The following is a 127,984-nucleotide window of genomic DNA, read 5'->3' as shown; positions in this document are numbered from 1 at the left end:
AAGCTGTAAATAATATTAAAGCAATGCTGTCCTCTCCCTCCTACATATACAACTGAAGAACTTTATACTCAGAATTACATTGGATATGGATGACCACTTGCCTGCTGCTTTGGGGGTGTAGAAGAAGACAACGCAGAGAGACACAACAGGGCAGATTTCTTTTAGGCACCTAATAGCTAAAGAATAGCGTTGTGCCCCAAATAAGAAGCAGAGCAGCCGCTGCACTACGAGCTGGCATTTCTGAGTCAGAGGTGCCCAGACCGAACTTGTAGGGGTTCACACGCAGCTGCCCCGCACTCGAGGAGCTGAGAGTGGCCCCAAGACCTGTCACCAGCCTTCACGTGCCCACCCTGCCTTCTGCCTCCTGTCCTGCACCCTGGGGAGGCAGTGGGCAGAGGCTGCTGTAAACCACAGCCCCATCTCACCAACACTTTACAGCAATTTCATGTGAATTTATTAGACAATGCTAATGTGTGAATGTGTGCTTAAGCACTGGAGACATCCTCAGCCTCTTCTAGTGAGGGGGATGATTTATGTCGTGTTCCCATAGGTTGCATAAGGTCCTTTCATGTTGTTCCCCGCTTGTCTGCCCCGTAAACAATTAGATTGTGTCAAATAATATAAGAAATGACGGAGGACTGGAAGAGGTTCAGTGCAGCTGAGCATCAACAGTGTGGATTTGGGGAAAAAAAAAACCCTGGGCAAAGATCTCTGCCTGCAAATCTTTTGCAGACAGATTTTATTACCCCTCTTTCTAAGCCAGACTGAAATGACGATGCAGCTTATTTAGTGCTTCTGAGGGGAATCCCTGAGCAGGCTGCTGTCACTGAGTTAATTTCTCCCCGAGGAGCACTCGGTGACCTCTCTGAGTTTTATGAAGCACAAAACTAAACAATGAACTTCAGAGGAAAACAGAGGTGATAAGTAACATGATCTTGTAAAGAGCTATTAATAACAAGCCCTGTTGAGTTACAATGACTGGCGTACCTAGGAACCGTTGTGAATTGCAAATATAACTGCTACTTTGCAATAAACATCTTTCACAGCTAAGAAAAGCCCAGACATTTGACCATTTACAGCTAAAGTGTTTACCTATCTCTGTTCAGGTCTGTTTTACATCAGAAGGATGGAATGGGCTATTCTCCTCGTTAATGCTCTAGGACCTCACTGCACTAGCAACTTTTAAACCTTGCACCCACCCTACTTAATTTTTACCACCCTCACTGGTACTGTTTTGACCGATTCCCATTAGCACAGTCCTCACAACGCCCAGGGGTGTTTGGGGTGGTGATGCTGGACAGGCTGTTTCTGGTAGGCAGAAGGGAAAAGATCACTCTGACTGGGGATGGTGTATACAGATGTAAGCCATGCCATGACCCAGGCCTCCAGGAATAAAAAATGGGCCTGCCCACTTTATTTATTAGCACAGATACAGCACGGTATCAATCAGCCAGAGGAGCAAAGTAAACAAAGCCAGAGCTCCTCTGTTAACAGGGGGCACCTGTGCCTCTGACAGAAGACCCATATTGCCCTGCAGTGGCAAATTTGTGAAACAGTGTCAGCTGTGACAGGTTTACTGCATATAATCAGTAATCCCTTCAGTTTACAGTAGTAAAGCATTACCATGCCTGCTTTAAAACACGTCAGCCTTCCAAAAAGCTGGGGTAAGCATTCCTGTACTCTGACCTTCTTGAGCTTTAGGTGTATGTTCACAGGGTTGGGTGAAATGTGAACAAAGCGAAGCCTAAAACAGTGCTGAAAAAAAATCACAGATACAAGACAGGTCTAATCCATCCATAAAAGCCATGCATCCTGATAATGATAGTATACATAACTCTTTGCTGTCAAACAATAGCCCTGATTCAAACATCTGAAAGCATCTTCTAATGAAATCACTCCTGAAGACCAAGAAACTGAGGCAGAGAGATCTAACAGGCTAGATCTTCAGAGATACTGCTTTTCAGGTCTTGGAGAGTTTAGGCTAAAATGATTTACTAGAGATGCCTCAGACAGACATTTCCATTCAGATGCCTCCTGAGATGTTCTCCTACAAGCCTTCCTGCATGAGTAGATTTCTGCATTGAATTCCTTCTCGTGAGTCATCCACAATGTTTAGTAATGATTTTGGCTAGCTGCTTACCCACGCGTATGGACCTTATTACAGCTCTGTTTCCTGTGAGTATAACAAGAGGACAGATGTTTAACAGGAAGCTTTGGGCACGATGCTGTCTGCCATAATCATGTGCTACCATGGTCCTGAGCAGATACTACGTTCAGAGGAATGCAGTGGAGAATCACTCGAAACATCCAAAGAAACAGTGAGTTGTGTTCCCACTGGGGTTCACTGCCTGTGCATTAGGGTGCAGGTGCATGAGACAGGGTGAGCCAGTCCAGTTTCTTGGTGTGAAGGTCCCACTCCCCATCCCCTTTCCTATGGCTCATTCTGGCACTTGGTCCTATACTCCATGAATTAAATCAGCTCGCTAAGTAGGCAGGGGCTGATCCTAGCAAATATCTGGGTAGAGTTATCCTGCAGTAGTCAGTTGTAGGGGTTCATTGAAGGAACAAGGAAGAATCAGCACAAGGGAAAGGACAGGACTGCATGGCTGGGAGCCACTGGGAGAGGGAAGCTGGAAAGGAGAGGGAAGAAGCAGGATGCCCTCCTTGTAGTGACAGGAAGACCAGCTGTCTTGTAGCTTTTGGTAGGGCTTCACCTGAGCTTGTGTCAGCCATGTAAAAGCTGAGCATCTAGACTGAGCTAGTTGTCCATGCCTGTTGTCCAGGCCTGTCCAGTCAACAGAGAAGGACAGGTATCTCCAGATATATATCCAGATGTATAGCAGGAGCCTACAGCGGTGGTTAATAGCAGATCTGTGCACCCAGAGCTGTTAATAGCAGTGGGAGCACCACGCAATACACAGCTAATCTGGATGTGATGTTGACACATGGGGACATTTCTGCAAATTAACCAGGGCATAAAGTACTGAGCACACGATGGGGTTGACTGCAGGTAGCCAGACAACACCCGATCTCACATGAATCCTGCTGGGAGAAAGGTGCCCATCAAAAAATGTTAAAGTAAATTTGGACTGCCAAAGAGTCTATAATTTACCAGTGCTTTGCATCATGGGATCTCAGCTCTTCAGATCAGCACTGAGGGCTAGATATCTAAGAGCTGACTACAGAGGGAGCCTACACACCTTGTTTTTAGGCTGCTCAAGTTATTTCAAACAACATATGTTTGCACTTGATATTTATTTGCACCATGAGAACGTATTTTATAACTGAGAGAAACAAAGTGTACTTTATGGCTGGCTTACGTACTACTAACACATTTTTCTTAGATGATAATCGCACTATATTTGGCAAAACCCTCTAGTTTTTGATTATTTGTGACTAGATCCAAAAGTCAAAGCTTGACCTCATTTCCTCATTGAACACTAATTACCACTTAGTATTGTGCAACCCAGGAGTATCTCCCTCGATGACAAAGACAGCTCAGTGCACAGTCCTCACTCCTTGGCTGTGACAGGTTTACTGCATATAATCAGTAATCCCTTCAGTTTACAGTAGTGAAGCATTACCATGCCTGCTTTAAAACACGTCAGCCTTCCAAAAAGCTGGGGTAAGCATTCCTGTACTCTGACCTTCTTGAGCTTTAGATGTATGTTCACAGGGTTGGGTGAAATGTGAACAAAGCGAAGCCTAAAACAGTGCTGAAAAAAAAATCACAGATACAAGACAGGTCTAATCCATCCATAAAACCAACGCATACTGATAACGAGCAGTGGCATAGAACATGACGTGTTGCTGGGGTTTGTTCTCTGAATGTTTCATTTCTGCAGCCATGAGGTGGCATGGCTTTTGCCGCAGGTGGGAGTGCTGCTGAGCGGCTGTGACACTAGTATTTGGGTCCATGAGCTGCCTGAGTGCTGTGTGAGGAGCTGCTTAGGCCAGGGCGAGGGATGCTCGAGCTGCCTGGGGAAAGGGAATTGGCCCTGGGGCAGCTTGGCTTGTTGTGAACCTGTGCCACGGTCCCCAGGGTCGTGCTGCTTTGCTCTGACTTCCCAAGGAGATGGCAAGGTCACCCCACAATGCACCTGGGATTTGCATAGCCACTTTTATCAAAAGGGGCAGTGATAACAGGTTACCAAGGGGAGTAAAGGAGTCCAGGCAGCCTTGTAACTACCGGCACAGAACCTGGAGGGTGTGCTAGGCACTTCAGGAAAAACACACAGGTTTTGTTAAATGCTAATCAGAGCTTTTTCCAGAGCCCACCCACCCATCCAGTTTACAAAACTCCTCCCAGAGCTGCCTGGAAGGGGTGACTACATCCATCAGCAGAGCTGAGGCTCGACCTGGCCAGACCAGCCTTCCCAGCTCTGCAGCAGTGCAGCACAGGTGCAGCACAGGCTGTCCACAGTTATCCTGGTGTCTCAACCCAGCCTGCCATCACTGCCACCAATGTGACTGGGAAGCACATGGGTCCCAGGACTTCAGCTTCCTGGTGAGCAGCCATGTATGGCTGGAAACAACAAACCCCATCCCCAATGCTTGCAGTCAAAGTCCTAGGTTTGTTATTTCTATTGCGTAGGTGAACTGATGATGCCCGCTCTAGGGGTAGCAGGACTTGACATGAGACAAGCAGTGCAAACAGTACAGGTATTACAAGACTAGATCCTACACAAGGAACTTGATAAACAAGTGAAGATGGAGTCAACCTGGGGATTGAGGCTGCAGCATGACATATGTTTCTGCTGGTGGTGAAGATAGGTTTTGCTGTCAGAGACAATGTACTGGGTAACTGCACCCATAGTTTCCTGGCCAGGGCTGAGGCGGTATCTATTTCACCATTCTCAGCTTGAGCATAGTCACTTCTGGGGTGGTTTAAACACATTGACTCCTCCTCTCTCACGTATAGATGCTCCTTTTGAACTGGTAGCCCTGCAGGAGTGGGACCTGCTCCGTGTTTTGAATAAGAGGGAAGAGGTGAGTTAAGTAGGCTTCAGGTGAAGCACAGCTTAAAGGAAGCCTGTGATTTTGAAAGGGAAGAAGAAAAAACATAGGAAAAAACAAACTGGTAAGTAGCAAGCAGGTTTGCTGTCAGGACAGCCAAAAGACACTGAAGTTTCTACAAAGGCTGAGAACTGGCCCTGTTCAGTAAGACTTTAATACACAGTTAATTGCAAGCATTTAATTTTGCAGTAAGGTCTTGGGGGTGTGATTGCTTAATTAATTCCTAGATTGCATATATTAACCAGGTACTTACTGCTGTGCTGAGACAGGGTTTCACAGCTGCACAGCATGATATGAGTCATGGAGCCACCCTGGGCACCTCACCCCAGCTGAGAGCAGGGGCAAAAGTGGTGGCAGGGGGTGAGGCTGCACTGCCTGCAGGGATCAGAGCAGCGGATGCCCCCTTCCCACCTCTGCGGGGCTCTGCTCCCAGCACTGCTGCCCTGGGCAGCCTGGGAGGAGAGCAAAGGTGACAAGGGAGCAGTACATCCCACCACTATCGTCAGCATCAGGGGGCCCTGTTCTTTCTGGAGCTCTGTCCTGGCCCGTGCCTTTCTCCGCTTCTCAACAGTGGGGACAACACCTGCCCAGCGGGGTCCCACTGGGAGGGAGAGAAAAGGGTGCTTCTCCGAGGGATGGGTGGCTGTGTGGAGGAGAGAGTGACCTTCTGTCTCATCAGACAAGACTACACTGGGGCGAAGTGTCCTGACAATGGGAAGATGGAGAGCAACAGGAGGGTATGGGGAGAGAGTGCTCTTGTCCTTCAGGACCAACTGGTCCCCTTCAAAGACCCCAAACTCACCTTTCTGCCCTGCCTCAACCTGAAGCAGACCCCCCTGACTCCTCCTGCAGCCCCTGTCCTCGGCCTGACCCCTGCTGAAATCCCATTCAATCCTTGAGGCAGCAAAATACCATTACTGGGAGCGCTGGGTTGTGTCAAGCCAGCCCTAATAGAATTAAAAGTGGTATAACATTATGAGACCTGATTTTCTAAATTTCTGACAGCCCTACTCCTTGTGTATCACTATGCACCTGTGTCATGGTTTAACCCCAGCTGGCAACTAAGCACCACACAGCCACATGCTCGCTTCCCCCCGGTGGGATGGAGGAGAGAATCAGAAGAGTATAAGTGAGAAAACTCATGGGTTGAGATAAAGACGGTTTCATAGGAAAAGCAAAAGCTGCACACGCAAGCAAAGCCGAACAAGGGATTTATTCCCGACTTCCCATTGGCAGGCAGGCGTTCAGCCATCTCCAGGAAAGCAGGGCTTCATCATGCCTAACGGTGACTTGGGAAGACAAAACGCCATCACTCCGAACTCTTCCTTCTTCTTCCCCCAGCTTTATATGCTGAGCATGGTATGCCCATCATATGGTATGGAATAGCCCTTTGGTCAGTCTGGGCCAGCTGTCCCAGCTGTGTCCCCTCCCAACTTCTTGTGCACCCCCAGCCTCCTCGCTGGTGGGGTGGGGTGAGAAGCAGAAAAGGCCTTGACTCTGTGTCAGCACTGCTCAGCAGTAATGAAAACATCCCTGTATTATGCACACTATTTCCAGCACAAATCCAAAACATAGCCCCATACTAGCTACTATAAAGAAAATTAACTCTACCCCAGTGAAAACCAGCACATTCTCCACCCCTTGTTCTGTACCATTTATGTCATGCTCAGGTCTCACACTATCCAATACATCCTCATTAGCCATCACCCCCCTTCCCATCCTTTGATATAATACACAGATAGCATCCCCTTAGTCCACCCCTGTGAAATGCCTGTAAAATGTCCATTGAGTTCATTTAGTCCATGACTTTGGGCTTCGTCTGTTATGGTGGTCACTCAGGACAGGAGAGGTGGTTTGTTGCATGGGCACCAAAGGCAGCTGAGGTCGGGTCACTGCTGCACTTGCACTGCTTCTTGTAAGGCTTCTCCTCCATTGGTTCAGGTGGGTCCTGCTATACTAATTTCCATAACATGTAATTCAAATCATGGGTTATAACAATTTAAAGGCATTTCCATTACAATCTCTACCTCTGGGCCCTTTGGACCAGACCATAGGGTTTAACATTGCAATGAAGTCCTCCCCTTGCCCCTGCTCTGGCTTGGACTTCTCCACAGACTGCAGTCCCTTAGGGGAGTACCTTCTCCAAGTGGAGCCTTACCTATGAGCCACAGTCTCTCCAGGGGTATAGCTGCTGTGGCATAGACTTATCCACAGCCACAGTCACTTTGAAGTGCACCTGCTCCAGCTTACCCATGGCTGCAGTCCCTCCAGGGGCGTACCTGCTCTGTTGTGGGTTTATCCCTGGCCACACGCTTTGAGGTGCTCCAGCATGACCTCATGCACAGCCACTGATTCTTCAAGATGTACCTGCTGCAGCATGGACTTATCCACAGCCACAGGCGCTTTGACGTGTACCTTCTCCAGCGTGGACTTACCCTTGGGCCACAATCCCTTCAGAGGTCTACCTGCTGCGGCACAAACATAGCCAAGGCCACAGACTCTTTGAGATGCACCTGCTCTGGCACAGGTTTATCCATGGCCACAGACACTTCGGAGTGTCCTGCTCCTGCGTGAACTCATCCACAGGTCACAGTCCCTTTGACTCGAGTTCACACTGGAGCTCCGGCCTGTGCAGTACAGCAGCACAGAAACAGCAGCGATGCCCTGACCATCTGCCAGCCCAGGCGCATCGCCACTGCTGTTATCAAAATGTTCCCAGGCACAGCGGAGTAAAATGATAAGCAGTACAGCAAGCATCAAAAGCAAAGAGCAGCCAGTAACGAGCGCTAGGCTGTAATATACAGTAAGGCAAGCAAGCCCCATGGCAAGAACAGAAGCCTGCCGATGAATAGCTCAACAGCAATAACAGCTATAAATTCAATCTAGCACATTCCAGTCAAAGCTGTCATTATTTTGAACCCTTTGAGTCCTATGTTGGGCGCCAAAAAGGCCTGTTGTGGTTTAACCCCAGCCAGCGACTAAGCACCACCCAGCTGCTCACTCCCTCCCCCTGCCCCTGGTGGGCTGGAGGAGAGAATCAGAAGGGTAAAAGTGAGGAAACTCGTGGGTTGAGATAAAGACAATTTAATAGGTAAAGCAAAAGCTGCACACGCAAGCAAAGCCAAACAAGGAATTCATTCCTTGCTTCCCATCAGCAGGCAGGTGTGCAGCCATCTCCAGGAAAGCAGGGCTCCATTGCGCGTAACGGTTACTTGGGAAGACAAAACACCATCACTGCAAATGTCCCCCCCTTCCTTCTTCTTCCTGCAGCTTTATATGCTGAGCATGACATCATACGGTATGGGATAGTCCTTTGGTCAGTCTGGGCCAGCTGTCCCAGCTGTGTCCCCTCCCAACTTCTTGTGCACCCCCAGCCTCCTCGCTGGTGGGGTGGGGTGAGAGGCAGAGAAGGCCTTGACTCTGTGTCAGCACTGCTCAGCAATAACAAAAACATCCTTATGTTATCATCACTGTTTTCAGCACAAATTCAAAACATAGTCCCATACTATGAAGAAAATTAACTATTTCTGACTATGAAGAAAATTAACTTTATCCCAGCCAAAACCAGTACATTCTGTTGGGATTGCTAGTGTGAATGCAGTCTAACGAGAGACAGGCAATTACAGAATCCTCCACCTACACCATGCCAGTAGACTTCAGCTTCAGTGTCATTATGCAGATAATTCTTGGATTTTTTTGTACAGTCCTCAGTTAAAGTACCATTCTAGCACTTCTGTGAAATGAGTAAACATACCCATCTCTTCTGGCATGGTTATAAATTGCTTTTCACATGTCAGAAGTCCTGGAGTCAGATACACAGCACTTATTAATAAGAGCAGTAACGCAGTTAAAACTGACCTAGAAAAATGGTAATTGGTAATGGTAATGGTACTGGTAACGGTAATCAGTCAGTGAAGCCTCTAAGTCAAATAAAGATAAAAACAAGGACAAAGTGCAGGAAGCATTCACAGAAGGAGCCACAAATTCAAGTGCGGGAACAGCAGGGTGTTCGCTGTGTGTGTGTATGTGGGGGTGGTGTGTGTGCAGGGAGGGTCTTGTGTTACTCAGCAGGTGATGGACAGCCGCCCCGCAACTTGCGTGGCCAGCTTTGCAGACAGCACTGGTCCCCTCTGGTTTCCAGAGACTGAGGCGGCAGAGCTGGCAGCACGGGCAGTTTTACAGTGCACAGGCTGTTCTCCAGGGAGGTATTTTGGACTGAATGACCTTGTAAAATGTATGTCCTGACTCTCTTATGGAGCAATCTGTCCATTCGGTACAAGAGGTTTTCAATAACTTCTGAATTATTGGGGTGCTCCTGTAAATACATGAGTAGGTGAACTATGAGTGTACCAGGAAATTGTGAGCCTAAATCATCATTAAATATATCTCTATGAGTCCCTAGTAGTGGTAGTGGGTGGGCAGGGTGGTTAGTCATACCTGTGGGGAGTATACAGGTGAGTGAATATTCTTAGTCATATGTGTGATAAAGTATGTGCTATTACATATGTTTTTGGGCCAGGCCATAGCTACATCACAGCAATGTTAATATTTAACTGCATCTGCCCCTCGGTTACAGCAGAAGATGTGGAGACCTCAGCTTTTCTACCTGATTTCAGGGTATGTCTCCGCTGTGACCTGCAGCAGAATTGTCCCACACCAGTAACACCAGTGCTGGTTCCCAGGTCACACAGCACACAAAGCTGACCTGAATCGCCTGCAGGCAAACACATGTTTCTGTTGAATTAGTGCACATGACATAGGGTCTATGCCAACTTTATACTTTTACACTGGTTTCAAGGCCAGCATCAGGATGACAGGTGATACTCAAGCAAGCAGACAGTGAGGGACCTCCGCCAGCACAGATACTGCCTGAAGGTCTCTTCAATACTTTCGGGACAAACCATAATCAGCTGAGCAAGTTTATGCCAGCTCAGTGTTTTGCATCATTTTTAACCCAGCAGCAGGAGCCTTACAGCCATACTGACCAGAGCCTCTGTGCCTGCCATTGCTCCTGGTAGTGCATGGACACCCCTGTGCTTCAGGCACATCTGGTGTCTGGGATATGTGTGGCTTCACTTCTTGAGAAACACTGTTTTCTTCAACTCCACAGGCACAAGGGGGATAGCAGGTAGAGCTACAGTTACTGAGGACCATACCAAGCAGGAGAGAGCATCTGCTTCTATGAGTTTGGGCAGGATAGGTCCAGCTGGGTACGTAGACCTCAGCAGAGACTCCTCTCCGGGCTGGTCCTGGAGCAGTTGTACTCCGCGGTGGTTCACATACATACTGCTCTGCTGGGCTGATCTGCGCTGCCAACAGACTGCAAAGCCATGCCCAATGCAAAACAAATCTGACAGTTAACAAGCAGGGAAAAAATACACTGCACACTCCCAAACTCTGATCTTATCAAGAACATCCTGTAACACTTGTGTGTGCTCTTAGATAATTACAGGTGGCAATTGTTAAGAGAAAAGCTTTTAAGTAAGTAAGTCAGATGATAGCAGGCAAAAACTTTGTTTAAACTTCTGTCTGCGTTGTGGTTATCTTGGGGCTTCCAGGCACAGTGAACTCTATGAAAAAATAATCTTGAAAAAATAGCCTCTAGATCTGCTAAATAAAACTGCTGCATAGCAAGTGAGAAGCTGAAAAAGTCCGAAAAATTTCAGAAGCTCCAAAGAAATGAGCTGAGGTTTTCTAAGCAGGTGCCAGGAGTGATCGGTGACGCAGGCTGAGTACGAGGGTGTGGGAAGGCCACGTCCCCACGAACGCCCTATGGAGGTGGTGGCAGTATTATTTCTGTATTAACAGTCAACAATGCTGATTTTTCAGCATTGCTAATTTGTACCTGAGAGTGAAAACCACTAGACGAGCAGTTGTGCTTCCCCTCACTCCTGTGACGGCTTTTGGTCTCCTTCTGGGGACAAGACCTCCCTGCTCCCACAGCATGGCAGCCGGCAGGAGCCTGCGCCCAGGCGGTATCCACAGCACCGCAGTAACACCCGGTGATGCAAACCCCTGCTCTCGCCCTCGCAGCTCTCTGTGAGTTCGGAGTGTGATGTGGTGAAGGTTTTGCTGTTAGAAAGATGCGACTTGGTGCTAGCTGGGCTGACGCCTGTGTGCGCAGGACCACCCACAGGGCCTTCGGGCCATCCTCATGATCCAGGGGTCACACTGCCTATGTGTCATGTCCCCATTCAAGCTCAGTGCCTTGCATTCCTGCTGCTTCTGCTAACATTCTCATGATCGAGTTTTTCTAGCCAGGGACCTTTGCCTCAGGCCTCGTCTTGCATCAGGTGTCTGTGCACAAGCCGTCACCTCGGCTGCCCCTCGGAAGCAGCCTGCACCACCTGGCCACAACCCGGCCTGGCCACTGCCTGCTGCCACTGCCAGCCAATGGTGTGGCACCACTGAACCTCACCCAGCCTTGGCCAAAGGCGCATGTGCACACACACACGTATACACATACACACAGAATGTTAGTTTATTCCTCTGAGAAAACTGAGTGGTAAAGGGAAACTCACTTCCACCAGGAGAGCATCAGCTGCATGCCTGACCTCAGCCACTGTGTCATGGACACTGCAGCAGCAGACAGCTGGGTGTTATCTGGGATAGCAGCTTCCCTGCAATGTCTCTGAAGTCATTTTTCCCTGCATGGGAGGCCAGCATCTTCTGAAATATTGCCTGCAGTGACAGCGCTGGAAGGACCCCGTGGACACTCATGGCTTTGGTGAAGACAGACTTTTGCTGCCCTGGGGTCATGGCTCGGCACCACAACGCTGACAGTCAGAGCTGCCTGCTGAGCTGTCCCCAGGGAAGACTGAGGGGCAAGGACGTCTCCTGCCTCCTTTGCCAACCAGGAAGACTTCTCCTCTCCAGCCCTTTGGTGAGGACCTAACCCAGGCCCTTCTCCTGATGGGAGCCTTCAGAGGTGTCTCCAAACCTCACTTAGCTGCTCTATGGCTTCTCTACATCTGCAAAGCATGGGAGGAGTTCAAGGCTGCAGCAGCAGGGAAAAGGACCTCCAGATGCCAACATGAGCTGTGTTGGTGAGGATGGAGCCTTCTGTGGCTCTGGAGTGGGTGGCACAGTGGTGCCTCTGCCCTTGTGTGGACTCACAGCAGGAGGTGGAAGCGATGCCAAACACAGAACGAGGCACGGCCAGTTGTCCACAGTGGTGACCGCTTTCTTCCCTGCCCCTGCCCCCTGGCTGGTCCCCCTGACTGGTCCCAGCTCTTCCATGTCTCCTCAGGGCCAGCAGAGCAGTGAGGCCACCAGAGGAGCTCAGCAGCTCTCCCATGGGGACGTGGCCCTGCATGGTCATTGCACCAGCTAACCTGCTCCCTCCCGTTTCCCTCTGTGCCTGCTTTGCACACATTTCCATTTGCCCAGCTCACGTGGGTTAATGGTGTTTTAAACAGATCTTTGCTTCACAAGCTGCTCTTTGCTCTCAGCAAACCCACCTGCGGGAAGGGAGAGAGGCAGAGGCAGCAGCAAATACCAGCCTGAGACAAGAAGAAACGGAGGAGACCTGGTGAGGGTGAGCGGGGCCAGCCAGCCACCCCGCACCAGAGCAAACCAGCAGCAGACAATGCCGTTCTCCTCCCAAGCTCTTTCCCATTACTGTCCTCATCCCCTCCCAAACAGACTGCCCCATTTGCTCTTAACCCCCTGCCCCCAGTTTTGCTGGTTTTACAGCGGTATCTGGTATCTGTGGTATGATAGCCTCCGTATTTTCTACCTGGGTCAGCAATTCCTTTAAGCTACTGCTTTCCTTTCATCGTATACTTAATGCTTCTCTTTTCTGCCATTTCTCATGTTGTTACCTTATAATTTCTCATGCAGTTATTTTGTTTGTGTACGTACAGGCCAGGGTTGGCCTTTTGCCTGCATGCCTCAACAGAGCAAGCTAGCTGTGACAGCCTGGAGGTGAGCACAGGTTAGTCTAGCTCAGGTATTGTTAGCGTAACCATCGCTACGGGCAGTGTGGGGGTTAGACCCAAGGCCTGGTCAACAAACTTGGCTTGGTACCACCGCAGCATGCAATGGAATAATTTTGTTATTTGGCACTAGTAGCTTTTTGCACACACACACACACACACACAGTATTTTCTGATACAGGCATAAGAAAGCAGAGCTGAAGTTACACAAATTCAGCTTGACTTTGGTTCCCAGCAGCAGGGAGGAGAATGGTTTAGCACAGGTAAGGTAGGCTGCCGTTGCTTGGAACTTTGAAGGGAAAAGGAAACACAGGATCATCACAGACTAGTTGAGGTTGGAAGGGACCTCTGGAGGCCATCTAGTCCAAACGCTCTGCTCAAGCAGGGACACCTAGAGCTGGTTGCCCAGGACCATGCCCAGATAGATAGCTTTTGAATATCTCCAAGGATGGAGACTCCACAACCTCTCTGGGCAGCCTGTGCCAAAGCTCCGTCACCCTCACAGTAAAAAAGTGTTTCCTGATGTTCAGAGGGAACCTCCTGTGCTTCAGTTTATGCCCATTGCCTCTTAAAACGTGCTTCTTAAGAACGTGCTTTAATCCCTTCCTGGCAAAAATCTACAGCCTCTATACACAGAAGGCTGGACAGGGCCTGAGTCAATGAATCTCTAAAAAAATCTTGGCACGGTATGAACTAACAGGGATCACAGCTGGGACTGTGGTTGCAGTGTTCTAGGCCTTGTAGGTTCATAGGTCACAAGGCCAATGTTTCCCCCTGTACTGATGGCTTTATGGAACAGGAGAGTAATGGGAGGAGGGATTTCTCATATTGTACACAGTGTTTTTCAAGTTTATTGATTTTTCCAGGAGAAGACTGGAATTGCCTGAAGGTTCATCCCCAGAGGAGGGAAAATTGAGGTGAGGCAGAATAAAACGAGAATAAAACATAATGTAATGGGAAAACCAAGGGAGAAACTTCCCTGAATACAGAAAAATCAGCGAAGGATTAGCTGGGAAGACCATGGACTTCCAGAAGATAAACAAGAGGCTTCCTTGCTGAAAGCTGACATATTGCTTAGCTAATGCCACCTCTCTGGGCAAAAGCTGTTACCAGTAAAAATGTGAATGAGGTGTTCCTGGTACTTTAGAATATATTACCATTTTAATCATATTGCTGAAAGAAAGGACGAGAGAGAGAGAGAGTTTTTCCCATATTAGTTGTGCCAAGTTGTACCTTATCTGGTACAAAATTGTCAGCCATCCCTTTGAAAAATGATTGTGAAGAGGGCGGAGGTTGGTGAAGATGCCTTTAAGTCCCTACCAAGCTGGGATGAGGGCTGGGAGGGTGAAAGCCAGGACCTGCAAAACATGAGGTGTGTGACAGACAGCCTTCCTTGGGTGCACAAACTGCTCTGATGTGTGCATCACATTGCACCCCTGCTATGCCAGCCTGTGATGGATGGGCAGTGGGGCTGGGATGGGCTCTGCTCCCCCTCACCCCTGTGGGAAGGTGATGAGGCCCACAGCCCTGCAGAAGATGAGAAGATGAGGTCCATGCTCGTGCTTTCTCACAGTGCAGGAGCATAAATGCCTCCTTGGCTCTGTTGGCCCAGGCGCAGTTTGTTGTTGTAGACCGTGCTGGAGGGGGGTAGATGTTTGAGGGGTCAGGATGGCGCCAGCAGCTGTGCTGATGCATATATGGAAATAATATGGTAACGTTGCTGGTTTCATTTATTAAACAACCCCGAAGTAAATCCCTTTTGCTTTTCTTCAGCTATCATTTTGCTAAAAATACCGTATGAACTAATCCTCTAAATAACCTTTTCATAAAGATAGTCTTTGGATTAGTCTCCCAAATCTAAGTTTCAAGGAGCTGGCAGTTAGTCCAGTAACTGTTTGTTCACTGAAACTGGTCCATTCCCTGTCTCCTCATCTCAGTGTGGAGGAGCAGATAGGTGGGACTGGAAGGACTGACTGACCTGGAGGACTGATGGTGGGCCTGCCCTTAGGGAAGGCCACCCACCACGGCAGTGGATGGTACTGCCCCAGACTTTATAAGACCTCCCCAGTTCCCTATTCCACTGCAGCTGGCCAGCGTGGAGCTGGGGGAGGAGCTGTGGTCCCATCCCTTGTCTGTGGTTGATGATGTCCCTTCATCATTCGGTAGCCCCCAGCTCTTAGCTACTGCACAGCTACAAGGGCTGAGTCAAGGGTTTCACGCCTTCTGCTGAGACCTACTACCAAGGGGAGCAACCTCACGGTAGGAAGAATAGTCTTTTGCAGATGATGCCTTCCGGTTCCTCGTGCCCAAGGCTTTCCACCTGCTACCATACTTTACATCATGGTGACACCGCCAGGGTCCACCTGTCCGAGTTTCCTGATCACTGCACTCCCCTTACATAGAGTCCTCTGTTAAGGTATGGGTTTGATCTGTAGACCCTGACAACTGAAAGCTCAGCCTAGAAATACAGCAACCATATCAGGGACTCCCTCTGCCATCTGCATTATTTTGTCTGGTCCAGCTTCCCAAGATGCAGGTGTTAGACTTTCCATCCAGTCACTGCAGGACTGTTTCATGGGAAAACAGATGATACAAATACCGTAACCTTTTCAGAAACACTCAGCTTGAATTGGCCTTTGTTTCAGCCCATCTGGTTGCTCAGGATTTCAGGATCTCAGACCAATGTAAACAATTCCTTGATTTTTGAAAGTTTGTTGAATCATTCTTGCTTTGCATCTCCACATCAGATATTTACATCTTTGTATTTTTTTCTTAAATACACTCAGGAACATTTACTAGGGAAAGGTAAATAAATCCTGTGTAATAAATATACTGACATTTAAAAGCAAACAAGCGTTAAAACAACTGAAAGTACTGAGCAATTGAAGTACCCTGTGGTAGGTCCACATATCCAAAAATGCCCATTTTAAGTAGTGTGGTAGGTGCTGGATAGTGAACAGCGAGTGTGTACAGCCAGCTGAGTGGCCTGATGAAAGTGGCCTGGTCCCTCTTCCTATTAATAAAGCATGCTAATCAAGCAAGAGGTGAGAACCCAGCTGTAGAGAATTCCTTTGGGTTGGTATTGTGCAGTTAGGACAAAGGACACAATGTTATAGCAGAGATAGATAAACTACAAAAACAGTCTCAACTATAAATAGATTGTTACCATTCAGGGCTTCCAAAAACATCCACAGGGAGATTAGAGAAAGGCACCGAGGAATTACTAGTTCCCATCCATCCTTTCAGGATGACTCAAACTTTTGCTGGTGCATTTGGAGTGTGCTGGGTCTCTGCTGCTGCTCTGAATTTACCCTGCTCCCACAGTCTTTTTTGTTTTCTGCAGAGCTGTATCTCGGTTCTTTTCCAGTGGCGGTAAAAAAAAAAAAAAATTGTTATTATCTTGGGAAGCCAGAAACAGGAATTTGTTGAAACTAAATATTTTTTCACATAAATATAAGACGTATATTAATTCTCCCATGTGGAGTTTGATCAGCTAGCTATTCAGGCTCATGAAGTATTTTGAACCTGAATTGTCTTCTATACTGAGTCATGCTGCTTCTACCCAAGGCTGTCGATAAGATGGACAGTGGTGATCTAAGAGACTTGCTCTATTACCTTCTTCTTATATGTATGAATGCTAGCATTTCTGTTACACTGACCAGCTTAGTGGTCTTCAAAGATTCTAAGAGTTCTCAGAAATAGAAACCATGCAATAGGCCACAAAAAAGGCTTGTCGGGAGTATTTGATACAACAGCAAACTGAGAAATGGTATGAAAGTAGATAAAAAAGACTAATGTCAGAAACTCTGCAAGGGTTTTTGTGTTTTGTTTTGGTTTTTTTTTTAATGTAAGTCCTACTTCAGAAACAGCTAGGGAAGCAGGCAGCTAGTGAGTGTCACCCCCAGAAGTCTTCACTGCACTGATACCATCTGTGATATGGTTTAAATGTTTCACCTTTATTCTCACAAAATGGGGCTGGAAACTTTCACACAAAGCCCTTTTCTTAGAAATGTTTGCTTCCAAACTTGATGGAAACCGAGTCACAGGAAAGGGATGTGCAACCATGAGAAATCACAAAAAACTCCGATGTGATTTCCCCCGTCTTCCCAGGCAGGACTTGAGACAGGTGTGGCCGAGAGAGAAAGCAAGCTTGTGATTCACAGCTGTCTGATAACACGGGGGGATGTTTTCATTTTATCAGGCCTTTACACCCAACTCTGAAAATATCCCTTGTTCGTTTCATTGTGTAAAATAGCCTTTGGTGAACTCAGCTTGTCTTATCTCATGGCCGAAATGCTCGGTTATTTGAAGTCATTAGCAAGGGTCCTGACTAATGTGCTGTGGGATTATGGCATGTTTATCTGAACAGGAAAGCAGAGCCCAGTGCAGCTTCTCCGCTGGCCTCCAGAGTGACCGGGTGAAGAGGAAAAGGATGAGGGAAGCCACATATGGACTACAGAAATGTGTGTGTAGGAACTGCTTTTCTTCTGGCTGCCCTTCCTTCAGCTGGCCTTGGAGAAGCTGATGAGCCTTTTCGGTTCCTCCATCTGCCTCACACTGTGCTGAAATCCTGATGAGGAGGTGTTCCCAGACATGCTTGGAGAGCCACAGGTTTCTGCTGCTCTCCCTAAGTAGGAATAAAGTCAGTGGGGAACAGACACTGGCTATCTATGGGCACCCAAATGTGTGGCACCTCATCTGCTCCAAGAGGCAAAGAGGAACAGTGTGCAAGTGCCATGGTGGCGAAACAGCACTGGGTTTGGGTAAGAAAACATAGTCCCAACAGGATCCCATTTGCCTTGCGGCAGAGGATGCTTCGACCCCAAAAAGAACACGTGCTAGGAGAAGTGTGGAGCAAGAGGGCAGTGGGAGGGAGCTCTTGATGCTGGCTGTGGTGGGGATGAGCCTGCAGGAGCCCCAGGGGCTGCGAGCACCTAAACCCCATGTGCCTCCCACCCTCTGCACCGGGGCAGCAGGAGGAAAAGCTAAGGGTGTAAGAATGAGCACTGGCTGCGGGTGGAGGATGGCTTCCACCCCTACTGTAAGTTTTTTACCTGTATGTGCTCAAATTGACAAAGATATGGGCTGTCTCAGGTGTGGTCACTACTGGTCTGGTTTGGTTTTTTTTTTTCTCTCCTGTGAGGAGAGAAACCGGAGCCTCTTTGATCCTGTTTTGCTTTTCCTTTCACTCTCTGCTTTTTTATTTCCTTATTTGGATTTTCCGTTCTCTCACCATGTCCCCATTTTCCTCTGCTGTTTCAGCTGCTGTCCTAGTGATGAGTACAGATCCCCCTGGTTGTTGTACTCTACAGTTCCTAGAACTACGTTTATTTATATTTGTTCTTGGAACCAAGATGGTAAAAATAGCCTAAAGGCCATGGAAATAGTGAGGGAGGGGAGTATAATGCATTGTGCATTACTTTCATGGATTGCCAAAAGGTGGAAACCCTGTTGATTAGAATTGACTTTTCCCATGTCTCAAAGTTAGCCTGCAGCTCACCAGAGGCTCATCTGGAGGCCTGGGAAAGGACATACTCCATTGAGTAGAGTTGCCACCTTTTGGAAAGAAAAAGGAAATCTGGAAGAAAAAGAAGAGGGAGATAAAAGAAGATGAAAGTGGGTGGTGGGAGGGAGAAGAAAGATTAATAAAGTGAAGAGAAAAAAACAACGACAGCAACAAAAACCAAAGCACAAGAACTGTCAGAGAAAAAGCTACAAGTAATTTTGTATCCTGCCTTGGAATGTGACTGTACTATGTGTGGAAGAGGGGACTGTAAACATCTCTAATTGCCCCACGAAAGGTCTTGCTCTAATCTCAAACAATCCACTATTTATTTAATCTCCAAAACTGAGCTCCTGTATCCTTTCCAGCCTGGTTTCCTAATGAGATATGTTGTAACAACGTGAGCTCTATGAACAGATGGTGTTTCTGGAGCTGGTGTCAGGCTTCTGCACTGCAGCGTGGAAGAGCAATGATTTTTGCACGGGAGAGCCAAACCCGCAGGATGCAGCTGGAAGGTGCATGAAAGGTGAAGTGAGTGGTGAAGAATGACCAAGGGCTCTGCCATCTTCTGCTGTGAACCAGGCTTTGCCATTAAGATCTGCGCAACATGCTTTGAGCTACTACTGCCAGGTTCCTTGCGGCAATCTCTGCTGTGGGGTCACCAGTTAGCAGAGGTACAGATAATCCCCAAATGCAGGGCTGTGGAGATCCCTGCCCCTTCTCCTGGCATGGAGAATTGAAGAAAAGACTGGTGTAGGCAGTCTCCTGGCCCTAGGATGGTATGATGCTGACAGGTTTGCACTCCTGCTGCTTAGGGCCATCTAATCTATAGCAGATTTGTCTGGGGGGTGAATATTTGGTGCAATATGAAGTAGCACCAAACAGTGAGATAACAGGCAGGGTGGATGATAGCTGCCCAAGCTTGTTCACAGGCCCTCTTTTATTTAGCAAGAGGCATGTATCTGTAGGAGATCATAAACCTAGGCCATGCTTTTCTGCATAACTTTATCATGGAAATGGTGCTGTTATGTAGGATGGTGCCCTCAGGTGTCTGCAGACTGGCTGATGTCACTGCCCCACTGCTTAGAGTGTCCCAAAGAAGGACTTTGAGGTTTTTAAGTGTTTCTCTGAAGCACTGGCAAAGGTTATCCAGGGTGTTAACAGTAAAGTTGCAACTTTCCAGGATTCAGTCAGAGTAGCTGTTGATCCAAATGTCTCATGCTGTCACCCAGACACGTATAAACGGTAGTCTAATGTCATGAGTGTACATGGAGTGTATGTGCTTTCCCCTCTAGGCTACATAGTTTTCGTTCTGCTTCTGAAATAGGTGTGACATTTGGGCTTCTAAACAGAGCTCCAACCGAAGATGCTCATGATTGTGATTTAGTTGTACTTCTATATCTCTTTCTCCTCTGCTCCTCTTTCATCACCACTTCTGCCTCTGCCCTTTCCCTGGCTTGCTGCCTTCCCGCTCTTCCCCCTCCCTCTTTCTGTTCTCTTCTCTGCATCTATTTTTACTGCTTCTGTCTTCTTCATCAGTTAACATCTTTCCTGTCTCCTTCTTCCCTTGCTTCTTTCCCAGTATCAAAGAGCATAATTTTTTACTGTATGTATACTATAAAATGTTTAAAATGCTGGTTTGACCCTGAGATCTGTCCTCAAAGATTTAAAGGCATTCTTTCAAGAGGTTACAGTAACAGGCTTTGTATACAAACTCATCATCTTCCCGTCCTTAGATGTGTTCAGCTCTTGAAGCATGCAGAGCTGAAGTTCCAAGAAAACCTCAGGGAAGCTGAGAATTGCTTGCTGTGGAATAAATGCACTAATGCACACTCTCATGCATCTGTCATTGGGATATTTTAGATTTCTTTGACAAACTGGAGTCTTGCAGCACACCGATATGGTGGCAAATATTGATAAGCCATTTCTGGACAGAGAAATGAAAACATGGGTGAACGCTGAGGAACCAAGGTCACTTTGATGTCATCTATGCCAGACAGTTGAACTGATTTTACTGAATGGATCTTTGTGTGTATGACCGGCAGTGTAACTGCTGGGAATGTTAGGAAGACTCCCAGATGTCCACTGCCGTGGCATCAGCACTGGTCTCTCTCAGGTGCTGGGTTTTCTGGCTGTGGCTCTGGCAGAGTGTGATGCACATGCTGTGCATGGCAAGAGCATAATGGATGAGATGTGTGAAATTTTGACAACCAGCTACTAGACCATGCTTTCTTTTGGGAAAGAAAGTAGCTTCAGAAGCAATGTTGCAATAGTGGACTGAATGCTCACTCAACTGAATCTGGTCTAGCTCCACTGACTAGCTAAGAGGTGGCAGTGCTAGTTGCACCAATGGGTTTCTGAAACAGGTAAAATGCTGAGCACAGCTACATTGGTACAGGGCTTACAGGGGACTAACCCTTATGATTCAGAATTGAGCTAATACCCAACAGGGATAAAAGCAACATTTTTTTATTGGGGTAAGGCTTGATGAGCAGTGGAGGTTTAATACACCCTTGAGCAGAGCTGTGAGAGCAATGTAGAGGCTCAGTATCAGGCTTTGTCCCCATTTGTTTGTCTTTGTGGTGGTCCCTAACAGAGACAATCTTCTCCCCAGTCACTGAAAGCTGTCAGGATAAACCATCTCACCTTTGACATCTCAGCATGATTGACCCCCCCAATTATGCTTGTTGGGATAAAAGGGCCTCTCTTGTTTGAAACCAGCCATCAGACAGTGCCCCATCTCCTCAGACACAAACCTGGACCCAAAGGTGTTGTGTTCATGGCCGCTAAGCTTGATTACTGCAAAACAGCATAACCAGGAGTCAAACAAAATTCCCTCAAAAGCATCTTCTGATGCAAGCACAGCAGCGCATCTACCTAGCAACAAGCATCTTTGCTGCGCTCACACCACAGCACCGGTCTTCATGTCTGTTACAAAGTCCATGTCAGATAGTCTGTATAGTAATCAAAGCCTTTCTTTGGCTTTGGTCTGGATCTAACTGTTTTAGAAATTGTACTTCGCTTCAAAACCATAGACAACCATGGTGAAAGCTGTAGGTAACCAGAGACAAGGGATTGCAGGAGACATCTTTGATAGGTGCTGTCCCTGTGCTCCTTCTCACAAGAGAAGAGAGTAGCCATGGACCTCATGATCCTGAACAAAGTGCAAAACACCTGCCGTTGCATGTCTGATTTGATTCAGGGAGTTCTGCACAAGATGGGCTTATGTGCACACAAAATGCACCCCAGTCCTGGCTCCCCCTTCCCTTCTCCCCCCACTCAAACAAACAGCTGAACATTAAAGTGAAGTAACTTGTTTTCCATTCATTTTTGAGGAAGAAAATCTGGTCATTTCTCTTTTAAATATTTGGAAGGCTTTGTGACATTAACATTAACAAGGTCATATAAAAGCTTTCTTGAACAGGTAGATCCAACTTCAAAAAAAAATCCTGGATTTTGGACTGGCGCAGTTTGTGAGCCTCGTTTTATTTACATACAGAAGGGAAAGACTCTCGCAAATTATATCAGTACAGAGGGTGAAGCAGCGCTTTGGAGAAGTAGTTAAACTTTGCCGCGGTATTCATTTCTGTCTGCTGAAGGAAAGACTTTGTAGCTCTCTTTGAACCAGCTTTCTTCCCGCCCCTGCTATCCCACAGAGAGGCTGCATCACTCACTGCTGCTTTTTACAACAGCTTCTGCACTCTTTCCCATTTAACTCTCTGCTTTATCCTTGCACCTATTAATTTACCATGGCCGGGGTGGGAGCTGGCATTTGCAGCTCGCCCACCCTGAAGGAGTTAACTGGGTTTATTACATAATCTGTTTAACATTTGGGATGAATAGGAAATGCACGCCCCTCCTCTCCTACAATATGTTTGTGTGCTTTAAATCGCACTCCTCCCCGGCTGTGTGTAAGCCCCACGCCACTTGACATGCCCTGAGTCTCCGCGTGTGTACTTGGGCGTGCGCTTGGATGCCTGCCTGCCTGTGGCTTTGCCCCATTCCGGCTCCGCTCGCGCTACCGGCGTTGCACACCCGCGTGTCTGTGTGTGTGCGTGTGTGTGCGCATGTAAGCACGAGAAGAGAGAAGCGAGGGGAGGAGAGACGGTCACATTTATAGGAAGCGCCAGCAGTCGTTGCGAAGTGTGAAAGCAAACTCTGCCATCTCTTGAACTGCTCCAAGTGGACAGACCGCCACACATAATGCCATCTTTCGATGAGGTTTTGAAGGAAGCTGGGGAATTTGGAAGATTTCAGAAGAGGGTCTTTTTCCTCCTTTGCCAGACGGGCATAATTTTTTCTTTCCTGTTTGCCAGCGTGGTTTTCCTTGGGCAGGCACCACAGAACTACTGGTGCAGGATCCCTGGGGCAGTTGAATTAAGTGAACGATGTGGCTGGACGCTGGAAGAGGAACGAAACTTCACAGTACTGCCCCTGCACCTGGGGAACGGGTCCTCCAGCGGAGAGTGCGAGAGGCTGGACGTCGTGTGGGATGCCTCCATCAGCTGCGCCAGCCCACTCGCTCGCTATGGCAATCACAGCACAGGCAACTTGCCGCTTGCTGCATGCCACGATAACTGGGTGTATAAACAGCCCCACTCATCCATCGTCAGCGAGGTAAGGAAAATCCCTGTCCTCTAATCAGCATCTTCCATCCCGGTGCAGGATTAAGGCAGAAAAATGGGATTGCTACTGCAAGGGTCATTGCTTTGGTGGCTGGTTTTCCTTTCTGGATTTGTTTTGTTCCTAGTCATAAGCAAATCAAGACAATAAGTATGATCAAGCGTCAGCATCAAACTTTTAGGGAAAGGTGAGCTGATCTGAAGGGCGGGTCACCAAAGCCAAGCACCCCATGCAAAGCCAAACACCCCACACAAAGTTTGCTCTGTCGCTAGAGGAATGTCAGATTAAACCAGAGAGTTAAGTCCTTGCAGCTGAGGCTTCTGGTGCTCAATTTTGGACCAGCAACTTCGGTGATGTAAACCCCAAGTGTAGCTGACTGCTACCACTTGCTGATCTGGACTACTGTATGTTAACCGTTCTCTGTATTTCCAGTACTGAACACTTAACGTCTGCAGGTAATAAAAAAAAACTAGTGGCAGACTGCCCTTCTGAGATCTAACAAGAGTCAGCAGAAATGATTATGCTTACTAAAGAAAAAAAAACCACACACACATTTTTGCCCAAAGCTATCATTCACCTTTTCCTGAAATGTCAGAAACCACGGACTGTTACCGCTAGTGGTGAGCGCTGGCAAATGTAGTAGCTTTTAATGAGGCTGCGAAAGGCCATTTAAGATGCTTTCCTAGGAGATCCGCTGTGTAATATGTAATCATGCCATGGATGTGCTGTGGTCTGGCTCCAGCGCACAGGCTGCACACTAGGAGTGTGTATTTTAAGGTCATCCTGACAGTAACTGTCACCAATGCAGTGATGAAAAACACGAAGTGTGCTTAAAGGGGTCGGCTAGGAAATCATCAAGGTGCACTGCAAAATGTGTCAACACAGCTGTGGGCTCTGGCTCCTGCCTGTCTCATGAGGCTTCCGCTGGGTTTTTTAACTGGGTGCTTGCACTGGAGCTGTGCCCTCTGAAACACAGGGCAAGGCGTAGCAGGCGAAGCCCTGAGTAAACATGGAACTGAAAAGCAGTGCCTTTCCCAACTTTTCAATTCCCCATCCTTCCCCCATCCAGCTAGGACCGCTGGATCTGCTTGCACGCTTCAGGTTCTTCAGAGCAGGAGCTTTGTGCTCTGAGCTCCACATCTGACATGAGCAGCTTTAGCCAGGATCTATGCTCAGGAGAAGATTAATCAGAGCACCTGCCTGGCCCTAAAGCAAAGCTTCAGAACTGGCTTTTGTGTGCGATCGCCAAAATCAAGGCTGCTTGGAGGGCTGCAAGTGACACATAGGGAGCTGGTGTCAAACTTTGGTCCCTGGGAATGACGTATCTCTGCCCATGCTGGCAGTGGCAGGCAGGGCGAGGACGAATGCTGCCCGGGAGCCACAGCCTGGCTCCGGAGCGAAGTGCGGGAGGCGGCTGTGGTGGGAAGGTTATGCTGCTGCCTCCGAGGTACCTCTGCTGGGGGACTGCGAGGGGTTAGGTCATGGTGTCTTTTACCTGGGCAGTCTGCACTAGTCATTCCCCTTAGAACTTAAAAATAGAAACATAGAGAACCCTTTTCTTTTGCTGATCCTTTTTTTTTTATCCCTTCAGCCTTGCTGTAGGTGAAAGCATGTAAGTTGTGTCCATAAGATTGTGCTCAGAGTCCGTTTATGGCAGCAGTTTGTGTATCTAGCAATGCCACTGTGATTTTCCAGCAGCGCTGAGCCACTGGGTACAGATAAGAGAAAATGAAACCAGTGTTTGTGTTGCAGCAATAAATGGGAGTGAAAGGTTCAATGTTCTCTGGCAAACACCTTGTCCATCTGCACCTTCTTCCCCCCTTCTCCTGCGGAGACCCTCCAGGGCCAGGGGAGGGAGGAGGGGTAAAACGATGCTTGTGGAAACGCTCCCCACCTGTGCTCCCAAAGGCACACATTGGGAAAGCCAGGGAGTAACAGTCTGCAAGTAGCAACAGGCTGGGACTGCCTGTCCCCTGTGCTGGGGCAGCAGGTCCCATCATCAGTGTCACTGCTGCTCCTAGAGGGAGTTTTGCTGGCCAGGGGCACCTCGGCTGGGCTGTGACGTGTGGCACTTGTGTCCTGTTCCCAGTTTTGCAATGTTTGCTGGATAAATCACATCCCATGAGGCTCAGTTTCTTCATCTGAAAAGGAAGCTTGTGGCACGTCCTGGCTCAATTGCTTTGAGATCAACTATTAAAAAATGCTTGATATCTATTAATGTGTTACACATCCAGCAAAGACAATTTAAATCCCAGACTTAATTTAGTCTCCTTTCACTCAGCCGAGGCTTGAACAAATCATGACTCAATTTAAGCAGATCTGCACTCTGTTTAATCAGATCACCAAACATGTCTTTTCTCACATGTCTATTTGTAAATACTTCATTTTGTCCACGTCTGCAGAAATGTTTCTGTTTCTTTCAACTATCTTAAGATTTCTGGCACTTCATGTCTGGCTGAATCAAGAGTGGAAGTGACCAGGTAGGCAAAGTTAAAAGGATGAGTTCCATGACAATCTGAAGGACATACGTTCAGGGAGAGGGGGGGGGGGGGGGGAAAGTCAGGATACTGAAGGAGTTCTTCCAGGCTTACGGCAAGCGCAGACCTGGTGTGGATTTGCAGCATGGCAGTGGAGGCAGAGGGCAAATAATGACATGCAAACCTTTGTTGGGAAAAGCTGTCATCACAGAGCAGGTCTGGCAGCCAAACCACAGGCTATTGCAATCAGTTCTGAGCACCCCAAAGAAGCTAAATCATATGGCTGGAGGGACTGATTTATGAGGAGTTGTGAAACGAATGGTATTGCCATACCTGACTTCATTGCTCTGATTTGTACATGACTGGATCATGCTGCTTGCTGGCTGCTCTCTCATCTTGGATAGCTGTCTTCTGCAAAGGTGTTCACAGTAGCATCAGCAGAAGGAAGCAGAGGAAAAAAGGGGGAATGTGGCCTGATAAAAAGCACCCACTGCTTTGTAAGCAGTACCTGAGGTGCCTGCTGCATCACCTGCTGCTGTGGGACTCCTGAGTCTCAGTGCTGGGGTACAGCGGGGTGCTGGGAGAACGTAGCAGGGCTTTCCTCCTTCGGGATTTGAGGAGAAGAGCAAAATCTATTAAGAAATCATCACAGGAGCAACACATGGCAAAGCTAGTTAGCTTGATCTAGTGACAGAGCACTGCTAAAGGTTCCCTTTAAAAATCTTCTTTTGATGTCTAATGGGCTCTGAGAGGAGGTCCCTACTTCCACAGTGACATGCCTAAGGATCTCTGTGCTCCATTGCTTTAGGTCAGGCTTTTCCGTGAAGGCAATCCAGATCAGAGGAGGAGTTGTCCACTGGTGCTGCACACACAGCCCAGCACTGTGGTGCCTGAATTAGAGTCGAGAAAACCAGAGCTGGCATGATGTAAAGGTTTCAAGACATCAGCAAAGTCCTCCGCTATGTGTAAAACTTGGCAGCAATCCCTCCGACGCAATGGTGTCACAGGTGGCGGATCTGCTCAGAGGACCTTGGCCTGGTGCAGTCTGCTCCCGTTGTGCAGCTCCCTGTGAAACTGGAAGACGCGGCTGTGTGCGTCAGCGGCAGAACAGGAACCCAGTGGCTGCTCAGATTTTGCTTGAAGAGGGAGGCTGAGGGGGTAATTATCTAGATAGATAAATTCATGCCTGGCTCATGCCAGCTGATGTCATCTGAAATAATGCTGGCCGTAGCAGGTGGCTGGTGCTGCTCGGGAGGGAAAGCTGGTGACAGCAGCACCTCTCACAGGGGGAGGAGGGCAGGAAAGGACGTCCTTTCTGCACAGTGGATGGAGCAAGCAGAAGAGCAGGGCTGCTGGGGGGCTGCGGTGGACCAGGGGGTCTGGAAGGCAGCCCAGATCACCCCCTGCACTCTGTAACACTTGAAGTAGGAAGTGTGTTGCCTGCCATCTCCTGCCGGGTGAGCCTTGTGAGGGACACACGTACCCAGGACATACAGAAGTCAAGAAACCTAATTTCCCCAGGAAACTGTGCTGAAGACTGAGTTGCTGACCTTTAATACTGCTGGGCTTTGGCACTATGTACTTTCGTCCTAGTGGAGAAAGTCTAGCACTCTGCGAAAGGGCAGCTGGTGGTAGTTTGCAAAGCGATAGCCTTTTTATTCAGACATTTTTGGCGGTGATGACTCCTACAGGTATGTGCGTGAATTACAGTTGTGTCTGCAGGTTGAATGGCCTGGGGTGGTGGATGAAAGGAAGAGGGAAGTCTACATGGTCATCAGCAGCTACAGCACAGCTGGCATATTTTAGGCTTATTAGCAGCCTTTGTTGGCAGGAGTTCAGCAGAAGGGACCGATTCCAATATGCCCTGTCTGCAGCCAGTCTTCACGCCATAGATGATGTCATTGCGAGACCTGGCAACAATTTGTTGCCAAAGTGTGAGGTCTGAGGTGGACAAATGATCATCTGAACATATTCTATTGCACCTGCTGGGAATAAATCTTACTCCTCTGCTTGCCAGCTGTCTCAGAAAATAAAAGTCAGTCAGCATTTGCAGAGAATCCTGTAAGCAAAGCAATAATGTTTGTCTCACAGTTTTTACAGTCTCTCTGAGCAGGAGATTACATAGCAGTCAAGCTCAGGGTGGAGAAAGCACAGCTAGTCCTTTTGCTGTCCTCCTCCAAGGCAATAAACAATGCAATTCACCCTCAAAGCGTTGATCTAGCGTGATTATTGTCATTGGCACGGCAGTACCCTGTCTTATTTCCACTGTCATGGTGGGATTAATATTAAGCAGTGGAGGGAGAGGGAAAAAGGGAAGACAGAGGAGCAGAGGGAGCAGCAATTGCTGAATTTCTTATGAAGCTCTAACTAAGCTTTGAGAGGTGCTGGAGCAGTTCCTTGCACAGGTTACACCAGTGGGGCTACGTTTCTGTCACTGCCATTGAGCCAGCTGGTACTGGCTGAGGGTTTGGGCCTTGGTTTTTCTTATTGTTTTTAGGACATCTGTTGTTTTTCTCCCTTTAGGAAATGGTAAGTTTCTCCGCCTCCCGCTTGCCTTGGCCATGGGTAGACATAAGAAAAAAGAAGGACAGAACAGGTCTTCTGTCCTAGGAGGCTCAATGAGTCCAGGTGATCTGAGTGGCAGGGATGCAAAGGTACGAGCTGGGCCTTGGGCCACGCACAGAAGAGAAACCTCCAAAGCTTTCAAAGCTAAGCTGTTCCTCAGGCCTCGAGCCACAGTGCCCTGGGAGCAGGGTAAAGGCTGACTCCATTTGTCCTGTTAAGTGCTCAGCTTGAAACAAGAAATGGAGAAGGACAATGTCCTTGCTTAGTCCCTTAGCACTCTGACAGAAGCTTTGACAGAAAGATTAAAAAAAGGTAATTTCTCCCTTTCCACTGCATGCACTTGCAGGGTGTTTTGTTGCAGTAAGGATGTGTGAAAGATGATAGCAGTTTGACAGCCCAGAGGACAAGAGAGATGGAGAAGAGCTGCCCAGGAACAAATAAGGAATGTGCAGCAACAGTTTGCATCTCCCCAGGTTTCCTTAAACGATGAATATTGCCCTAAACCGTTTGTCACTGGGAGTGGAAGGGTAAATCAGCCTCTGTTTGGCCACTTGTATGAATGCCACTTAAAATATGTGTGCTGGCTCTCAATATGCTGTTGTAATTGGGCTGAGAAATCACTGTTGATCTCCTTATTGACCAAAAATTTTCATCCATCATTTGGAAATTTAATTGTCACAGGCAGAAAAGTGCTTCCAAACTCCCACTCAAAGTTGCTACATTTTGAGGAACTTTTAATGGCATGTTGTCATTTAAAGCAATGTATTTCTACAGGGATAAGTGGGACTTGCTTGGTGCATAAAGGCCTCTCTAGTACCAGGAATTACAAGTCTGAGGTTAGTCTGCATGTCAAACTAAAATGGAAAATATTTGCCTTCTGCCAAAGCTATGAAGAAATGAGAAGTTTCCACAGCCCCCATGTTTCCCAGTCATTACTCCTGTACGAGCATTTCTTCTGTTCCCATCTCAGCCAGTTCCCACTCCTTTCTATAAAGATTATTCCACTAATGAACTACAGGGGCCCAGTGCAAATCCTCTTCCTTCTCCCGAGGAGATCTCGCTCAGATGGTTTGCTGCTGCTTTAGAGATCAGCAAAGTGCACCAGCGTAGTTCCTTCCCGCCACACCATTGTTACTGTAAATCCACGCTGGGATTTCATGTTGATGTTCAAACCTTTAGCAGGTGGGAAAACATTCATCACAGGGATGTATTTCCAAGCAGGAGTGTATGGCTGCCTGTATTGCAAGGCCATTGGGGTGGAGCGGACTGATTTTCCCCACTCTGTTAAAAGGACGCTATAGAAGGGGATGTCCTGAAGGATCTGGTTCCTGCTGCCTGTCTCTGTTGGCAGCACCTCACTTCTGCTCAGGATGGCAGCTCATTGCCAAGGCTAAGAGGAAAGGAGTGCAGATGTGGATTGTTTATCAGTTTGGGCAGCACAACCTTTTTTAGTCAACTCCCTAAATGGAAGGAGACTGTGTTCAGGCACACAATGCTTTTTGTCATACAGCGGATAGACATCGTGCAGGCGAATGCGGCACTGAATGCAGAGACAAGTTGCAGGGTTGTGCTGGGTGCACGCGTTTGTGCAGTGAGGGGCTTAGCAAGGAACATGGCAATGCTGAGGAAGAGAATGTGCCCTTAGCTGGAGCTGGCCAGCTGAGCTAGTTCACCCACTTGATGATGGCAATGAGGAGCTGGCTAGCTAGGTTTTAACAGGGACTAGGTGTAGCCAGCTCTATATAGGTCAACAAATAGGCTTAAAATGAGGGGCAAAAAGACCTGAGGCTTTCCTTTCCTTTTCCATGTTCTTCCCCACACACCGCAGTAAATGTTTTAGCAATTAAATTTCAAGTCTATGGAGGACAGGGGACAGAACACAGGACATGGTGACATTCCCTTGCTGCTGTATTGTCCTGGGTGAGCTTATTCAAGTGAAAGAAGAAATGTTTACTTCATGGCATAGACATGCACTATGAGGACACTGTTTGTGGGCAGAGACACCTACAAATGAACAGACAGGACAGTACAGTAAGCTCTCCTCACTCCAGTGTCTCCCAAATGTTTCTCCAGAGTATCATAGAATCGTAGAATCATAGAACCCTTTCTATGAAGAAGTTTTTCCTAATGTTTAACCTAAACCTCCCCTGGCGCAGCTTGAGGCCGTTTCCTCTTGTCCTATCGCTTGTTACTAGGGAGAAGAGACTGACCCCCACCTCGCTACAACCTCCTTTCAGGTAGTTGTAGAGAGCAATAAGGTCTCCCCTCAGCCTCCTCTTCTCCAGGCTAAACAACCCCAGCTCCCTCAGCCGCTCCTCACAAGACTTGTGCTCTAGACCCTTCACCAACTTCGTTGCCCTCCTCTGGACACGCTCCAGCACCTCAGTGTCCTTCTTGTAGTGAGGGGCCCAAAACTGAACACAGTACTCGAGGTGCGGCCTCAGCAGTGCCGAGTACAGGGGCACTATCACCTCCCTGGTCCTGCTGGCCACACTATTCCTGATACAAGCCAGGATGCCATTGGCCCTCTTGGCCACCTGGGCACACTGCTGGCTCATGTTCAGATGGCTGTCAACCAACACCCTCAGGTCCTTTTCTGCCAGGCAGCTCTCCAGCCACTCCTCCCCCAGCCTGTAGCGTTGCATGGGGTTGTTGTGACCAAAATGCAGGACCCAGCACTGAGCCTTGTTGAACCTCATACAGCTGGCCCCGGCCCAACGATCCAGCCTGTCCAGGTCCCTCTGTAGGGCCTTCCTACCCTCCAGCAGATCGACACTTCCACCCAACTTGGTGTCATCTGCAAACTTACTGAGGGTGCACTCGATCCCCTCATCCAGATCATCAATGAAGATGTTGAACAGGACTGGCCCCAGTACTGAGCCCTGGGGAACACCACTTGTGCCCAGCCGCCAACTGGATTTGACTCCATTTACCACCGCTCTCTGGGCTTGGCCGTCCAGCCAGTTTTTAACCCAGCGTAGAGTGCACCCATCCAAGCCGTGAGCAGCCAGCTTCTCCAGGAGAATGCTGTGGGAGACTGTGTCAAAGGCAAAGTTGCAAATTTTGCAGCAGCAGGGGTGTGCTGTTGCAGCTGTAGAGGTGACGCTTCTGAAGGGAAACCTCAGCTGGGTCCCGGCTTGCCAAGGGCTGTGTGATGCTCAGCAATGTGCCACTGGTCTCACATCTCTTCTGCAGCTTGTTTTTGATTGGTGTGAGCTGTAGCTCTTCTTCCCGGGAGGTGCCAAGCTGGAATGTTCAGGAAGAAAACGAAGGAAACCGAAGTCAGACAGCTGTGGTCTAGACAGATAGAGAGCCCTAAAGTTTTTGATTCTCAGTGTTACCAATTTTGGAAACCAAGTGGGATCACAGGAGGGTAGCCTGTGACATTTAAAGACCATAGGGTTGGATTTTTTTGATATGTTATGTGAAGAACTTGTACTTTCAGGGAATGGGATCTCCTGTTACACACAGTGGGAGATGGTTACTGACATGGATAGCTCTTCTGCTCCTTGATGCCACTGGATATTTGCATGGAAGTGCTCCTGGTCAGTGAGCTGCTCACAACGTGGACTGCATCTGCCTGAGCATAGGAGCAGCCTGTGTGGTAGAAGTGTAAACATCAGCCCATGCATGGACAGGCATTCAGAAACAGAGAGGAGGCACACCTCTTGTCCCTTTTGTGGAGGCTGCTGGTAAGGGACAGGGGAGGTATTTTGGGGGAGTGTTATATAGGAGGACTACTGTCTAATGGAGACAGGCTGAAATCCTGGGTAAAGACATGCAGATGTTTTTCCTCCAAGTGAGGCAGATGGGGATAACCATCAGGCACAACCAAACCACTGTCACAGCTGAAGTGGTGGTGGATCAAAAAAAGATCTCTGCAGGGTGTGCAATTCTCTTTTAAAGGTTACATTCCCCTCTAAAGGTTATGTTTGCAAATGAAAAGCAAGACATTAGCAGGGTGATGACTTAAATGCTAGCTGCTATGTCAAGCAAACAGAAAAGGTCTGAGAATGCTTATCTGTACCAGAAGTTATTTAAATACTTAGAAAATAGCAAAGCGCAGGACTAACTTAGGAAACTACAGTTAGCGTATTGTCACTAATCTCTTCAGAAAGAGCTCAGAGTTTCTTAGAAGTTTTCTGTATTTTCCTATTTCCCAGAATATTTAAAATACTCGACTGTATTGTTAGCTAAGAGCTAGTTTCAGCTGCTGCCTAAATCATCTGGAATTGCTGTTCAGATGAAAGAGTCCTCTCTGGTAAAGATATTTTGCCCTCTCTCTTTCTGGCATGTGTTCGTTCTCCTGCCCTCTTTCATGATAGCTTATTCATTGCCTGTTTACAGTAAAGAGGGATCAAATGATTTAAAAACTAAACATACCCTTTGAAAAACGATCAAAAGTATAAACCCTGAAGGCCAGCGCCTGCAGCGGGCACTGGGGCTGGTCCCTCCTGGCAGCTCTGTGCAGGCTGGCTGCTTGCCTGGGCATGGCTCCAGTGCTGCCCGGCACAGCCACCCACCACCACCCTGGGAGCTGAGCTCCTCAGCTACCTTTGTAGCTTTCTGGCTTTCCCTCTGCTCCTCGAAGGGCAGGTGCCCTTCCCAGGAGAGTGGCTCCACAGTGCACTGAGGGTGCCAGGCCAGCACCATCCCACGGCAGGGCGGGAAGCACGCCTCTCCTCCCGGGGAGCAGCCGTCCACCCAGCAGTGCCGACAACGGTGCTCCCTTTGCCGTCACTTGGACTGCTGCGATAGCCTCCTGGGTCTTGGGAAACCTGGTGTGTCGGCTCAGGGAGAGCTGTAATCCCAATGCAGCTTATAGGTGTTAGAAATCTGGGGCTTGGTCTCTGGAATCAACAACTGAAATTAGGGTTGAGTGGATTTTAAGTGATCTACAATGTTTTTATTTACGGATTTTACGTCTGTGTAAACATCCTTTCATTTTGACATTGCTTTAATGGTTTTGTTATTACATGCACCTTTTAATTTTATTCTCACACTAATTTATTGCTGTTTCTGGAGAGGCAATAATGTTCTTATTCCCTTCCCCATTCTCTTCTCTGCTTGTGAGGTGCTGAGCCATCTTAACCTTCACTGGGAGACAACTCACTCTGCAGAGCACGGGCTCAGATCTCTCTGTTATTCAAGGGGACTGCTAGGAGAGAGGTATGAGGGCTCCTCTCTGCGCCTCTGGGGAATGGTGCTCCCAGGGTGACTCCACAAGCATCTGCTGGAAGCATAATATAATGGTGCAAATGTTCATGTTAAACAGTGTTCAGAGCTGGCGTACAGATGCAGGTTGAAGCTGGCCTCTGTCACGCTCCGTAGCTGTAAACAATTTTTGAAAAAGAGGTGACACCCGGAGTAATATGAGCAGGAAAATGCCCTCAGCCTGGTAAGAGCAGAAGACAGTTAAAAACCCCACCAGAGATGAGATTCTGGGAGGTCAGTGATGCCCAGGGATGCTACAGAGCCTCCACCCTGGGATATGCTGAAAGCCTGACTGGACAAGGCCTGGAGCAACCAGCTTTGATGTGAATTTGGATGTAAGCTCAAAGCAGGTCCTGCTGTGAGTGGGGGTTTGGATCAGAGGGCTCCAGAGGTCCCTTCCTACCTAAAGTATTTCATTATTCCAGAAGATGTGGGCAACAGCAGGAGTAACCCTAAGCAACAGCTCACTCTGTATTTGCAAGCACTGAATGAAGTCACTAGAGCAGCTCCTTAATGCTGATTTTCTGCCCAGGCTCTACTCTGCCCCCTGCGTCTCCCACAGAAAAACACAAGAGGGTTTTTATAGCACAGAACAGCCTGTTGTCAGCACAGCCCCGCTCCGAGAGCCTGGAAAGGTGGCTGGGAAAAGCCAGTGCCCCACAGCCAGCTCTGAAGTCACCAGTAGGAGACAGCATGAAATAACAGAGCATTTTGTAAAATAGCCCATGGTAGTGGGTTCTGAGCTCTCACTAGAGCTGTCACCCACTCAGCAGAGCATAGGGTCTCTCCTGCTGGCACTGGTCTGACCAAAAACCCACAGGGAAGAGTGCTTTGAGGTCCTGGGAGAGCATTGCTGCATGGTGCAAAAGCTCCGCTGAGCAGCGACATTCAGCACCTGAATGTATCACCTGCACCTGAAATTCAGGCCAAGATGGCCAGAGGAGCCATGCCAGTGATCCACCGACCAGGCAATGTATATACCTCTCTGTTCACATACAAGTCCGGCAGCTGTCCAGATGGCCCCCATGGTGCATACATGGCAGTGCCAGCGGGTCCAGCATGGGCCCTGGCTGGGGGGCCTGCACCAGACACGTGTCCTGTGCGGTGTCTAGCTGAGTACAGGTCTGGCTAAGTCAGAGAGGTTTCCTTGAGCTCACGTGAAGACACTCTTCCTGCTTGCCCTCTCTGCCTGTCTCTTTGTGTGATTGTTTCCTTTTCTGTTTACACCTAGGCAGCACACTTTTGAAGCTGATGTTTTCTTGTAGCTGGTTTTTAGCCCTCTGGTGAGCTGTGTTGCCCCCTGCTGCAGATGTTCCTCTGAGAGCCCCAGCCTCTGCCATCAGCACAGTCAATTACATTGCCTTCTAAATTCTTCTTTTAATGGTCATTCTAATGAAAAAACTCTGTTTTCCAAAGCTGCATCTTTTGATACTATTTTTCAGGGTTGTCATAGTTTCAAGAAGCAAGAGGTTAAGCACCATTTGAAGTCTGAAAGTGCTGCTCCATGTTCAGGCTATTTCAGGAAAGCATTGCATTGGGCCTTGAGGATGACTGTTGAGAGCAGGTTTTATTCCTCTCAGAGGAAGCTGAGGTTTCTGCAGCTCCTGTTCAAGATTTACAGAAGTGGAAGCCAGATGCTGATGGCCTGGCTTGGCTGAAAGGTGGCCAGTCAGGCTTCCCGGAGTAATGGGGTTGACATCAAAACCATGACTTTATTTAAAGTCAGCGGGGTGGGATATATATGGGGTTGGCGACCTGTGAGATTACTAGCCAAGTTTTTCTTCACAGTTGTGAGAGCTGGAAACTGCAGTTCTCACTCACAACATTCCCAGGCTTGTGGCTTCGAGAAAAACAAAAAGCCACAAACAAACCCAAATCCCGGACTTCCAGTAAAATCATCATAAGTAACGACAATGATTCTCCTGTGGTTACTGTCGGTAATGGTGCTAATAGTACATTTGGAACCAAAACTGAGGTGTTTCTTTTTAAAAAGTGAAGAATAGCCCATAGAAATGAGTGTGAATGACACCTTTGTGGAGTTCAGAATATTAAAAGAAATGGTTTCTTATTTAGGTACATAAATAAACATTTAAGAGTATTACTTTAGATTTTTGGTTCCATATTCAGGCTCAGTAAAATCCAAGTCTGGGTGCCCTCTGTATCTCCTGTGGAAGCACCTCTGAAATCCCAGGCCCAGGCAATACTCGCTGGGCATTACAGCAGGTAAATGGGCTAAGAGAGAGCTCGGGATCACGGCACTGCATTTCAGAGTCTGGAGAATTGTGAGTGGCAAAAGAGGCTTTTAATCTTTTCTCTAACCCACCCTGTGGCCGCCCCATCCAAGCACAGTGTTTGAGCACTGGTATTGTGGTACGTGTGCTGGTGAGCACAAACGTGATATGCTGTGTGTGCTTCAGCAACCAGCACCTTGTTAGCAATAAAAAAAATTTCTTACAGGTCATGCCTGAAAGCAAAAGGGTCTCTCTAGGGTAAATGCTGGTAGCTGCTATTGTCTGTGTCTTCCCTTGGTCCTGAAGCTGTGTTGTTCCTAAGGTTACCCCAAGTATGGACCAAAACCTCCCAAATCCCATAAGGTCTGCAGAACTTGGCAGGCAGCAGTTGGTATTTCTTTATTCTTAAAGAACCTCTAAAGTAATTTCCAATGACATGCTGTCTGGATAACTACTTTATTTTTAGTTTCATTTTAGTTTTAACTCCTAGTCTCTTTGTCTTCCTTCCTCTTACCCACTTCCCTCTTCCCTCCACCCTACCCGTCCCCCTCCCCATCCCTGTTAATGATTTCTTCAGATATGCATCAATGTTAATGTCATGTAAGGGAGTTATGGCTACTGCAGTATAAGGAATAGAAAAGTCTGGGAAAGCTACACCAAGAAAATACATATTCGATGTGTTTGAAATTGATCTGAGATCTGTTTTCAGTTTCCTCAGAGACTACATGCTTTTGCTTTTATCTAGAAGGCACTAAGAAAAAGAATTAAACCATTTCTCTAAGTTGATGTTTTCATTGGCTATAGCTACGCACCCTTATTCTGGCTTTGCCTTGGCAACATATTCCAGGGCAACATCTCCCAGGGTGGAGGCTCCACAGCACTCCTGGGCATCACCTTGGAAAAATTTCTTCACTGAAAGAGTAGTCAGGCACTGGAACAGGCTGCCCAGGGAAGTGGTTGAGTCCCCATCCCTGGAGGTATTTAAAAGACGGGTAGATGTGGTGCTTAGGGACATGGTTTAGTGGTGGACTTGGCAGTGCTAGGTTAATGGTTGGAGTTGATGATCTTAAAGGTCTTTTCCAACCTAAACGATTCTATGATTCTATATTTAACAGCGTTGTGTTTGGTTTGCAAAAGAGCAATTTGCTTTCCATATCTGGACAACTGATGTATGAAACACAGCATCCTTTTGGCAAGGAGGAGCTCTTCCTCTATCTTCACGGTAGCTTGAAGAGTGCTTGCTGTGGCTGCACTTCCCTGGCCCACTGGTTCTTGATGTTGAACAAGCACATTTGAACTTCCCCTTCCCCTTCCCTTTTCCCTTCCCCTTCCCGCCTGGCCCTGTGCAGTTTCTATAACGTTTTGCCCTGAGGATGACGAATGACCCACCTGGAGTGTTTATGCCTCTCCCTTATTCCCTCAGTATAACCTTGTGTGCGGCAATGCCTGGATGCTGGATCTCTCACAGGCTATCCTCAATCTGGGGTTTCTGGTTGGCGCGTTCACCCTGGGCTACGCTGCAGACAGGTACTGTATAAGCGCTGCTGTCCTTTAATTTTTTTTGAGGTGAAATCACTTGTAGTGTCACCTGCAAAAGCATGCATCAGCACTTTGGAGGTTTAATTCACTTCGGATAAACACTCCCAGCCTGGGTTAACAAAACCCAGCCAATGTAATCTTCACTTCCTTTTGGGCTGGAAACTTCACACAATTGTACTTACTAATCCTGTTTGGACATTAAAATGTCATGAAAAGAGCTTTTCTTATGGTTTCTGATGTTTTCTGTGCACACCTGGACCCAGAAAGGGCAGAAGGACATGGAAATGAAAAGGAAGCATTCAAAGGAGTTTTCTGGATGGGTGTTAAACAACTGGAGGATGTTTAATAGGCACCATGGATGAAGAAAGCAGCTACTTGAGGAAAGGAGGAAGGGACTCAGTATGGTAACTCCCTCCATTCACAGGCTGGACTCATATGCTTACCACTGAGGTCATAGCTCCCTCCAGCCGGTTCTCAACTGTGTTAGAGCTGGATGAATACCAAGAAAAAGATGTGGGTGATATTCAGGCTTGAGCAGCTGACCTGCCCCAGAACAGGGAGCTCCCGCAAGCTCTACCTTGCTCTTAAGAAGGGGCCTGGTTTGTGCTTTGTGCTGATAATTAATGGTAGTTAACCTATGTGTTGGCTGCGAACACCACTGATGATTTCACTGGCAGAAATATTTCTTCAGGTCATAAAATACATTCTTTCTGCCTGTTTTATTTTTCTTTGGTATCTGTAATAATAGCAATAATAACGTAATGTATGATTTCCTTGTAGGCAGGAATACTTACAGAACTATCTGGAATGTCATCTCAGATAACAAATTTTGAACTAGTAATCAAAAATACTTTTAAGGAAAACCTGGTCTTTCCAAGGAATATAGTAATAAGGGATAAAGTAATGTGGAAAAGATGCCATGGCACTGGCTAGCTTAAGATATCTCTGCTCAGTGTCTGGCGGGGCAGTTATGATAATAGCACCTTAAGACTGTGTAAGAGTAGAGATATTACAGCTAATTATTAAAATAAAATAATATGTCTAGGAGTACTCGTGTATCAATCATAATGTATCTACAGTACAACTATGAATGTTGCACGCTGATAGCACTGGGGAATGTGCTGCAGCCAGACCTGTAGATTCTTGTCTCTTTGACAGCACTCAAAAGAACAGATCGGGTTGAAAATACCCTGATTTTTCTCCCATATAAATTCTTCTCATGAAACATTTTGAACAACATGAACAAACAAATATTCTTACAAATACTTTTTCGTAAGATAAAGAGCTACATCAGTTTTCACGGTTTCTTCTTTTTAAAACAGCAACAATAACAATGCAGAAGAGATCAAAATGGAAATTCTAGTTGTGTTCCAAGGACACAGTTGCCATGAAACGACAGGGAGGTTTTGTTGGGGTTCTTTTTTTTGGAATCATGGCTTACCTTGGGCACATCTATTAATAATGATGGTTTTTGCTGAAATATGAGACTCATTAATACATTAGGCAGCCTTTGGAAACAAGCAGTCTTAAACCTAAACAAAACACTGGAAAATCACATAAAGTAATTAAAGAAGAAATTACTGACTTTCACAGAGCTGGCTGTAGTTACTATTAGGAGACTAATTTGTGAAAACAGAAACCCCCAACAAAAGTTGCTCTTATTTCAATTGGATCAAAACTCTAAACTGTAACATATGGGCCATAATTTAGCTACAAAAAGATAAAATGTTTTCTAAAATAAAAGGGGGACTGGTGAGGACATCACCAGTTTTAAAATTAGTGACATAAAGACAGTGATAACTACTGCAGGGAAGAGAGTCCCACAGCCCAAGGACCAATGCTACAAAGTTTCAGGCAGCCTCCTGTTGGAACAAGGCTGGTCTCAAAAAGGCACTTTCAGATCTAGTAGTAAAATGAGATGACAGGAAAAAAAGTCTCTGTGGCTTTTCATGATTTTCTTTTCCTTTTTCAACAGATACGGCAGAATCCTCATCTACCTGCTCTCCTGTCTTGGGGCCGGGATATGTGGTATCATAGTGGCATTTGCACCAAACTTTACTGTATTTTTGATCTTCCGTTTTCTCCAAGGTGTGTTTGGCAAAGGAACCTGGATGACATGCTACGTGATTGGTGAGAGCTGTTATCTTCTTTCTTTTCTGGTTAGGAAAACTGAGGGATTTTTGGAGGACCAGGAGTCAGACACGTCTGCTCTTGATAATAATTATTCCTGGGAAGAAAGCATTGGCCCTGGGGTCAGCAGACAATGAATAACCCAAACCCATCCTAGTTAATGCCTCTGTCCTCCAAGATAAGGTGGCTGCATGCAAACTGTAGTCTAGGCTCATGCCTGAACTGAATTTTTGTGGAAGCAGTCATTGGCCTGTGTCCAGACCATGCCGGGGTCCCTTCTGGTAGCTGAACAGTTTAGTGTTACCTTACCCGGCAGCATCTGCTAATTTGCTGGTACAGAGGTGGCCTCTGAGAATGGCAGCAAGTGCAAACTCTTTCTGTTACTCAGTACTGATATGAGATGGAAATGAGTAGCAGTGTACATGCCTGCCTGACCTCATAGGATCCCATGGAGAAGAGCGACGAAGAAGTAATGCACTAGGGCAGACTAATGAGTGATGTGGCCTTCAGAACTGTCCAGGCTCTCCTTTTGTACCCATCACTGTGGTATCTGAATATGCCTGTGTCCAGCTGGCCATAGGCAACTCAGTAGCAATGCAACATTTTCTGCTGATGTTGTCTGAGGACTTTTACAGTTATCTAATCTATGGACTCCGATGGGGAGGGATTAACATAAATAATTAAGAGGTGGAGGAGTAGAATGTGTATATATAAAGGTTTTCTTATTACATAGAATATCACCAAGATGATAAAAATCTGCAGAGCAAGCCTCAAATCAAATGGGATACACAAACAGGGACATGGTTAATTTTGGCAGAGTCTGAACATCTTCCACAGATGCTCAGAGGAGTTAACTGCTTTTCCTCAGTGGGAGAACAGACACTTGGATAGCTATTCTTCATTCTTTAGCTGGGAGGCTTTGCTTAGTGCCAGACTGGGCATCAGGGTCCATATTAGGTTTATTATTTCCTGAAAAGGGAAAAGGAAGGGAAGCTTTTTTATAAATAGCATCAAAACAGCAGGGATCCAGTCTTTTTGATAGGTTATAGTCATGGCCCAGCAATGAAGCTCCTCACATAGCAAGTTTACTTTTAATGAGAAAAGGCTACTTTTGTGGCATCTCAAATGACTGCCAGGTTCAGAAAGGCAAACTCCTCCCTAGAGCATGAAATAGCATAGCATTAAGGAAAGCATCCTACTAGAGATGAGACATAAGATTTATTTAAGAAGAAAATCAGCCATTCAGTAATCTACTGTGATAATCCAAACCACAGTGATAACATCATTACATAGTGCAAAAACCTTGTAACACCGCTGTAGTCTGTGAGGCCTGTGACATTTTTTTTTAAATTCCTGGTGGAATTTAGACGAGTAAGAGCAGAATTGCAACCAGACGTAAGTGGTTACAGTGAGACCTGGGAACACCGTGGTGATGTAGGTGCAAACATGCTTCTGCCAACCCCCTGTCTAGCCCTCTCAGCATCTAAATAAAGCCCAGAAGCACCTAAGTTTTCTGGGCAAAGTTACGCTGCTGAGCAGCTCAGGTCCAAGATCCAGTGAAAGGACCAGAAGTTGCTGTTCCCCTCACTTCCAAACACATGGCCTAATTTTAAACTGAGATCTTATCCTAAAACTTTGGCAAGTGCCTAAGCAGCAAAATGTTTTATGAAAGACTCATGGCTTCCTTAAAATGGTGAAGTTTCAACAGAAAGGAATGTTTTTCAATGCTCAGAGCAGACTGCCTGACTTTAGGGAAAGGTACAGAGATACAGCATCCTGAGGGACAGTGTATTACTGCAGCCTTAAGCAAGGTGCTTAATTCTTGGAGAGAGTGATTCCATCTAAATCCCTTCAGGGATCTACTCTTATGTCCTGGGATCACCCAGAGTATTTACCAACCTAACACCTTTTAAAAGGCATATACAGATCACCGGAAGGGTGGTTGCCATTAATACATCTCCCAAGCTACTGATCTGGGCTTCAGAATCACAACAGGCAGCCCCAAGAGCCTCACTTTGCTTTTACATACAACCCAGCTCTTCCTGGGCCAGTGCTGAGCAGCTGCTTTTAGGCAATAGAGTTGCCCCTGAGCCGTGCAGACGTGATGAACAGTAAAAAGAGTAATGGTGTCATATCTCCCTGCATTGCCAGCTGAAATGAATCACTGTTACTTGTAAAACTGTGTCTTCTTTAGTAAAATAAAAAAAAAAAAGAAATTGTTTTCTGTGTATTATAAACCAAGGTAAACCCCTCTGCTTTTACTCTGAAGGCTAGGTAGTGGTGACAGTTTTGAAACAAACAAGAGACACGTCATGCATTGCTTGTCTCAGCTATGGATCTCATGGCCTGAAATATGGGCTTACATGGGTTTCAGAAGTAATTAGACACATTCACAGAATAAAAAATCCACCAAAGGATAAAAAAAACCCAAACAACCAACAACAAAGGCTATGTTTGTTCTAATAAATAAAACAAGCTGTGGACCATACCTTACCTTAGCCCTCAGAGCAACCAGCACAGTATGGCTAAACTCTCTTCCCCACAGATGCCTTGGCCATATTACTCGCTGGGGGCAGTCCCTGCCTGGAGGATCCTCTAGTCTGGGGCATGGGCCAAAACTGTGCCGGGAAGAGTGCTAACAATTTACCACTAGGCACAATCATGATGCGGTCTCAAACCCCTGTTCTGGCCCTATTTAATTCATTAATAAACATGCAGTCAGAAACCCCTCTAGCTGAAGAATGGTGGGTGAATTGAGGAGGAGGTGTCACCTGTGCTTCTCCTGGGCAGCCTTGGTGACATGCTTACACTGCTGAAGGCGAGACACCGGGCTAGACAGACTTGTGACCTGATACAGTACTATCCTTCCTCATGTTCCACCACTAATATTTTTCTTTAGAGTTGGGTTTGTTTCTATGTTGTTTATTTTGGCTTTCTCTCTGCCCAGTGACGGAAATCGTTGGTTCTGATCAGCGGATCGTTGGGATCGTGATTCAGATATTCTTCACCCTGGGAATTATGATTCTCCCTGGAATCGCGTACTTGGTTCCCACCTGGCAGGGGATCCAGCTGGCCATTTCACTGCCCAACTTCCTCTTCCTGCTCTACTACTGGTAACGTTGCAGTCATTGCTCTTGTCATTATTGCTCTTGCTATCCCAGCACCTTGAGACCCCCACTGTTGCCCCAAGTCTCCAATGTGTAAGATGTGGTAGGTTAGGAAGAAGATATTTGCATATTGTTGATTTTGGCATTTTCAATTCTTTTTAGTGTATTGCAGACATACATTACTTTCCTTTTTCTGCCCGGAGTCTGCCTCTCTCATCAGCCATAGCTAGCTCTTCACAGAACCCTACTCTGCTCCTGCTTAGCCAGGGGCTGGCTGTTTATCTGGTTAACTTGACCAAAGTCTGCTTTTCCCATCAGTCATGGGAAAACCCCACCTTTACCTCTAATTACATACTCAGTTCAAGACTGAACTTGCCCTACAGGTGCCATGAGTTGGGCAGTACAGCTAATGAGAAAGCAGAGCACTATCATGCAGTGAACGTCTGTCCCAGTGGAGTGCAGCCATCCTGTGGGCTGGATCTGAAGAAACTAATGCACATAACCTCTTCCTTCACATTGATTCCTTAATGCTGCCTGTTGTGAACTTTTAAATTGTGAGTCATCTTAACCTTAGGCTAGCAGAAACTGAAACACCAGTCAGTAGTATTGCTTCATGTTCAGTTTATGAAATATGTATACACTTGAGTGTGTGTGTGCCTATCTTCTAATGATACAGCTAGAAGTTTCCTTGTCTGCCTGTACTTGGTACTACATGTGTTTAGTGTTGACTTTCATTGTTCCTTGCTGTTCTACAGGCACCTTGTTTGCCTGTTGGTTATCATACTTTTGACATCCATTGTGCAAATACAATAGTTAGATTTCTTATTTTTCAGCTTTGCAGAGTATTGTTATAGTCTATTTTCTTCTTTCTTGCCCACAAGAATCAGATACTTTGCAGGAGGCTGACTGGAAAAGCAGTCCACAAAAGAGTTTCTGTATCCCAAAGACTGAAAAATCAGCTTGCAGTGTATTAACACAGGCAAAAGGCAAAGGACTTTGGTTTACTTATGATGTTAAAGGGCAAAACCCCTATTTATGACTTCTGTGTTCTTACAGGGTGGTTCCTGAATCTCCACGTTGGCTCCTGACACGCAAAAAGGGAGAGAAGGCATTAAAAATCATGCACAACATTGCAAAACACAATGGGAAATATCTCTCACCACATTACTCAGAGGTACTGTCATCTGTTTGAGCTAGAGGTTTTTTCCTAAACTTTCTTAATCTTTTGAAGGTTCAGTTGTGCTAAAATGCATTCTCTTTATGTGATAGGCAACACTCTTGGAGTGTCACACCAGAACAAGATTGTCAGTCCCATACCTACTTTGTTAATTGCAAGAGGGTAAAAGTGAACTGACTGGAAAGACATGGGATGAAAATAGAAGTTTGCAAAACAATCAATCAGGTCTTCCGTTTACAACCCTCCTACTTAAAAAACTTGTGGGAAATATCAGAAACTAGCCTGAGGGCCAATGGTATTTCACAGCAGCTGCCGTTTCAGCTGACAGAGTGAGTGGAGACAGCAGGATCCACTTCCCTGGCTCCTTTGCTAGAACTTCCTTTTACAGCTCAAAGAGAAGATGATGTAGAAAATTGGAACTGAAGTATAAATTTGCTTCCATCCCAATAGGGCGAAAATATGCCCCAAAGTAGGGGAAACACTGCCTAAGATCACTATTTACAAAATAGGACAATATATGTTAGAATTACAGTCCTTTGACAAGTGGTCTTGACAGAACTGAAAGGACTGATGCGTTTTAAATGACACTGTCATGTCATTGCAGCATTTGCCTTGTTCTGCACTGGGTAGCATTGCCTGGCCCTCAGACTGTGCTTACCGTGGTGTTGGCCTTATGGTTCAGTGGCGACAACAGATGTGGACAAGGTACCTGTTCTGTTACAAACCAGGTCTGGAGCCTAAATGCTAAAATATGCAAAAAATGTAAATAGTAATGTTAGAAATCATTATTTGAAGTAAGGAAAACTCCTGCAAATTGTTAGCACACAGCAGCCCAGATGTGGCATACTGAATACACTACAAGTATTTCAGAAAGAAATTGTGATTTTCTTATTGAAAATAAATGACCTACATAAAATGTCCATCTATCAGTACACAGTAATATCCTTTATGCCTACATACATGCATATGCCTATACATTCATTTTTATACCTATACAAAATTACTACGTGTGACTTTTAACTAAATTTTCACTGAGACTAAAGACAAATGCTTTGCGATGGCAGTGTTTGGATGGGACTGATGTGTCCCATCCTGTCAGAAAGGGACGTCATGATGTGTGTGCTTTGTAGCAGATAGTTGGCAACCTGGGTTCCCACAGCTGGGTATCTTACCTCAGTCTTTCTCATTGCTGCTCTTAAGCAAGGGAGAACTTGAGAATTTAGTCCAGTTTATCCAAAAAAGTGGGGCTGCTTCACCAAAATCCTAGAATATAATTCTGGATGAAACCCAAGCAGTAACAATTGGCACTCTTCTGAAACACCAGATAGCTGTTCCCACATCCATTGGATTTTATTTACCTGGTGAGAAACAGGCTTCATAAATCATCCAGAGAGCCTAACAAGCTCTGCTTATTCAGGACCATTCCTGCTGTAAATATAGACCCTGCATGAAGTGCACACAGGAAGAGGTATGTGGCAACAGAAGGAGTATAGTTAATTTTACCAGTATTCCATTATCTTTCCACTTCATTAAGTATATGCTAATGACAGTTCTGGCAAGGTAAGGTTCACACAATAGGTTCCACAGAGAAGCTGGGCCCTAACCTATATTATGCCTCTTAGGATATGTGACGCTGGACTAATGATTTTGTAAAGTTAAAAAGAGACCTATCAGCAGAGATGAGTATGCTGAAACATACATTTCCACAGCCAGCTGCTTTATTCATAAGCAACTTGTTCAACTGCCATAACGTTGCTATAATGGCATTTCTATGAAACAGAAGCACACAAAGTTTAATGATGGAGAGGGATGTTTGTCAGGGGAAAAAGTTATATATAACTTCCTTGGCCAAGAAAGAGGATATACTGAATAAGACTGTTGTACATTAGTGAAGCAACATGACAGGAGTTTTGTTGAGTGGTAACAAGCTAGGGCAGCAATTAGAGAACCATTTTTCTGACGGAAGCCAAGGTATCCCTGTGATACCAGCCACGGTCAGGAAGTCGCCCTCAGCTGTCCCATAACACAGAATAAGCTTTGCTAGTCATGTTGGAGTAGCATCTTACACAACTGGAGGACTGCAGACTGAAACCAGTGGGAGAGAAACAAACTGAAAAGACTGACTAAGGAGAGAGAAAAGGGTGAATCCATTTATTGTTCTTGGCTGGAGCGTATACACCAGTGAAACACCCCTGTCCTAGTCAGCATTACCCAGTGTCAAGTGTGGCCTGAGACATGTAGCAGGAAGGTTGTGCTGCTGCAGCTTCCCTCCATATTCAGCCCTGTGTTGTACACATATATGTGTTCCTATGCCTGCTTCCCCTCTCTAAACATCAGCATTTTCAAAGTGCCACATCAGGATGAAGATGTGTGTCTTTCCCTGCTTTTTGTTTTAAGTTATATTAAATTTTTTTCTTAAGTGTCCCTGCTCATGACCCTAAGCCACTCATAGCTGGAGCAGATTAACCTCCACACATCCAGATTCATGCTGGATCTGTTCCTGGGACCTTTTTAGTATACAATGTCTGTCATCCTTGGTGCTGTGCCCAGAGGAGAGAGAGCATGTCCAGGAAACACGTTCATCACAGATCAAGTGCATTTCTTGCATTAACTCACGTCAGAATTTGCTTTCACGTGGCAACTCCAGAATTTCAGACAAAGTGGTGCAGGTGTGGAGGAACAGGGAGAAGAGAGAGGCATTATCCATCAATGCATTTTGGCCAAGATTTTCCAGTATGCCTGTAACAATTTCACTGGCCAAGTCCCTAACATGGCTCTGGATGTAGCAGCCTTGCGTTTTTATTGGCATGTAGAAACCACAGATGACCTTTGTATGAAAACAAATGCTTCTTTTTGCTCTGTGAGTTACGACACTGGTACAGTTAAGCTCCGTCCAGAACTCATTAAATTAATTGTAAATTATAAACTGTTTTTTTTCCAGTTGCTCATAATTATCCTAGCTTGTTTTTTTTCAAGTTAATTTTTGTATTCTTGGTCTCTGTCCAAAAGCAGAATGGACTGCAACCAGCTGAGTAAGAGCTGCTTCTTGAGAGAGTCGTGCATCAAAAACCCCTCTCCCTTTACTTATATATATATATATATTTCTACAGTATAGACATATCTAGACATATATATTTCTAGCATATATTAACTTACATACATATGTATTATAGACATACATGGATGTACTGTCCTGTGCAGAATTAAGCATGTGCAGAACTACATGTCTGTGCAATGACAAATCTTTAAAAATTATTGCAGAAAAACTGATATGTAATTTGGTGGCACATAAAAATGCGAGGGAAGTTGGTTATAAAACTTCCTCCAGAGTTTTCAGATAGTGTATCTTTGGAAACATGGGCCCTGTCATTGAATTCCTGACTGCACTGATGTGAATAGCAAAGATCTCCTTGACTTCCAAGAACAAAAAGAGGATTTTTTTCCCCACAAAGAGCTGACTTTCCACAGTGATTTTTTTCTTCATCCATGAAAAAAATGCTCAGTCATGCTTGGGGTTATTATGACTTTATTAAGACATAAAAATATATGGTAGCAGACGTGCTGAATTTATGTTAATCCTTTGGAAAACTAAACCCATATTTGCACAAAGTCGCAACCGATGGCTGGCAGCCTGCTCTTATAAAAGAAGGCATGGCAGTTTTGTAACTATAACATGAGAGAGTCCAAGAGCAGTGCAGAAACCCAGCAACCTCCGCCGGCCCCACAAAGGGCTCTGGCATGCAGCAGAAGTGGCAGCACTCTGAAGAAAACTTCTGGCTCTGGTTACAGAAGAAAAGCATGAGGGAATAGAAAGAAAGTTTAAACAAATGTGAAGTTTCTCTGTCCACTTACAAAGTTTTGTGTCACTTAGTTATGAAAAAGTCATGCGTAAATATATCCAGCCCAATCTCACTGAAAAACGTCTGTGCTACCTTATGATATGAAAAACAAATACAGGGCGAAAGCTTTGGGCACAGCCCTGGCTGAGCTGACAAGACACTCGGGCAATGCCTTTGGCTTTACCTGTGTTCTCATCACAGGTGTTCCACGTTCCCCTGTGCTTCTCCATCCTTTCACCCACAACTCCCCACCTGCCGGGATTGTTTCCTTGGGCTACTGGGCCCTCGCTGCAGTTGTAGAGAGGGGTTTTACTCCTTTCTTTGTTCTCTTGGGCCTCCTCTCAGGAGGGGGGCAATAACTGAGAGTCAAAGCAATCAGGCTGCCTGCAATCTTCCTAAAAAGGGTGCAGCAGATTTAACCCCATGTTTCCCACAGCTGCTTTGAGTGCTGGTGGCAATCCCAGCCGCAGCTGCCAGTTCTTTGGGCGGTCTCACTGTTTGTCCCTGCCTAAAACCACCTCTGCCTTCTCTTCCTCATCTTCCTCACCTGCCACATGAACATACGAATAAAAGGGCTGCCACCTGGCTTGGACATCATGGTTAAAAACTGCTGGCCACAGTTAAAAACAGCCTTCATCAATGTGCCTAGTCCCTTTTTGGCCCTGCTAATATTCTGGCTCCACAATATCCTATGGCAATGAACTCCAACGTGTAAACACAGGCTAACTAATGATTTCATTGAGTGCCTCATTGTGACTGTATTGGAGGAAGCTGTGAACAGATTTACTATACTTTGTAGGCAGTATGAGGACCATTAATTCATACTTTGCAGGATTTTTTTCTTCCAGGGTAAAAGCCATGTTCAGCACAGTGCTTGCGTATTTTGAGACCCCCTGAATTTCACCAGTTGAATGTTTTGTAGCACCCAAGTGCCTTCACAGATCTGTTCTTTCTCTCATTCTTCTTTTTTTCCTGCTGCTGTTCCCAAGCCCATTGCTTGCTGCTCACCCCCTCTCCCTGCTTCCCACAGCCCATCGTTTTGCCCTTCCTGCCATGGTCTCCTCCTCTCTGTCACCTCTGACAGAAGGCAGCTCTGCTCCCAGTGACCCTGATGTGACAACGACTGCTTAGTGCCTTCCAAGAAATTCCAGGTCAACCTCTCTCAGTTTACAACGAGGAAATAATGTTTCCACTCTCAAGTCAAGATCGGGGATTTTTTTTTCTGATTTTTTCACAATCATCATTAAGGAAAGCCTACAGCCATGTCCGGATATAAGCTATTTCCCATATCTGCGCACTGCTCTGGAGTGCTAAAAGCAGCAAGCTGGCTCATCAGCACCTTTGCTCGCTGGACTGGAATATTGCTGAGCACCATGTTTCTACAGAAACTCTTCCCCAGCGCCCACCTGACCCCCGACAGCTGACTCTGCTGCTTACTTTTCTCCTCAGATCACTATTAGCAATGAGGAGGTCAGCAACCCCTCCTTTCTTGACCTGGTGAGGACTCCCCGGATGAGGAGGAACACGCTCATCTTGATGTTCGCCTGGTGAGTGCCCATGTCAGTCCAGCTTGTTACCAGGGCGGGGTTTTAGAGAAAAAAATCCCTTGTGACTTTTAGGGTCTTTCCAGCTGCTTGCAGTCATTTGTTTGCCTCAACTTTTTTTTCCCTTTGCTGTTTAGGTTCACAAGTGCCCTGACCTACCAAGGGCTTGTCATGCGCCTAGGAATTGTTGGAGGAAACCTCTACCTAGCATTCTTCATCTCAGGAGCTGTGGAGCTACCTGCTGCTCTCCTAATTTTAGTGACAATTGATCGCATTGGCCGGCGCCTTCCCTTTGGAATAAGCAACATTGTGGCAGGAATTGCATGCCTCATTACTGCCCTCTTGCCAGAAGGTAATTCCCTTCCCAAAGTCAGGCTCTTCAGGTCAGTGACTTCTCTCTGACACCTCTTAAGCAAGAACAGCAGGCCACACAAAACTGTAGATAAAAGTAAAAAGTGTCTGGTGATGCAAGCAGCACTGCAGTCATGGAACAACATACCTTATTTGCTTATAGATTGCTCTGGGATATGTAATGGTCATATCTTTGATGGGTGGTGAGCAACAGCTGGGTGTAGTCTTAGGAAAAATGTGTATAAAGGCCCTGTACTGTTTTTGAAGGCAAATGCAAGGGAAGAGTATACAAACATAAAGGAAAATACATTCCCTTACTTGGAAGACACTTAATAATGTGAGAAATCAGTGACTTAGCTGAGGTAGCTTGGTGGTCTTCTCATTTGCAAATAAAACGATGCAAACCACAACATGATGTAGGGGCAGTGGCAGACAACACGGAGATTGTTGCTCTGCCCTCACCCTCCCAGAGGTTTGGACAATGTTAAAGGGTTGGAGGAAAGGTATGGCTTTTGATTAAGTCATTCTTATCTGGTTTCAAGGACAACTGAAAGGTCTGATATTGCACACAGGCTTCCCAGCACTCCTATCTTTTCTTTAAATTGTTTTCCCTCCTGTGTATTTTTTTTTTATCCCCAGGGAAGCATTTGGAGGTGCTCTAAAGCGAATGTTACCACATCAGCATGCTTTGCCTTAGCGTAGCTGGGGACCAGCAGCTGAACAGGCATTAGAGAGGCTTATTCCTCCCCAGGGATGTTCCTGTCAAAGTAAGGGACAGTCCTAGCCAGCCTCAGAGGTTTTAGTCACTGAAGTCATATGGCAGGGCAATTGTTTTCCTAGAGAAGAGCCATGAGAAGCCACTTCAAGAGTATGATGTGCCCATGAAAACAGGCAGGTTGCGGTGAGTGCAAAATGAAATCCTTCAAAGAGGTGTGTTGGTTCACCTCCATCTCAGTTAAGCTCTCTTTAAAGGGATTCCTCCAAAAGTACTTAAAATTAATACCATATGCTTGAGGAGCTTCACTACTTTAATAGAAGCAGAAATGCCGGGAGAGGGAAATGGAGAGGAAAGATCAGCAGTCTGTTCCTGGTGCCAGCACTGGTGGCTTTGTGACCGTGCCCTGAGATGTCACATTGTTGTCACTTTTTGCATTCATCGTTTGACCACTGAAGCCCGTGACAACTAACTCTGCTGTCCTGGTGGATTTTCCCCAGGTCCTCGCTGCTGTGTGCCTCTCAGAAGAGCTGCCACATGTTGAGCAGATGCCAGCTGCCCTATGCTGCTGTAGCAGCTTCCCTGACACTGGGCACGGCAATTCAGGCACAGAAGACCTTGTCACCATGTCATCTGCTGGCTTTGCCAGCATCGTTCTCCACCTGTTAAAAAGGTAGAAAGGACCCACTGGGACAGCAGGGACTGGGGACTGTTGACCACCTGGAGCTAGGGCTGTTGCAGGAGAAGAAAACAAAGAGCAGCTCCTGCAGGACACCTGTCTCTAGCACCTTCATGTGTTTTGGGCCACACCATAGGCTGAGCAGAGTGCATCAGGTCTGGGGTTAGAACAGGAGCATTGTGTGGGGTTGGTATGGCTTGAGCGAGGGGAGAAAGTGGTGGCCTGGGGCCAGCAGGATGCTGCCACCAGCCTGCTCTCAGTAGTAGTGAAGTGCTGAGGGGACTTTGCCCAGGTGAGGAGAGGACAGCCTGGGGATTAGATACCTGCAGATGGGACACCTGAGGTCCAAGTCGTGTTTTCAAGAAGGGTCTGTTTATACAGATAGGAAAAGCTGCAGCGGCAGCTTATTAGAGCTTTGTCACGCTGGGGTGCTCACACAGTTCAAGTCCCCTGGCAGAGGGAGGAGGCACACGGACGTCACCCTCACCTCAGAGATCTGATGGACTGAAAGGGTGCCAGGGAGACAACGTGGATTTATTTTGTTCTTTCCAGCCCTTGCTTTTCTTACAAGTGTTTGAAAACAGAACTTTTCAGGGCAAGGGCAGTGTCTCGCAACATGGGATGAAATTTGACAGGCGTTTGTTTGGTTGTTTTGGAAGGGAAATAACCCCAAGCATCTCATTTTTTGGTTCAGAGCAAACTGAAATGTTTTCTTGTTCTTCCTGTTGAAGTTTTGAGAAAACACAAAGACTGCCAGAGCCCTCTCCAGTGGCAGAGCTTCCCTTTGTGCCAAGTTCAGGCTTGTTGTTTCACTCACCTCCCCATCTGCTCAGTCGTGGTTAGACCATACAGGCAACCATCCTCTCCCACAAGCATTGCAAGAGTGCTTATTGCGTTCCTTGTGACACATCTTCAGAGGCTGCCCGCTCCCCAGAGCAGGCAGTCAGACTGCTGAGGGGTTGCACACGGTGAGACAGGATGGCTCTGCCCTGCGGTGAAGATGTGACCATCGCACTGATGTATAAGGGCTCCCTGCTGATGTATACAGGGCAGTGGCTGGGCGCCAGGGCTTGAGCAGAGCCGGGAGAGCTGGGCAGAGCCACTGGGGCAGCATAAGGCCCCTGGGCTGGTCCTGCCAGGTACAAAGACAAGCATCAGGGAAGGGAAAGGGAAGGATGGCCAGGAGTAGCATTTTTAGGAGTGTGTCTAGTGTGCAACAGCTAGACAAGTTACAAAGTGTAGTTGACCTGCTCTAGGGAGAATTATTTTACTGTAGCATCCCTGGAGGTATTTAAAAGACATGTAGATGTGGCACTTAGGGACATGGTTTAGTGGTGGACTTGGCAGCGTTAGGTTTGTGATCGGACACAATGATCTTAAAGGTCTTTTCCAACCTAAATGACTCTATGATTCTATGCACCTTTAGAGGTAGCTTCTTTGTGGTCAGAAGGCTTTGTAGGTGACTCAGCAGTGTTTGTTACAGCATAACATCCCTATATAAACAAATGCTCCTTTCCAGAGCACAATTTGGACGTGATCATGGAAGCTTATGACATTCATTCTCCCATCCATGCTGTTATGCTCCACCAGCATCTTGAATCAATTGACTGGAAGTGATTTCTGATTCTCCAAAGCAGCCTTGCATGATGGTGGAAAGCAATAAATGCCAGTAGAGATTGATATCTACAGCAGTGTCCTTTCAGTCTGATTTGCACTGATCCAGTGTTTCTGTGATGTAGCTTCTGCTGACAGGGCCTGGGGCTCTCAGAAATGTTCTGCTGGTGCAGCAAAGCACACTTCACCTGGGTTTCTTTCTGAATGAACAGATATCCCATGGCTCAAAATGACGGTCGCCACACTGGGAAGACTGGGCATCACAATGGCTTTTGAAATCGTCTATCTTGTGAACACTGAATTGTACCCTACGACGCTGAGGTACGTTGAAAGCTCCCAGGAACCTTTCAACTTTTTCCTCTGCTTTTCCCAATTCCCTGTTTCACTGCTGTTTAGTAAAACTCAGTTTTCTCCAGAGTTTCCTAAATGAATAGCCACTGCTCAATGTGGATGGAATATACTGACGAGATAATTTTGGAGCTAAGTCTACATTAGCTCCTTAAACTGCTGGTTCATCTGTTTGGTAGCACCTCTTAAATATGTGGCACTATTTTTCTTTTGCAGAAACTTTGGTGTTTCCCTGTGCTCGAGTTTGTGTGACCTAGGTGGGATCATAGCCCCATTCCTGCTTTTCCGATTGGCAGCCATTTGGTTGGAGCTACCTCTAATTATTTTCAGTAAGATTTGATTTTAAGTGTACTTTTGGTTTAAATATCCTCCTCCTAACAGAGCTTTTCTTTTGGGATGAAAGTGTAGTGTGTGGCCTCATCTCCCCCTCAGACCAGCTCCTCTCAACCTTCATGCCTAGAGCAAGAGGCTGAAGAGCAAATGGGTGAAATGTGGGTGATGTCATGGCACACTATGGAAGAGCTCAGATCTGCTTGGGTAACTTGGCTGAAGGAGCATAAAAGAAACTATATGAGGTGTTTTAAGACTGAGAAACTTTACTGCCAAGTTCTGTAATTGCAGAGAAGTAAGCTTAATCTCCCAAGAGTAGAGGTTAATGTCCTTTAAAAAATACTTGGTTTGTTTTTTTTGGTATATACAGTTATGACTATGGACATATTAACCATAACTTCATTCTCTTGTCAAACTCTTTTCCTCAGTTGCATTTTGGAAAAAATGAGCCCTGTGGAGTAATTCTGTGGAAAAAAAATGTAGTTATTTCCAACAAGGAAACGGGAGCCTGTGTCTAAACCAGACTTCCCGGAGATACACGTGACTGGGAAAAAAAGAAAAAGGGGTAGAATAGAATAAGAAGGGAAATTGATGCTGATGACAACTTAGCTGAAAACAAAAATGGAATTACAAAAGACATTTTAAAAGATTACCATTATGCCAAGAATAGACATATATAGAAGTACAGTGTTCACATTATCTAATTCTGAAATTCTGCTGCTGCTGAAGGACATACGAATTCCATCTGTCTTGAGTAAACAGCTACAAAATAGGACCAGAGAGGACTGTGCAACAATCAGGCAATATTTTACTTTTTGCTCCAGCCCTTCTATTTTTGACTTAGTACATTATTTAAATTATATCTATGCAGGAAATTATTTCAAAATAACCATTCCTGATGAACTATTTCACATTGTCTCTGTATCTGAATGTTCTTTCCCAAGGATGAATTTTTATTCTGAATCACATAATCTACTTTGGCCATGGATACACAAAAAGAGTATTTCAGGAAAATCTCAGTGGTCTCAAGAAACACACATGCGTCTATGTGATAGAGTCCCTTAACAAAGGCAGATTTGTCTTACATGAGAAATACCATCCTGGTTCCAGTGCAGTTTGTAGGCACTTGCCCATGTGCACTTATCTCAAGTTTTTAACTTCTAAGATCTTCCTTTTGGGGCAATTCAGGCTGCAAATGAACCCCTAGCCCTCAAGTTTTTTGGTAATAAGTTAAATTAAGGTAGCACAAAGGTGTTTGATAGGAGTAGAGTAATAAGAAACAGCTGTTGCACTTTAAAAATCTCACTTCAACCTTAATCTGAATAAACTTTCCTCAGTGGATAAAACCTGAAAATAAGAAAAGTAACAATTTTCTTATTGCTTTTGTATTTCTTCAACGTCCATTGTAGGTATTCTCGCAGTTGTCTGCGGCCTCCTAGTATTTCTTTTACCAGAGACGAAGGGAATCTCCTTACCAGAGACAGTGGAGGATGTGGAGCAGCTTTCAAGGTATGATATATATTTTCTTACTTTTACTTGGGTGAGGCTTCCTGAGAGTGTTCTGCTTTAATCTCATCAGCTGTCATAAATTATTGATGTTTTCCAAGTGCCAAAGTAAATTCCCTAGTCAGGTTCATGTTATGAGTAGGTGGTATTTTCCTCAATAGAAACATTAACTTTTCAATACCACTAAGGCAGGTTGTTAAAAAAAAGAATGGGAATAGAATCTGTATTTTTCTCACAGAGACAAAAAGTTGTCTTGTGCCCCTTTAGAAACAGAAAGTAATAGTGTGCGAGAGAGACTGTGAAGTACAGTCTGCAACTCTTTGCTCAAGAAAACTAGATATAAGGAGGAAATTTTTCAGGCTAGGTATAAGGAGAAAATTTTTTACAATGCGGGTAGTGAAACACTGGAACGGGTTGCCCAGAGAGGTGGTAGATGCCCCATCCTTGGAAACATTCAAGGTCAGGCTGTGAAGTCATTGAAAAGTCATGTACGAGATGAATTTATAGCTGAAGTGTTGTAGGCGCAGCTTTCCCACTCCTGGCACGTGGCAAGCCAGACTCTTCACTGCATTGCAGGCGTGCAGGGAACATTTACACCTTGGTTAAATTTCTTGAGGAGCTAGCGCTGTACATCATTAGTGTTTCAAGCAGTGTCATTGGATATTACATCAACAACTTTTGCCTGCTTCAATGTACAAACTAAAGAAAGAGGAACTTTTCTATGCAGAAGGTAAATATTTCAGTACTGCAGCTTGGACTAAAACTCGGACTACATCTTTTCCTGTTTCTTTCACCCTTATACCTCTCTGTCTTTCTCTTTCTTCAGTAATTTTGTTAAATGTGGCAAGAAACGGAAACACCAGGACACCAACTCTTATATTTGACCTTTGAAGGACAGCACTGAGCAAAGAACTGTGTTCCCATACTGGGAATTTGTTCTCCACCTGCCACCACTTCAAAATTTGCTGCAGAGTATGGATTAAGCTCCGTGTTCTTCTTCTAAACATAAGGACGTTTAAAACAAGCAGTGTATTGTTCTATAACTATGGAATAAATTCATTTTTTTCTGAGTTTGCTATTTGCAGGAAGGGAGCACTCTGTGGTTCTTCGTAGAGAACAGAACAGCTTTAAAAAGATGCACTATCCAGCTCAGTGAGCTCTTATTTATTTCTTTTTATATTTGAGCCATTTGTTTATTTCTATTGTTAGCATATACCTTTATGTGGGGAATGTTTGAAACGGTACTGATTGTTTAAGATTTGGATGACTTTGAGGATGAGATGATGAGTATTTCAACTTGTTCTCCTTTGCCCCCATACAATCTGGACAAATAGAAGATCTGATGGCTCAGGGTGGCCCTTTCGCTGGTTGGGAGGGATGGGAATCAGAGGCGTGCATCAGGAGACCCTCGCCCTGGTCTGATCTTCTCCCCCAGCGAGCCTCTGCCACAAAGGCCCTGCTTCCCTCACTGTTCAAGGGCTTTCTGAAATGTGGCAGCAGTCTTCCTCCTCTCCTTCCCAGGGCTTTATGTAAGTGCCACATCCTACAGAGGGTGTTAGCTCTGTAGGTCAGATCGTCCTGTTGCCCATCGGTGCCTCCCCCCAGACCCAGCCGGGGTTCATGTGCCACCCCGTTGTCCTGTCCCCTGGTCGGGGACCCCCCTGTCTCAAAGGTAAGGGCTTCTGCCTGCTCTCCCCATCAGGTACTTTTCCAACCCTTTGTTTCAAGATCATGCTGATTTTTTCCCTTCTAAATTACGCTCTCTGCCCATCCCTACAAACCAAATTCCCTCGCCCTGACCATTGCCAAGGTGACCTGCGATTTCTGTCTTCTGCCCATTATTATTTGTCATCTTTCTGCCGTGGGGATAAATTACTTGGGTTGTTGACAGGGATGTTAAGCTGTCTTGGGAAGATGAGCAGCGATGACACAAGAGTTTTGGTTATGGAAGGAAGTGTTAACTGGTCCTGGTTGTTTCAAGCTGACTTGTAGCAGAAGTGTTTGAATCTGTGGCTCTGCAAGCAGACAGCAGGGACTGCCTGCCTTCCCTTTCAGCTGTATGACCTTCTTCATCAAGCACGGGGTCCTGGCCACTGACAGGCAAGCAATACACTCCTTACAGTGAAGGACTTGAGAAGATATGGTGTTCAAAAAGTATCCTATTACCAACAGAGAATTAAACAAGAAAAAGGAAGCCACTGAGCTCTTGTAAAGGGCCTTATAAGCTCAGAAAATAATATATTTGGCATAAGCAAATATAGGACTGAGTTTTGAAGGTTTGTACTACAAATGAGTAATGCTAACATTACAGTCAGTGCAGCTGAATCGCTACTGCTCTAGTCTAACCATCTTAAGAGCACACATAGGCAGGTGCCTGCACAGCAGGATTTCCTATGGTGAGGAGTGTACTGTGCATTTCAACAGTTCCCGGCTCTCCCTGCCTTTTTGCAGCAACTGCCCATACCACCAACCCTGCTGGAGGAAAACAGGACCTTTACTGGTAATCTTGGTCTAATGTTTTCATACTTTGAACAGTTAGTGATAAAGGGCTGTCTTTCAAGGCTGTTTCTAACTTCCTCTGAGGAATGGTTAAAGGTCAATGGGATGCTTAGCAAAAGTCAGTAGTGATTGAAAGACATGAAACCAAATGGGCATCTCATAATATATCTAGGTAATTGGTGATCTCTGGAAGCCAACCCAAAACTGGTGCTACTGCTGCAGGGAGAAAACTCCTTCTACACCAACGCAGTCTTCTGCAGATAGCTGTAAACTTCCTTGGGCTGGCCGGCAGAGACCAGCCCTGAACTGGAAGCTGTGGGGTTGCACTGGCTGGGTGCCGTGTCTCAGCGTAGGGTGAGAGCACAAGCATCTGGCTGCAGAGCTCAGCTCTGCCTTCCTTGCACCCAGCCAGCCCACACCACAGGCACGGCCCTCGGAGAGCCAGGGTGAGGCAATCAGATGCGATGCTGTAGGAGCTGAGCCTCCCTCTTCCTTTTAATGTTTCTTCTTTGTGAATTTTAAATTTTTAAAATCATTTTCTTAAACACTACGGCAGTCCAAGAAGGACTGTTGAGATCATTTAAAGGTACAGCTTGCCAAAGAAATGTCAATATTATTTGCCAACTGCTGCTGTTTGCGGACAACTAAAATGTGTTGAGAAGTGAGAGACACAAACACTTGTTTCTGGCCTTTCAGACTGTTCTTTGTTTTGTATAGCATCATATATTGCTCAAAAGAGAATATAAGTAAAATATTTCAGTATGTAAAATGGCTAGGAGCTATGTCAGAAACTTGGATGTATTTATTTTCTAGAAATTCATACGTAAAGGACAGCAGGAAAAAGCTTGTGTATGTGTTCTTACTTCTAATATGATAGTACTTAACAACTTCAGGTATAGTTTGTATTTGGTAATGGCTCCTGTGCTAACTCTTAGCCCTAACAGGGGGAGTTTGTAAGATGGAAAATCCTCCCATCTCTGTGAGACTTTGGGTTGCCTCATGAAGGTTGTGAAGTGGGTAGTAAGCTGTTGTATGACCAGCAGTTTGGTGACAATGGGGTTACGCTGCTGTGGGTGAGAGAGGACAGATGAGGGGGTGGAAGCAGAAGGAGAACTTCAGTGAGGGAGGACCCCAGGGGCAAGCAGCTGGGGTTGTGCGGGTCATTCATATGTGCCCCAAACCACTTAATACATTGAGCCTTATGGGAAAGTCCTACAAACATCTCAGGCGGCAAAGCAGTGTTCTCCTAGAGAGCATGGGTTGACACTAAAAAGGCTGTTGTGACCCACCTCAGTGAGAGGCACCTCTTCAGGAGGGGCCAAACACTGTCAGCTTTAGCTGTCTTGCATGGTTATACGTCAGAGGCTCAGTGAGAGATGTGATGTGCATAGCAGACAAAGGATCACCTTACCACCGCCAAAGGCACACGTTGAAAATGACTTCTGAAACCCAGGAGCTGTGTTCTTACTGCCTGCAAAGAGATTCCCAGACCAACAAATGAGTGAATGTGCTATTTGATCCAAATGTGCCGCTGCTGCCAAATTTGCCTTGTTACTTCATCTAGTCTGTGCAAGTGGTTAGTGATAAGTGGCAATTTTGATTGCCATTGACACTCTTGCAGAAGGAAAAGATCAAAATGTACACGCTTTAAGAGGCGATGAGGTGGGATTTCTGTAGCCGCTCAGGCATGTCCAGGCATTTCTGGTGGGTTTGGCAAGGACAGCAGGCATCGGTTTGTCTGCCTACAGCCAGGTATTAACCATGGCTGCAAGAGTTCACATTTGAAGAGCTTTACAAATCAAAGACCAAGCTGCAACACAGAATTTCTGTTGTCAGGGAAGTGCTGTGCCTATTTCTTGGCTGACTTAATGATCCAAATGAATAGATACAGAAAATATTCAGGAGGGTATTTGTGCCCAGTGAATCCCCCCTGACCAGAGAGGTGGTTTGGGAATGCTTTACCAGAACTGTTCCTTCTCAGGAAGGAAATGCCCTGAGATCATTGGGTATACCCACTGTGACATAGACTTATCCACAGCCACAGTCGCTTTGAAGTGCACCTCTTCCAGCGTGGCCTTCTCTGTGGGCCACAATGCCTTCACAGGTATACCTGCGCCAGCGTGGCCTTACCCATGGCTGCAGTCCCTCCAGGGGCGTACCTGCTCTGTCATAGTCTTATCCATGGCCACACGCTTTGAGGTGCTCCAGCATGACCTCATGCACAGCCACTGATTCTTCAAGATGTACCTGCTGCAGCATGGACTTATCCACAGCCACAGGCGCTTTGACATGTACCTTCTCCAGCGTGGACTTACCCTTGGGCCACAATCCCTTCAGAGGTCTACCTGCTGCGGCACAAACATAGCCAAGGCCACAGACTCTTTGAGATGCACCTGCTCGGGCACAGGTTTATCCATGGCCACAGACACTTCGGAGTGTCCTGCTCCTGCGTGAACTCATCCACAGGTCACAGTCCCTTTGACTCGAGTTCACACTGGAGCTCCGGCCGGTGCAGTACAGCAGCACAGAAACAGCAGCGATGCCCTGGCCACCTGCCAGCCCAGGCACATTGCCACTGCTGTTATCAAAATGTTCCCAGGCACAGCGGAGTAAAATGATAAGCAGTACGGCAAGCATCAAAAGCAAAGAGCAGCCAGTAACGAGCGCTAGGCTGTAATATACAGTAAGGCAAGCAAGCCCCATGGCAAGAACAGAAGCCTGCCGATGAATAGCTCAACAGCAATAACAGCTATAAATTCAATCTGGCACATTCCAGTCAAAGCTGTCGTTATTTTGAACCCTTTGAGTCCTATGTTGGGCGCCAAAAAGGCCTGTTGTGGTTTAACCCCAGCCAGCGACTAAGCACCACCCAGCTGCTCACTCCCTCCCCCTGCCCCTGGTGGGCTGGAGGAGAGAATCAGAAGGGTAAAAGTGAGGAAACTCGTGGGTTGAGATAAAGACAATTTAATAGGTAAAGCAAAAGCTGCACACGCAAGCAAAGCCAAACAAGGAATTCATTCCTTGCTTCCCATCAGCAGGCAGGTGTGCAGCCATCTCCAGGAAAGCAGGGCTCCATTGCACGTAACGGTTACTTGGGACACCAAACACCATCACTGCAAATGTCCCCCCCTTCCTTCTTCTTCCTGCAGCTTTATATGCTGAGCATGACATCATACGGTATGGGATAGCCCTTTGGTCAGTCTGGGCCAGCTGTCCCAGCTGTGTCCCCTCCCAACTTCTTGTGCACCCCCAGCCTACTCGTGGGTGGGGTGGGGTGAGAAGCAGAGAAGACCTTGACTCTGTGTAAGCACTGCTCAGCAATAACAAAAACATCCCTGTATTACTCACGCTGTTTCCAGCACAAATCCAAAACATGGCCCCATACTAGCTGCTATGAAGAAAATGAACTCTATTCCAGCCAAAACCAGCACAATAGCATATGGGAGAAAAAAAAAAAAAACAATCTCCTAGGATGCAACCCATCCCTTTTGTATACACATGCATATAAAAAAATAAAAAGACAATTTAAATTAAATGACATGCAACTTGGCATACCTGGGAGTGGACCTCTGCACTGCAGAAAGTGGGCAAGACAAATCCCAGCCCAGGAAGTAGCTGTGTTACTTGGGGTACACTCAGCACACCCTGGGGATGCAGGAAGGAGTCCATGCAGAGCTGGGGGTCCCCAGGTGCCTGTGGGGTGCTCCCTGGCTGTTATGCAAGGGGTGCAGGATGAGAGTGGTGGTTCATACTTAGCAAGTGTTTCACTTTGGCAAGTGTGAGCCAAGCTTTCCCTGGAAAGCATCTCTACCAGTCTAAGCTTTCACTTCCTATAACCACAGGCACGTGTACATCATTTTCTTTTAGAGAAGAAAAATGCACATGTAACAGTTATATAGTGACATAAAGTTATATAGTGAAACAGGATGGGTACTATGGACAACAAAATTTTATAATACGTTAAACACATTGTCATTACTTGCTATAATGATTGACAGTTTTTTCTCTGTCTTCAATATGGACTAACTTTAGGGTGAGGCTATTTTTTATTCACTGTTTTACATCTCTGATGCAATATTTGTACTTTTGCTGACACACAGATTTCCATGTCAATAAAAAATATGAAAATACAAACCAAATGTGTTTGCTTCTTTTTTGTTTTCATCCTGTGTATTTAATGCTATTGGACATATCTAATAAACCTTCACATGCATATAAGACATATACAGGGAGATTCTTCCTTGGTTTGTATCATTAAATTGGTAGGAGGCTCAGACAACTCATAGAAAATGAGAAGTATTTTCCTTTCTTAATTTGTTGGAAGCACAACATCTTGGGAAGGTCAACTTTAGAAGAAAAAGTCATTGTAGGGCCTAATGTAAGATTGAAATGTGGATGACCAGTTACAGTTGAGGTTGGGATTTTTGACACGTATTTCAGAGGTGGGTAAGTAAGTCCATTGTCAAACACAGCAAACCATAAAACATATAGAAAGAGGGTAACACATCGCCAGTTGGGTTTCTTGGCAATAACTCTTAATTTATAGCAATTTAAAATGGATGATCATATTTATTTTACTTTCTTATGAATGATTGTAGCTTTAATATTGCACTTGGAATCTTGTATTTCTAACGTGCATACTGCTTTTCAGGAGAGGACAATCCATACCCAGGATCAGTTGTTTTCCATTATACTCTTAATCCAAGGAATATAATTGGAAACTCGAACATAAACACCAGGTTTCATGGGTTGGGCACAGCCAAGACCCCAAGAGGTGACTCCATGTTGGACAAATTTATCTTGGTCCAGACAGACTAGAGGTCCTCCACTGTCACCCTAAACAGAGAAAGAACAGGATGATTCCTTCACGGTCAGGCCCATGTGGAAGAGTGGCCTCACAGGAGGCACAGAAACAGAAGTACCTCTTGCACGTGAGGAGTACACAAGGTATAAGAAAACACTTGAGCTCCAGCCAGAGAAGAGTTCTCTATGTGTTGTGAACACTGCTGTAAAGTCATTTCTTCCCATTATCCAAGTATTACATTTATTTTTGAAGTAAGGGGATTTGGTGAGAAGGAATCTGATTGCCCTTGACTTAAACTGCACTTCCTCCCTCAGTCTCTTCTCTGTGTTCTTTATGGCCTCCTGTTGTTACTAGATGATCCAAGACCAAGTGAGTGCATGCATTCAAGCCATGTGTCTTAAGACAGGAGTGCACACCCCTCAATGGACTGCTTGCCCATCACAGTGCTTGTGCATAGGGTATCTATGCTTTTCCTCCAGCTTTTCCGGGAGGAAAGTTTCCATCTTGATTCAGTATGTTAAGTTTTTCCAAGCCCTTTCATGCAGTTAAAGAAACTGAAGAACTCAATTTCAAAACCTAGACTTCTGGAGAAAGCCTTCATACCACACTTGTGAGATGAGCTATTGCCAACCCTATTCTTCCTTTTCAGCAAAAGAGAAGTCCAGCGTGCGTTTTGCCTCACTCAGTGTGATTTTCACAGGCACTGGCAGTGACACTTGGAAATTAGTAGTTCCTTTGGCTCTTGGTATGCCTGCATGGCAGACTCCACTGCGTTGTTCCTTGACTGCTAACTGAGATGTCTCAGGTTGTTAACTGAGCTAGCCTGGACACTGGAGCTAGTCTAGCCGAGGCAAGCAAAGTGGTCTGGGAAAAAAAAATCAGACTGTTAGTCATTCTAAGCTGGCTTCCGTACACATACACCTGGCTCAGGCAGCTGTGTATCACCACGTGCTTTGTAGTTCAGGCTTATCTGAAAAATTACCTGCCCCACTTCCTAGCAGCAGACAAGGGAGCAAGGGAAGAGCAGAATCCATATGCACTTTTCAGCTTGTGTGCCACGTCATGTGGCAACATCCCAAGGCTAATACTGAGCCTCTCAAGCCCAGAAAGCAAGCACTATTTGGTTTGAATGTTCTTACAACCAACTCTGATGCTCACAAACTTCCTTACCTGGCAGCTATCTGTACCACCATGAATATTCCCAGCACAGAGCTCGTGTTTTTTGACTCTACCATTCAAAAATTCAGGGCGATTGCATATTTTATTCTCGATTACAGGGAAACCAGTTTCCTTTAAGTAGCCATCACCACCAGTTCCTTTGCAAATAAAAACAAAACCAAAACACAATAAATGACAAAGGTAAAAGAACATCTTCACAAAACAAACATTGAGGTATGGATAAGCAGTAAAATAAACATAGTGTTTATGCACTATGCATATACTTCCCATGCATAATATGAAGTGACACCAAAATCAGTAAGCATTATCAGTACCATGGTACTTATCACCCTCTACCACCCATCCAAATCTACGCTGCACTGATTGACCTTCCTGCTCCCATAGTACATCCATATGGATCCAGTACCCACTGACATTTGTGGGAGTCATTCCCAAGCCATTTTATTTCTCTGTAACTGAGTTTTCTTCTCTGTGGAAGAAAGGAGGTAGGAAGTAAAGAGTTGAAAATGGCATGATGGGCAGAAGCAAGGAGGCAGAGAAGGTACTGATGTCCTTCTCAACCAAGACAGTGGGAGGTTTTGAAAATGAGAGTTATGTTTATATTTGTGTGAGATCTTCTGAACTGGGCTGGTTGGGAGAAAAAAATCATTCAAGAGAATGAGCAAACTCACCTTTATGTGATTTAGAAATAGCCTAAATCTAGAAAAACTTTCCTTGTGACTGTGTAAAAGCCCACTTTGAGGAAAAGCAGAGTGGACTGAGAGATAAGAGTTAGGAGCTCCTTAGGTCTGATTCTCGTCTTTTAGTATTGGTTTAGGGGGTTTCAGTTTACACGGCTCTGAGTGATACAGGAGAATCTAAATCAGAGGGAGACAGTGGAAAGAATGGCAGTGCCTGATGAATTTTAATGAATAGGTATGCATGCAAGCTTGCATGGGGTGTTTTTGGCACAAAGAGAATACACTTTGGATACAAGTATACACCAATCTCCAAACACAGAGCTTTCAGATGTGTTAACGCTGTCTCACCTCTTGTATCCCCCCAGCCCGTCACATAGCATTCCTCTCTTCCTCCTAACACAGCATTTTCTTTCGGCAGACAAACTGGGATTACATGATTATTGATGATTGCCGGGCTGAAAGAAACAAACAAGAGACTCATACAGGAAAAGTCATTAGCACATTCATCCCTGATACCACTTCCAGGTTTCTAAAAAGATTTTCTAGACAGTCAGCCTTTTTTCTTTGAAATCCTGAGCTTCAGGTAAAGGGTTTTTCTGCTGTGCAAAATTGCTTTTGTTTTAGGCTCTAATCCCTCAGAATGTGATACACAAAAGGAAAGGATCTGAAATAGAGAACAGTTACAGGCTTTTGATACTGAAATTACTAACATAAAGCCAAGAGAATGCTTTGACTTAGGCTAATGCATAGCCAACAAAACCTAATTACAAAGCTACTTAGCAGTATGAATTAGTGGCATTTAACACATAGGTGTTAGCTTGCTCTGTCTGCATCCAGTCTGACTATTTATTAATCATTTTCGAACTGGACACTTAGCACACCGCGGAACCCAAGTCAGTCTGACTTGCCTTTGGGTGCAGCTAAGGTTAAGCTCAAGTAAGAAGCCACATTAATTGTGCTGACCCTGCATGTGTTTTGGACCTATATTGCAGCCACAGAAATCAAAACACAAGCACCATATGTTCACATCTGCTTGCAGCTGTATGGACATATTCCAGTGCCTCGGCAAGAGTTTCAGATGAATGGAAACAGATGCAAGAAGGGTCATACTGGGTATTGCATCAAATGTGCATACTATTTGCCCGCACACTGGACAGACCTGCTGGAAGAAGAAATCTCCCTACCACAGCATGCAAACAGTATGGGGTGACATCATGCTAATATTGCAGCTTTCAATCCTCATTACCTTATCAAGGTAGAAGCATGTAGAAACAGAGATTAAAGCTCTTCTAGGCATTACCTCCTCCTATTCTGCTGCCACTGCCTCACCTCCCAGCAGCTGGCACCCAGTGTACTGCCAGCCTGCGTCACTGTCCCTAGTCCTCCTCCCCTCCCAAAGCAGTCCTTTCCCTCTCTGAAGCCCTACAGCTGAATCACCTTGCTTTCCACTAGAACTTCTGCAGAAAGGGAAGCAAGAGAGGGTCTTAAATCACTGATTGAACACAATGTGTACAGACACACACATTTCCATGACACCAGCAACCACTGTTTAGTCAACTTGTCCCATCAGAACAAAGGAACGCTTCAGGTGAAAGGGTACCTGCTCAATTTTAGCAGAGCAATGTCCACTCTGTGTGGCTCCTTGAACAATTTCTCAACATCTCGTTTTTGCACTGATGCCTCTGATGCTCTTTCTCTGTGTAATCCAAGGTATACTTTATATGCCGCTGGCCGTGAGGACCTATTTGAAATGATTGCACATGATGAGCTGACAAACACACACTCAGGATGTAGACTGCTTATGATATTATTGGGCACCTTGTTCTGTCAAAGCCAGAAAAATAAAGCCATCTTTGGCATAAACTTAATTTCTTAATCCCTTATTATGGCACATGAAATCAAGTTGGCAGAAGTTATCAATGTCGCTCTTTGTTTCTTCAGTTAAAACTCTGCTTTAATGAATGACAAATAGACTTGGCTCAATTCTCAACTGTTTGCAAGCTGAGTCAAGAGACAGCTCTCGTTAGTTATTGGGTCCATTTTGTTTCTCTTCTGATTTTCTATGTAGTGTAAGAAAATGCTGGTGCAGGCTATAACAGATAGATACTTACTTTTCTAAGCAGTGAGCGGCAGTAAGAACCCACTGAGGGTCTATCAGGGTTCCCCCACAGAAATGCAGGCCAAAACTGTAATAGAGCAGAAAGGCATGAAAAGGGCATTGGTTTAAGGCGGGGAAGTTAATTCTACTTCAGTCCATCATGTAATCTTTCTAACATGTACACCTTTATGAACTGAAGACATTATTCCACATTTTCATTAAGAATCAACATTTTACTTTCCTTGAACAATATTTCTTACAATGACAGTAGTGTTGTGTGGACATTTTTATAAGGCGTTGTATGAAAACACCTAGATCTTTGTTCTTAACCAGTATTTCTGTTGCTAGAAAACGTTATGTGCAGTGATGTATACTCTTTTAGAGATTCTGGCTTTTATCTAGCTCTGATCACAGTCAAAAAGCTCTGCAACTGGCCTTGATTCCTAGTTTTGCTAATAACTTCACCAGTAGGATCAAACACTTACATGGAAGGACCAATCAAGATCTGTATGAGCCGTACTTCAAACTGTTGCTTCTACTCAGAGGATACTGATTCTACCGTAGGATATAGTGATGGATTTAAAGTCATTCTGCCTTTTAGTGAAAGTGGTTTTGAAATTAGTGGTTATATTGATTCTATAGGTATTTATCTCAAAACAGAGCATTCTTGGTTGTCTAAATGACCTTCTTTAAGATTAGCACACATAATGTATAGCCTTGAGCTATTTTTAAATTAAAATAAAGTTTAGAATGCTGCAACCACATACTATAACATCCTATGAGAGGCAAAGTTTCTTTGCATGCAAAGTCTAATGTAATGGGGAATGGCCATACCTTGTCCGGAGACTGATTTGCCAGGGCCAGGAGTGTGGGTGTGAAATACACCCAGCAACAATCCTTTGAGCACACAACTTTGGTCTGAACTTGGATTTTCCACACTCATACTGAGCAGGAGCTACAGAATAAGAAAAAAACTCACTACAAGGAATGTTAGCGTGTTTGCTATACATTATTATGCACTCAGAAAACTAGACGGTGAACCTGTTACATTTGTCACTTCAGCTTTTGATTCTCTGCAGGCAATTATATACCATGCATCACCTATAGGTTAGGTTACCTTCATCTGGAACACTTAAAAATGCCTGGCAAATTTTTTTCACATGCACTTCTCAGTGGTCAGCAAATTACACATGAATAGATCTCCAGTCAGATAGAAAAAAACAGAAGGGGAAGGAGACCGAAACAGAGAGAAAGAAAAAATAAATTCTCGCAACATCTTTAAATGTACTTTCACAGATGCCAGCAATGCAAAAGCTGCACTGGCAGCTGTTTCAAACTAATCTTGGTGGTACAGCATGTGAAATTCAATCACTGTCTCTGTGGAACAAAATTTTGTCCGCTCTTATCTCATGGATCTTTTGGAACTTCAGATGTCTCTGAGTTATTAAAAAAGGGTAGTTCTTATTCAGCCATGGGAAACTGACTCTTAACAACACAGAATTCAGAATTCGTTGTCACCAAAAGGAAACTAATGAAATTAAAGGCAAAAGCCATGTTTTCTCCGTTCCTTAGCTGAACAACGGAACGAAAAAGAAATATTAATTGTAAAAAGAAATTGGATGGTCAAAATGAATAAAATAACCATGTGAAAATGCCATTTTTTCCCCTAAGAGTCCCAGCCCAACACTTTCAATGCAGTAGTATTTTTACAATTACAGGATGTACATGTTATAGAACATCTTTCTTTTTCTTGTTTGCTTGATTTTGGGATTTTGATCAGAGCACATTTTCTGCTGCTCACAGCTGAGAGGATAAAGCAGCAAGAAAGTCACTCTTCTTTTGAGTGGGAACTACCTCTCTTCCTGGCATAGCTTTTATTGTAGATGGTCATGAAAGGACTCGAAACGAAAATGTTGTAAAACTTTATCGTTGTACACTTTGTTGCACCACCTCATTCAGAGTACTGAATGGCTTGATTACTAGTAACAAAGACAAGGGCATTTAGTTATATGTTTAGGGCCAGATGCACTTTCCAGACATCTGATACATTACAATATCAGAGGAGGGAAAATCTGTTTTACATCCAGGGCAGAACCAGAGCCACATGAGCAGGGAGTGCAAAAATTTTGCTGGGATAAGGGCATCCCTTGTTCAGCCTGGCCACACACACAGTCGCGCCAGGTGGCCAGGCAGGAGCAGAGGAAATTTCTGCAGGAACAGCCTTATTTTGAAACACATGGCAAAACCCCTGTGAGCTTCCGTGGGCTCCAGGTACATCTTGTGCTGGGTTTGGGGCTTCCAAGGAATAAGCACCATTCTTGAGACTTCAGACACAGATAGTGAGCATCACTTCCCCACAGCCTTAATTTCCAATCTAAAGCTATTGCACTGTCTTAGGCCAGTCTTTCAGATTAATCACTGAGTGTCCTCCAGTTGTCATAAAAGATTACAGAAAGGGAGACACTAGTCTTTAAAGGAATAATTACGGCACTTGGGAATGTCACAGTACTCCCAGGCTTTTCTTGGGTCTGTTGTGTAGCACCAAGGTCCATTCACATCTCCATCAGGATTCCTGCAATACTGTAACAAAGAATAAAGACACCAGCTATTAACCAGGGGACAAAAAAGCCCACCAATGCATGTTTCAAAATAAAATCAAATTAAATTTGGGATTCTTTTTTATTTCCTTACTTATAAGTGATTTCCAACTCCTTTTGTCAAAGTTGGTTTCATTTTTCTGTTTGCTCTGTGAGTTTAGAAAAAGATAATAATGAAACCTCTTCAACTGTCTTCAGCCAGTAAGCTTCACTAGTGCAAGCTTGGACGTCTGAGCTCTCAAAAAGTAGGAGATCTTGACCTAGGAGGGGATTTTCTAAAACACTAAACTGTCTACTCCTGCTCGCACTGAAGTTAGTAGGAGCAGTAGGGTCAGCCCTGACGTCTTTTCACACCCACTCTGGTTGCATGACTCCGGGGCATGTGGGTATTGTGTAAGCTGCTCTTGCACAACTTGGTGATGCCTATGAGTCCCCAGGGCAGGGGTGCAGTGTTCAGCCTGCTGTGGGCTGCCTGGTTAGCTGAATCACTCTTTAGGGCTTACTGGCCATACTGACTGATCTCTGCTCAGAACAGACACCTCACACAACTCCATGCTACCAGATATTTTTCTAGTTCCCTTCCCTACTCTGAAATATATCCCATGTCTCAGGAAAAAGGAGAAAATATTTGCTTCCCTTCCCCAAGAGTCTCTGCCAAATGCAAGAATCAAAAAGTTACGGCAGGCAGCTTTTAGGAGGGAGTTTCCCCAGTCTGAGTTGGAATTCAATACAGGGTATGTGATACTATCAGAGGATCGGCTAAAGCAAGCTCTAAAATCATGTACCTAGAGAAAAAAATTGTTCAAGCTGGCAACATCAAACAAGCTCTTTATATCACATACAGAGCTTGTCACAAACCAGGAAAGTATTGTGCATAGGATGTTACAAGTCTAGAAAACTAGTGATGAGTACATGTGTTGGGACGAGGGAGATGAAGGTTAGAGATGGAGAATGACTTACAGGATGGGTCAGATGCATGTATTTCCTTGTATGATGGGCCATGGCAGAAGTTAGAGGGCTGGAGGGGAAATTAGTAGAGGATGGGGGCTGCAATCCATCAGCTATATCTCAAGGAACTTGCACTGAACATTAGATCCCTTGCCATCTCACCCGTCACTGTTACTACTGAAACCTATGACCCCAGGTGCTCTTTCTGGCAGAGGAGGCAGAGATGCTGCCCACAGACCAACTCCAGTTAGTCCTCAGCAATGAGGAGAAGCAAATGCCCATCTGAAGACCCTTGGCTGTGCTGCAGAAGCATTCAACAGAGCTTCCGTGCATCTGTGTGTCCCACAGGAGTACAGACTGCCCATGTCAACTAGAATTAGCACGATCAGGTTCTTGGATTGAACTGAGGAAAATAAATTAATTTACAAAGACCTGGCATGAAATACTTGCTAAGGGACCAGGAAGAAGATGGGCGAAGATCAATGACAGCAAGTATTGAGTGAAGAGCTGCTTACATTTTTATCCAGGCCTGCTCCTGGATGAGTCATGGGAGTGAAATAGTCATGGCTATGAGGTCTCTGAGAACTCCATTCTTGACAAGTCCTGCCCCTTCCAGTTTTTGCTACTGTGCCACGATAATCTTTACCATTACCATTAATGCAATCTGTGAAGAAAGAGGAAAAGGAAATGATTGTTAGCTGTGAGCTATTGGGCCACGTCCATACTTGGTGGTGGTGAAGCAGAAATAAATTTCAGGAAATACTAGTAGGACTTACACATCCTACTAAATATGCATATAAGGAAAGAAGGACAACATAGTGTCAATGATGGCTAACAAGCACATTTTAATTTCCTTGCATTTTAAACATTTTCTTTATGATCATGAAAGTCATAAACCAGTGAAGTGTAGATTCAGTTGACGCCTCGTGACTCCAGAAACCAGGACCACAAAGACCATGCACTCATAAAGTCTTGTCCTATCAGGACACTGATATTTGTCCACTGCCACATTTTACAGTAGGTAAAAAGCAGTAATACATGCTCAGCTAAAATTATTAGCCTTTTAACCAGAAGAACATGTCATAGCAAAAAAATGAAAGCTGAAGCACTCTAAGCATCTACTGCATAACAAAGTTGCCTCTGAACGGAATTTAAAAAGCCAGCTGTCCTCTGGTGTGAAATGGAGCCCTGGAATTGTGAATGCATGGCACAGGAAAAGACTTTTTTGGAACACTTGTCAGCAAAATGCCATCACCTGTATATTTGCTGTCATTGCTAGTAGCCCTCCCACAGTAGTACGGGGACTACTAGCCATCTGTTTCCTTGTGTTTCCAATATTGCCAGATGTAGTAGATAAAAGATGCGATATTAATCTAAAACCAAATACAGAAACCCTGCTAAAAATTCTACAAGAAAGTTCAGAAAATTAAGAGAGTGGATACAGTACTATATTAAATTCTGTAATTATCTAGAGTTTCCTGTATTTCACCCTCATTAAATTCTTGATGACATTTCCATAAAAACCAGCTTGCTGGTTATGAGCATCTCTGGGGGAAGCGGAAAGTATTCTCACCAGGATTTGGTTCCAGTGTTGTCTGAGGAGGTTTTGGTAAAGTCACTGATAGCTGATCGCTACACCTCTTCAGGTCACAATATTCCCATCTCACACTGGGGTCAGTGGTGTAGCACCATGGGCGGCTATCGGCATCTGGGTTTCTGCAATAATTCTGCTTCAGGTCCCTACAAATGTAAGCATATTGTATTCCCATCCATGCCACTGCTCTGAGGAGAACTTGAAAGAACATTTTAGAATGTAGCAGGTCTGCTACACAGTTAGCATATATCATTTATCATGTACAGTGTGTGACAGATATCCTTTTTCCAGCACAAAGAAATCAAGAAACATATGCAGAATATTTAAATGTCAAATACTTATTCATTGATTAATGCTTATAGTAGAATACCGTTTACAAATCCAGATAAGTAAATGCACATATGTATATCAACGATACAATCCTTTTTACTTTTTCAAATACATTTATAGCTTTTAAGAAAAAATAGTTTTTTGCATTTTGGAATAAATAGATAGTAAATATTAGGAATAAGAAAACAACCCAGCCCTTCCACAAAGCTCTAATGAACTCCAGACTAAACTCATGAATAAGACCATGTATAGAAACAGTTCATTTCAGCATAAGGGAAAATTTACAGTAAGTCTTAATTCCTTTAGAAGCAATGTAGAAACACACAGTTAATTAGTGTAAAGCATAATAGTGACAACTGTAGTTTGTTTCAAGGTGGGGTTAATAGAAAACATTTCCACATTAAAAAAAGGAAAAAAGGAAGGGATTATTTTTATCAGGTACACTTCCTTCCCAGCTTTAAAATCATTGTTGTGTAAAGATGATACAGATTAAAACGAATTCATGAATGGTCATTTTCCAATGAAACACAGAAATGGGAAATACACATACGCATTTGGGAAATGGTCTGCCGTTTTATTGTGTCGGTGTGGTGACATTGAACTCCAGGCTTGACATTTCTTTCCCGTGAGAGTGAAAGAAGCTGTGCCACGGTAAGTCACACCATTGCCTTGATAGCACTCCTCAGTAATTTGAGCCTGCTCAGGCACATCAACAGCTGTAGTGAATAACAGAAACTAGTCCCTTGCATCTTAATACTTTGATATTTATACATAAGCATAGAAAGCCAAAAGAAAACAGCAAGCCAGAGTATTTCACTGACTGCCACAGCACGCTCTCTGTAACAGCATCCTCCTCAGACTGTAGATCAAAATGAAGATTTCCAAAAAAGTTTGCAAAAATTTTGATACACTAGATTAAAAGCACTCATACATCAATTTTACTGTCATCCATGGGGATTTATTTCAGCTAACGATCCAAACAGTTCACATATAGATCAAAACTCCAGGGTAGGGGAATGTCTGTGGCTTTGCCACAGATGTGTGTGGAACAAGCCTGCCTTGTGTAAGGAGAATTTTCTTTTGACTGCTTTTTATGGAGTCTTGGTTCAGTGCTCTTAAATTATCTTAGGTTTTGCTTTGGATTCTGTTCTTCAGGAGCCAGGATGTAAATGTAACTAACTTTTCCATGGAGCATTTAAAAATTTAGAGGTGGAGGGAACCACCACTTGGCAAAAGGAAAAGACCTCTGTTACTGCAATTTTTCCTGGGCTGGGTCAGTAGGTGACTTAAAACCTTCTGCACTTATCCACCAGACTGAACATACCAGCCTGGGCTCCATACCAGGCTCAGGAGTTCCACTGATATATAGCAACACAGAGTGACAGTAATAATACAACTAGGTAGGGTCATCCAAGATTTTTCAAAATAAACCACAATGACCCTTCACTTCCAGATGTCTCCTGTTGCTCTTACCAGGGGCCTCTGGCTCTGTCCCATCACAGGAGGGGATGGTGCAATATTCCCACCGGGCAGTTCTGTTGGTGGTGTAACACCATGGCATCTTCTCACCATCAGGATTTCTACAGTAGTTTTCCTCTAGGTTCCTGAAACAGAAAACGTGGCTAAGAAAAGACTCTCATGGAAATCTAGTAAAGGTTATGAACAACAGGGGAATGTACCTTGCTGCCTAGTTTACTCTTGTGTTTACTGGTGGGTAACTCCACTGTCATTTACTGATGCCATTTACTAGATGAATAATTGCAATGCACTGGTGTTTTTGATGTGCTAAACCAGAGACCTGCTAGACTGATGGATGAACTAAGAGGTTGTATTTCATGTAGTACTTTGAGGCCAAGAGCAGCACAGCAGAAACATAGGGTGAAAGAATCTAGTCCCAAGCAAATACCATAATTGTAACTTTCTTACTCTACATCACTTCACCTGAGCAACAATACAGTAAAAGGATGAACTGAAGAGGGAAAAAGTCAATCAAGCAGAGCTTGAAAGTCAGAAGGGGAGACACTAGTATCCAAGAACAAAGAAGTGAATAAAAAGAAATGTGCAAAAAAATTGAAAAGATGGAATCCAGCCAGTGATGAATGCTGGTGTAACCGAAGAACTTTGCAACATAGTTGAAGAAAAAATAAGTAATTCTGTGCCTTGGTATTTCTCATGGACACTGAATAATAGAGAGGTTTCGCTTACTTGCAGGGATAGTTTTCAGGAGTGCGAGCGTGTTTGTGAGGAGACTGAGAACTCCAGCGCTGACACGTATTTCCTGATTCAGTAACAGATATCGTGCCTCGATAGTCTTCTCCTCTTCCTGATAGACACTGACGCCCTGGTGCAGGAACTGGTGGGGGTGTTGCTATTGCACAAAAAGGAACTGAAATTTAGCAGTGCCTTCTAGACATATTAAAAAAAACCAAACCAAAACAAAACCACATTGAGCTTTATAATTAAGCGGGCTTTTTAGCTTTCTTTGCAGGTAAGGTTTAAAGACCAAAATGTTTGCAAAGTCCAACAGGTAGAGAAAAGATTTAAAAATATTTTAACTTTTCTTTCTTCCATTTTATCATCTTCGCAAACAGTTAGACTGCGAGAAGGGCATTTGCATCTGCCCCTTTACAGCAGCCAGGACACAACACAACCAAGCACTGGCAGCCCCCTCAGAACAAAGCTGGAAAGTGAGCAAGTGGCAATACTGTGAAGAAAATTGGGTGAAAGCAGCAGGCCCGTCAGTCATAGGTATAGGTGCAGATACGAAAGAGATGTACTATAACTGGTGAGAGCTAGAGACAGCAAGGATGAGGTCTGGTGAGAAGCTGCAAGGAAAAGTATCATGGCAAGGACAAGCCTTTAGGGGAAAAGGTAATTGAAAAGGTGGCAAATTGAACTGGAAGAGTAAAACAAAAGCCAGAAGATTTTCAGGAAGAGTGAAAGTGTTTGACACCAAAAGAGGAACATCAGAAGAAACATCAGAACCACTGAAATGCCTGGTCATGGAAAAACACATCAAGGAAGGGAGATGTGCTCCAGACAAAAACATTAGAAATGCCTATGAAAGAAACGTCTAGCCTCAAAAGAGCTATCAGAGGTTCATTTCAAGGTTATTTATTTTTTTCTTTGAGATAAAAGTCAGCAGTCTTTTAGTTTTTCTTTTATCTTTGGGGCCTCTTCTATTTGTTCTAGCTCCTTGCACCATCCTGAATGGAAGCTATCCTAGATGTCTTTGTGTCTAGATGTCTTTGTGTCTAGAAGTCTAGAAGTCAGACTCACTGCAACGAGGAATGTCACAATATTCCCAGCGTTTAGTCAGGCTGGTAGTGAAACACCAGGGCCGAGGTTCACCATCGGGATTACGGCAATAATTCATCTTAAGATCCTTCTCTGGAAAACTGAACAGGAAAAATAATTTTTAAAAAATGTCACTAATGGATGTAACAATTATCCTGTCTGGGGCAGAGTGGTCTTCAGGCCACCCTAGACGATAAACAACCCATCACAGAGTCTGACTTACTTTTCTGGGAGGTATCCGTGAGAGTGAGGTAGCTGTGAGTCCCAGCGCTGGCACTCAAGCCCAGACACCGTTGTCGCAACTACTCCGTGGTAGTTTTCCCCACTGCAGTGCATACACTCCACTGTAGGAGCAAAGCAGAACGAGGACAAGAGAAACAGAAAGTCCTTGAGGAACTGATCCGTGACCACTCATATGCATCTCACGTGAAGCTCAAGAGCCTGATCAGAGCACAAGGCTGAAGGACAGTCTTTTTTTGGCAAAGTAAAAGCTTATTTTTGTTGGTAAGATGACTTCAACTAGTTGATTACATTTATAGTACTTCATTTAAAAAAAAACAACATTATAAACTATAGTTTTTAAAAGACCTAAATTAAAACTACTAAGCTATAATTGAAAATCTGTGCCTTGCTGCTGTCATGTTTTATTGACTTTTGCACTAGCAACTGTCATTTAGTTCAATTCTAGGATTATGATAGTGAATACGCTCATATACCATTTTTTTATCTAGGGAAAAAAAAAGACTTTGTATAGTTGTTTTGGGGATCTTTTGATACCTTCCTTGTTGGTGTTAAAAATGTCTTTGGAAAGTTTCATGTTGAACTAAGCTCAAGTTTGGAACAAATACTGAATTAAAAATAAAACTATCTGAATAACTTCACATTCTTGAACACATCTTCCAAAAAGGGAAAGAAACTGCTATATGTATCCTGACCTTCACACTCTGGGATGTTACAGTAATCAAATCTGGTAGTAGGATCTGTTGTGTAACACCAGGGTCCCTTTCCATCATTATCGGGATTTCTGCAGTAGTTTTCCTCCAGTCCCGCATTGGGATATTTTTCAGGTGTGTAACTGGAACAGAATTTAAATGGGATTAGAGAATAAGGAAAATGTCCCAATGGTTTAGCTGACGACTCTAAAAAATGAAATCTTTATCTGAGGACCATTTTGTAGATGTTGCTCATTGGAAGTCTCCTAATTGCTACTGTGTGCCATTGCTGAAGAGTTAGAAGTGCCACAGCTATAGACTTGAAGAAATATGGTGCCTCTAATGCCAGTCATGTCTTTAACACTTGCATTTACTTCAGCTGTTCAGTTTCCAGTATTTTTTTCTCAGCCAAGGTACTTTTTAGCCTGTAGAGAAAAGCCTCCTCTGGAACATGTTCCCTGGCAGATGCAATGAGAAGATATTTGCTGAAATGGGAGAGTTCTCTGTAACCTGAATGCTATGCCATCTCAATAGGAGGTTACTAAATAAACCTGGTTGGGTGTTTTTCATTAAATACAAGAAATACTGCCCTGCTAATTGTCTATGGATTCACTGATAAAATGATGTACCTTTATCTCATCTGCCACATGTTATAACTTTAACAAAGAGAAGGTCTTGCCCTGGTGAGATTAATGGAAAATTCTTATTTCAGCAGAACCAGGTGCTTCCCTGTCAAGCGTTTTGCTCATGTAAAGAAGACAAAATTTAATTGCAGATGCCAAGACTGACAATGTCCCTGTTGATCATGGTTCATCAACCTAATTGCAGGTCTCTGAGTTACAACTCAGGTTAAAGAATTATCTTATTCTAGGTAAGTGTAGAAAAATACTTTGTAAGAAGACTTTGAACACCAAACAAATTGCTTATAAGACTACTTAGCACATATAAATGGCTTAGCAAAATTTCAGAAAAACATATAAACTTATACAAAAAGGTCTTACTTTGGTTTATGGGGGGCATTATCAGTCCACTTTTGGCATGGCACACCTTTATGAGTTTTAGCTTCTGTTCCTCTGTAATCCACCCCTTTTCCCTCCTTGCATTCTAGAAGATAAACTGAAATGATATGTGCTTAATTAATCAGTATCATGACATGTCCATTGTATACACAAAATCCATTCTCATGCTAATACATTTAAATACATTTGGTCATATTTTTACTTTCTTATGCCACCAAAAATAGACAGCTCATGTTGTAAAAACCTACTAGTTAACTGATGTTTAAGTTGAAAAATATATGTGAAAGCCAAAAACTTCCAAACTAGAATTCCAGAGAAATAAGTGTAACACAACCCGGTTCTTTTGAGAACATACTACAGCAGATTTAAATAATAAAATATGCTTTTAACTTTTAAATATGCACTATAACAAAATAGAAACACGTTGTCTTTTCATTGCTGCCTATGATGTTATTATAGTTATACACAGTAATTAAAATCAAACCTTAAAAGAGAGCCACCTGAATTCAGTTGAAGAAGATAACAGGACAGAATCACAGATGCATACACATAGCATTTTACCAGTTTAAATAAGCAATTTTTTTAAGTTCATACAAATGCGGATGACATTGTTTCATTAAAGTTCACCATGTCATGAATCAGATTTAATTAATTCATGATGTGTTAAAACAATGACTCTCTGCTCTACAAGATAAAATGGATAGTTGGATGAAGGTGTATATTACATATGCTTTTGTACTCTTAGATTTTGAGACTTCATAGTACCTCCATGAAAAAAAGAAAAAGGAGTGAAAGAATTAGCAATGAAATCCTGTCTTTACATAAGTCAAGGGGAATTTTAATGCTGAGTAAACCTGGGTTTTGTATCAGTAGCCTTGAAAACATTGAATTGTTTTAAATTATTAATAATTAAATTAAATGAGAACTGAAAGCTCAACGTTGTAATTTTTTTCCCAGGAGGAAGGAGCAACCATAAGCCCATTGCAGCTGTTAAGATTTTCCTGTGAGGACTGAACAATCGCCTTTCCCAGCAAAGAGCTGGTGACTGCCAGGGGAGAGCAGGCTTGCAAGGGGCGGCTCTGCCAAGGCACGGCCGAAGGAACTCAGATCTTGGCACGTTCCCTCAGAGCTTCTATATCTGCAGTTTAGGGGCAGTCACTGTCAGCCAACATGTCCTCTGGCTTGGAAAACTAAGCAGGAAACTCATTTAACATTTCTCTATGCACAGGGCACATCTCATCAGACAGGTCCTCCTTTCTAACTGCAATGAAGCAATCTGTCTTTTAGGTTCTGACCTGGCTTGCCTCAATGTCTTTAAGTAGTGTCCAGATTAGATATTTGTGGAGACCCAGTTTTGCATCAGCTTTTCTCAGCATCAAAGTTATACCAAAGCTGACATACAAGCAGAAGATTAACATAAATCTGGAGAAATAATGCCATTTTACACAGATCTGTCTTGTCAAAAGAGAAAAGAACAAATATTTGAATCTGAAATAAGGTCCAGCTCTTCTGTGGGCCCATAAGTAGTTTAGATCTGGATTTATTGACGTACCTTGAGGCACATCTTTTTATTTCAATGTATATATATATGGGCAAGTTTACTCTAAAAACTTAGGTGGAAGCCATTTGGATCCCTCAAACAATTTTGCAATAACTTAACATTAAAAACCTCAATAACTGAACATTGAGTCAGTCAGGTGCTGACTCTTTCTGTTTACATAAACTTTTGACCGTTTATATAACCTTTAGGTTTTTTTCTGTCTGATGACAAATAACTAACTTTGATCCCCAAACTCAACCCATGTCCTTTGGGTTAACTATTTACAAACAGATATGTGGATAACAATTCCCAAATGCTAGCTTTAATTCTTATTACTTTTTCTATAAGCCAGAGAAGGTTAACTTTCTCTTTTATAGCACATACCATAGAAAAAATAATTTTGAAAATTGTGACTTTTATACAAATCGTTATCCTTTTCTTTCAATGCAATGATAAAGATCAATTAGGTCTCATCAAGTAACTGCTCCAACTGAAAAAAATAATATCGGTTTCAGCCATAATATTGCAAAAGCATCTGGGCATGTGAAAGGAATTTCCTTGAAGTATCAGGACAGCAGCAGCTGCTGGAGACAGTGAAGTGATCTGCCTAGGTAAAAGCTACATTTTCCCTTCTGTTCTGTAACAATAGATTAAATCAATGTTATCATTAGAATGGACACATAATTATTTGAGACCCTCTGAAAATGAAGAGATGAGCAACAAAGAAACCATCTGACACGTACACAATAGGCTGCATTTTTCATGTTCACAATACCTAGGTCCATCTTTTGTTTTTTGTAGATAGATGTGCAATTTTTGGACATTTTGGTTATGTAAAACTGCAGTTTTTCACACCTTTACTGATGGGGTTCTGTTTTTCAAAACTAAAATCTATGCCTATGACCTCAAAAATCCTCACTGAATATTGCAGGACTGTTATCCAGATTCTAACCTCAGCAAATCCAAGGGATGTCTCAAAAACAAACCAGAATCACACTCTAGCTCCTGATCACAGTACTGAAGCAAAATTAGTATGGATTATTTACATGTAAGTTATTTGTTCAGTCTTTAATATTTGTTACTTGCCAATTGATCCATTCAGTTTTCCTTCAACAATAGGAACTGCAGAAGATTTCTTAGCATTACTTAATCATGATTCAGGGAATTCCCATCAGCTTCTGGATATAATAAAAATATCTTAGGTTCAAAACATTAAATTGCCTATCAGTTATATATACAAAAAAGGGCAGCTGGCTGTAGGCCTTATCAGGTCTTATCAGCCTTCAGCCTTATCAGGCTGAAAAAGACCCTCAGTGGTCTTTGGTCCAAACCCCCATAAAAAGCACTGCCAGTTTCTGAGCTGGATGACACCACTCAGAGCTTTATCCAGTCAATATCTGCAAGGGCGAAGGCTCCACAGCCTCTCTGGGCAATGTGGTCCAGTGCTTACTCACTTTCTCTGAGAAAAATTATTTTCCTTATATCCACAATATCTGAACAAAATCTCATTTGGATGCTCAGCCGCAATCCAGCTAAAGCTATGGAACTACTACATAAAATCTTCTTGCAGGTGATATACACATAGAATTACCTTATCCTACAAGTCTTTGCAGGTCAACAGAGGAGTAAGGATGCAGTTTTCTGGAGGTCATTGGTATTTACAGTCTAGTTATTGTGATTCTTCACTTTTGGTTAGAAACTGGCCTGTTGAAACCACTGCATGATTTGCAGCAGCTGAGAAACTGGTTCATTTTTCCTCTTCGTGCATCTTTCTTTGTTGAATGAGACCACCTTCTTGGTAGATACTATAGTTTCCAATTTCTGAATATTCTCAAAGGTGTTAATATTTTTCAAAAAATTACAAATCAGCAAATGGTGAAAGGCAATATTCACAAAGTCATTTAACACAGAACAGCAGTAATCCTATTCAAAGTTTACCACATTATCTTACATGTCTGAATGTTCAGAAAGGAGATCTTTTCTTCCTTGTGTATTACTAAAGTCAGAGAACAACACAGTGAAACTTATGTTACATTAAAAATAAAACACATTCCTTCTTCCCTTTATATAGCAAGAGCTCAGTTCTTGATTATGTAATTCAAAAACAGTCTTAAAACCCAATCGTTTGTCTGCATCTGGCATAAGGTGATAGATAGAGAGATGATAAAAAAATTGGATAGTTGCCGTTTCTTAAAGACAGACTTCCTATTTTCAGAAAGAGTAGGATATCAAATAAATAAACTTAAATCACATAATCCTCATCTATGGCAAAACTGACCAGAAGTAAAACATGTACAAAAGGAGAATACAAAAATTCACCATGTCAATTAATTATATCATAAATATATAGATTGGGATAAAAGTTTCACTAAATTCATTAATTGAGGAGTACAAACATCATATAACGATATACAAATACTATAAAAATAAATCATTTTTATCTGGAGCATAGGTAATGGTCTAATACTTCTGACAACCTGTACAACTAAAAGAAAGTTGATTTGAGTCCCACTCAAGTAAACTGTGAAATTTCTTTAGTGATACAAATGAAATTATTTGGTAGTTTCCAGTAGTTTTCCAGTGGGGAAAGGTCTATCTCATAAACCACTGTCAGCACAAGTAGCTCTTCCTAGTACCCTCAGCAGAGACAGAGAAGATGCAGCCATAGGTTACTGGCTGGTTTAAAAGGAGAGGGGAGGAGAGAAGGGATCCTTAAGCACCTCCATTACTCCCAGCACCTTCTGCATTCCCTGAGCAACAGTGTTCTTTTCTGCCTTGTGGACGCTAGGATTTAGGGAGCAGGAAAGATGCTGGACCACTAATCTGGGGAAAAAAATTGGTACCACTGCTATACAAGCAATGTGGCAAAAACCAGGTGTTAGGTAAGGGCTGACCTACCCACTTCGTCTGACCCAGTGAAGGCTTAGCCCTCATTTACAATAGGGTTATGTGAGTCCCACTGGAAAGCATACTTCAGTGAAATAATACAAAAAAGACATAGACATAGACATACTTCTTTTTTCATAAAGCACTGCATCTGTTCTTCTGAAAATCATTGCTGTTTTGGTGTTCTCAGCCAATGTTAAACACTGTTGGTCTTTACTGCTGAATAAGAAGGCCCTGTTGAAATTAAGAGGAGAGAGCAACGTAAGAAACAATAGCTAAATGCATGCATTATTTTCCAAACACCTTTTCTAGTATTCGGTTGTAATTTTAGCAAGCACTGCACTTCAGCAATATTTAAGATTGAGTAACGTTTCACAAACCACTGAGTATCGCAGCTCCCATTTTCACTGGTGACTTTGACTCCTAAGTCTTCCTACGTCTTTCAACTTAGGTTGAAAGGGAGCTACATGAACAAATTACGACAAGTGATAAAAAAGGTTTATAATGTGCCAGAGACTCCAGAGAACATGCTGAAGAGGATATATGCACAAGGGACTTTGACTTTACTTCAAAAAAATTAGTGGTCAGTCAAGAAGCGAAACATTCTACAGTATTCAGCAGTTACCAAGGAACAGGTAAAACCCAACAAGCCAGGACCTTAAATTACCTTGTGATAACTGTTCTGAGTCATTGTACATGAAACAATGTAAGCACTTTGGAAAACACAGCCATTTGTCTTTTCAGTAAGTACCTAGTCTACAAGTCTGCAAAACTGGAGCTGATGGTGTAACCTTTACAACAGCATCTAAGGAAAGATGACAGGCTAAGTAATTTCCACAGCTAGCTTTTCTGAACCAAAAAAAGATCAATAGCAACATGGCATTCAGTGGGTAGGTCTGTACCAGGAACGTAAATACTGACAAAGCCCAATCTGTAGCACTAATACCAACTGGCATGATCCTGGTGTGCCTGTACTTGTAAATTCGCACAGCGTCTCCCCAAAGGAGAGGGATCACATCTGGAATCAGTGCTGGGAACGGTGTCTATGCGTTGCCTGGGGAGTGCTGGTTGCCCTGGGTCAAAACTACACTGGAGACTGTTTCCCCCCTATCCAAGCCCAGCTCTCAGTAATGTTAAATTTACAAGTAGGGAGGTAGTGAACGAGTGTGGTCCAACACACTGCTAAGGTGGGATAACAAGTCTGAAGTACTGATCTGAACTCATTGGTCTGAAACACTGATGTGGTTGTGCTGCAGTGCTGGCTTGGTCTTAAAGCTCTGCCTAACGGTTACCTTTCTTTCCCCAGGTCCTTCCCTGCCAGATCGCATCTGTTCTTTACTGATTGTAATAGATCTCACATAATTGATTAGGGAGGCAAAGACAAAATGACTCTGATGTTATTCCAGCATCAGGTGACGGTAGGCTCAGACCTGAGGCAGAGGCTAAGGAATGATACTGTGTCTGACTATGCCTCAAAAGAGAACAATAATCCTCTGCAAACTGTAAATATATAATCTGAATATACAGACCTGCCCTCTCTGCCTTCCTCCCTACTCTCCTGAGACAAGTACTGCTGAAGCTCTGCCCTCTCTGTGTGGTTTTCAGGGAGGGGAGTAGGATCAAAGGGAATGGGTGGTACTTCACACACTCAGTCAGCAAACCCCTGTCATCCTTCAGGGTTACACCTCTTTAAAATGAGTCTCATTTTCCCTTTTGATGTAAAACACAAAGTTATAAAACACATTTGAAAAGTCAGCAGCAGGATACCCCTGCCTTGAATAAAAGCCTGATGGAGAACCAAGTGCTGAAAATAGCCCTGCAGACAGTCAGTCTGCTGAGTTCAAAAAAGTATGCTGTGGAAGTGGCAGGTCAAGAACTCATGAAGATGAGAAGAGAAAACCTCCCTGCCTTGTATGTGAGGACAGCCTCCCACCGCAGTAACGGATACCTCTCCTCATTACTCCACTTGCCTGCTGTACTGCTGAAGCTCAATGGGCACCGAGGCTTTGGCACAGGAGGCTCAGAAGCCGTAGGCTCAAAGCAATAGGCTCCCCTGAGGCAGGAGCCTGAGCAAAGGCCAGCGGTACAGACTGGTCGACATGTTGCATGCTTTCTAGCCCCTTGGGCCTGGTTAAATGCAAGTGCAGAGGGAGGGCTTGGCTGGAAGTAGGGTTTAGGATTGTTAAAGGTTAGATGGCCGTCTGTTTCTCAAAGTAAATAGAAGTAACATAAATCCAAATTCTAGCAAAATTCAGAATAATGGATTTATCTGCAAGATAATAGCAATGAGATGAACATAAGCAATGCCATTATTGTTGTCCTAAATTTCCAAGGAATTAATTATGACTCTTTATTGCAAAAGGAGTGCAAGAGTCTCGATAAAACCATGTCAAGTTGGTTTTCAGTGTGCCAAGCTGTACATCAAGATAACATAATGTTTTCCAATAAAAATTCAACATAATTTTCTTAATTTCGCTATTTCTGCTGTCTTCGTCCATATGTCCCAGGCATTCTGTTTCTATATATCTTTTGTTTTTTCAGCAAACCTCAGACACACACATTCCTAAGAAATCCCTCAAAACTTCAGACTGCTGATAAATAAGGTAGACTGCTCCATCATCTGTAATGAAAGATACATATGGGAACCAGTGGAAATTACCTGCAAGTAAATTTATTTTCAGTTTCACATTGCTCCGCACATTCTTCTTTACTATTTGTCCTATAAATTTGCTTCTTTGGGTTGAGCAGCCAAGCTCCCTCTGTTCTCACATAGCTGTCTAGTATGTCTCCTTGCACTAAAAGGAAAAAGAGAGAAAGAGGTAAAAATGTGAATGCTGATATGATTTATTTTGAACTTTCATGTTAAACTCTTTGTCACCTAGTTGAGTAACATCATCATTTAATTGCTGGAATAATTGGGTTAATGGTGACAAAGTATAGGTAAATCTTGCCTTCCTAGTATCGTAAAGGGTAGCATCACTGAAAACCCCATGTAAGGCAGGACAGAGAAGTGGCTTGAACAGTGCTTTGTATCATTCTGAAAGTCATAACAAGTAACACAAACCTAGGGTATAAAGTGATGGGAACAGAGAAGACAACCCAAGGATCGAAAAAAAGCGAGGTGTTTCAGAAAGAAAATATTGGTTGCCCATACTTTGGAGAAAGTGGAGAAATGGGACTCAAGGAAGATGTGAAACAACGATTGTCCATTGCTGATACCTACCCACATGGAATGACTTCAGTTTTATCAGCCACTCCATAGCTGCCTCTTTTCAAATGCTCTTGCAAGAAATGAGGAAGTCACTGGGGTTATCACTGTGCTCATGTTCAGTTTACCATTTCTGTAATAACTCTGTATTGAACTTAGTAATCAGGGTAGCAGATGTTGCCCTCCATCACAGTGAATTAACACAAGACATTAAACTGGTAAATAAATTCATCTAACAACCTCTGAGCTACAGCTGCATGTGAAATATATAGGATCCTAAAAAGTAAAGCTATGCTTAGTGGTAAACTCCAAAAATGTTCAAGTACAATCTTTCTTGTAAATGACTTTCCCATTTAGTATTTTCTTTTTCTGTTATAGCTATGCAACCTCTGAATGCTTAGCTGTAGTTCACAGAACTGTGACTTTCATGACTTCCAGCTGCAAGGTCACAGAGTTGCATGAGTCCTGTGATTTTTACAGTTTCTTTATCAGATGAGCATACGACTCTACTGACAAACCTTTGGCTCTGGGAGTTATCCGTTCTGCATGGTTTCAACCCCAAACAGACAGCTGGCCCATGGTCTTTGCAACACATCTCAGTCCTGTGCCCTGGTTTTGTGCCTTGCTTTACACAATTGCTGAATAAAAGGCATACAGGGTATGAACCAGACCCTGGCTTCCCCCTCATGCACGACAGCCATGCTGAAGAGAGGGACTTCTTCTTTCGTCATCTTTTTCTGACCCTTCTCTTTCTCGGCTGTAGCCCAGTGCCAGCAGGAGGGACAGAAAGCAGCCTCGTCCCACTCAGACCCACAGCCTGCGACTGAGGGGCTCCACAGGGATGTTCAATGAAATGTCTTCCAGGCTGAGAAAGGCAACTACTCCTCCCTTTCCTGAGTAACACTCTTTTGTAGTGTGAAGCAGGCTCATAAGCCTCCTGGTACAGTTAAATTCCTTCACCTGTGTGCTAGCTCAGCCTGCAGTTGATTATTTTCTTTAAGATCATTCTGCATCTACAAGACGGAACTGATAAAATAGGCACAAAAGCCAAATTACGCTTCCTCTCATACCACTGCAAACCCAGAGAAGTTACTGGAGGTTTTCTTCTGCATGTAGACTAAGGAAAATTTTGACCCTCGGGGCTGAGAGTTTAACAGTATGCATGAAAGAAAAGGATAGCTGCTAAAAAAAAAAAAGAAAAAAGATAAAGTGAAAATGATACAATAAAATTTCATGTGACAGGCACAGAAATCACTGATTCCACTAGTTATTTAAAAAAAAAAAAAAAACATTAAGAAGTAATGAGTTTTGAGACAAAACATTAAACTAGGTTAAAACAATATTATAGGGATTCTGCAATGCTCTCCACAAGGACAAGAAATACAAGTAAAGAATTCCTATTACGGTACAGCTTCCATGCAACCTTAATTCTGTTCTGTTTTGACACTATGCAATAATATTGTTATTATAATTACAGCATTTGATATCTAAAATATTGACAAGGTCATAATGGATTTGGGTCATAAAAATATTTTTCCCCTTTTCTGTTATAATGACATGGCAGGGCATAATACTTTAAGAAAAAAAAAAAGAAAATATATGCATCTGAATAAAAATGCAGTAAATCTTCTTGCTACCATTTTCCCTATGTCTATGGAAATTTTCAGTGTTAGAAAGATGTATTACTGCTTTATGCAGAAATGTAAATATTTACCGCCAGTTGATAAAGGATTTGCAAGCAAAAGCAGAGTATTGCAGACAGAAGCCCAAATCCTGTATTTTCCTCCCCTGTATAAAAGTCTTACTTATTTGAATAGTGTATTTGATTTGAATGATGCTGTTCTGCAAAAACAAAGCTTAGAAACTAGAATTTAAATTAAGATGATCATTCTTAACATTAAATAATACCTAGGATTTTTTATGCTGGGATTTTTTATACCTAGGATTTTTTATGCTCTAATATTTCTAGCTAAAATCTACGCATAAAATCGATGCATTCTAATTGGTACTTTTTTATATTTTAAAACTACATATGTAAAATGCTTGTGTATTTTATTTTTTTTTTATATGTGTTGAAACACTCATAACTATATTTTTAACTGCAATCACAACAGACTGTGTAGTTATACAGAAGGTCTGAAAGAAGATGTGCCATCTGAATCCCATAGTTCATTGAAGTTTAAAGTTTTCAGGACAGAAAGTATTTACTCAAAATTTCTGTAAGAGCTATGATCTACTAAACCCCAAAAGATATATGTAAAGAGCCTTACCCAGTTCCTGTGTGCTAGAACTTATTTTATACTATCCTCCAAAAAAAATAGTCTTGCAGCGCCAAAAATACTGCAGAAACTAACGCTGACCAGATTTTGGCCTCCCTATCACATGGAATGAAAAATTTTCTATTAAGATTGTGGCTATGAAAAAGACTGACACTCTAGTGTGTAGAACAATTTTTCCTTTTCTTTGTGATTTTGTTTTTCACAATGCATTTACGAATTTCAAAACAATCAAAATAAGGATCACAGTACTTGGCAATAACAGAGACAAGAAACAACCCTAGGATAAAAGGTTGCTGAAACCAGAGACAGCCATATCTTTGCATCAGGCTTTGGGGCTGCTTTCCAAGGGTGCCCCCATTTCTGACCATGGGGCATGTTTGCAAGGAGCCATTTGTTCCCCAAGCAGACATCAAGGCTCTTGCTCCTCTGGCATCTCTAACCGACACAACACTGGAGCAACCACAGCTCTCACTTTGTTCAACAGCAACTCTCGCTGGCCAACACGCCCCAAATCCATCATCGTCCAGCTAAGTGGCAACACAGGGATTTGGGGACCTACGTTCACCAAAGGGAGCTTGCAAGCGTTTGGCCCCCACCTCACCTAGGCAAGCAGAAAGCAAAGGACTCTTACCTGAGCTGAGCAAGAACAGAAAGAGAAAGGCGGCTTTGCTAATCCCCATTTTGGCCCAGCTGGCGGGTGCTGGAAGTTGTGGGTGTCGGTGCACAAAGTTTTATTGACTCGCACTGGAGCAAGGCGGCATCAAACAAACAAGGCAGGTAGGTTAAGTTAATCATTCTCCCATGCTGTGACCCCCTTTGCCATGGTGTGTCCATTCAAACAACCTTGAATTGGATGGATTACCAAATCAGACTCAATCATTGTACTGGATGCTAGGAGATGTGAAGGCACTCTCTTGTTTTGTGGGGCATGTTTTTGTTCTCAAATGGTTAGGTCTTTCTTTGCTAGAGAATAGACAAGAATAATATAATAATAGAGTTCCAACGGTAATTTCAGCCATGCATACCTATATTGATTTATAAGGATCAATTTCCATTTCATCTTGGGGTAAGCACTATTATCAGATCCAGATAATATTAACTCTGTAAAACAGTTTGATTTTACTTTTTTATTAAAGAATTCCTTCTCTCCTATGTTTCCTTGACTTAGGCTTTTCTTTTTTTCTTCTGTTTGGGAGTAAGACTTAGAGTTCATTTTAGTTCAATAGCTATTTAGTGTTCTTCCTTACCAGACATTTAACCTCACACTGCATGCATAAACTCATCCAGTGAGGGTGTCAGACTTTGCTCATCCATGTGTTATCCCGATTTCAACATCAGCTCACTCTGCATTTCCCAAGTGGCCTTTGCCTTGGAAAAGTTGCACTGCAGCACCATTTCATGGCTTCTCTTGCATGTTAGGTCACCGGTGTTGCTTCAGAACAACTTGTTGAATTAAATGTGCTAGTGACTCACCAGAGGCAGAAGAGGGCTGAATATTGGATGAGGAAAACAGGCTTGAATGGGCGCTGCTGTGTCACACAGTTCAGACTTCTGCAATTGATGGCAAAAAGTTCATAGAATCATGAGTTCCTTCTAAAAACGAACGAGGCTGTCCACATCCTTGTTGTCCTGCTTACTTTAAGGAGAAATTGCGTTGTACTGAGGGCTTGGGATAAAGCTAGGGGTGCAGAAGTAAATATGTAAGACAGGCAGTCTAGTACGGGAATCAGACTGGGAACCAGATTAGCTGCTATTTTACAGGTTATGTGAAAAATCTAGAGCTAAACCTGCTTGTAGTCCTGTGCTATTTTTTTCCTGTAGGGTGCTATAATACCATGTTATCTGGTTGTCTTCTGTGCTTGAAGCTGTTTCAATGCAACTTGTGAACAACAGCAAAGCACAGGATATCTGTAGAGGCTTGGGAGACCACTAACGCTAGGCCAGGGAAACAAAGCAGATGGGCCCCAGAGGCGAGGAGAGGTTGGATACTGTGCAATTATATGTGGGATCAGGCTTGTTGGGTTTTAGGAACAATTACTCATGGGGAAAGAAGGATAAAGTGAAGGAGCAGAATACAACGGCAAAGGACTCTTACCTGAGCTGTTTGCTTCACTAGCAAACAGGCCTTTGAAAGCTACTTAAGACTGGTTTGGTCCCACATGATTTTAACAATCTTAACCCCATCTTCAGTTCTCACTCCAGATCCAGGGTTCCCTCTCTCCTGCTCCACATCCCCTGAGACCCTGGCCACTGTCTTGTCCCCAGCCACAGCCAACATCTGCTCACCAATCCCCGTGCCTCCTTCCCATCAGATATTATCAGGTAGTGTTTTTTTCCTTACTCCAGTGCAAAATTTGTTTTCTGCACAGCCCTGCCCTCCCCAGCACCTCTGGCACCTTCCCCATCCTTCTGTATCACTCACTTCCACTAAGGTATTCGCTCAGTTACTGCATTATGATGCACAGCTGGTGGTTAAAGTGTAAGAAAAAAGCCGCATATGTGGGTTACATGTGGACGTTTCTCCTGCGTGGGAGAGGATTTGAAAAGCCTCGAGTTTTAACTGAGTTTGTAAAACTCTTTGATAAACATGATGTTTTAGAGATTTTAATCAGATCAGCTTTCCCTACAGGTTTTCAAAACCAAAGGAGCTAATTGTGGTAGCCAAAGGCCTGTTAGCATGTTACTGTGTCCAGGATAGTTTGGGAACATTTGCATGCGTCATGTAAGCAAGCACTCTTTTGCAAGCTTTCCTCAGGTCTATAGCAGTTTCCACTTTTAGGCTTGGTCTGGTTCTTCTCTCAGTCTCATTGCCTTGAACCTGGTTGATATGCATCTAATTCACTGCAGCTGCTCCTGATTTATTTCTGTGGAAAGAAAAAAAAACCACTTGTATTGCCATTTCTTTCAAGGATGACAATGCGGATTCGGAGAAATATATCTTTGTCTTAATGGATCTGATCCCGGAGAACTAGATGTGGGGATATTGCCGGCAATCGATCCTGGTATAAAAATGCTCATTCTATAAGTTTTCCACGTGAAAATGTCAAAACAGAAGTGTCTTTCATCTGCCAGACTGGCACGCCTCACTGCTGTCTTGTGACAAGGATGTGATCTCTCAAGGCGCTGTATTTGAAACGAGCTGTTATAAACACTTTCCTTTTGTGCCTTTCCTCCTTTCCTCTTTTCCCTCATAAGATCCAAGTGCCTAAATCTTTCCCCAGTTCTGGTCTTGTGGTGTTTGTTCTCATTTATTTGACCACTGTGAGGCCTACTGTAGGTTGAAGTTTATCAGATCTCATTTCAGAGTCAGGGTACATTAGTTAGCACAGTGGTTAAAATATAAACAACAGTAGGAGGCTTATTAAATAGAAGTTGACCCTTGAAATTGGGTTTCCTGTAAGCTTATAAAAATCCCCTGCAAAAGAAATTGCAAATAATGTCAGAACACAGGTCACACCTTATTGAATAAATTCACATAAACCTAATTCCCCTAAATTTCAGAATCAGACAAAGTCAGAAAACAGCCACTTAGATATCAGCTATTTGCTAAGAGGAGAAAGGACCAAAGGTAAGATTCAGTTGTTTGGAGGTGAAAATCTCAAAAAGCAGCTCTAAGGAAGGGCACAGCTGCAAGACTGGGGTGAGCATGAACTATAGGAGCTCATGTAAGAACTCCAAAGGGTAATGATGTGGCATAGATGCACGGGCAGTTTGGGAAAAAGGAAGGTATTTTTACTTTATTTTCAAAGACAACCAGAGCAAGTGACAAAGTGAGACTTACATAGTCCTGATTCACAGAGCCAGAGGGCACTTTGGGCAGTGACCCCAGAGGGATAATGTGGATGGCTTCTAGTGGCGGGAGCTGCTGCAGGTAAGGTGGGAGAGGTTCAGCAAGGGAAAAGGTAGCCAAGTTAAAAATAAATTCTGTCCTTGCCCTAGACATGAAGGAACATAGAGGGCAGAAGACCTGGTGGATAAGCTCATCTCTGCAATTTCTGGCCATAGAAGCTAATGTATTCAAGGAAAGGAAAGTACAGTGACAGCAAGGAGAGACAGAGAGGATATTTTTCCAGTAGTGAAAGTTGTAGTCTTTGAGATGTTTGTTCTGGCTGCTGCCAAATATCAGAAATCAGCAGAATAAAGTCAGACAGACATATGAGAAGCAGAGAGGTTAGGAAGTGAACAAACTCAGTGTCATTTATAGTGGAAAGATCTAAAGAATTAACTACTGGGGTTTCTGTGTTGCTGAAAAAATATCCGGAAAAACAGGGACCCTGCAATTGCCTTTAACAGAGTTGTGAAGAGCATTAATGCCATAGAGAATCTGACAGCAGCCTTTACTGGACACAATTAAGAGAAAATGCAGTCCTTTCCCCTGCCTTAAAAGTAAGCAGCTGAAATGTGAATTCAGCTGTAAGTATTTAGAAATAGTGCCCAGTTCAGCAGCAGTGGCATTCGGCATGCAGCATGCTAGAACGCTTTGTACGTGAGGGACTACTTCATGCTAGGTAGGAGGGCGAAAGCATTCTCCATGCCCGAGACAGAGCGCTTTGGAGAAACCATAGCTAAGCTAAAGGATGGCATACAGCAGAGCGACCCGGTGGGCAGCTTTGAGTTCTGCCCAAGTGTCACAACGTGTAATGCCCAGCAGTAGCGTTGCTTTGGGAAATGGTTCAGCAAAACCACTGTGGTCATCTACTGTAGCCTACTCCACATTTCCATTAGTGGGAGCACGTCCCGCACGCAACCTTGCCCTTTCTGGATTTTGTTATTCTCCTAGTGTACCGCAATCGCCACCCTGCCTGCGAGTGCTAGTCACTCTTTACATGTGGGTCCACACAACAGAAATGGGGAAGCAGCATATAATAGGGCCTGAAATTCAACCTGTATGTCTATTTTTCTTTTTAATTCTGTTTTCTTCTTGGACGAGTCTATAAGAAAGTAAGTATCTGTTTGCACTCAGGCTCCTCAAAGGCTGGTGCCTGGCAGGTCATGGTTACGCTTTTTTGGGTTTAGCAGGCAAGTGGTTCCTGTTTCCCCTGCACCAAATCACAGGGCTCAGCTGTGACTGCTGTTCTGGAGCCCAGGCAGAGGGAGGGTTGCTGAACTCTTATCAGTCCTTCCTCTCACATATAATGGTGCAGCTTAACCCTTTGACCACTCTGTTCAAAATGTTTGGAGTTACCAGGGAGTACTTGGACGAGGGTGAGGGCTATTTGGCAGCAGAATGGGGAAGAGAAAATGAGGAAAACCAGCATGACCACTATTCCACTTCTGGTTAGAAAGGCAGAGGGGAGAATGTGTGGAGAGATTTTGCATTTTACCCAACAGTTGCCTCCAAAGACCCCAGCAAATGCCTGTTATTTGTAACATGCTGTTCTGATATTTTTCTACACACTTACACAGTTATATACAATGATCCCTGCAGCACTGTGTTGTTTACTGATGGTTCCAGCCAGTGACGAAATTGGCTGTCTAGAAAGGTCACTGAAACAGGATGAATGTTTATACCTCCTTGTTTCTATCACAGTTTCAGAAAAGAGGGACAAGCAACCTGCATTTTACACACAATGTATATACTGAAAGTGCCAGTGCAGTTTCTACTTGTCACTTACATGTAGGTTTATTTCCATGCTTGTTCTTGACTCATTAACTTGTGTAAAGGAAGGATGTTCTAACCAGTTTAATCTTATTGAAACAAAATGCTAAAAGGGCAAGGCAGCAAATGATGTTGTTATATTCCATTCAAGGCTGTGCCGAATGGGATCAGTTCAAGCCACTTGAGTCAATGAGATTTGCAACAGTATGTCAGCGAGGTGAGAATATCGCCTTCAGATTTAGTTTACTATTTTGGCAGATTGTGTGCTTGTGTCTGTGTGCGCATGTGTGAGTATGTGTGTTTATGTGTGTGAGTGTAACATACAATAACATCTTCTTTGTTTACAAGAAGTTTATAAAAATGTTTATGATGGTTCCAGTTTAACAGATGTTGTTTAAAAATCCTTTACTCTTTAATCATTTTTATGTCACTATGCAAAAAGACCGTGCCATTAGATTCCACTGCTTGCATTTGCTGGAGGCAGCATTGGAAAAGTTGTTTAGTTTTTTTTTTCCCCTGACTTTCATGTAAACTCCTGAGCTAAGATCAGGAAATTTTGCATTAGAAATCATGGAAAATCTGCTGATCATCTTTATCATTTGCTCCTATTGTATTTTAACTCAATTTCTGAAAGATATGCCATTTACATATGTCATGCGTCCAAAAGACTGTAGCATATCATGTTCTGTTTTTGCCAAAGTGCAGAAATATAAGATTCATCACAAACAACGAGGTGGAAGGCGGATGAAAGCAGAGTGAAAGCTTAAATGGATGAAGACGTGAGCAACTGGAGTTATCTTCATAACTTTTTGTCCAAACTTGTTTTCAAAGTCTGCAACACCTTCCCTAGTTACAAACTGCCCATGAGTCTTGTAACACCTTGTATAAGATAGCTTCTTGAAGAAAATGCACTTCTAGCACTCAGAAAGGTTTGAAGTGCTGCAGTTCTCTACAGGCTTAAGGTACAGGAAACCAAAAATATCCAGTGGTGCATTTGCAAGTGTGACAGAGTAGAGAACATACAGTGCACCAAAGCAGACCCAAGAAGCACGGATGAAGCAAAGAGGATGGTACTTGTGTGCCAAGGACGCAGGGCGCCATCCGATGACAAAGTGCTGGTGTTATTATGAGAATCAGGGTCCAAGTTCCTAACTTCTATGGCAATGTATTGACACGGTCCTAGTAGTAATGAGTTGCACTGTAAATATAAAAATAGATTTATTATTTAGACACACCAAAAAACTGGAAAATGCAAGAAGCCTTGCCAGAAGCAGTGTATCACTATGTGCCAGAAGCAGTGTATCACTATGTGCCAAAACCAGGACAGATGACTGATAGTAAATCAAGAATTCCCGTGCTGCAAAAGAACAGCTAAAACGGCAGTCGTTTTCTCAGCTGGTGAAAATAATGCAGGATTTCCAGACTGTATTCTCATAAAAGCTAAAAAAAAACCCCAAGTCACAAAATGACACCCAGAAAAGACTCAAATAACTGTGAAACTAGGTCAAAAAAGATTCAGAGAATATTGTAAAGTGAAAGCCAAAGAGAGGCTTCAGCCCCTGAAAACATCCTGTAGCAAGAGGATGGACTGCTAATGAATCACACGGATTTCCGGGAAAGAAACCCGATTTCCAAATGTGATGTATAGTGACATGAAAATTGTCATATTTATTAGAGTCTCCAGGGAGAGCTACACTGACAATCACCCCAAATCTAACCAAATAGTATTGAGAGGTACTCTGACAAGAGCATCCGCGGAGAATGGCCTTTTTTAAACCTTGAAATCAAGAACAATAGCCTTTGGCTTACTTGAAAGAGCAGCAGCATTTCAGTGACAAATGTGCAGGGCTGTTGGGTTCCATGAGGAGTATGCAGCTGCACACGTCTGCGCTACTGCAATCTGTGAATTACAGGTAGACTGTACAAAACCTCTGCAGGCAATGGTATCGCCTGGGTTGGCAGAGCCCCAGCAGGCACAGTTCAGCATCTGCTAGCAAAAGACAGTATCAAATATCTGAAATTTTCATTAGGCAATGCCTACAGGCACTGAGGATGGCTTACAGGCACCAAGAGAAACAGGAACAATTTCTGGGTCTGGCTAGTTATTACAGAGAATTTGTGCCAATGTTTTTTGAAGGAAGAGCACTACTGGCCGAACTTACAAAAACAACGGTACGTGGGGAATAGAAAGCAAGTGCCAGACGGCAGCAAGCCTTTCATGTGCTGCAGGAAACATTGTGCTTAACAGGTTCTGAAAGTATCCAAGTTTATTGAGCATGCAACTCAAGAAAAGCCTTTGGGGCTGTATTACCGTTGGAGAACTAGGGAGAGACGCACGGAGTACCAGACGAGCAGAAAACTTTTGCAACTAGAGAGTGCACTGTATTGGTGACAGAGCAAAAGGAGCTGTTTCTGGGTTCATGCTTCAGGTTTTTCTCTGCCCCTGTCTCACAGGTTGATTAAGTGAGGTGAATGGTGACAACAGGCTGCAGAAGTGGTTGTAGCCTGAAACATGCTCCCCTGTAACAGCCTGTTACATGTTCAGCTGATCGTACAGGAAAAAGTAGAAGAGATTCACCACCATCTCCAGATCCTCTGGGTCAGAGCACAGGGGTCTGTGATGGTGTGAGAAACTTCATCCTAAGGGCCACATCCTTTAAAAAGGTGGCCTGTTCCTATGGCTGCTGTGGGGGTACACAACCAAGGGCAGACTGGATGGAAGGAGAGCAGTAGTTCAGAGAGGGGGACAATATTCACGATCCGGAAGGAATCAAAGAAAAAGATGCTGTCAAGAAAGATTGGGTTAAAGAACAGCTATTCAAACAGTATCATGATGAGCAAAGGAAATTGATGAGTGAGTCATAATGGAAACCATAAAGAAACCATAGAGAAAATCAAGGAGCGAGTGGGGAGTCTGCAAGTATTTTATTTATTTTTAACTCTAGCTTTTTTAAAAGTCCAAGAATGAGTTTATAAAGCCTGATCTCTGTAGAGTTCTTTATAGCAATAATAAAGTACCTAAATACTAGATGTAGATTTACAATATACTTTAAATCAGGCATGCAACTGGAAGACTAAAAAAATACAGAAATCCTTGTTCAGATTACAGGTCCATAGGAGGTGTACAGGAGGTCAATACATATACTGTTTGGAAGTGGTATGTTTTTAAGTGATACACAGAAAATTGGAACAACATCTGAAAATGCCCGAACTAGCTTTGGTAATTGATTTGGAGTCAATGGGACAAGTGGGTTTCTGTTGAGTTCTGATGCTGCTGGAACATGTCCCACTCAGCGATTTCCTTTGGTCACTACAGTACTGCTTGAAGAGCCTTTCTCTAACCCAGCCTTTCCTGACAGCTTCAACAGCAGTACTTTTCCATTGCTCTGGGAGGCAACCAGGCCAGGTTCTGTGGCTCTGGGAGTCTTGACTAATCTGGGGGTGCCCTTTCTTTCTCTACATCCCTGCCGCAGCGCGCACAGGAGCATGAGCTGCCAAGCCTGATAAGGCAAGCACCGGCAACCTGGCACCCAGCTTCACTTGTCCAGCCCTCTGAGACATCCTTGCCTCTTACAGAAATAAACTGAAAGAGCAGTTTATTTTAATTCCTGAACGGTGTCAGGGCTGAACTGTTGATGTCACAAGTGAGAGCAGGATTTCTATGCAAGCGCCTGACAAACATGTTAACCATACCATATGCCACCCAACTCACCGCTTTGCCCACTGGAGTGGATAGCTGTTTTTTCCATGCAAACATCTAACCTAGGAAGGTTAAATGATTGCACAGCACAGTGCAAACCTCTGCTTGGGTGGTGAGAGTGGGGGGAATTAGCCCCAAGAAGAAGCAACCCCACCAGGCCTTCATCCAGCTCCTGGCAGCTCAGGCACAGTCCAGCTTGGCCTTTTCTTACCCAAGGCAGCAGCTGGGTTTGGTTGCTACTTTCTTACTCTTGGAGCAGCAACAGAAAGGGGAGCAGATGTCAGTGAAAGGTACAGGGACAGGCCTGATTTGGGATAAAGTTTCTTGCACAGAGAAGACCTTATACACAGAGACAGGCCAGCCACTTGCATGTACGGAGAAGAAAAGCAGGTGTCTGAACAAAGAGGAAGCCACTTTCATGAGCTGGAGCATGACTCTCTCAAAAGAGAGGGGTGAAGTAGGAACCTTAAAGCTGCTGCCACATACAACATGGTTGACTTACCCAGTAATAATCAGTCAACTTGGCTATTGCTTTGCAATTACTACTTATGCTCAGCCAGTAATGATATTTATTCAAGATTCTTATGAATTATTACAATTTTAAAACCATATTTGGAATGCTGTTTCTGACACAGGGACTGCTTTCCAGAAAAGCTAGCCTGCATCCAGATTCAGTGGGCAACCATTGCATTCTTGATCCAAGAAACAAAACTAGGAATTCGGACAAAAACAGGCTTTGATGGCTGGGTACAGTCCAGTCCCCAAGAGGTGACTCCATATTGGACAAATCTGTCCTTATCTTGGCAGACCAGAGGTCCTCCAACTTCAGCCTAGGGAGGAGAAGAGAGAATAAGGTGACTCCTTTAGTGATGGAGACACTAGACATGCAAACAGCAAAATACTGGCAGGAATAATATTGTAGTAATTCTGAAGGCCTCAAAATATGACTAAGGCAAGGGCTGTACAGAGAGGGAGACTGTTTTATTAGACCTGCTGGAGTAAAAAAATGGGGGGAAAAAAAAGTTGTTTCCAAGCATCCAGGCCATTCGTCTGGTCTGAAGGAGACCCAACCACCAATCATGGATGTGGGAACATCCCCAGATCACTGAGAAGCCAATTACACAAAAAAAGGAAGTTTCTCAATTTTCCACATCCTCTGACCTACTTGATCCTGGACAAAATGAATATAATTGTTATAATGCTGTTTATTAAAATCCAGGCATGGCAGGAGATGAATACCTATGGTCGGTGATTTGTGTGCGTGTCAATGAATGCACTGTCCACGCTCTCAAAGACATCGTTTGCACTGGCAGTCTTGAATACCTGCTCAGACAGACCAGCATTTGCTTTCTGACTCTGTCAACAAGTAGCTACCAGCTTTTTATTGAAAAGCTCCCAACGCGATACCCTCCATTAAGAAAATCACGTTTTAAAAGTCTTTTCATACACTTGTGAAAATTAGAAAACTGGAGGCACTTCAAGCTTTATTTAATCAAGGGATTGAATAAAGATGTGGTAGAACTCCAGGCTGCACCAGAAACAGTCACTAGTTTCCCCTCTGTCTCTAGGAACAAAGGGAAGTCCAGGCAGTATACCACAGGCTTTATTTCAGGTGGGATGGGGTATTCACAACACTAGGCTACTATGAGTAGGATACATCAGCATGCAGTTCTGAAAGAGAGGCAAAATTACCCTGCACAATATCCCTGCTATTCTGGTTGACTGTGTAAGTGAAGAAAAAATGCTATGTATACTTCAGTTCTTATGCTTCATGCAGAAGCCTTGAATTGCTGAAGCTACTTCTGAGCCTTGAAAGTACAAATTGTCATTTAATCTGCTTACACTCAAAGCTATTCTTACCTCACAGTTACCTATGCTTCCAAAAGTAAATCCACCACAAAATTCATGATTTTTGACACTTCCATTCAGAAATTCAGGACGATTACATATTCTATTTTCAAGCACGGGGAATTCAACGTCTTTTAATGTGTTGTCTGTACCGGTACCTTTAAGAACAACCAAGAAAATGTAACAGTTATAAATGGTAGCCTGGGCATTGTGCTCCAGTGAAACCTCAGTAATGGAAGGAATGGGATCCATCCCCAGCTCTACTATAGTCTCTGAGCTTCTTGAAGGACCTTATTAAATCTTTCAGTTTTTTTGTACTTGGATCATACTTACCCTCAACAAACAGAGGTGTTACAAAATAAATAAATACAAACGCTTAGTATTCTGAGCCATTCTGTTGGTTTGTAGGCTTTCATTATGGTGCAGTAGCAATGGCTTGTTTCGGGGGGAAAAAATGTTAGCCTGGATTTACTTTACATTATTTGAAATCTTTCAAGCCTAAAGATAGTGTTTTCTAGATAAGGGGAATTTTCCTGAAACCACGGTTGAATTTTCCCAAAACACAGACTATTTACATGGGGAGCTCCCCTGCTGATTTCATGAACTAGTTGTATGACATGGCAGGACCTCATTTCCCACTGCCTAAATGCACCAATAATCTGTTGATTTTTCCATCCCAATGCACTTCCAGAAGAAATCTTGCCTGTACCATTTTTTTGTGTCTGTGATCACTAGAAAACGGGAAGCAGCTGCCACCGTGTGGCAAGCTGAACAAAAAAAGAAAAAATGCAAAATAAGAAAGGGAAAAAAGATGAGAGGACAGCCAGTAAATACTGTCTATGCTGGAGAGAAGTGTTTCTTGATAGTGCTGATCAGTTACACTAATAGTAGAGTGATTACTCTTAAACATTATTTTCATAGCATCAGTTTTGCAGCTAAATGACCCAAGAAGGGGAAAAGGGTACTGCAATCTATGTGGAAGGTTTTTATGGTGAAACTCAGAGACAGGGACATGTTCTGTTCAATTTTTTTTTTTTATATAATTCTGTGGACGCGCACACATAGAAGAATCCATTGGCTTTGTTTTACAGGTGGAGTATTAGGTGCTGTCTGGCAAATGAGGTGGGAAGGGCATCCCTTACGTGTAGCTCAGCAAGGCCAAAAGTGTGTACGTGGGAGCCAGGATTGAATGAGGGCAGATGCCAGCATCACTGCTGGAAGCCGCAGGGATGAGGAATTGCCTCCTGCTGCAGCAAAAGTGGGTCAAAGAGGACTGGGTGTTCTCAACCCTCAGCACAGCTGGAGTGAGAGGTGGGCAGCAGGAGATCACATAGGTCGGTTTTTAATGCTAGACTGTGAATGAAATTCAGGTAAGGGTTTTACTGACATTAAAAACCTGCAGCTTGAACTCATTTTGCCCATGCCCCAAAGGTGGCTGGATCTGAGCAAGCTCTGACTCAAAGGCTTCACAGTTCCAGGGATGCCATCTTATCTCAGAAGGGGAAAAATGAGGGGGGAAAAATTAAGCTCTGAGACAAACAAATAAAATAATAATATTGCTTGGTGACCTCTGACTTAGCTAAATCTTAAGTAAAATGTGCTCAGGTCCATGAGTGCACATATATTGGGACAGGATTTGAAAACCTGCCTAAGTTTTCAACCGCACCGAATATGCTTTACCTCTTGTTTTTCCCCAGGCAGTTAGAAAACATACTGTGTTTCTTTCTACCATCAGACTGGTTTCAGGCAAACAAACTGGTTTTACGTGGTTGGTAATTGTTACAGGACTGGAAAACAAACAAAGAATAATTAAAAAATCCTTAGAAAAATTACCATCAGCTTGTTCAGTCTTCATACTCAGGAGGCTCTGCACAGAAATGGCGTGGGAGGGGTGGAGAAGCTGATGGTGCCTTAAAACCGTATAGATGGTTGTGAGATGGTGCCTAGTCACTTAGTGAAAAAAGAGGTTACTTACAGGAACCGATAGAACTGGGATGTGTTTGTGGGCACAGTCACAGTGCGAGTGTGTTTGCAGCATAGTGCTAGAGCACTGATCTCTGGTTACCCCTGCAGTGTGTATAGGAACATGCACAAGCCCAAGCCTCGCCCCTAGCGACCCTTGCAGGTGGTGTGAGCCTGACTTCTCTCAGATCCTCCCTGTCTGAGAGGCCATGGACATTTTCATGGGCTTCACAGGAGGAGGGAAGGGTGGATGACTGAGTAAATAAGCAGACACAGCTGGAGATGCAGAAAATTCCTTTCTCCTCTGGTTACATGAGTGATATAACTGTGGGTGACATCATGCAGTATTTCACACATTACCAAGTCTAGCACCTCAGTAAATACCAAAATAAAACTCTTTCTCATCACGACATTGCACCTGGAGGCTTCAGCACTGGAATAAAGCTCAATGTGGAGTGGACATGGCCCTGGGAAGCAGTTCTGCAGAAGATGAAAAGGTTACATAGGGAGGTCTTTGCTTTGGACTGTCTGATCCCTTATTGACTTTCAGATGTAGATGTGAAAAGATGATGTGGCTTCTGGAAGGTATAATGCCCTAGGAGTCAGACAAGTGCAAACAGTTTTGGTACAGTGAAAGTATGTCTGAACAAGCTGTTTAATGAGATCTACCACTTTCAGGAACCTACCCTGTGAAGGTTAGTTCTGATTGTGAAAAAGAGTAAAATGACCTGAATGAACTCCAGATGTTCAGTCAGGGTAAAATGAACCTTTCTAATCTCTTTTCAGGCCCAGAATGATTTTCAAAGTATGTGAGGCGATAGCTAGTGAGGTCGCCAATGTCCAATTAGAGGGAATTAACAAATCCCCCTGTTCCTAATCAGGCCATGCCAGGGCCATGAGCACCAAGAACATTCAAGAGAATTGGAGACCAAAGGGAACTGACTCTGACCTATCTTAAAATAAAGATCTCTCCAACACAAAAATCTGAATGAAACATGAACACAGCAGTCCAGGAGCGCAGGAGAGGCTAACAAGCTCCTGTGCTGAAGCTACACTTGTACCAATGCCATCATCATCATTTTGAACTCTATTCTCCAGCCCTCTGAAGTCCAAGATGGTGATCTCCAACCTCCACTCTCACATAGTTCCATGAAATTAATCCTGCATCCGTTCTTTTCCCTATAATAATGAAAATCAGTTCTGCAGCTTCCAAAATTAGTTCATTCACTTCTCAATAAAGTCCATTTTTATCGAAAGAATTCCTGAAAATTGATAGTCAAGAGGAGATTAAGGTGAGAAAGCTCAGGTTGGCGGGGGGGTTTCTTGGTTTCCAGGTTTCTCTAGGTTGCTAGTGCTGATCCTCTAGGACCTTTATCTTCAAGGTTATATTAAGCACCTCAGGTCTAATTCCACTTGTAGTATGGCCCTCACAGCAACTCTGGCTCCTGTCTGGCCTGCTGGTGTGACAGTAGCCAGGCAAACATTTTCAAACTACAGCAACAGAGCATTGCAGCTTCTGCTTCCCCAACATCAAGAAGTTAACTTTGTTTCTACCTATGCTCCTATTCTGCACCAAGGACATTCTACATCCATCCTAAGATGAGAGAACACCTAAATAACCTGTTGGCACACAAGGGATTGGCCTTCGAATGGGATGGACAAGGTGGACACTGGCACCTTCTCAGAGGCCTCTGATATCTGGGCGGGTAAATGAACAGGAGAGCAGGGAACAAGACCTCAGAAGATATACCTGACTATGGATGACATGACATTGAAATGGAAGTATAAAGTCCCAGACAGCACACATCTGCTCAGAAGCATGGCACACAATTCATCTGGGACTAGACTTCTACTGAAACCAGGGGTCCTCCTCAATAGATCAGCCCTCCTTTGGTATGATTTTGCTCAAGATCTTCACAGACCTGCATCAGTTCTCTGACAAGTCTTGTCTATTGCCACAAAATTCAGGTGTAGGAGTAGCAACCAATCTTCTCACATCATATTTTCTTGGGTCATCTGTTTTATGAACAGACAGTGAAGATTTGGAAATAATAATGTCCACAAAGAAAGCTGAGGACAAATGTAAAGAAAGAATTTAATGAAGCTGAAAAGAAGCAAAGTTGATCTAAGCCAGAAACTGAGGGATATGATGTTCATATCTGTTATTTATGGCATCTCACATGCAGAATGTGCTCAGATGGTGAGTACTGCTGATGCAAAACTGACTACAGCGCTATAGCATGCATCCATCTACAGTGCAAATGTGCATAGAGCACCCCATGAAAGAGGAATTGAATCACATAGTTACAAGCACTAGCAAGAGTAAAACTGGTGGAGCATGAGTTCCTTCTACTCACCTGAAGTCAGTGGGATTTTGATTAATCAAGCACCAGAGAAACTGAGTTGAAATTGAAGTGAAATTGTTCTAAGTTCATTAAAGCTGTATGGAGAATTTTTAAAAAGAGATGTCCTCTCAAGTCAAACATGAGATTTCATGATCTTTAATCCATGTGTGGTGAGTGTAAGAACAAGAGGGAAACCAATGAGTAAGTAGAAAAGTTTCAGGAGCATTTCAAAAGGGAAAAAATAACACTGAAATAACTGCACACATTTCAGAGCAGGCTGCTCAGACATCTAAGCAAGACACAAAAGAGGGCTTTAGGCAATTACAGTTATGCATAGGATTTTTCACTATACCACAAGCAGGATCTGGTTTTACTGAGTTGTCGGCCAAGTCTGCAGCTCATGAAACATGGATGTGGCCTGGCCTGGAGGACTGCCAGGGAAACTAGACCCTTCTACTTGCTCCATGCAGAAGCTGTGGTGACTCTTGGCGAAAACTTCAGTTGGAGCTCACAACCCTCAGGACTGACCAAGGAAAAACCTCCAAGCAGATCCTCCAGACACAACTCCGCTTTGGTTTGCCTCCACCCTCCCTGCTTCAGTGGAGCTGCCACTTAGTGGGTGGCAATCCCTCCCATCCTAACTGGTCCTTGTCCTTCCCAAACTGTGTAAGAAGCTCACATGGCTTCTGCCAGTGGGGGCATTCAGCAGGAGAGATGCTCAGGGTTTACCCTTGAACAGATGCCTATGCTATCACTCAAAGGGACTCTCACACTCTCTCATACCATCCCACAACCACCCCTGAGAGCTAACTCCAGGCTAAGCTAACTCATGACTTCAGAGTAAAGGTGTTAGGGGTGGAAAACTTGGACTGAAATGGTACCTGTTCAACTTCAGCAAAGCAATGTCTGCTCCACTTGGTTCCTTTAATACTTTCTGAACACCTTGGATTTGCAGGGATGGCTCTGCTGCATTGAGATTCTGTATCCCAAGAAAAACCCTGTAGGAAGAAGGCTCTGTTGACCTGAAAGAAATGACAACAGCAAGGTTATACATCCATACTTGTAAACAGGAATGTCACTCTTACAAAATTCAGTGATTTCTCTGGAGAATTGCAATTAACAAGATGGTCAGGCTGCTGCTTCTGACCATAGATGCCTGCATTTATTCTTGGGGAAGAGGAAAATGTAGGTGTTTTTAAACAGTTTGATTTTTATGATAATGGAAAAATCCCATGGTCTGTAAATAATGTGGCACCTTCCTGCAGTGTTCACAACTCCTAAAACCCTAAGGGTCAGCTGCTAGCCACAGTTTTTCCAAGTGCAATCATCACCAGCACATCATAAGCACCCTTTTTGACATGCTTTGGCATGGGGGAGAAGGCAGAGGACAGAAGTAACCTCTGTTGTCCTCTGCTGCCATTTGACTAAGACAGGAGCAGAAGACAAAAATCAGCTTGCTGGCAAGAAAGACAGGAAATAAGGAGTCAAGAAAGTGCCTCATTGGGTACCTCTTGCTCCTCTGTTGATTTTCTGATACAGATCTAGGAAATGCCTGTCACTCATCCTAGCAGATACTCACTCTTGCAGGCACCGAGCTGCAGTAAGGACCCACTGTGGATGTATCAGAGTGCCCGCGCAATGGTGCACGTTGGTACTAGAATAGAGAAGACAATCACATTCATTTAAGACTGCATAGTCAATTCTCCACCATCTATGCTGTGCACAATGGGAAATATTAACAAACTAGCAATATGTCCCTTATTCAAATCTTTTACCAGTCATAGTTTGTCTTTTGCCAATGGCAAGAGAAATCAAATGCAGATTTTCAAAGGACAAGCTTTATTTGCTCCAGAACATGAAAGACATGAAGAGAAATTTGACATCCAGGTGAAATTTTTGCAACAGGGCATTCTTGCTTTCAGGAATTTAATAAAAATGATTACATTTCCTAATAATGTCACTTGTGATGTAATGGGCTTCTCCTGATTAGCAATTAATAAAAGGAGACATCCTTCTGATTTGTGGGGTTGCTTTGGACTAGTTCTTTAAATAAACCTTACTGACTTTTAACTTTTCTTGGGGTGGTATTTATTATGGTGATTGTCAATAACTCTGTAGAAATTTTCATTAACCTTTCTGCAAGCACCTTTTCATCTGCTGTTCAGCCACTCTCACTGTGACTGTGGAAATGCTATGCATAATCATGTTTTTATACTGAGAGATGATGGCCTTCCTATGGCTTCTAACAAAACTAGGGTGGTCACAGCATCAATTTACATTTGAACCAGACTGGAGACTGGGTGAAATAGGATGATTAAAATCCATTCATACACATTGCAGGTTGGTGGCTATATTCCTGGGTTTAAATCTCCCACTGCAGAATGCAATTAACTGTCATCATTATCCTCAGTGGGAATTATTCCTTCCCCATTTCAGTAAATAAAGGTGTACTTAATGTCTGCAATTCAAGTTTGCCCTCTAGAGATTCAGGAGAAAGTGGGGAGTTTGGGATTAATGACCCAATAAGTAGCTATCTGTGGATATTATGATTAGAAAAAAAAAAGTTTATTTTACATGATAAGGCATTTTATATGGAAACCAAGGCCAGTCTCCAGAAGCATATGCATTTTTTCCTGTCAGTCTCTTTCTAATGCCCGTTCCCTGTGAAACCCTGGTGCCCACAGATGGTGATACAGTCTGGAATACCAGTACCTCATCCTGAGGCTGACGTGCCAAGGCCAAGACCCTGGAGATGCATCACACATGTTATATTGCTCACAGGCTCGCTCAATCCTCATTGGGACTTTTCCACAGTCATGCTCAGAAGAAGCTACAGAATAAAAAAAGCTACAATGGAGAAATTTAAAGCAGTTCTGTAATGCCATCCACAGTGCAATCAGATGAAAAGAAAAAGACATAAGACTTTTTTTTATCTTCCTTAGGCTTTTGCTTTTTACATTGGTTAACAGAATCTAAGGGTAAAGAAACAACCAGAACTTTCAGACTCCATTATATTATCATTACTTTGAGCTTTTAAACCTGGGGCTAATATATCACATTTGACATGACAAAATATTAATTTACCTGGAAAAAATTGTTAACTATGTCAATTATTTGGATGTAGACAGCTAACATAAGTAAAACTACAATGAGCCCCACCCCCAAAAGAAAATCTATAGGGAAGCTGAAGGAAAAAGGGAGCTAAAGAAAGTGGAAGAGTTTATTGCCCAGACAATAATAACAATTTCTAAATTCCTTAAGACATTACATAGTCTACACCTTGGTTGAGTTCAAACCAATCCCTATATTATAAATAAAATTGAGTCAGTATCCCCTTGTCATAAAATATTCCAATTTTGCCCTCACACTGCTCACTCTGCTTTCTTGTTAATCCAAATCTCTCTGAACTTTTTAAAATATATTGAGCTTAGGTGATCAGTAAGGACCCAACTAACTCTTTCCAGAGCTGCATATGGTGCTACGGATGTTAAATTTTTTAGTTCCAGTATGAGACAATTGATAAGGTAATCAAAGGCAGGAGACTGTAAGGTTCCCCTACACCTTAATTTAAAAATCTAGTATTCAAAGGCTGCTTTGAAAAGAGATCAGATCTCAAAGTGAAGCTCCACCCCAGCAGTTTCAGGGAGCAGGTTTTTACAGCTGTGGTATGTGTTGTTTGTATACCATTCCTTATTCTTTTTGCCTGCACAGCTCTTAGGTCTGGTTGACAAAATTGATGTGTACAATGATAATGCATTGCTGCTTAGAGGAACACATTAGATGGCCAGCATGAAGAATATCACATACTCCTGAGGGAGTGACCGCTCTTCACTATTTTGTATTGCTACATTTTCCAACAGAGCAGGGACCTGGCCTCTAGGTGTTACTGTAGTAAAAATAATACATGAGATGAAGATGAAATAGATTTGCCATATCCCTGCCAGACATAATAAAAAAAAAAATTCTGTCAAAATGCAGGCAAGGAAGGGAAGAGCAGAGCAAATGAGATGACTGGCAGCTGTGCCAAGCAGTTCTCCCAGTAAATTACAGTTGTTATTGATGCCCACTGCCAGGGCACCACAGAAGGTAAAATCTCTTTTGCTGTTGAATTTTTCAGCAAACACTACGTCTGCTCAGTGCACTGATTACTATTCCAAAATAGAAAAAAAGAATTAAGGAAACTGCATAAAATATCCAGGACCAAATTCACTCCCTACCCCAGAAGAAAGGCAAAATATCTAGGGACAGATTATTTTAACATCCAGATCAGGATAAAAACTAAGTCAGCAAAGGATGAAAAAGGTTTCAAAGGATGTCTTCTCTGGTGCTCCCAACTAACAGGAAAGGTGTATGAGCAGGTTCTCGAGGTGTTAGTCTTGCCACAAAGTGCATGGAAAGCCTAGCATGAACATCAAGGAAATCCCCTCCTGTGTTTGAGGAGCCCAGGGAAGGAATACCTCTCTTCACGGCTTCACTGGATATTTCAAATTCAGCTAGCCACTCTGAGTGCTTAGCTTAGATAAAGAGCACATGGATTGTTATCTATGAAATCTTACCGATGATTCTTGGCACCAGGTTATCTCAACTTTGGCTGACTGTTACAGGTGCCTGTTTGTGTCAAACTTCCATACAGACCTAAATCCAAATCTAAAGCTACTGCCTACTGCAGTTTTTTATGGTTGGATTGAAAACATTTTGTAACTATCATAACAAGTTGTAGAAAGGGAGAACAGAAAAGTCTTTAAGGATAATTACAGCAGCGTGGGATTTCACAGTACTCCCATTTTTTTTCTGGGTCTGTTGTGAAGCACCAAACACCATTTACATCTCCATCAGGATTCCTGCAATACTGTAATAATTACAAAAACAGAGAATGAAGACTCTATATGTTAGCCACAGAATGAAGAAGTGCATGGTTTTAAAAAAAGTTTTAAACTAAAACTTTGAATTATTTCCCCCAAATACTTTTCCACTGGATGTTAAATGTTTTCTATTTCCTCTGATCACAAAATGCTTTCTTTCCTGTGTCTCAAAACCGTTAGCTGAAGTTGGAAAAATATGATAAAATTGCTATCATTTTATTCATCCACCAAGAGTCATCGTAGCTCTAGTGCTTTTTAAGACCTCATGAGAAGTAAAGTTTGGTGTAGGATGACTAAGTACTTTGCACGAAAACGTTTATTGTTGGCCTAATCCTTCTTCCCCTAAAGTCGGTGAGTGCAAGTTAGGTCAGCTCCAAGAATTTGCCAGAAGCCTGCTTAGTTTGTGACAAACAGCAAAAGGCATTGCTTTGGGGTTTGCAGAAATCAGGGAAGCGCTGTATGTTTTCTTTTGCGCTGCTTGCCTGTCAGCATGGTGTACCTCTGTGCTTGAAGTACTAATATCCTAGGTAATGTAAAATGCATCCTTCCCTCTTCAACGCTATTACAGGTCTGGGCTATCAACATGATGACTTCCAGATACGCTTAACCTGGTCTATAAAGACTGAACATGAAGTGTTTACTGAGGGGTCATAGAGAATGGAGACAATGTTCAATGACACCAATGGCATTAGCAGCTGTTTACATTTTTTTCCAGGCCTGCTCTTGGATGAGTCACAGGAGTGAAATATTTGTGGCTATGAGGTTTCTGAGAACTCCACTCTTGACAAGTCCTGCCCCTTCCAGTTTTTGCTACTGTGCCGCGATAGTCTTTACCATTACCATTAATGCAGTCTGTGAAAAAAGAGGAAAAGGAAATGATTGTTAGCTGCTGAATCTGTATGTGGTGGTGGTAAGCAGAAACAAGGCATATTAAGTACCGTTAGGACTTTCACACTGTCTAGTGTCTACAGCAGAAAGACAGACAAAAATGTACGCTGTGATGTGATCTCTCAGTCTGTCAAGGATGTCTTCCTGGGTGTACAGACCGACTGAATTGGAAAAAATTTCAAGGAACTTCAGGCTAAACATTTTCTGTAATATATTGCAAATATCTGAAAAGGCTCCAAGATTTTTGCCAAGTTGGTATCAGTAAGCACCTTCCATGAGAGAAGCGTATTTCAGAGTTAGCAGCCTGTTACACTGAGAGAGCAATTGCTGCTTCTGAGGACATTGCTTCAGGTATTTTCTTCTGCTGCCCGCGAGTAAGAGTACGCAGCTCCATTTAGGAATATATCTTTTATCCAGCCCTGCTACGTTCCTTTGCAAAGTCAATAATCTGTGGAAAGCTCTACTATACATTCAGAAAAGTCACACCACTTTGACCAACATGGGCTATTAATTGAGGAAGCAATGAAGCAGGATAGAGCAAAAACCTGTTTCTCTTGGTGCCTACATTTTGCAAAACATGGTTGCCTATGAGCAATACAACAAGCTAAAGTCAACCTCCTGAAAACATAAAGCACAGCATCAGCAAAATTCCTATAACAACGACATTCACTGTAATCATATTTCAATAGTACACAGCTACAGAAACACTGGAAATTTTTTCTATTTTCCTCTTGTTCCCCTAAATGAAAAAGATATCCTACAGAATGCACCGTAAAATGATACAGGCCACAGGATATGAACTGACTAAGGAGCACTTGCTGCAAAATTCAACAGTACAGATCTGAAAGCTGGAGGATGGATGTGACTGTTATGTTGTAGCACCACTCAAGAATAATTTTGGTAGATAGATTACTGTTTCCTTTGCCCACAGACTCTACAGGAGGAGACACTTATAGCCAGCTGTTACCAGATGTGGTGAGTGTAGTCAGGCCAACGTTTTGTGCCGTCGTTGCAGGGGGGTCATTTGGTGCAGGCTCTTGTGTGTGATCATCACACCTCTTGAGATTGCAGTACTCCCATGTCGTGTTGGGGTCAGTGGTGAAACACCACGGGCTGTTATCACCATCTGGGTTTCTACAATAGTTGTCCCTCAAATCCCTGCAAAAATAAGTACAATAGTCATGTTGCATAAGACTGAAAGTAATCACAGGAATATCTTGCCAAAAAGATGTGGATCTGTACTATGTAGAGATAAATACATTTATTAATTTTTCACTTCTTGCCAGATATCCTATTACCAGCAAACACATTTATGGCTGTGATACAAGTGCACTCGTATAACTGGGTGCTCAGTTCCAACTACAAAGAACATTTAAATGGTAGTTCTAATCGTAATATATCTGACTGTGTGTTTTGCAGCATAAATGCTGTGTTCTCCCCAGATGAAATAAGTAGAAAGGCCACCACAAAGGTCTCAAATTCATAAACAAAATGCATATTTCAGCACATGCCCAGACTATGGATACAAGTCTCCCAGTGCTGGTTACAGAAGCTCAGATTTAAGTGTAAAGGGACACATCTGTATTTTACTCAGAATTTAAATAACAAGAAAACACAGTTTTTAAAAATGAGACTAACAGAAAATGTTTCCGCATCTTGGAAGAAATCTCTTTTATAGATACATTCCCTGGCAGTGTTTTAAAGCACAGTTGTGCAAAGATAATACAATTGGCAATGGTCATGGTCAGATAAACCAAGAAAAGTTGAGATAAACATACGCATTTGGGAATCTGTCCGGGGTTTTTTCATGCCTGTGTGGGAACATGGAGTTCCAGGCCTGGCATTTCTTTCCTGATGCAGTGATGGAAGTTGTGCCACGATAACTCTGTCCTTTACCTCGGTAACACTCCTCTGACTGGGGAACCTGCACAGGCACATCTGCAGAAAACAACAGAAACTGGTCTTTTGCATCACCATTTTATGTTCTTACTGAGTAGGCACAAGTAAGCATCAAACACACAGGATGACAAAAACGAATGACTCATTTATACAGACAGCATCCAGTGAGAGCATCACGGCCAGCATGAAAAGCAGAAGGGCATTTCCAAAGATATTTCGAAAACTTTCACAGATTACCCTCCTACATCAGATGTTCTTCAGTGGAAGATTCATCCCTCAGTTTCATTTTAGTATATGTGAGCATGTTTTAATTAAAGATTGAAAAGTTCCCATGAAAAATCCTCAAAGATTAGATGCTAGTAATTTTGCCCCTGATATATTTCTAAAATGGACATTATGTTAAACTTTAATCTCTCTATTATCCTTTTGAATGCACTAAGACTTTCTTGTTATTTTTTGTGCTTAAATGAATGGGTGTTTCAGATGAGATTTTTATTACTTTGGAAGATCCTGTCCTCTCTTTCATGGTTACTTTAAAAAAATGGGACTTCCTTTTATTTAGCACTTTTTTATCCCTCTAAACTTATTTTTCGTTTCTCAGTTAACTTGCTAAAAATGCCCTACATTTGGGGAAAAAAAGCAATATAAAAAAGTAAAACTCTTTCATCCTGCAATTCTTCTGTTGGGTCAGCCGGTGATTTACATCCTTCACTACACTTCCTTAACCATTGAAAGTCCAATATTTGGCAGGTTTTGTAATATGCCAAGCAGAAAAGCTGCATTAACAACAGTGACAAAGTGAGTGGAAAAAAGATTTGACACATTTACAATGAGAAACACTAAGTCTCTCACTGCTTTAAAGTCCTTCTCTCAAGTACATTCCAGTACTCATACCAGCAATCACTTGATCTGTCCCATCACAGCGAGGAATTGCACAATATTCCCACCGAACGCTGCTGTTGATGGTGTAGCACCAAGGCCTCTTCTCTCCATCAGGGTTTCTACAGTAGTTTTCCTCTAAGGCCCTGAAACACAAACACCGGCTTTAAACTACTCATGGAAATCCAGAAGAGTTGTGTGCAAGACTATTAACAACTACTGCATGCAGAACTCAGTTGAGTGGTTCCATTTATTCTTTTTGGAGGACCACTATTTTGGGACTAATCAACAGCCTTTGAATTTACAGTCTAAATGCTGATGATATATGAAGAATTTTTCCAATGCTTACATTTTCTGCTCTTGTTTCTGAGGCCAAGACATGGCAGTAAAAGCTGACTTCAAAACACAAGCCATTGGTGTACCTGACCACTATGGTAAGAACCAGGCGAGGCTGGATGTCACAGACTGATCCTGGCAGCATGTGCATATAAGCACTGGTGCATGCTGCTCTCTGCCCTGTGATAATGGACAGGGTTTCACATGCCCAGGAAAACTTGCAGGATCCATTTCAGAACCCACAGGATCAAAATACAGAGCTAAAAGCGTGGTCAGTCTCATCTACCCTTGCCCATTGATAACGCTCTACAAACCCAGCTCCTCTGACCTTGGAGCACGAGGATGTATTGGAGCATCTTGGATCCTGGAGCATTGCTCTTCAGAAGAGTAATGCATTGAAAGTGTGCCAAAACACAGCCGGGGGATTTTTAACATAAAACTAGTAAATAGTTATAACTCTGCAGTGGGATGTGGAGGAGACAGATGAGACAAGTACATGAGAATAAAGTAGCTGGTAAAAAAAGGAGTGCTGAAAAAAATTAAGAGCAAGACCTGAACAGAAGTAATGAGAGCTGACAAAAGGTGACCAAACAGCTTATCAATATAGCTGCAGAAAACCTGTGCTACTCTTGCCTCTGCATCTGGATCTATAAGGAATAACTACGTTCTTTCATATTTGTTAAAATGATGAGGCTCAGCATACTTGCAGGGATATCTGTCAGGAATCCAGCCATGTTTGTGAGGAAACTGTGCATTCCAGTGTTGGCAGGCATTTCCCGATTCGGTGATGGCTATCCTGCCTCGATAGTTTTCTCCTTTCCCTGAAAGACACTGGGAGCCCAGGCCAGAGACTGGTAGGTGTGTAGCTGTAACAGGATTAAAAAAAAAAAAAAGAAAAAGGAAAAGAGAACAGAAGAAAAAACAAAACTAGATAGTGCTTTCAAATACATTAAAAACCCCTCTGTTTTCTGTAAAGTCGAACATGTATTTTTTTCTTTCAGCAGAGGTGACATTGGTTGAAAGCCATGGCAAAACCAAAGTGTACATTTTCACAAGCAGTTGGTCTGCCAGACAGATGTCCTGTGTCTGCCCTTTTACAGCAGCCAGTAAATAGCTTTGCTGGGTTGAGCCACCTTTTGTGCCCACAGTCCCCTGAGAGCAGAGCTGGGAAGGCAGTACGTAGTCCTGTACAGTCTGGTAGAAACAAGTGGGATGAAGGGAGCACTTGTACTAATAGTACAAGACACACGGGTAGGGTGGAAGTGCAGAAAGGATAAGGGTAAGGGCCAAGAAGGAATCGTGAGAGAACGCAAAACAGCCTGCAGAGCTGAGCCTCTGGAGTCAGCGAATTGGAAAAGTGGGGCAGAAGGAGGAGTGAAAGAAAGTGAATTGGTCTGGCACGTGGGGAACAGCAAAGAAAGTAAGTGTAATGATCAAAGGCACAGAACCTGCAGAGGGCAGAGAGAAAATGAATCCACAGTGCATGCCTATTATATATACCTAGTATCTGGAATTTTCTGAGAAGACAAGTATGACTCTAAAACGTTGGTCTGCTCCTTAAACTTTAAGTTTTAAGCACAAAATGGAGATGCTATGGTAACTTTCACAATTTACTTTATCATACACAAGTCTATAAATAGTCATTCTTCCATCTGCAATTGAGCATGTTGAGGTGAACTACATCTAGCAAACACATGCTGCTCCTTAGAGCACTGGCAAGTGCAGATGCATAAGAAAGCAAGATCTAGAGATAAAAACACAAAAACTTTTCTCAAAGTGCAGTCCAGTTCTACAAACGGCAATGCTAATCTCGTTATTCAGTGTTTTGGAAATGTCCAGGTTTAGTGTGTTCAGCTTAATGGGTTAAGCTAGCTCACGGATAAGTCAAGTTTTTCTCCTGAGGCCTGAACTTGTTTCTCAGGATTCATCCCTTGCTAAGAAAAAGGCAGCACTGGCTGTGCTGGCCAGACCCACGTAAAATATCACAGTATGGCCACATGGTGGTTTAGGTGTTTTCCATGAGTTAGCAGGTCAGCTGAAAACTACCACCTGATTTAACCTGAATGCCCTGCCTCTTAGGTGAATTGAAAAGTAAGGTGGTTGAAGACAAATTAGGGTTTCTATATCATCTCTGGCATTATTGCACCTTGTGACACCTGCATCCTCACTGACCTTAGATGATTTCATGGAGCAGAAATGTAGTGAGTGATTCTGCTTATTAATGTGCACTTTTCCTGGTTCACAAGGATTTCTTCACATTACTCAGAACTGTGATTTCTTGCCTTTCCCCTTCCTGCATCATTTTAATGGGAAGAGCCACCCTATGGAGTGATCTCAGGAAATCAAACTCACCGCAACGAGGAATGTTGCAATATTCCCAGCGTTTAGCAGGGCTGGTAGTGAAACACCAGGGCCGAAGTTCACCATCAGGATTACGGCAATAATTCACCTTCAGATCCTTCTCTGGAAAGCTGCACATTGAAAATGAAAGAGAAGCTGTGACTCAGCTATGTCTGGCTGTAGCAATCAGGGTGTCTGCAGGCAGGGCCTCCCAGGCACTGCGAGAATTAATTCAGTGCTGAGCCTGACTCACTGTTTCAAGGTAAATCCATGCATATGAGGCTCTTGGGCATCCCAGCGCTGGCACTCAAGCCCGGACTCTGTTCTGGAAACTTGCCCATGGTAGTCTTCACCATTACACTGCATGCACTCCACTGTAGGGCCTAGGTAGAATGAAAACAAAGCAAGGTTTGTACCAGCTTGTGAATTCTCATCCTGATCTATTCATGGAAGACTACACTGAAAGGAAAAGAGGGTTTTGCTCCAGCTAATGATGAAAGGAATCCAGAAGACCATGCATTACAGCCTGGCCAAATGAATAAAACTTTAGGGATACATGTCATTTGGAGGGAGGACTTCGTCACATATTTCTATGTACTGATAGCAACTGGAGTTCTGTATGTAACACAGCACTTGGGTCAATCTTTACACTTGTTAAAATTAAATAAATTGCTAGGGGTAAGAGCAGGACAATATCAGCAAATGATTAAAAAATTTCAGTTCCTCCATATTTACAAAATTACTTTGGTAACTGGAGCCAATTAGGAAAACCACCTTTGTGTTGAGAACTTCTTAAATTCCAGCTTGATCTAAGTTCACATTTGACACCAATCTGCAATAATAAAGCAAGAACAAATAGCAGGAATAACATTACCTACTCAAACACTCGGTCTCCGAAAAATAAATGTACCTTCTCCAGTGTGCGTGACCTGGCCCTCACACTCTGGGATGTTACAGTAATCAAATCTGGTAGCAGGATCTGTTGTGTAACACCAGGGTCCCCTTTCATCCCCATCAGGATTTCTGCAGTAGTTTTCATCCAACCCTGCATTGGGGTGTTTTTCAGGTGTATAACTGTAATAATATTAAAATTCTATTTTAATTCCAGTAATTTAGTGGAGCAGAAGGGAAATGTCCAATTTGCTCAGCTAGTTGTGGGCTCTATTCATTCACAGTAAAAATGAGACAAACAGATTCCCCGTTGTAACCCGTAAATGAAATCTGAAAAACATTCCGTAACTACCATTATTAGTAGCTTCTCCCTAGGTCCCAGTTGCCAATGATGAGTGAGCTTACGGCCTGTAAGGACTATGACAGTCTCAAAGAACAATTATTGTCTTTAATACTATCATCTAGCTGATCTAATCAGCTCACTATGGCCTGTGGCTCTGTCATGTATTTTTCTTAACACAGCTACTTTAAAAGTGGACTATTTCTAGAGACTATTCACCAAACACAACTGGATCCTAATTTGCAGAGATTTTGAAGCAAGCCACCCTAGGCTTCTTCCTATAGCAATCCTCCCAGAGAAGACTAAATGGCTTTTAAACAAAAAATTGAAACAAGTGCACCCAAGTTTCATTAGAATAACAACAAAAATTAACTTCTTAAATAGATAAAACTCCCATGTAGATCAGAGAAAATAGGCCCTCTGCTTCCACACTTGCTTCAGTGAGCCCAATGGCAGCCAGCCCTAAGAAAACTCTGTCTGGACAGGTCCCTTGGGCACTCAGACGCTTTCCTGGATGTTTCTTCTTGACTGTCGCTGGGTGATAGCCAGGAAGTCATAGAGCTGGACAGATACCTCTTCTTTTTTTTTTCACACCTCATACAGAAGAAAGTAATTATGGCCTCACTGTCACCAACAGCAAAATTTCCATCATGGGTTGATAGAGGGATCATTTCATCTTCTTAAGAGGCCCGGCATTTAGACACCACTTCTCTAGCTGACAATGCACCCTTTCCTTACCCAGACCATTGCAGTTCTCTGCCAATAGAGTCAAAAGTAACAAGACAGATGAAGATAAAGTTGTCTTTAAAAGTCACCTGACAACTGGCTTTGGTAACATGCCCTATAAAGTTGTTTAAACACATGAAGTTGGGGAAGCTCGGAAAAGGTTCAGAACAACTTGAAGACAAATATAAATAAGGCCATACTTTGGGTTGTGAGGTGTTCTTTCTGCCCACTTCTGGCATGGAATACCCCTCCGAGTTTTGGCTTCCATTCCTCTGTAGTCCTTCCCAATCCCTCTTTTACACTGTAGAAGGTAAACTGAAATGGAATTGGCTTTGTTAATTCAGTGGTGTTATAATGTGACATCTCTCGAAACTGAGAATCTGCAGATATAACTCTGAAGTTCATCTATTTATGATGAACCATGCTTTACCCATGTTTTGAACCTCTTATGCATGCAAACAGAGAGATGTGATTCAATAAGGTATTCTAAAACAAATTAGTTAGCAACTACTAGGGAACTACAGAGGAAAATTCCTGAAGCATTTTTATAAAGCTAATACAATCAAGTTAAGAAAATAGATATAACAAGTTACAATTGGTTTTGACATGTATAAAATGCATCCTTATATTGCTATACTACTGAGATAGAAAGGAAGGCCTTTCACCAACAGCTGGAGATTCTTTTAGATTTATTGTTCATAAGAACATTCTCAGTATGGGTATCATGTAACTATCCCTTCAAACCAGAGAATTTTTAGTTATCAAAACATGTTTGTCACATAAGTGGCCCCCACACTTTTGATTCCTCTTAGCCTCAGACTCCCAGGTACTTTCTAGTGGGATTCCAAAGCAGAGAGAATGCATAGCATGTTGATGATGCTTTTATTGCAACAGACACTGAAAAATCTCCAGTTATTGGGAGATTCTGGGGAGTGATCCTCATTTCCCTCCCAGCAATTTCTTTGCACAACAAGAATCCCCCTGAGCCCTCAAATATAAAATGGAGATGTTAGAGTAAGAACAGGAGACCAATCTGATAGGAAAAGCTGAGCCTTTTTTGGACACCTTGCAATAGTTACTGTCATCAGAGTGTGTGGCTGGGACTACAAATGTCTGTGCTACATGTCTTACCAACAGGGGCTCGTGCAGCTGCTGCCTGGTTGTCAGGGTACTCCTGGAGTGCCCAGAAGTCTTGTCACTGCTGCTTCAACATTGGTACTCTAGTAGCAAGTCCCAGAATGACCATCTCTGGTGAATAGCCTTGCCCATGGATTTTCTGATGTTGCCAGGTAGCTCCTAAATGATTTTAGCATGTCTAAATGCTAAGCCAGACTCATCTGACACCTAGGGAGAGGGGGTGGAGGCTCCGTATAGCTGGGTCAGGAATGAGGACAAGCAACTTCCCCGTTCAAATGGCACATGGAGACCACCATGGATTTAGATCTTGGTATTGGATCCCTCTTAAACAGAATTTTTAGTAACACGGCTCCTTTCCTCTTGACCCCCAAAGTCTCTCTTACTTTTCTGTCCTGTACAGGACTTTGCTGTGCTGGCCTATAACCCCTGAAAGTCTGTATTCCTCAAAAGAGTGATGGGATCCAGAGCCAAGCTATATGTCAAGACAAAATTAAGGTTTGACTGAGGAAACTGCTCTGTAAAGAAGGAGAAGTTTCTAACCAAGTTCCTAAGAATTTTTTCAGTGACCAAGTGCAAAAACTTTGATTATTACTCATACGAGAAGGTAAGCATCCCAGATGGCCACTGAGCTAGTAAAAAGGCCATGGTTCTTAAATTCTGAGAAGCTAATTAGGATCAAAAGAAAAGGCACTCTTGGAGGTGTGAATGGGAAGAAATCTGACTCAATATAATATAGTGAGTGTAGCCTAAAAAAGCTATGTATTTGTGCCTTGTGGATTATTCCTACTATTAACAGGGAGGCTGTAATCAGAAGAGGATTCCTCATACAGGGTTCTGCCATTAACTTAGAGAAAATAAAACTGTAACTGCCAGACATATGTTCATGGAGCCTTTGTAAATATGGACAATCCAGAGTATGGTCTGCGTACGGATCCCAAAGTGTCTGTGGTGGGGTAAAATGTGAGTGCATAACATTGTATGGCCTAGCACAGCCAGACAAACTCTTATACTCACAGCAGGATGAACCTTTTGGCTTTAAAGTAGCTGTTCTGTACAGATATTTTGCATCCAATCCCAGGGAAAATAAGCTCTGGCAAAGAGTGATGCCAGAGTAGCTGTTATGAACTCCAAGGTCTGAGTCAGTCATAGGTGAGACTGTACAGTCATCATGAGCCTAAGGGAGTGGCAGAGTCACAAAATGTCCTGGAGATTGCTTCCTCCAAGCAGAACAGATTCCATCATATCTCAGCAGAAAGGAATTTTACAGCAGCTATTTCCTGGTGCTGAGGAGTCATGGTGGGGACAGAAAACTTTTCTGAGGCTTAAGGACACTAAATGTCCTTATTTGCAAATTCATGTTGGGTGATGCTGGCTGTGATAATTAGGTTGCTTCTAGGAAGGTGAATCTCACTTTTACAATGCATTTTAACAGCCTTATGAGAAATATCTCTGGTTTGAGGTGGATTGGGGCCATTACAGATACCAAATGCTGCCAATTGGATTATCCAGAGACTTCACAAAGATGTTGACAGTGGTAGCTGTGAGTTTCAGAAGAAATGAGATAGTCTTGTATTCCTGCTAGTGAAAAATAGAAGGAAGATGACTCTACATCCTCTGTTTGAAAAAACAGGCACTGTAAAACTGTCCCCTGAAAAAACCAAAGGAATCAGTTCTCTGGCTGCTAGAGCTAAAAGCAATTCCTGCTGAAGCAGAATGTCATGAAGAGATATCCCTAAGAAGGCAGAGGTAGTGGTCCACAGTGGCAGCATGGGAGCTGAATGGTATAGCCAAGGGATGCAGCGTGTGTCCCAGGTGTGAAAGGTGCGTCTCCTAGAGTGCAGAAGGTGGCAGGAGATGAAGATGAGACAGGCAGTCCCCAAATTGCTGCAGATCATAAGAATGCTGGATGATGAGCAAATGATGCCTGATAACTCATTAGATGAAAATGAAAAGTCTGTAAGGCAGATGCCTTTTTTCCCACTCATACCTAGCTGCCTTAAGGTTGGGTATATGGGTTGGGTCATTTCAAAGAACCATCACTGTTAGCACAAGGTTAAAATAGGGAATGAGAAAACAGTTTCCACATGAAAGGATTTAGTATCAATGACCTACTCTCCAAGCTGTGGCAGTGCCTCATTGCAGCTTTCAGTGACATTGATAGATGCTAAACATTAAGGAGGCTTGATTTCTGCTCAGTCTGCAGTGGGAGCTGAGAAGAGCCAGCCTCTACTTTAAAATGATCAGAAAAGGTCACCCAGTCACATCCCAGGACTGGTAACTCTGCAGAAGGACTGCAGATGAATGCATCTGCTCTGACAGCCCACACAGTGATGGCAGTGAAGGCAAGAGAGGTGGCTGCCCGCCGTGCCTAGGTGGGACACTTAGTTTCACCCTGTGGAAGGACAGCAGGTAACGATGTCTCTGTCCTGGGCCTGACCCCTGGACAAGTGCTTCCATTCATGAGGGCCCCCCTGCCATGACAGGCACCTACAGGCTGATGAGCTGATCCCTTGGTGTGAGGAACCAGACACAGTGTCTCCTCCTGCAGTGGACTCATGTGGTGACATTTCCTTCAGCCCTGGTCATGGCCAGGAAGGAAAAACTCCGCTTCCAAAAGGATGAGGAGAGAGGGGACCAGACCCATATCTAACCCTACGGTTTCAGTTAAGGATAAAAAGTAAACAAGACAAATCCACTCTGAAGCATAACAGGGTGCCAAGCTAGGCCTTTTTTTCTGCAGCAAAAGGTGGCTCCAATGGGGGTACAAGCAGCAGAGCTGAAGGCTCTGACTAAATTTCTAGGTTATATGTATTTGGGAAGGTCACTGGGATGGACACTGTGGCTGGAGGCACCAGGCCTGTCTTCCAGGGAATAGCTTTGGAGGAGGTGGACAAAAAAGAAGAGCAGCCAAGCAGTGCTTTCTCCTTTTCCTGAGAGGCCAAGGCTCCTGGGTATAAAATCAAGTCTTTTGCTGCTGAAATGAGGATCAGCTATGTCCCTTCAGATATTTCAGAAATTTGGAAGAGCCTGGACAATGGCAAGCAATGTAAAGGGGCCCTGATGAAGTTAAGGATATTGTCTTGATTTGTACCAATTTAAGCCTGAGTTATTGTCTGGCCCTCTGTGACAGCATACAATTAGGGTCAATGAGAATTATTTATTCACTTAGAAGGGCTAATTTCAATTTAATAATTAATGACTTGTGCATGTGTCTATTCGCTTTCAACATATGCAGAGGAATTTACAGAGCACATACTCCTCCTTTATCCTGTTCTAACCTCAAAGGAAAACTCCAATCAATTTTTACTTAAGTAAAAAAAAAAAAATCACATTTAAAATGTTGAGGCATTGGCTACACCCATTATTTCCATAGATATTTCACTTGTGCTAGAAATGATTTGGCTGAACCTGCTCCAATATTCTTCTGTACTGGTGACTCATACATCAGTGGTCTATGAGGAACATGTGACAAATAAAAGTGGAGAAGAGGTCTCCATAGGCTTTAGCCTTGTGAGGTCTGTTACTGGGGCAGGGGGGGACATGACTGTAGAGCTAAAGTCTTTTGATCAAAACAACTGTAACAGTGGTTTTGCCTTTTAAAACAAGAAGGAAGCTGACCATAATAACGCTCAAGAATCAAGCAGTACGCTTCAAATTCTAGCTTTTAAGGCTTTAGTAATCTGTCCAAGCTAAACATAAACTGCAAGTTCAGGAAAAGTGGTGAGAAAATCCACTTGTGATTAGCATAGAAAGAAGGCGCCAAGAAATACATATTGCACCATAAGAACAAAATGTCACTGGCTGATAGTCAGCTAGAGGTTAAGCTAGTACTTAGTGAAGATAGCTGTTACAAACCAAGCTGCACCCGGTGCTGTGAACCTGGCAACCCGTTATCCAGTCTAATAGCAGAAGAATCAGGATACAGCTGTTTAAATGTTAACATTCTAGCTTTTTGTTATGTTTAGCCCAGATCTCCAGCAGAAGTTAATGAATTAATCAGAATCGTATCAGTTTATACTAGCTGGGAATTTGGACATGAACTGCTTTCTCTTTAAAACTTTGATATGGCAAAGGGGACCTGCACCGTGATTATTCATGCAGTTTCAGTTTTCTGTATATCTTTCAAATGCTTCAGAATTGTAAGGACACTGCAAATCACTGTCTTTTCAAACAAACTGAAATGTTCTTACATGAAATGTTTGCTATTCATCTTACATATCAGTTAGTAATAGGAGCTTTCTTTTTCCCAGAAGACTCATTGAAGTTAGTGTTTGTGACTGCATTATCTATGTTCCCACAAAACTTATGAAGATAGTCTAGTTAAAAATATTTTTCCAGCTATATAGCAACTATTCAAAACTTAGAAAAGCATTAATTAATTAAAAAACCAAAATCTTTAAACCAACCAACTTATCTGAGCCTGGCATACAACAAGAATTAAGCATAAACAAAACAGCTTACAAAATATGAACATTTTATTATAATTTTAAAAAACCCAATTTTAAATCAATACAATATTTCAGTCAAGTAATTCTTGACTGAATTATTACACAGAAAATTAGAGGAGTGGGTACATAGAAGCAGATAATCCTGTAGTCTTGGAAATTTGTTTGACGAAGGACTCTGCTAGCTCCGTGAAGCAGAGGACTGCAAATACTTAAAGGGCAGAGAAATGCATGATTTTTGCTTTGGAGTATGTTTATTCTGCCTCGTCTCAATAATACATGACTTAAGGATTGAAATATAAGTTCAAATATAAGGAGCCTTGATGCTATATGTGAAATTCTCTGGCACTTTCAGCCCAGTTCATAATGGGTGCAGGCCTACCTCACTGAAACTGTCACCACCTGCAGTGGCGTACTCCAGCACTGCAGCAGAGAATGCAAGGATGCAGTTAAAACAGGCTTAACATGCAAATGTGTACCATCTTACTATATACATACTTTTCTTCTCATAAAGAACTGCATCCATGCTGCTGAACGTCACTGTCATTTTGGCATTTTCAGCCAGTGTTAAACACTGTAGTTTTTTCCTGGTGAATAGGAAGGCCCTGTTGAAATTGAGAAGTAAGCAATAATGACATAGGAAGCAATATTTTAAATTCAATTCAAATTATTCAACTCATAATTATTTTTCTATAAATTATTAACTTATAGCACTGTCTTGTATCCATTTATATCTTTCAGATACTGCACTCAGTATCTGAGACACTGAGTAAGAGACTGACGTTTTCTACTGCTCCGAAGTGGTTGACTTTTTCAGGATGTATGACTACGTGAACAGGTTACTGTGTGGGAAGCTAGTTACTGCATTGGCAAAACGTTATCAACAGCATCCTAGTTGCTCAGGTTAGTGCCTTTCCCTACAATGAATTAGAAACATCTCACCCTTCTTTTGTGAAACAAGGCAGCATCCAGCTAAAAAGACATAAGCAGCTCTTCATGTAACATCGGATAAGAGCAGGAACTTGAGCATTTACTATAGAATGAGTAATACATCATAAATCCAACCTTTACTTGACCTTGTGGTAATTTATGGGTGGAGATAGATAAGCCACAAGCTAAAGGCACAGGCACGGGTGACACTGCTGTAGGCAGAGCTGCAGCAGCATGGCAATGTTGGTTCTGAGCAACAGTAGGAAAATATCACTGCTATGCAGACACCCACAATGACATAGTTTTAAGATTCAAGAGAAATTACCTGCAACTAAAATTTCTTTCTGCTTCACATTTCTCTGCACATTCTTTTTCATTATTTGTCTTGTAAAACTGTTTATTTCGAGTAAGTATCCAAACACCATCTGTTCTTAAATAGTCATCCAGTATATCTCCTTTCACTACAAGGGAAGGAAAGGAATCAGACATTAAAAATGAGAATGCTGCAGTTCAGAAGATCTGTGACTTTAAGTCCCATTTTTCATGTAGCATTGACAGGTGAAGGCACCATTTATTTTGTGTAATTCTGGGTAAAACATCATAAACTCTGAGGAAATTCCTGTCTCCTAACACAATCACAGCTGTATGACTGGAACATGTCATACGAAAAAAACAGCAGAAGAGAGATGTAGAGAAGCAGCTCTGAGTAGAGTTATGTATGGGTTTGAAGTTGAGAACAAGAAATGTGAAACAAGAGTGAGAGGGACCGGAGAGAGGGACTAAGTGGTGTCAAATAAACGCCAGTTAGAGAAAGATGAAGGGAAGTGATATCCATATTAAAGTTTTGGAGAAGCATGCATTAGGAGGGTGTGAGATTATGACCTCCCATGTGGATGGTGCAATTGCTACAGTTTTACTGGTCACTAACTAGTTGTTTGTCCTAAGATGTCTTGCCCTGGAGCAAGAAACGTCAATTGTAAGATGACTATATAGTCTTTTACAATGGCCACCATTATTTTTGTTGTAATGGGTTGAGCAGATTTACTAATGAATCTGTCAGACTGCATCTCTGTTGCAACAAATTAACGCAAGATTTTAAATTAGTAAATCAACTAGTATTATTATATCTGAAAGCTACATGTGCATAAGATGTATATGATGTACCTACTAATACATTTAACACTTAGCTCCAAAATGTTGTTGCTCACAATGGAGTTTGGCATGTAATTGATTTTTTCCTTTTATGTCTATAAAGATTCTATGTTTCCATTTCTAATTTCTACAAAAGTTTATTTCCGTATCCAGCACCAGGTTACAAAGTTACAAAAGTGATATGGTTTAATTATTTCACCTTTCGAGCTAGATTATTATTGACAGACACAGGAAACTCATAATCTTGTACAGCATTTCATAGGTAACATTGTGAATCTTTCTTTCATGCAAACACTCATATTAGGCTCAATTCACTGCAACATCACTCCAGTGTAATTAACTCCCATGACATATAGGTCATCCATCACCTACCTCTGCATGACATGCATTCATATAAAAGAAAAGGTATTTTGGCCACTAATGAAAGTATGATGATTAATTGCCTGAGAGCAATCTTCTGTGACTGTTTGCAGAGTTGGCTCAATGCTATAAAATCCACGTCTTAAGAAATCCCTGACACTGAGGCCTCCCATATCTAATCTTACTGTTACAGTAGGACTATGCGGAGCACCAACAGCCTATCAATTTCGCCTGATGGACTCAGCAAACAAGTGCTTCCTCTCCTGACCTTTTTCCTAAGCTAACTGAGGCCGCTGTTCCAGAATTGCAGGGGATCAGAATAGGAAGATATTACTTTTCAAGCTGTACTGACTCATCTCAAAACTATATGTTTGTCCAAAGAGCTCTACTTTGGATACCATTCCTTTTCAGTGACCATAACAAAGATTTATTTCCGTTGGTTTAAGAATGAACACATGAGATTTTGGATGACATGCATAAGCTAAAAGGCAGCACAGATTGGCAGAAGCTTGGATAACAGAAAAGAAAATGTGATGTTAGTTGCCTGAAAAAACATCGCAAACTGTAAACTTAAAAAAGAATACAATAGTTTTAAAAACGCAGCGGGGAATGTATTATTCTGGCTAAAGTCCAAGTCTTTATAAACCCAGACATGATACAAGATATATGAACAGAATATTCAAATATATGTAAGCAAAACAATTTCTTCTTTTATGTATGCATCTTTCCAGACTTGACTAGTACTAATCCAGAAGACATAAAAAATAGTTTTAAGACAGTTTTGTGGACTATCATTTTGGAGAAAGTGAGTTAGAGCTGACAACAATAAACAAATAAAAATAACTTTATTATCTGTCTTTTATAACCCAGCAAAATCATACAATGATACGTCCCTGTTATTCTGTCATATTAAATGACTGAGCTATTAGAAAATTGCACAAACTGTACTGATATGTTTTTAACAGTACTTTTTAAAAGTAATTTAAGGGCCATATAATGATGTGCAGTGTTAAAGTACTAGAAAATGTGACATATGATTGAAATGTAATTGAAATGTATATTACATGTGGAATATTTATTTACAGAATTTGTAGATGAGCTTGAAATTCATATATTACCTTTAGTGAAACACTTATCTTCTTTTGGAGTTGTAAAACTAGACATATTCCTGGAAAAGTTGGTCCAGGTTACTGAAGACTAAATTTCTACTTACTGCCCCCAGGAAAACAAAGGCGAACATTTTCTTGTAAGTGGTCGACAACAGAAAATGTGAAATTGCTAGAATATAAAGGAGCTTTTCCATTTTTAATTTTGTTTTAAATATTTAATTTTAAAACTTTAAAAATCCTGTCATAAAGGATGAAAATCAGGGTCACCATGCTTAGCAGTGCTTAGCAGTAAAAACAGCTTTAGCATTTGATCCAAAGCCTGCTGAAACCAGAGACAGCCATATCTTTGCATCAGGCTTTGGGGCTGCTTTCCAAGGGTGCCCCCATTTCTGACCATGGGGCATGTTTGCAAGGAGCCATTTGTTTCCCAAGCAGACACCAAGGCTCTTGCTCCTCTGGCATCTCTAACCGACACAACACTGGAGCAACCACAGCTCTCACTTTGTTCAACAGCAACTCTCGCTGGCCAACACGCCCCAAATCCATCATCGTCCAGCTAAGTGGCAACACAGGGATTTGGGGACCTACGTTCACCAAAGGGAGCTTGCAAGCGTTTGGCCCCCACCTCACCTAGGCAAGCAGAAAGCAAAGGACTCTTACCTGAGCTGAGCAAGAACAGAAAGAGAAAGGCGGCTTTGCTAATCCCCATTTTGGCCCAGCTGGCGGGTGCTGGAAGTTGTGGGTGTCGGTGCACAAAGTTTTATTGACTCGCACTGGAGCAAGGCGGCATCAAACAAACAAGGCAGGTAGGTTAAGTTAATCATTCTCCCATGCTGTGACCCCCTTTGCCATGGTGTGTCCATTCAAACAACCTTGAATTGGATGGATTACCAAATCAGACTCAATCATTGTACTGGATGCTGGGAAATGTGAAGGCACTCTCTTGTTTTGTGGGGCATGTTTTTGTTCTCAGATTGCTTGGCCTCACTTTGCTAAGGTAAAGATGGGGATCATGGTGTTGGAAAGTATGGGAATCGAGGCACAATCTAATTCTACACAGACCTGTATATTCAACTTTAGGTCCCAATGGTATTTTCAGTCACAGACTTGCACTGCTTAGGATGGAACTGCTTCTGATTTAAGCTTTTGTGTAAGCCAGTCCCCCAAAATCCCCTGATAACGCTAACTCCGTATCAGAATTTCTTTTAACAATCGCCAGTGCCCTTCCTGGGGAAAGAAGCTTCCTTCCCTCTGCTGTTTCCCATTTCTGGGCTGGTTTTTGTTGTTAGTGGCTTGGGAGGCAGTGTCCACTTTAGTTCAGTGTATAATGTGTCTTTGCCCTCCAGGCAAAGCTCCTGATATCTCAGGTCTGCTCAGACCTTAGGGTGCCCCACATATTTCAGCAACACCACCTCGATCACCCCCATGGGACTCAGCTAAGGCAAGCTAGGCGTTCCCAGCCAGAGTGCCCTCAGGAGTCTCAACTGGTTTGTCTGGCAATTCGGTATAGCCTTCAGCTGGGGTTGGTGGGGCAGAGGAGAACAGCAGTTAGGAGCAAGGTGGGAATCCCACGTATTCCCCTCTGTGTTGGGAGAAGGGTGGTTCTGGAAAGGCCACGTGCAGCAGCCACATCCCTGTGAGCACTGATGACTAGACGAGTCACCTGGGGTGAAAGCAGTGGTCAAAAGGTACACACCTGCAGGGCAGAGGTGGGAAATGCACCCTGGGCTGGTGGGGAGGCAGTGGGCAAGTGGCCTTTCTGCCTCAGCTCTGAGACACTTGCAGAGGGTTCTCAGTAAGGAGCCAGTGTGTAGCTTGCAGTCAGGACAGGCAGAAGAAGTGATGTCAGTAGGAAAACTGGCATCATTTTTTTTATTTTCTCAAGTGATATTCCATTCCAAAACTGATTGGTCTTGGTAACTGTTTTGTGGTCAGTTATGTCCATGTACCATCACATCCACAGCTCATCCACATCCCTACCTACTCAGTCACTTTTTGAGCATATCATTCACTCTCCACCACACCTGACAGAGGGATGGAACCCCGATGTTCCTACAAGGCTTCAGAAAATCAGTGGTCGGACAGAGAAAAGAAACCAAAATTTGTTTTCCATGAGGACACTTATGGTGGAAGCAAACACCATTCATTTCTGCTTGGCCAGTCAGCAGTTCTGTACCCTCCAACCAGCACGTCAGCACACGCATAGGTGAATCCCGGGAACATCCACCTTGTACACATGGACGTGGAAAAGACAGGCTGTCCTAATGGAAGCCAGGAGTACATCACAGAGATGTTATGGGGACATGAATGGAAAGAAGCAGGATTAGGGGACCACTTGGGAGTGAGGAGGGCATGGAGGACCTGAAGATTTCCCAGTTTGATATAGGAGAGAGGTGGGGTCACCAAGAGATGCAGGAGCACATGATAAGCAGGGATATGAACTATGCGGAGCCAAGCCTCTCTTGTTCTGCCACTGACAGCATTACTTGCTCTGCCCTCAGATAGCAAGTGCCATAGACTATAGATGCAGAAGTTTGAAGCCACTCTAGATCTGCTAGTAAATAGCATGGAAAAGTCTTTTCTCTTGGATCTCATTTAAATCTTAGACCAATCAAAAGCAGAGAGATTTTTATGCCCATTTTCTATCAGAAACAACAGAAGACACATATCTGCTTGTGAAAACTATGCTATAATCCTACGTGATTTTGTTTGAGATTTTCTGGAGAACGTGCTGTCCTGGTAATGTCCAGAAGGGTGCAGCAGATGATACTTTTTTGACAAAGTAGGTGACATATTAAACTCCCAGCATAAGCAAAGGTGTCTATAAGCACTCATGATACATTGGCAGGAGATGTTTGTCCATAAGCTTGAAAAAATCCCCAGGGATTTATTATTTCATTGTTCATACCACAGCACTAGCTTATAAGGAAATTTGTCTTATGCAAATATGCTTTTCTTTCCTTTCTCAGTTCCCACTTTTCCTTCCCACCACAATGCAAGCAGCTTAAAGTTGATTGGTTTGAACTTATGTAATATTAAGAGGTTCAAAAGCTTTATTTTCTCAAAGCAATATTCCACGTAGGAAAGACAGCATGCAAACATGAAATACAGTGAAAAAAAGAATGAGAAGGAACAAGGGAAGAAAGCCAAGTATAACATTATCACTGTAAGATACTGAAAAACATAATAAAGGTTATGACGCAGTGAAAAATAGAGGCACCTATTTGGAACAAAAGAAATCCCAAATTTTGTGAGAGCATAGCACAGATTTAATCTAAATTAGAAAAAAGAGAAGAAGAAACAACTCCCTTGAAACGGAAAATAAATATGAATAAAACAAATGAATGAGTTGTGAGCTCAAACTAATTTGGAAAAACATAGATATAGAGCTGCATAGTAATGAAAGCAAAAAAGAATTTGAATGTCAAGTGTCAAATTATAAAATACTTTGATTAGGCTTTCAGCTTGGAGAAAGGGAGATTTGTACATGCTTGCTCATTCTACACCTTCGCTAGGGAACATCATGCAGCTCTGCTGCACTGGCTTGGAGAGTATATTTTCTTTAAGTGATGAACAGGAGACTTGTCAGTTAATCAAGGAGATACTTCCAGCCACTGATTCAGTAAATTCTGTCAGTGGAATATAAATATTTATGCTGACTTCAGAGGTCTTTTAGACAGGCCTTGTATAATTTTTAATTCTTAAAATCAAGTTAAAGACTCTCGGGAGAAAAACAAATCTAGGAATAGAAAAGAAAACGAATGCATCTCCAAACAAGTGAGTGAGAAATCAAATATCTCTTAATAAGGACAGTTCCTTCTGCAAGTAAATAATAACAGAAAAATTGCTCTGAAACTCATCTCTCTATACTTTCCTGAACTGAATAATGTGAGTCACAAGC

At 43.4% G+C, this 127,984-nt stretch overlaps 3 protein-coding genes across 3 annotated transcripts; 1 reads left to right on the top strand and 2 right to left on the bottom strand.

The window, feature by feature from the left end:
• Nucleotides 1–22,659: 22,659 nt before the first annotated feature.
• On the top strand, nt 22,660–55,329 carry SLC22A3 (solute carrier family 22 member 3; the record flags this gene model as incomplete). Its single annotated transcript, XM_082305904.1, has 11 exons — nt 22,660–23,073; nt 36,990–37,093; nt 39,081–39,235; nt 42,183–42,348; nt 43,399–43,516; nt 48,808–48,905; nt 49,040–49,254; nt 52,474–52,582; nt 52,826–52,938; nt 54,349–54,448; nt 55,272–55,329. 11 exons carry the CDS (start codon nt 22,660–22,662, stop codon nt 55,327–55,329), a joined length of 1,650 nt encoding a protein of 549 aa, XP_082162030.1.
• Nucleotides 55,330–61,618: 6,289 nt separating this feature from the next.
• Nucleotides 61,619–87,015, bottom strand: LOC309587562 (plasminogen-like; the record flags this gene model as incomplete). Its single annotated transcript, XM_082305819.1, has 19 exons — nt 61,619–61,780; nt 62,919–63,064; nt 63,956–64,062; nt 65,208–65,348; nt 65,719–65,793; nt 66,540–66,660; nt 68,192–68,285; nt 69,766–69,914; nt 70,824–70,990; nt 71,725–71,890; nt 72,648–72,778; nt 73,380–73,542; nt 74,454–74,572; nt 74,695–74,815; nt 75,407–75,546; nt 76,405–76,519; nt 80,976–81,082; nt 83,508–83,643; nt 86,967–87,015. 19 exons carry the CDS (start codon nt 87,013–87,015, stop codon nt 61,619–61,621), a joined length of 2,409 nt encoding a protein of 802 aa, XP_082161945.1.
• Nucleotides 87,016–96,305: 9,290 nt separating this feature from the next.
• LOC309587561 (plasminogen-like) lies at nt 96,306–124,792 on the bottom strand (the record flags this gene model as incomplete). Its single annotated transcript, XM_082305818.1, has 19 exons — nt 96,306–96,464; nt 97,495–97,640; nt 99,163–99,269; nt 102,671–102,811; nt 103,369–103,443; nt 104,502–104,619; nt 106,545–106,638; nt 107,355–107,503; nt 108,507–108,697; nt 109,318–109,477; nt 110,333–110,463; nt 111,357–111,519; nt 113,006–113,124; nt 113,247–113,376; nt 113,904–114,067; nt 115,151–115,265; nt 121,031–121,137; nt 121,788–121,923; nt 124,744–124,792. The coding sequence occupies 19 exons, from the start codon at nt 124,790–124,792 to the stop codon at nt 96,306–96,308; spliced, it is 2,454 nt and encodes an 817-aa protein (XP_082161944.1).
• Between the last annotated feature and the right edge of the window lie 3,192 nt (nt 124,793–127,984).

The sequence above is a fragment of the Platalea leucorodia genome, assembly GCF_965183815.1.
Source record: "Platalea leucorodia genome assembly, chromosome: 3".
NCBI lineage: Eukaryota > Metazoa > Chordata > Aves > Pelecaniformes > Threskiornithidae > Platalea > Platalea leucorodia.
This window is presented reverse-complemented; position numbering and strand designations above follow the sequence as displayed.